The sequence below is a fragment of the Syzygium oleosum genome, unplaced genomic scaffold, assembly GCF_021117445.2.
Source record: "Syzygium oleosum isolate NSW1041296 unplaced genomic scaffold, Sole_v2.1 Sole_v2.29, whole genome shotgun sequence".
NCBI lineage: Eukaryota > Viridiplantae > Streptophyta > Magnoliopsida > Myrtales > Myrtaceae > Syzygium > Syzygium oleosum.
This window is the reverse complement of record NW_026607513.1, coordinates 1,817,999-1,922,632: the sequence shown is the minus strand read 5'-3', so window position 1 is coordinate 1,922,632 and position 104,634 is coordinate 1,817,999. Positions and strand designations below refer to the sequence as shown.

Below are 104,634 nucleotides of genomic sequence, written 5' to 3'. Positions count from 1 at the left end.
ATGTAGTCATTTCGATTAATTTTTGCCGGAAATCGCTGGTATGCCACATAGGACGGCCGGCGATTACTAGACTATCATGTTGGCTATTTCCAGCAAAAATTGACTAGAAGAACTACATTGGTAAAATAGAAAAGTTTAGGACTAAATTGGCAAAATGAAAAAGTTTATGACCGAAGTGGCATTTGCACAATAGGCTTATGACCGATTGGGTAATTTTCCCTATTAAAATTTAACGAACTTGTATGTTTAAGAGAAATTTCACTTAATGAAATAATTCTACACCACATATTGTAAAATGTCAATCGTTAGTATATAAGGCATGTTACTAGGTTGTTAAATTTCTACACGTACTTTACATTTTGAATTAAAATAATTTACTCCGTGTTACTTTGTAATGATGATGTATTTCAAACTTTTTATTCATATGTGGAATTTAGGGTTGAATGCGTGCAAATTCTGCCACCGGCTTTAGTTACTTATGCTAAATTGAATTTTGGGGGAAAAATAGGGATAATACCACGAAAAACCCAAAATTAGTACACTCATGAAAAATTTATCCAAAAACTAATTTTTTGACCACAAAAAACCCTAAACTGGTACATTTGTGACAATTTTACCCTCCGTTGATTTCCGTTTAATTTTACTGTCAAATTGCTGAGTTAAATAACACGTGGCAGCTAACGGGTGTACCAATTTAGGATTTTACCTCTCCGTTTGTCACAAGTGTACTAGTTTGTGATTTTCTGTGGTATTAATCTAATTTAATGGAGGGTAAATTTGTCACAAATGTATCAGTTTAAGGTTTTCGGTAGTTAAAAAATTAGTTTGGGGTAAATTTGTCACATATGTACCAATTTGGGGTAAATTTGTCACAGGTGTATTTGTTAGGTATTTTTTGAGGTATTAACCCAAGAAAATAAGATTGGGGCAAAGTGTTAGAAATTGTTTAAACACTTGTAGGGATACAGAGGAATATGTGATTAGGATAAAGACGATGATGACCAGGCAATCTCCAAATGTGACGTGGCAATACCAAGTCTATTTCGATAAATAGTTTAGGGAGAGATATTTTTAGAGAAATATTAAAAAAAATGTATATATTTTGGAATTAAAGCTTATCGTATCTAAGAATAAGGATCATGATCAGTTGGTTGTTTTTTCCTGGTAATGCATGATCATTGCTTCTTCTTTTTTGCCCTCTTTTGGCTTAGATTTCGCACTCACTGGAAGCCACAAAAGTTAGGTTCAGGCTGGAAATAAAAGAAGAGCACCTACCAAAGGACCAAATTATGCCCGGCAAACTATCTGCGCGGCGCGACTCAAAGATCTCGGCGAAGTATCTTGAGAAATGATGTCATTATATCTTTCTTGGAATGGAAAATGCCGAGTGTCGCGTGCGTCGCAGATGTTGCAAACTCGGGTCCCTATCGATCGGCATAGCAATGCTTGCCCCGCCACATATTGATCATTCTTTCGCTGCTGCTGATTATCATTAGTTGAACACACTGATTTAGACAAATTGCCTGAGATTGACGTATCTATCAGGTAAAATACATAAGTTCATGTTCAGAGGATGCAGCGGTGAGGTATGACATGCCGGTGTACCGCTATGCCGGATTCTGTTTGTGTCTGAAATCGGTCGAATCACACCCTGCAGGCGAAATCCACCGTGTGGTATGGATTTGCAGTGCGCGCGAGACTCTTACCATCCGGTTGAATAACTCCTATTGATCAAGGAATGACTCCAAACTAAACCAAGCACTGTAATCCGCGGTGCTTCTAAAATCCCTGGAGGAACTGTTTCTCGAGAGGTTGATAGCCGTTCAATCATAATTATCAGAAGTTCACAGCCATTGATTGTAAATTTTCCAAGTTTTTGCAAGTTACGACACTTTCAACAGGAAGTACGACAAAATACATGCGAGTAGGACGGATTACGGCCGAAGGATTGGTCCCCGAGAGACCATACAAGGCCATTTGTAATCCAAACAAGACACCAGAATTGAGCAGTACAGTTTGAGGGAACCAGATTTCACCTCTTCTAGGCATTTTCTTCAGGTTATGAAAGATGTCTCATCCCTCATTACCATTACTGTCATGTCACGTCGTTTGCGAGGTACGGTTAAGCTTTTGCGTCTTTGTTCACTTGAACTATGACTTTCCCCACGTTAGAGCTAGTGAATAGGGATCCGAAGCTTTCTAAGAAGCTCTCGATGCCATGGTAGATCTTGTGCTGGGAAACAATCTTTCGTTGTTTGACGTAGCCGATCATTTCCTCCATAAACTCTCCGAACCGGTTCATGTACGAAGCCAACATGAAGCCTTCCATCCTCACCTCCTTCCCCACCATGTTCAACAGATTTCGCACGCCTTCTCTCTCGGTCCAAACCTGATGCACACAAATAAGGAAATAATAATCAACTTGACGTTCGAAGCATTACTGGCTGCTATTGTGAATGCTGCAGTGCCATCATCCAAGAAACTTGGATCCGAGTTACTTCGTTTACCTTGTTGTATTGCGAGATCATGCCACAGAGAGGGATACGTGCGTGGGAATTCACATGGTTAAGGACGGCCTCGAGCATCCTGCCTCCGACATTGTCGAGGTAAATATCGATACCGTTAGGGAAGTACCTACAGCAATCTTGTATCAGTACATGAATCATAGTTCTTATTAATATATCAGAAGATGAACAGAACGGGAGGCAGGGAATACTCTTTCACGGTGTTGAACAGATGACTAGTCCTAGTAAAACAAATGGTCCCAAAAGAGAGCTGTAGAAAGCTCTAACTATTGTCCATATGGATCGCAGGATCAAAGATCCATTCGTTCATTAATGCACACAAACATCATGGCGGGCTGCTCTTCGAGAGTGCACAATCGAGATAAAGTATTACAGACTTACTTGCTCAAAGCGGCATCATAATCTGTCTCGACATTGTAGTTGAATGCTTCATCATATCCAATCTCCTCTTTCAAAAACTTGACCTGCACAAGATTGGAACAGGTCTTTCTTAATTCAACAACTCACAGTTATGAGAGACGTAACGATTTCTAGATAGTCAAAATTCGATGAGGATCACACAAAGAGGTGCAATAACATATCCGAGTATGCCCAATGAGGATTCTTTGTTCCTAGCCACTTAGTACTTGGTGCACTTTTTTTTACAGATGACAGATAATTTATGATAATTAAACTTCACGGGCATTTTTATTTCCGCTCTCTGAATTAGGGAATTGCAAAACTTTGTTTTATCCGCTCTTGATCTGAGTTTCTACAATCTAATTGAGGTTGAATTACCATCGCTAATCGCTAGTCACTAATCACGCGGGACCTTCTCGTCAAATCAAAATCGAAACAGCACCAGAAAGAGGCATATTCTTCTGCCCGGATGTGCAAATCGAATTTATCAAATGATGCAAACACAACTTGCGGATCTCTTCCTCTCCACGAGATCCAACAAACAACAAGCGGGTCATTTTCCGTTTCCTCAATATACAATCTCGAGCGGCGATGCACTCCATATTCGGTGTCGATGACCTAAGGAACACATTACATCACCAGGTTCACATGCTATTTTTAATGGACGAGAGAGTGAGGTTAACGTTATTCCCGGGCGACGACTCAGCGTCCGTCCAGCGACCGGCTTACATGAGCGAGAAAATATTCCTTTGCGGATGCAATCTCGATTCACAATGATGGTTCCATGTACACCATTATAGTAATGGAATAAAGTAATGGGGGTCGATTATCAAGTTCCATTGATTAATGCCCAAATGACAGAAGCTGCCGACGTCTCTAGCATAAATGGAGGTGCTTGAAAAATTCGTCGCCAATGGAAAAAGTTACAGTGGATTATGCTGAATTAAATGAAAGCGGAACTGGAGCAGGTCCTAGTCGTTAATGATGAAAAACATGAGTCAGAAATGGTTTGGCCGTGTCGAAAGGGTCAATCTACGTTTTCAATTCAACATTAAAAATTTCAATCTTGTGTTTATTGCATACATAGTACCTTAATCATATCGAAATAGTTTTATATTCATTAGGCATTTGCTCTTGAAATTGACAATTCAACTACTTTGGGACTTTCTTACCACTAATTTAGTTTCAGTTCAAACCAACTACTTGAAGCCCAGTCAACATAGAAAGAGCGATAATGTCGACAAATTGGACTTACCTCGACATCAGAACCCACACTACCAACCACTCTGCAACCTTTCAATTTAGCCAATTGCCCAGCGAAAACACCTACTCCTCCGGCTGCGGCGGATATGAAGACATTCTCCCCCGGCTTCGGGTCTCCGAGCACCACTATTCCCACCCACGCCGCAAAACCCGGAATCCCTGCATTGATCACAGCAAAGCCGTTAACCCTACATAGTATATTTCTTTCGTCTAACAATATACATTAAAGTCAGAATATTGTGAATATACGAATTGCAAAAAGTCGAGTGGTCGAATTTGGATTAGAGATTGGGGCTTCAGATCAGAATCTGGCGAAACTTAATCTGTCAAACATTCTCAAAGCTGTTCATGGGAAAACCCAGAGAACCATTTTCGACACCAAGCATGCTTTTCAAGATACTTAGTTCAACCATTGTGCGGAAGACCAATCACAAACGGATTGATCAAGCAATTTTCATTTCCTCACTGACAAAGAAGGACTCTATTGTTTGTCCCTACAAAGCCATCTGACAAACACATTTCAATGCTCAGTTTGGACAGTGGCTGACTAAAAGAAGTTACAAGAATGAAGAGAGAAAAAATCATTTGTAGACCTTACCAAGAGCGCTGAGATAATCAAGAACTGAGACCCCAGAATCAGGGTCAATCTTCCTGAGAAAAGAAGCAGGGGCAATGCAGTATTCAGCCACAGGAGCAAATGGGTGGATGACAATCTCTCCAAAACTCAAACCCGAGTGCCTGGACTCAATCACTTCACCTACCCCAAATGTGGTCACAGCCTGACACACAACAGAAAAGGCTAAAAAAGGTAACGATAAAAAGAAGCAAAGATTGCAAAAATAGAAAAAAAAAAGTTCAAAACGATTGAAGACCTGATTGAGTTGAAACTGGGAGAGAGAGAGACCATCTTGTACGGAGCTCATTTTGGCTCGGAGGTAAGGATCGACAGAGAGCCAATGGAGGCGCAGCATCACATGGTCGTTTGGCACATCTTTGGTGATTTTGAGGTTTGAGGTTCGGAGTTTCAGATGTTCAGATGTCGGGACACCTTCTCTCGCATACTGTGCTAGTATCCATTCCTTGCTCTCCACTTCCATCTCTCTCTCTCTCTGTGATTGTTTGGTTCAGGTAGTTTCTGAGGTGCTTTAGACAAAAGGTTGTTTTAAGTACCGTGGGAGGAAAGAGATGAGCTTTCTCCACCAATTGCCGGGCTAATCGTGAAGCGATAACATAAATACAAATATAAAAAGGAAAATCACTATCGAAAGCGCTCTCTTTTCATGTCTAGTGGGCGTTGGATTTAATCGGGGGGCATCAACTAGCAGTTTGAAAGGTACTATAGATCTTTTAATAGATATTTGGACAAGTGTACACATAATAAATCATTGAATCTCAAAGCCATTAGCTTTTCTCAACCACAGAAAACGATAACATGGCGGCAGCTAAAAAGGGTTGTAACACTTAGCGTTGTCAACGGGCCGTCGGGATCCTCACCGATACCCGATTCAATCCGGATATGAAGGATAAATGCATTTTTGTGACTTGATCCGAACCCGATCTGCATCAAACTCGACACAAAAAAAGGTTTTAGTTGGGTGGTGTCCTTTGCATAGTTGTCTTTGATTGTCTCGACCCAAATTCTGCCTGAGGTTAATACACGGTCCCATAACATTCCCCCATGTTCAATGCAACTCAGATGTAAATTATGTACCATCCTTTGGACTTGGATTAAATAATGTATGGCGAACATGGGACTATAATGCAAAAACATAGTGTGAAAAATTTGTCGTCTCTGAAGCTCCTGTCCTGTCCTTGTTTGGTTGAAATATCCTCGTATTTGCTTTATTGTTCGCTGATGCATTTCAATTAAATATTTCATGACTCGTTCCTTTTGTGTTGGCTGACCAACTATGACGATTGGCCAAATGTTTTTCTTCCATTGTTACACCTTCACAAAAGCAGGCTGCAGATGCCTACAAATAACACACACAGACAAGGAGCAAGTTCAACCCGGGAAATGTTTGATTATGGTCATCTTGAACAAATCATTCAGAGGCAGAAGTGGACAAAATGCCAACCTGGAGAAGGACTTGGCTCAAAATCAGAAGAAAAACAAGGGAAAAATGACATGCAATTTGTTTTGGTATATGGCATCATCCGAATGCACAACAGGAGGGAAAAGAAATGCCCTCGCGGAATTTTCAATTGTCATCTATACAAGTTCAGTTTTGAGTTTTGGGTCGGTTTTGATTTATGGTGCAAAACCGAATCGAATCATCAGAAGTTTTACTTACTGTCCGAGCAGAAATGAAACTCGATCAGAAAAGATTCGAGAACTTTTGTTCAAGTATGTTCGAATTGGTTCAAATTTCGATTCAGAGTGTTTTTTCTTTTATCACCATATAAGCGTAGTATTACTAGCACTACGCACAAGCATCATTGCATCAACATACAAGTGTAGAACAGTAGACTTTGTGTCACATTTAAAGCCACAAAAAATAGTTATGAAGTGTCATTGGTGACCCATCACAAAAAAATGGGAAGAAAGAATTATTATCCTGTTGAATCACTTTTTCATGTGAGCATCATGATGGACGCCGTTTTTAACTTTAGTAGGAAAAAAATGATGATACTCCGAGACAACCAGTTTGTCCTTTTCACATTTATGAAAATACAACTATATTGTTCTTTCACACAATTTCATGAATTTATTAACGAGTACCATTCTCAGAAATTTGTCGTAGGAATTTACAAACAAATGCCATTATTAGAGATTTGCTGCAGGTTTATATCCCGTGAGCATTGTTCCATGCAAGAACGAATTTAATAGGTGGTAAAATTCTAGGTTATTCTTATCTATTTTCGATGTTTTAGAGAGTTTTGACGGGCTCCCAGCGAGGCTCGTTAGGCGATGGCTCGGTCTATTCCCTAACCCTTTTTAGTGGACTTGGTATAGACCAATGTCAACCTCACACGAGACAGTTCGTGATTAGCCTATGTCATCCTGACATGTGGTAACCTTTTTAGGGAAAATTTGACCGGATGGACTGAATTAACATAAATGCAAAATGTTTAGGATTGATGTAACGACCCGGTCCGACGAGGGCGGGGAGTGGTTGCCGGGGCCGGTGGATTCTGGCCTGAGCAAGGAGCGGCTTCTGGCAGGTTTTTAGGATGGCAAGGGGGGGCATGTCTCTTGTCCCACATCGCCTAGGAGGGGAGTCCTGAGCTAGTTTATAAGGCTTAATGCGTTTTAAAGCCGTGAGGGTCAATGGGCCCAAAGCGGACAAGATTACATAGTGTAGACCCGGGGTGTTATAATTGAATCGGTAACAAAAAAGGTTTATGACTAAATTGACATAATTGCAATATGTTTATAACTATTTTAGTAATTTTGCCACCTTTTTATAGTTAGTTTCCTGTTGTCACATGGCATATTTCTATCAACCAATCATTTTGATCCTATCAATGTAAATACCCCATCAATTCACTCATTAAAAATCTTTTGACTTATAAACATTCGAATGTCGGCACTCCTATTGATCTCATTAGCGAACTACGCAGAAAACTTTCGAACAAGTGACTCGTCACTCCTCACTTGCCACTTGGCATTCGGGTCCACCAGAATTGCCATTCTCCTCTTACGCATTCTCTATTTCATCCTATCTATGTTGTTACTTATGTGGGACGCTAAACTAAGGGACCTCTGGAGCAAACCTCCTCAACAATTTGGCGACTCCATTGGAGAGGGAGTGATTGCGCAAAGGTGATGCCATCAATGAAGACGAGCGGTAACGTGAAGGAGAGAGTTCTCAAGCTAGCATTTACAAAGATACTCAAAATCAAGTGGAGTAAACGCAGAGAAACGTGAATCGATTACAACATAATTAGGATATTTTTCTTATTTTAAATCTATCAACACGGTATTGGCATACTAGAAAGGTTGTGCCTTGATCTCTATAAATGTATGATTTGGTTGAGCAAATTAATAGGTTTTCCAACACCATCAAAATTGGACATTTGTGGCATGAGATGTTATATCTTGAGATCTATCTATTCAATTTGGGAGAATTCTATATCTTTAAAATGATCTTGATAAATATGAACCGAATTATACCATTTGGACGAGTTTTCAAATGAGAGAGAAGTTAAAGTTAAATCCCTTTTTAATTTCCAATATTATTCAATAAAAAAGGACTATCTGTAAATAAATAGTTAGATATTCATATAAGAGAAAGGATGTCGCTTATGAACACTAGCTAGAATTTGCATCAAACTAGGGAGTTGGATCTAGAAAATATTCTTGGACCAAGACCAATGGACCAAGGCCCCTCCTAGCAAAAGAGGTCTTATCTGTCTCTGTCTCTAACTGTGTTTTGTATTTACGAGAAGGTCATCAATTACACTTTAGTTAGCAATAATATATTTATCAATAACATAAATATCTAGAGTGGGATTTGAATAAATTTTAAGTTTTCTACTTAAACTTTTTTTTTGGTAACTGTTTTGGTTCTAAGATATTATTTAAGTGAGATAGATGTAATGATATAGGCTACATTTGAATTCCTAAATGTAATTATTATAATGAATGATATGTATCTTTTAAGTGATATTTAATCAATCGATATAAGTTGTAGTTTTGAATAGATGATATCTTTTAATATGAGCATAATAATTTAATTTGAATGAATTTTCTTAAAAATTAAATGCCACATTTAAGTATGATTTAAAGATATCTTATTTATTTATTCAAGTTTAAACTCAAATATTTAAGTTGTACATAAAAAAAAATGTAAAAGTTGGATTACCATAATTAGAAACTCATGAATTTTGTATTTATCCATATTTTCAAAATATCAAAATTAAATTTATTTATTTATTCACTTCATTTTTTGGATGCAAAGAGTACGTGAAATACGAAGAGGGACATTCCAAATCTATCGTCTCACCTATCTTAATTGATCTAATGTTCATAATAAAGATGAAATTAATTGTATATACTCTATCTGCCTAGAAACATAGATTTTGCTCATAGATGCCCCATCTTATGGCTCTGGAGATCAGATGCTGTATGACATGGATTTGCATATGCAAACAAGACTTTCTGAATTCAAAATGCTTCATCACACAATAGAAGAGGAAGGTTGAGGAGGACAAAGTAGACTCGGAGATGCTTCTGAGGGAATACTGCTCGGGCAGAGTTTCATTGGCGCACTTGATGAGAATAAATAGTATGTAAAATGCGGAGAGGGACATTCCAAATTTACGGTCTCACCTATCTTAATTGATCTAATGTTCAGAATAAAGATGAAATTAATTGTATATACTCTATCTATATAGAAACATAGATTTGGCTCATAGATTCTCTATCTTATGGCTCAGGAGATCAGATGCTGTCCGACATGGATTTGCATCTGCAAACAAGACTTTCTGAATTCAAAATGCTTCATCACACAACAGAAGAGGAAGGTTGAGGAGTAGAAAGTAGACTTTGAGATACTTCCGAGGGAATACTACTCAGGCAGAGTTTCATTGGCATACTTGATGAGAACAAAGAGTATTAAAATGCGAAGAGGGACATTCCAATTCTATGGTCTCACTTATCTTAATTGATCTAATGTTCATAATAAAGATGAAATTAATTGTCTATACTCTATCTGCCTAGAAACATGCATAAAAGTTCGAAAAGTTTACTTTAAACTATCAAATATCGGAGAAGCCAGAGTAGGGAGGTGCCGGAGGTACTGGAGCTACCAGAGTCTTACCTATTCGAACACATCATAAAATTATTTATTGTACATGAAGGAAAACAAAGGACCATAAATAGATAATCGTACCCCAATCATGTTTGGAAGCAACATAAGTCATCACAATGACCACCACAACCAAATCTATCAAAAGAATGATGAGTTGCAGTAAGTACTTCAGGTAGAAATTCGATACGCTCCCATCAATGTCACTTAATGCCGCAATAGCCATCGTTCTTTCAGATAAAGTTTCTAGGCCCGTACTCCCTTATTATGAAGGACGACCAACCTCACCCGTTTCAGCCTTAGCCTTAGCTTTACCCCTATCATCAACCTTCCTCTCATTAGGAATGTCGACGACCACACTGTCGGGTAGAGTTTTATTGGCACACTTAATGAGAACAAAGAGTATGTAAAATGCAAAGAAGGACATTCCAAATCTGTGGTCTCATTTATCTTAATTGATTTAATGTTTAGAATAAAGATGAAATTAATTGTATATACTCTATCTGCCTATAAACATAGATTCCGGTATGATAGGAGCGTATCGAATTTCTACCTGAAGTACTTACTACAGCTCATCACTCCTTTGACAGCTTTAGTTGTGGTGATCATTGTGATGACTTATGTTGCTTCCAAACATGATTCCGGTACGATTATTTATTAATGTTGCTTTGTTTTCCTTCATGTACAATAAATAATTTTCTGATGTATTCGAATAGGTAAGACTCTGGCAGCTCCAATACCTCCGGCACCTCCCTACTCTGGCTTCTCCGATATTTGATAGTTTAAGGTAAACTTTTCGAACTTTTATGGATGTTTCTAGGTAGATAGAGTATAGACAATTAATTTCATCTTTATTATGAACATTAGATCAATTAAGATAGGTGAGACCAAAGATTTGGAATGTCCCTCTTCCCTTTTTAATACTCTTTGTTCTCATCAAGTATGTCAATGAAACTCTGCCCGAGTAATATTCCTTCGGAAGCATCTTAGAGTCAACTTTCTACTCCTCAACCTTCCTCTTCTGTTGCGTGATGAAGCATTTTGAATTCAGAAAGTCTTGTTTGAAGATGCAAATCCATGTCATACAGCATCTGATCTCCAAAGCCATAAGATAGGGAATCTATGAGCCAAATCAATATTTCTAGGCAGATAGAGTATATACAATTAACTTCATCTTTATTATGAACATTAGCTAAATTAAGATAGCTGAGGCCATAGATTTCGAATGTCCATCTTTGCATTTTATATACTCTTTATTCTCGTCAAGTGTGCCAATGAAACTCTGTCCGACAGCGCAGTGGTCGACATTCCTGGTGAGAGGAAAGGTTGATGATAGGGGTAAGTCTAAGGCGAAGGCTGAAACGGATGAGGACGGTAGTCCTTCACAACAAGGGAGTACGGGCCTAGAACCTTTATCTGAAAGAGCGATGGCTATTGCTGCATTAAGTGACATTGATGGAAGCGTATCGAATTTCTACCTGAAGTACTTACTTCAACTCATCTTTCCTTTGACAACTTTGGTTATGGTTATCATTGTGATGACTTATGTTGCTTCCAAACATGATTCCGGTACGATTATGTATTGATGTTGCTTTGTTTTCCTTCATGTACAATAAATACTTTTCTAATGTGTTCGAATAGGTAAGACTCTGGCAGCTCCGGTAGCTCCGGCACCTCACTACTCTGGCTTCTACGATATTTAATAGTTCAAGGTAAACTTTTCGAACTTTTATGCATCTTACTAGGCATATAGAGTATAGAGAATTAATTTCATCTTTATTATGAACATTAGATCAATTAAGATGGGTGAGACCATAGATTTGGAATGTCCCTCTTCGCATTTTAATACTCTTTATTCTCATCAAGTATGCCAATGAAACTCTATCCGAGTAGTATTCCCTCGGAAGCATCTCAGAGTCTACTTTCTACTCCTCAACCTTCCTCTTCCGTTATGTGATAAAGCATTTTGAATTCAGAAAGTCTTGTTTGCATGTGCAAATCCATGTCAGACAGCATCTGATCTCCACAGCCATAAAATGGGGAATGTATGAGCCAAATCTATGTTTCTAGGCAGATAGAATATATACAATTAATTTCATCTTTATTATGAACATTAGCTAAATTAAGATAGGTGAGACCATAGATTTGGGATGTCCCTCTTTGCATTTTACATACTCTTTGTTCTCATCAAGTGTGCCAATGAAACTCTGCCCGACAGCGCGGTCGTCGACATTCCTGAAGAGAGAAAGGTTGATGATAGGAGTAAGGCTAAGGCTAAGGCTGAAATGGGTGAGGTTAGTAGTCCTTCACAATAAAGGAGTACGGGCCTAGAAACTGTATCTGAAAGAACGATGGCTATTGCGGCATTAAGTGACATTGATGGGAGCGTATCAAATTTCTACCTGAAGTACTTACTGTAGCTCATCATTCCTTTGACGGCTTTGGTTGTGATCATCATTGTAATGACTTATTTTGCTTCCAAACATGATTCGGGTACGATTATCTATTAATGTTACTTTGTTTTCCATTATGTACAATAAGTAATTTCTAATGTTTTCGAATAGGTAAGACTCTGGCAGCTCCGGTAGCTCCGGCACCTCCCTACTCCGGCTTCTCCAATATTTGATTATTTAAGGTAAACTTTTCGAACTTTTATGCATGTTTCTAGGCAGATTGAGTATAACAATTAATTTCATCTTTATTATAAATATTAAATAAATTAAGATGGGTGATACCATAGATTTGGAACGTCCCTCTTTGCATTTTAATACTCTTTGTTCTCATCAAGTATGCCAATGAAACTCTGCTCGAGTAGTATTCCCTCGAAAGCATCTCAGAGTCTACTTTCTACTCCTTAACCTTCCTCTTCTATTGTGTGATGAAACATTTTGAATTCAAAAAGTCTTGTTCGAATATGCAAATCCATGTCATATAGCATCTGATCTCCAGAACCATAAGATAGGGAATCTATGAGCCAAATCTATGTTTCTAGGCAGATAGAATATATACAATTAATTTCATCTTTATTCTGAACATTGGATCAATTAAGATAGGCGAAACCATAGATTTGGAATGTCCCTCTTTGAATTTTACATACTCTTTGTTCTCAACAAGTGTGCCAATGAAACTCTGCCCGACAGCGCGGTCGTCGACATTCCTAATAAGTGGAAGGTTGATGATAGGGGCAAGGCTAAGGCTAAAACGGGTGAGGTTGGTAATCCTTCACAACAAAGGAGTACGGGCCTAGAAACTTTATCTGAAAGAGCGATGGCTATTGCTATCTTAAAGAGGTTGGTAATCCTTCACAACAAAGGAGTACGGGCCTAGAAACTTTATCTGAAAGAGCGATGGCTATTGCTATCTTAAAGAGGTTGGTAATCCTTCACAACAAAGGAGTACGGGCCTAGAAACGGGTGAGGTTGGTAATCCTTCACAACAAAGGAGTGCGGGCCTGGAAACTTTATCTGAAACTTTATCCGGTACCTCCTTACTCTGGCTTCTCCGATAATTGATAGTTTAAGGTAAACTTTTCGAACTTTTATCGATGTCTCTAGGCAGATAGAGTATAGAGAATTAATTTCATCTTTATTATGAACGTTAGATCAACTAAGATAGGTGAGACCATAGATTTGGAATGTCCCTCTTCACATTTTAATACTCTTTGTTCTCATCAAGTATACCAATGAAACTCTGTCGGAGTAGTATTCCCTCGGAAGCATCTTAGAATCTTCTTTCTACTCCTTAACCTTCCTCTTCTGTTGTGTAATGAAGCATTTTGATTTCAGAAAGTCCTGTTTGCAGATGCAAATTCTTGTCAGACATCATCTGATCTCCAGAGCCATACGATGGGGAATCTATGAGCCAAATCTATGTTTCTAGGTAGATAAAGTATATATAATTAATTTCATCTTTATTCTGAATATTAGATCAATTAAGATAGGTGAGACCATAAATTTAAAATGTCCATTTTTGCATTTTACATACTCTTTGTTCTTATCAAGTGTGCCAATGAAACTCTGCCCGACAGCACGGTCAGTGACATTCCTAATGAGAGGAAGGTTGATGATAGGGATAGGGATAAGGCTAAGGCTAGGACTGAAACGGGTGAGGTTGGTAGTTCTTCACAACAATGGAGTACGGGTCTAGAAACTTTATCTGAAAGAGCGATGACTATTGCGGCATTAAGTGATATTGATGGGAGCATATCGAATTTCTACCTGAAGTACTTACTGCGGCTCATCATTCCTTTGACAGCTTTGGTTTAGGTTATCGTTGTGATGACTTATGTTGCTTCCAAACATGATTCCGGTACGATTATCTATTAATGTTGCTTTGTTTTCCTTCGTATACAATAAATAATTTTCTGATGTATTCGAATAGGTAAGACTCTAGCAGTTTCGGTGCCTCCGGCACCTCCCTACTCTAGCTTCTTCGATATTTGATAGTTTAAGGTAAAATTTTCGAACTTTTATGGACGTTTCTAGGTAGATAGAGTATAGACAATTAATTTCATCTTTATTATGAACATTAGATCAATTAAGATAGGTGATGCCATAGATTTGGAATGTCCATCTTCGCATTTTAATACTCTTTGCTCTCATCAAGTATGCCAATGAAACTCTACCCAAGTAGTATTCGCTCGGAAGCATCTCAGAGTCAACTTTCTACTCCTCAACCTTCCTCTTTTATTGTGTGATGATGCATTTTGAATTCAGAAAGTCTTGTTTGCAGATGCAAATCCATGTCAGACAACATCTGATCTCCAGAGCCATAAGATGGGGAATCAATGAGTAAAATCTATGTTTCTAGGCAGATAAAGTATATACAATTAATTTCATCTTTATTCTGAACATTAGATCAATTAAGTTAGGTGAAACCATAGATTTGGAATGTCATTCTCTGCATTTTACATACTCTTTGTTCTCATCAAGTATGCCAATGAAACTCTGCCCGACAGCGCAGTCGTCGACATTCCTAATGAGAGGAAGGTTGATAATAGGGGTAAGGCTACGGCTAAGGCTGAAACGGGTGAGGTTGGCAATCCTTCACAACAAGAGAGTACGGGCCTAGCAACTTTATCTGAAAGAGCGATGGCTATTGCGACATTAAGTGACATTGATGGGAGCGTATCGAATTTCTACCTAAAGTACTTACTGCACCTCATCATTCCTTTGAGAGCTTTGGTTGTGATTATCATTGTGATGACTTATGTTGCTTTCAAACATGATTCCGGTATGATTGTCTATTAATGTTGCTTTGTTTTCCTTCATGTACAATAAATAATTTTCTGATGTGTTTGAATAGGAAAGACTCTAGCAGCTCCGGAACCTCCGGCACCTCACTACTCTGGCTTCTCCGATATTTGATAGTTTAAGGTAAATTTTTTGAACTTTTATGCATGTTTCTAGGCAGATAGAGTATAGACAATTAATTTCATCTTTATTATGAACATTAGATCAATTAAGATAGATAAGACCATAGATTTGGAATGTCCCTCTTTGCATTTTAATACTCTTTGTTCTCATCAAGTATGCTATTGAAACTCTGCCCGAGTAGTATTCCCTCGGAAGAATCTCAGAGTCTACTTTCTACTCCTCAACCTTCCTGTTCTGTTATGTGATGAAGCATTTTGAATTCAGAAAGTCCTGTTTGCATATGCAAATCCATGTCAGACAGCATCTGATCTCCATAGCCATAAGATGGGGAATCTATGAGCCAAATTTATGTTTTTAGGCAGATAGAGTATATACAATTAATTTCATCTTTATTCTGAACATTAGATCAATTAAGATATGTGAGACCACAGATTTGGAATGCCCGCTCCGCATTTTACATACTCTTTGTTCTCATCAAGTGTGCTAATGAAACTCTGCCCGACAGCGGGGTCGGCGACATTCCTGATGAAAGGAAGGTTGATGATAGGGGTAAGGGTAAGGCTAAGGTTGAAATGGGTGAGGTTGGTAGTCCTTCACAACAAGAGAGTACGGGCCTTGAAACTTTATCTGAAAGAGCAATGGCTATTGCGGCATTAAGTGACATTGATGGGAGCGTATCGAATTTCTACCTAAAGTACTTACTACTGCTCATCATTCCTTTAACAGGTTTGGTTGTGGTCATCATTGTGATAACTTATGTTGCTTCCAAACATGATTCGAGTACGATTATCTATTAATGTTGCTTTGCTTTCTTTCATGTACAATAAATAATTTTATGATGTCTTTGAATAGGTAATACTCTGGCTGCTCCGGTACCTCCCTACTTTAGCTTCTCCGATATTTGATAGTTCAAGGTAAACTTTTCTAACTTTTATGCATGTTTCTAGGCAAATAGAGTAAAGACAATTTTATCTTTATTATGAATATTAGATCAATTAAGATAGGTGAGACCATAGATTTGGAATCTTCCTCTTCGCATTTTAATACTCTTTGTTCTCATCAAGTATGCCAATGAAACTCTGCCCGAGTAGTATTCCCTCGGAAGCATCTCAAAATCTACTTTCTACTCCTCAACCTTCCTCTTTTGTTGTGAGATGAAGCATTTTGAATTCAGAAAGTCTTGTTTGCAAATGCAAATCCATGTCAGACATCATATGATCTCCAGAGCCATAAGATGGGGAATCTATGAGCCAAATCTATGTTTATAAGCAGATAAAGTATATACAATTAATTTCATCTTTATTCTAAAACTTTAAATCAATTAAGATAGGTGAGACCATAGATTTAGAATGTCCCTCTTTGCATTTTACATACTCTTTGTTCTCATCAAGTGTGCTAATGAAACTCTGCCCGACAGCGTGGTCGTCGACATTCCTAATGAAAGGAAGGTTGATAATAGGGGTAAGGCTAAGGCTAAGGTTGAAACGGGTGAGGTTGGTAGTCCTTCACAACAAGGGAGTACGGGCCTAGAAACTTTATCTGAAAGAGCGATGGCTATTGCGGCATTAAGTGACATTAATGGGAGCGTATCGAATTTTTACCTGAAATACTTACTGCAGCTCATCATTCCTTTGACAGCTTTGGTTGTGATCATCATTGTGATGACTTATGTTGCTTCCAAACATGATTCAGACACGATTATCTATTAATGTTGCTTTATTTTCATTCATGTACAATAAATAATTTTATAATATGTTCGAATAGGTAAGACTCTGGCAGCTTCGGTACCTCCAGCACCTCCTTACTCTGGCTTTTCCAATATTTGATAGTTTAAGGTAAACTTTTCGAATTTTTATGCATGTTACTAGGCAGATAGAGTATAGAGAATTGATTTCATCTTTTTTATGAACATTAGATCAATTAAGATTGGTGAGACCATGGATTTGGAATGTCCCTCTTCGCATTTTAATACTCTTTGTTCTCATCAAGTATGCCAATGAAACTCTGTTCGAGTAGTATTTCCTCGGAAGCATTTCATAGTCTACTTTCTACTCTTCAACCTTCTTCTTCTGTTGTGTGATGAAGCATTTTGAATTCAGAAAGTTTTGTTTGCAGATGCAAATCCATGTCAAACATCGTCTTATCTCCAGAGCCATAAGATGGAGAATCTATGAGCCAAATCTATGTTTAGCAATAGCCATCGCTCATCACTTGATGAGAACAAAGAGTATGTAAAATGCAGAGAAGGACATTCCAAGTCTATGGTTTCACCTAACTTAATTGATCTAATGTTCAGAATAAAGATGAAATTAATTATATATACTTTATCTGCCTAGAAACATAGATTTTACTCATTGATTCTCCATCTTATGGCTCTGGAGATCAGATGTTGTCTGACATAGATTTGCATCTACAAACAAGACTTTCTGAATTCAAAATGCATCATCACAATAGAAGAGGAAGGTTGAGGAGTAGAAAGTACTTTGAGATGCTTCCGATGGAATACTACTCGGGCAGAGTTTCATTGGTATACTTGATGAGAACAAAGAGTATTAAAATGCGAAGAGGGAGGTTCCAAATCTATGGTCTCACCTATCTTAATTGATCTAATATTCATAATAAAGATGAAATTAATTGTCTATACTCTATCTGGCTAGAAACATGAATAAAAGTTCGAAAAGTTTACCTTAAACAATCAAATATCGGAGAAGCCAAAATAAAGAGGTGCCGGAGATACCGGAGCTGCCAGAGTCTTACCTATTCGAACACATTAGAAAATTATTTATTGTACATGAAGGAAAACATAGCAACAGTAATAGATAATCGTACCAGAATCATATTTGGAAGAACATAAGTTATCACAATGATGATCACAACCAAAGCTGTCAAAGGAATGATGAGGTGCAGTAAGTACTTCAGGTGGAAATTCGATACGCTCCCATCAATGTCACTTAATGGCGCAATAGCCATTGCTCTTTTAGATAAAGTTTCTAGGGCCGTACTCCTTTGTTGTGAAAGATTACCAACCTCACCCGTTTCAGCCTTAGCCTTAGCCTTGCCCCTATCATCAACCTTCCACTTATCGGGAATGTCGACGACCGCGCTGTCGGGCAAAGTTTCATTGGCACACTTGATGAGAACAAAGAGTATGTAAAATTCAAAGAGGGACATTCCAAATCTATGGTCTCGCCTATCTTAATTGATCCAATGTTCAGAATAAAGATGAAATTAATTATATATACTCTATCTGCCTAGAAACATAGATTTGGCTCATAGATTCCCTATCTTATGGCTCTGGAGATCAGATGCTATATGACATGGATTTGCATCTTCGAACAAGACTTTTTGAATTCAAAATGTTTCATCACACAACAGAAGAGGAAGGTTAAGGAGTAGAAAGTAGACTCTGAGATGCTTTCGAGGGAATACTACTCGAGCAGAGTTTCATTGGCATACTTGATGAGAACAAAGAGTATTAAAATGCAAATAGGGACGTTCCAAATCTATGGTCTCACCCATATTAATTTATCTAATATTTATAATAAAGATGAAATTAATTGTTATACTCAATCTGCCTAGAAACATGCATAAAAGTTCAAAAAGTTTACCTTAAATAATCAAATATTGGAGAAGCTAGAGTAGGGAGGTGCCGGAGGTACCGGAGCTGCCAGAGTCTTACCTATTCGAAAACATTAGAAATTACTTATTGTACATAATGGAAAACAAAGTAACATTAATAGATAATCGTACCCGAATCATGTTTGGAAGCAACATAAGTCATTACAATGATGATCACAACCAAAGATGTCAAAGGAATGATGAGCTACAGTAAGTACTTCAGGTAGAAATTTGATATGCTCCCATCAATGTCACTTAATGCCGCAATAGCCATCGTTCTTTCAGATACAGTTTCTAGGCCCGTACTCCTTTATTGTGAAGGACTACTAACCTCACCCATTTCAGCCTTAGCCTTAGCCTTACTCCTATCATCAACCTGTCTCTCATTAGGAATGTCGACGACCGCACTGTCGGGCAGAGTTTCATTGGCACACTTGATGAGAACAAAGAGTATGTAAAATGCAAAGAGAGACATCCCAAATCTATGTTCTCACCTATCTTAATTTAGCTAATGTTCAGAATAAAGATGAAATTAATTGTATATATTCTATCTGCCTAGAAACATAGATTTGGCTCATACATTCCCCATCTTATGGCTGTGGAGATCAGATGCTGTCTGACATGGATTTGCACATGCAAACAAGACTTTCTGAATTCAAAATGATTTATCACATAACGGAAGAGGAAGGTTGAGGAGTAGAAAGTAGACTCTGAGATGCTTCCGAGGGAATATTACTCGAATAGAGTTTCATTGGCATACTTGATGTGAATAAAGAGTATTAAAATGCGAAGAGGGACGTTCCAAATCTATGGTCTCACCCATCTTAATTGATCTAATGTTCATAATAAAGATGAAATTAATTCTCTATACTCTATATGCCTAGTAAGATGCATAAAAGTTCGAAAAGTTTACCTTGAACTATTAAATATCGTAGAAGCCAGAGTAGTGAGGTGCCGCAGCTACCGGAGCTGCCAGAGTCTTACCTATTCGAACACATTAGAAAATTATTTATTGTACATGAAGGAAAACAAAGCAACATTAATACATAATCGTACCGGAATCATGTTTGGAAGCAACATAAGTCATCACAATGATAACCATAACCAAAGTTGTCAAAGGAAAGATGAGTTGAAGTAAGTACTTCAGGTAGAAATTCGATACGCTCCCATCAATGTCACTTAATGCAGCAATAGCCATCGCTCTTTCAGATAAAGGTTCTAGGCCCGTACTCCCTTGTTGTGAAGGACTACCGTCCTCACCCGTTTCAACCTTAGCCTTAGACTTACCCCTATCATCAATCTTCCTCTCACCAGGAATGTCGACCACTGCGCTGTCGGGCAGAGTTTCATTGGCACACTTGATGAGAATAAAGAGTATATAAAATGCAAAGATGGACATTCGAAATCTATGGTCTCAGCTATCTTAATTTAGCTAATATTCATAATAAAGATGAAGTTAATTGTATATACTCTATCTGCCTAGAAATATTGATTTGGCTCATAGATTCCCTATCTTATGGCTTTGGAGATCAGATGCTGTATGACATGGATTTGCATCTTCAAACAAGACTTTCTGAATTCAAAATGCTTCATCACGCAACAGAAGAGGAAGGTTGAGGAGTAGAAAGTTGACTCTAAGATGCTTCCGAAGGAATATTACTCGGGCAGAGTTTCATTGACATACTTGATGAGAACAAAGAGTATTAAAAAGCGAAGAGGGACATTCCAAATCTTTGGTCTCACCTATCTTAATTGATCTAATGTTCATAATAAAGATGAAATTAATTGTCTATACTCTATCTACCTAGAAACATGCATAAAAGTTCGAAAAGTTTACCTTAAACTATCAAATATCGGAGAAACCAGAGTAGGGAGGTGCCGGAGGTATTGGAGCTGCCAGAGTCTTACCTATTCGAATACATCAGAAAATTATTTATTGTACATGAAGGAAAACAAAGCAACATTAATAAATAATCATACTGGAATCATGTTTGGAAGCAACATAAGTCATCACAATGATAACCACAACCAAAGCTGTCAAAGGAATGATGAGCTGTAGTAAGTATTTCAGGTAGAAATTCGATACGCTCCCATCGATATCACTTAATACCGTAATAGCCATTGCTCTTTCAGATAAAGGTTCTAGGCCCGTACTCCCTTGTTATGAAGGACTACCATCCTCACCCGTTTTAGCCTTAGCCTTAGCCTTCCCCTATCATCAACCTTCCCCTCATCAGGAATGTCGACGACCGCGCTGTCGGGCAGAGTTTCATTGGCACACTTGGTGAGAACAAAGAGTATGTAAAATGCAAAGAGGGACATTCCAAATCTATGGTCTCACCTATCTTAATTGATCTAATGTTCAGAATAAAGATGAAATTAATTATTTATACTCTATCTGCCTAAAAGCATAGATTTGGCTCATAGAATCCCCATCTTATGGCTCATAGAATCTCCATCTTATGGCTCTGGAGATCAGATGCTGTCTGACATGGATTTGCATCTTCAAACAAGACTTTCTGAATTCAAAATACTTCATCACACAACAGAAGAGGAAGGTTGAGGAGTAGAAAGTAGACTCTGAGATGCTTCCGAGGGAATACTACTCGGGTAGAGTTTCAATGGCATACTTGATGAGAACAGAGAGTATTAAAATGCGAAGAGGGATATTCCAAATCTATGGTCTTACCTATCTTAATTGATCTAATGTTCATAATAAAGATGAAATTAATTCTCTATACTCTATCTGCCTAAAAACATACATAAAAGTTCAAAAAGTTTACCTTAAACTATCAAATATCGGAGAAGCTAGAGTAGAGAGGTGTCGGAGGTCCCGGAGGTACCGGAGCTACCAGAGTCTTACCTATTCGAACACATCAGAAAATTATTTATTGTACATGAAGGGAAACAAAGCAACATTAATACATAATCGAACCGGAATCATGTTTGGAATCCACATAAGTGATCACAATGATGATCACAACCAAAGCTGTCAAAGGAATGATGAGCTGCAGTAAGTACCTTAGGTAGAAATTCGATATGCTCCCATTGTCACTTAATGCCGCAATAGCGATCGCTCTTTCAGATAAAGTTTCTACGCCCATACTCTCTTATTGTGAAGGATTACCAACCTCACCCGTTTTAGCCTTACCCCTATCATCAACCTTTCTCTCATCAGAAATGTTGACGACCGCACTGTCAGAATCCTCCCTCTCATTAGCCTTTTGATCCATTTCGTTTTTGTCGACCAAGCTGTCTGGCTCCTCCCTCTCCTGATCCTTAGCCCTCTTCTGATGTGTTTCAATTTTGCCGACCAAGCTGCCAGCCTCCTCTCACGTTGCCCTTAACCTTCTTAACAAACTTGCAGACAGCCTCAACATATTTAGGATCTTCGAATAGTAAATGCAAAATTCAACAATCAACCCAACCCCAAGTTGCACCACTGCCACGATTACCCAATTACGATACTCACGATGAGCTTCTAGCATCGAGCCAAGCACGTTATAGAGCAGTACGTAAAGGCCCAGATGCGTAATGTATGTGTAGATCACATTGTTGCCCTTCTCCTCTAAGTCCACCTGTTCCTTTAGCAGTTGACGTTTTAATGATTGATTTTTTCTTCAATCGATACAATTAAGGCCTCTGTGGTTGGTTTTGCATTTGATGTCTCGGCCATGTTACTGTTTTAGATAATTAAAACGGGATATTCTACTTGAGAATATCATCCAATATGATACTCAAATGAGTGAAAATAACTCAACTTACTCAGTATAATAAATGAATAAACTTTAAGGCAGAACACACCAACAGAACGGCCCTTTTGTCACGAAAATTACAGTTACACCTTCTATAGCTTGGATTGTATATATTTCAAGCTGGGAGCAGGTAACAATTAAAATCAAATGGATCCCAAACCCATCTATATCAAAACCAGCCGAAATTCACCTAGACCAAGCAATTTCAGAATCACAAAGCCCACTCACGCCCATAGCTCGTCTAGTTCAATTAAACCCATATTATTATCTATAACTTTCATTCTTTTCTGCGTTATTTCTATTTTTATTACCGACCTTCTCTGGTCCATCGTCTTCCTCAAATTAGAAGTTGTCAAAATCTGCCTACTGACTCCAGAACCTCAGAGTTCACATTGTCTACAGCTCGGATTGTATATATTTTAGATTGGGAGCATGTAACAATTAAAATCAAATGGATCCTAAACCCATCTTTATCGAAACTAGAAGTTGTCAAAATCTTCCTACTGACTCCAGAACCTTAGAGTTCACAACTGGGTATAAAAAACACCTCAATGTCTACAGCTTGGATTGTATACATTTCAAACTAGAAGCAGGCACATCCCAGACCCATCTTACATCGAAACTAGAAGTTGTCAAAATCAATCTACTGACTCCAGAACCTCAGAGTTCACAATTGGGAATAAAAAAACACGTCAATGTCTACAGCTCGGATTGTATATATTTCAGACTGGGAGTAGGCAACAATTAAAATCAAATGGATCCCAAACCCATCTATATTAAAACCAGCCGAAATTCACCTAGACCAAGCAATTTTAGAATCAAAAAGCCTACTCATGTCCACAGCTCGTCTAGTTCAATTAAACCCATCTTATTATCTATAACTTTCATTCTTTTCTGCGTTATTTCTATTTTTATTACCGACCTTCTCTGGTTCATTGTCTTCCTCAAACCAAAAGTTGTCAAAATCAGCCTACTAACTCCAGAACCTCAGAGTTCACAATGTTTACAGCTCGGATTGTATATATTTCAGACTGAGAGCAGGCAACAATTAAAATCAAATGGATCCCAAACCCATCTATATCAAAATCAGCTGAAATTCACCTAGACCAAGCAATTTCATAATCACAAGCCCACTCACGCCCACAGCTCGTCTAGTTTAATTAAACCCATCTTATTATCTATAACTTTTATTCTTTTCCGTGTTATTTCTATTTTTACTTACCTTCTTGGGTCCATCGTCTTCCTCAAACCAGAAGTTGTCAAAATCAACCTACTGACTCGAGAACCTCAGAGTTCACAATGTCTACAGCTTGGATTGTATGTATTTCAAACTGGAGCAGGCAAATCCCAAACCCATCTATATCGAAACCAGAAGTTGTCAAAATCAACCTACTGACTCCAAAACCTCAGAGTTCACAATGTCTGCGGCTCGGATTGTATATATTTCAGACTGGGAGCAGGCAAATCCCAAACCCAGCTATATCGAAATCAGAAGTTGTCAAAATCTGCCCATTGACTCCAGAACCTCAAAGTTCACAACTTGTCTACCGATTCCAATCACTGGATTACCACCATTCACCGACCGTATATGGGAGATACACACACGATTCATATTCTATTCCACCTGTTCTCATAAGCAACCATTATCAATCACCACATGAAATCACAGAACAAGAAATGGAGGAAATACAAAAGAGCGTTGAGGTCTTGGTACCGAGTCATCCAAAAAGCAGAACCGAGTATGGTCGTGATTGATGAAGTACGGATGGTAGAACGAGACAATCCAATTGTTCGAAGATGATCGTGACAGGAATGATAACAAATCCGACGAAAATGTAGGATTCCTCCTTCTTCTTTTACAACGCGTTCCTCCTCCTCCTCCGACGAATCGCTCTTCCTCCTTAGGATTTCTTGTGGAAATGCAAAAGAGAGTTGAGGTGTTGGTACCAAGCATAGTCGTGATTGACAAAGCACGGATGGTAGAATGAGACAATCCGATTGCTTGGAGATCATCGTGATAGGAATGGCAAGGAATCCGGTGAACATGTAGGACTCCTCCTTCTTCCACAACGCGTTCCTCCTCCTCCTCCTCCTCCTCCTCCAACGAACCTCTCTTCCTCCTCAAGGTTTCTCATGGATTCCTTTCCGAGCAAAAAAAGGGGCTTTAGAACTGGAAGTGATGTCGGCGTAACCAAATGAAATGGAATATGATGTGGATTTGGAACTGAAATGGAGTCGGTGTAAGATGATGTGATGGTGTGGACTCATCTCAAATTTTCCGCCCTTGCTACTCTTCTTCCCTCCTCCTCCGACGAACCTCTCTTTCTCCTCAAGGTTTCTCGTGGATTCCTTTCCGAGCGAAAAAAGGGGCTTTGGAACTGGAAGTGATGTCGGCGTAACCAAATGAAATGGAATATGGTGTGGATTTGGAACTGAAATGGAGTCGGCGTAAGTTGATGTGATGGTGTGGACTCATCTGAAATTTCCCGCCCTTGCTGCTCTTCTTCCCTCCTCCTCCGACGAACCTCTCTTCCTCCTCAAGGTTTCTCGTGGATTCCTTTCCGAGCGAAAAAAGGGGCTTTGGAACTGGAAGTGATGTCGGCGTAACCAAATGAAATGGAATACGGTGTGGATTTGAAACTGAAATGGAGTCGGTGTAAGATGATGTGATGGTGTGGACTCATCTCAAATTTCCCGCTCCTCCTCCTCCCCCTCCTCCTCTGACTCGGGAAGGTTTCTGTGGATTCCTTTCCAAGTGAAAAAAAGGGGCTTTGGGCTGGAGTGGAAGTGACGTCGGCGTAACCAAATTAAATGGAATATGGTGTGGATTTGGAACTGAAATGGAGTCGGCGTAAGATGCTGTGATGGTGTGGACTCATCTCAAATTTTCTGCTCCTCCTCCTCCGACGACGAACCTCTCTTCCTCCTCAAGGTATCTTGTGGATTCCTTTCTGAGTGAAAAAAAGGGCTTTGGAACTGGAAGTGATGTCGGCGTAACCAAATGAAATGGAATATGGTGTAGATTTGGAACTGAAATGGAGTCGGCGTAAGATGATGTAATGGTGTGGACTCATCTCAAATTTCCCGCTCCTCCTCCTCCTCCTCCTCCGACGAACCTCTCTTCCTCCTCAAGGTTTCTCGTGGATTCCTTTCCGAGCGTAAAAAGGGGCTTTGGAACTGGAAGTGATGTCGGCGTAACCAAATGAAATGGAATTGTCACGACCTAACCCTCGAGGGCCTCCTCGGGAGAAATAGGTTTAGAGGTATTTTATTGGACTCTCCCTAAGTCCATACCTCGCGTGACATTGGTCGTTTAAATCTATTTGTTCAATAGGAGCCGCCACTAGCCATGATTAAGGGTTAGCTAGAAATCCTAATCGAGATGCGGGAGTGTCATCTCGAAAACATACGCAACCAGAGATTCTTAGGGATCGGGGACTTGATTACACTAGTTTTTCAACTAATGCCCTTTCGGTACCTAAACTCGACTATTTGCTAACCAAAATACCACGGCAGTCTTATACTAATCGAGAATTTTGAATTTTCATCCTAACCATTCTAAAAGGGGAAAACAACAATCAATGAATTTAAAGTACACAATCAAATGAAATCAAAATAAAAGTGCACAAACAGCGACCTAGCATCGTCTCTAAAAAAACAATAAAAAAACCCTAGGGTAAAGCCCTAAAGGCTTATTCAATTTTGGGTTCAATTTTTGTTCAAGCCAAAAGTGCTTATTAAAAGTCCCAAACTAAGATAATTCTACATTTTTTTAGCTTTTCTCACATTTTTTATTTTTTTATTTTTTATTTTTGAATTTTCTGAATTTTTTTATTTTTTATTTTTATTTTTATATTATTTTTTATTATAGAAAAATGGACTTCGGACCCGGTCCGCTTAGCCGGTTTGACCCGGACGCTAACGGTCCAGTCAAACTCGCAATTCGGATCAGTTCTTGCGGCCCAGTCCGAATTTGGGTTTTTTTATTTTTGAATATTCTGAATTATTTTTATTTTTATTTTTATTTTTATTATAGAAAAATGGACTTCGGACCCGGTCCGCTTAGCCACCCGGACGCTAGCGGTCCAGTCAAACTCGCAATTCAGATCAGTTCTTGCGGCCCAGTCCGAATTTGGGTCTCTTCTGATGGGCTATCAACAATTCAAGCCCAAGTTTTCCAACTTTTTTTTATTCATTTAGCCCAACTCCAAATTCAGCCCATTCACACTAAAATTGAGCCCTCCAGCCAGATTAGAATGCGATCTCATCTCCACTATATTCAACTCTTATTATTATTTTTTATTTCTAGTTTTTCTTTTCTTTCATTGTCTTTATTCCCTTTTCTCTGGTCTTCTTCCCCGATGGCTTTCTTTCTACGCCCTCATCTTCGCCTGAGAATAGCTATTTCACGTTTTCACAGAGAACACTTTTTTTCCGACGAACTCCATAGCACCATCAACTTCAACCTTCAATCGTCGACTTCAATTAACCGCAGCCGGCTAATGACCATCGGCCACTAGTTGGCCGACAGTTTCTACATCGCCGGACTAACTCCAGCGAGAAATTCTCAAACTCAAAAAATCACGTTAACTGCACGTGGGAAACATATATGCAAATCAAATCGTGAGATAGACTAACTGAAGCGGCCTCTAACCGCAGGCATCACTCCGGCAAAAATGGAATGGATCTCCGTCGAAGGTTCCATCAATGGCCGACTCGGAAAAATGATGAATATGCCACAAAATCAAGGAAAAACACAGATTCAGTATTGATTCATCAACCTAAGAACACATCAAGCATAAAAGAACGAGTTCTACGCACTGATTTCACAAAAATCAATTCGGTTCTTCTTTCAAGCATTTTGTCGAACATATGATATGCGATCTGAAAAACGAGATTCCGATTTGATTTCGATATGATTCTCAATCAACAAGTGATATACAGATGCCTAAATCATATTATTCTACAACAAATAGCCTTATTTCATGAGATTTTCACACAAACTCGAAAATCGAATCAACTTCTCTCGGCCAAAACAGTACATATAAGAGAAAGAAGTCTTACCTGGTTTGGAAGCAGCGTGAAGTCTTCACGATCGTCTTCGAACAGGAATGTGACAGCTCTGGGAGTCTTCTGGTGTGGCTAAACAGTGACGAACAACACCGACTCGCACTTCCGAAGTAACGAACCGTGGTGTCTCGTGTATCCGAAATGGTGATTCACAGGGATTGTTCTCCGGCGACGGTGAACAGACGATGGAAGAAGGGGAAAAGATTTGCCGGAATTCCTCCGCGCAAGCAGAGAAACCGAACGCTCTCCTCTTCAAAACCCTTCTTCCCCGGCGATTTTTCTTCTTCCCTCCCTTCCCTCTTCAGTCGAGTGAGTATATATCTTCCCGCGCCTCCACCGTGCATTCCGTTTTTCTGATAACGACTTCTACAGCTCAGCAAGCATCTAGAACCTTACCTGGATATGCTTCCATCACGTTTGTTTCGTCACCGCCATTCTCAATCACAGATGCACCCTCTGTTCGTCACCATCTTCTGCTCACAAGTGTGAGCAAGCAAAAGGGGATCACAGGCGCGAGATTGGGGGTAAAAAGAAATGGGCTCAAAGGAAATAAATTGGGCTTAAAGACAAAAATAAAGAAAAGAGAAGAGGGGGCCAAATTCGGCCCAAACGAGGAAAGAAAGATAAGCCAAACGCGCAGTGGGCCGAATGCGCATATTAGGCCCAATCGGTCTTGGTAGAACAAGAGTTTTTTTTGTACTTATTTTTTTTATTTTTTTAAAATCGAGGTGTCAACAGGAATATGGTGTGGATTTGGAACTGAAATGGAGTCGGCGTAAGATGATGTGATGGTGTGGACTCATCTCAAATTTCCCGCCCCGGTTGCTCCTCTTGGGACGGGAAGTCTTTCAGAAAAATCCTTTTTTCTTCTTTCTTCCTTTTGTTATCTGATTTTTGAGTGTTTAAAAAATATATATATATATTTTCATTACATATAAAAAAAATTCACTTGTCGATAGTTTACAACGAAGCAAAATAGAAAATAGTTTAGTATCCACAAAAAAAGATAACTTACCTTCCTTCTTGGATATGAAAAGCCGGGAGGGATAATCGATAATTACATACGTCATCTCGTATTTAACTTATACGAGTAAATGTAATTGATCCATCTAATTCGATTGAAGTTAACCCGAAAAAATTGCGGATAACCTACCTTGTAATGTTATGGTAAAACGAGAACGTCAAAATGGGGTTTATTATTTCGTTTCGACGTGCTTTTTTTTCCTTCGACTCTTTTCGGCGAGATTATCAATTAACCCATTATGTTATATTCGTCTATCATTGGACATGGATATAATGAGCCGACCATATTTCGGTCTTATGCAGTGGAATCGGAATCGATTTTTCTCCTTCTTTTTCCCTTTTCTCGCCTATTATGGAGTTAGGGAGAGTTTAATAAAATACCTCTAAACCTACTTTCCCGAGACAGCTTTCGAGGGTTAGGTCGCAACAATTCTAGAAGAGAATGTATTCTATTACTTGAAAGTTAGATGATACAAATGAGGGAATAGCTCTCTATTTATATAAGAGTCGCTTTAATTACAACCATTGATCTCACTTCTCATCTAATGGTAGAGATTTAACCACCACATACCAATCTAACGGTGGGGATTCACTCACACCTTTCAATCTAATAATAGAGAGATTCAATCATCATCCAACCAATCTGATGATAGAGATACATATTGGTGGATATCAATCGTCGTCTCACGATCCAATCGTGGAGATTGAGTCTTGTCCGTTGATCCAATGGCCCTTGTCTCTTCGGATTGATGACTTGGCAATCCATTCGAGACATTCTCCCCTAGCCAAGTTATTTATGTGTGCTTCACCACCTACCAATCTAACGTGGGGATTCACTCGCACCTTTCAATCTAATGATAGAGAGATTCAATCATCGTCCAACCAATCCGATGATGGAGATACATCTTGGTGGATATCAATTCTCGTCTCATTATCCAATCATGGAGATTGAGTCCTATCCATCAATCCAATGATCCTTGTCTCTTCGGATTGATGACTTGGCAATCCGTCCGAGACATTCTCCCCTACCCAAGTTATTCATGTTTGCTTGTGTGCGCTCGCGCAACTGTTATCCATTGAACGTAGAAAATATCAAATAAATATAAATTTGTGATTGGACACATAAAATGTGGCGTGAAAATTTAAGATAAGATTTAGCTGAAAGACACTTCATTTTCATTCATTAATTGGAAAACGAATGGAAAAAAAGCTATATGACTTGATCTATCGGCGGACTGAATCAGATATCGGGCCTGAAATCCTTGCCTAGGTTCGCCAATTATTTGAAATATAGTTAATTTTCTTCACGAAATGATAGAGCCTGAGTGCGCCGTGGTGGGCCTTTGTGGGCCTGCTTGGGCCTAAGAAAGAAAATGCTATCTAGGCTCGTCCAAGAAATGCTTCGCACTTCTTTGACTCGGATGGGCCGCCAAGCCATGATCAAATCTATTGTTGTGCTCACAACACCTCTTGCTTAAAAACCAAGCCAGCCCCATGGAAATCCAAGCAAGTCAGTCTTCACCTTTTCGAAGAATTCTAGATTCATTTCACGACATTTTAGATTCAAAAATGAGTTGTTAAATTATATTACAAAGAAATTGGTCAATTGGGATTGAACCCATCTTCAATGCACCCAAACCCGACCTGGCCCGACCCGACTCGACCACCCGTGTGACAAGTCACACCGGTACATCTTCAATGCACCCAAACCAGTACATCTATGATAATTTTACCTTTCGTTAGTTTCCATTAAATTTTACCATTTAATTTCTAAATTTGATGACACATGGCAGTTGATGAGTGTACCGATTTGGGATTTTACCATCCGTTTATCACAGGTGTACAAGTTTGTGAATTTTCGTGGTCTTAATTCAATTTAACAGAGGGTAAATATGTCACAAATATACAAGTTTGGGATTTTTGGTGGTCAAAAAGTTAGTTTTGAGTAAATTTATTACAGGTGTACTAGTTTGGTGTTTTTCGCTGTATTAACCCATTTAAAAAATATGTTTCGTGAAATGCTTGATCACTGTGCATCGAGCTAGAACCAGAGAACAATCATTTTGGTGTTTTCTTTAGAAACACTTGTTTGTGAAATTTCGCTTTGATCGATGTAGATCTGACATCTCTTTTTGACATGTCTTTAAGGAAGAGGCATGATGTTGGAACCGTTCGCGAAAATATTTAAACATAAATTGTTATTGATATATGAAAACATCATCTTACATTGACTGGTTATTTTGAGTAATACAAGAGGTCATTTATTAAGAAAAATGTTGTTCGAATCATTTATTTACCGTGGAGTCTTAGGATATGTTTGTTTCACGGAAAACTTAATAATAAAGGAAAATGATTTCCCAGAAAGCATTTTCTAGGAATATGGTTAGTTTTTCTTTGTTTGACGATATATGATTGAAATTGTTTTCTGATGTTTGGATTTCATTGGAAAATGATTTCAATCTCTTGAATTTATTTCAGGTGAAAAAGAATATCGATTTTTTAAATAATTTTATTTTTATTATTTTTAAAAAATCGATATGGTGGAATTAAAACGCATGCTAAAGAAAATTACTCTTCCACCATTGCCAAAAACAATTTTTTAAAAAAGAACAAAAAAAGAAAGAAGAAAAAAGAAAAGAAACAGAAAAAGAAAAAGAAAGAAAAAATAAAAGATTAAAAATAGTAAAAAACTCGATTTTTAAAAATAACAAATAATAAAAAAATTCAATTAAAAAATATTTTATAAGAATAATAGAAAAAGAAAAAAGAAAGAAAAGAAAAAATAAAAATATTAACAAATTCAAGATTAGTAATTCTGGAAAGTGTTTTCACCTTCTTAGTTTAGGGAATTCACTTTCCTAATTTTATACATGAATGTTTCCCTTGACCGGAAAGTGTTTTCGGTTGACTTATCATTTTTGACGAACCAAACAGGTGCAAGTTCGGAAAACAGATTCTCGAAAAACACTTTCCTGGAAACAAACGCACCCTTAATTAGAAGGATGAGCGGTCCTCACTTCACCAAGTGCTACTCTTATTTCTAAACATGCATCTAGGTTTTCGTATTGAGCAAGCGTGTGTGAATTCAGCTCAAGGAGATGCCGACTTTCGAAAGACCCTATAAATTCAGCAGTTTTTAACTTGTATATTCTCAAGAATTCGAACTTTTTAGAATCGTTCTTACTGCCTACACTAGAAGATGGTGTATACAGGCAGAAAAGGGAAACAAAAACAGCGCAAAACTGATCGTTAAAAATAGAGCGTCAGCCAAATATATTGGGAAAATTACTAAAATAGTCCTAAACCTATTACAATTGTGTCAATTCAATCATAAACTTTTTTTTGTGCCACTTCAGTCCTAAACCTTTTGTAATTATGTCAATTCAGTTCATCCGGCCAAATTTGGCCGGCTGGCGCTGATATGGACACCGGCCAGCCGAGCGACACTGACGTGGCAATTTTTTAATAATAATAATATTTTTTTGAATTTATTTATTTATTTTCTTTTATTTTTCCCTTCATTTTTTTTTCCTTCATCTTCATCTTTAACCATCGGCTAGCGGTGACCGGCTAGAGGCGGGGGCCGGCAAGGCTCGGCGAGGATGGCCCTCGCCGTTGCTGGGCGAGGGTGACCTCGGCAGTTGTCCTGGCCGTCGCTGGCGAGGCTCGACGCCGCCGGCAACTGGTGAGGTCGGCCTTGCCAGTCCCTGGCGAGGCGAGGCCGACCTTGCCAGCGTCGGCAAGTTCGAGCCTCGCCAAATCTAGTGAGGGCTCGTCCTTGCTGGCAACTGGCGAGGTTGACCTCACCCGCCCTTGGCAAGGCTCTACCTCGCCAGCGCCGGTGAGTTCGAGCCCTCACCCTCGCTTGCCCCTGGCAAGGCTCGACCTCGCCAGTTGCCAGTGAGTCCAAACTCGCTAGATCTGGCGAGGTCGGCCTCACCCAGCAACGGCGAGGTCGAACCTCGCCCAACGCCGGTGAGGTCGAGCCTCGCCCAATGCCGGCGAGGTCGAGCCTCGCCAGCCCCCATCTCTGGCCAGTCGCCGGACCTGCGACTGGCCAGAGGTTGAAGATGAAGGAAAAAAGAAAAGAAAGGGAAAAAGAAAGTAAAATAAAAAAATTAATAAAAAAATTCGAAAAAATAAAAATAAAAATTAAAAAATTGCCACATCAGTGTCCACGTTAGCGTTGGCCGGCCATATTTGGCCCAATGGAATGAATTGGTACAAATGCGAAATGTTTAGAATTGAATTGGCACAATTGCAATAGGTTTATGATTGTTTTGGTAATTTTCCCCAAATATATCGTACAACATATTTTTGGGAATGATATGAAAAATGCAACTCCACAGATGTTCAAACGGAAGACGTGGAATCGACGGAATCAAACTAGAAATTGAATTAGCAACAACAAAGAACGATACACATCGATGTGACAACGAATGTTATGCTCCAAATTTTCCAGGGGAAACGGACCTCTGGGTTAACGAAACATACAAGTTCTTGACAAACCACGAGCAGCATTGCATTTTGATAATCGAGGGACAAACGTGTAATAGATACAAGGAGAACGTGAAACATGCGGCTAGGAATCGATAGGAGGAAAGGAAAAGAGAAGGCGGATGAGTTTTAAGTCTGATGAGGCATTGCAAATCTCTGAGGGGGGGACACAAATGAAGGATTCGAGCCCATAGAGTGAGTGTTCGTCTCGAGCGCATAGAGGATTTCTCAGACAACTAAAGAGATATGCCGAAGCGAAAGAAGAAACACGAAACAGAAGCTGCATTTGCTGTACCCGACGGTTTCGTTTCATCGGTGAGTGCAAGGGAAAGGTTTTTGTGAAAAGCAAAAGCCAAGCCAGACAAGCAAACGGTCAAAATTCCCGCGAAACTATCCTGTCTAGGAAATTTTCAGCGTGCTGAGACGAAAGGATAAAGGCATATGATCCTGTGGGATTAGTCAAACTGTATGATCTTATTGTTCCCAATGTTATAGAACATTAGTGAGATTATGATGATGATGAAGGGGAGGTGGGTAACCTGGCCATTGGACTGGGCAAATCTCTTTCAACGTCGATCATGAACGGGGATAGTAGACAGCCCCTCCTCGCATATCATTTTTTACCTCCTCCAGTGTAAAGATCCAACCTACATTGCATTTCCTTCCCGACATCAACATCTTCTCTCAGTTTCAGCTCTGCTTTGGTCATCCAAAGGTGCGTGTGCACACACTCTCTCTCTCTCTCTCCCCCCCTTGGGTCGAGTGTAAAACTCCCATAAACAATGAAGTGGCCAAAACTAATGTCTGCTGTCAAGACGTTGATTCCTGTTTCTGTTTTGTTTTCTCATAATCCTTCTGTGCGAGGCAAGGTTAAAAGTCAGAAAAAAAGACCTGATGGCAGGTGAGGCACCAAGCTGGGCAGATCAATGGGGGTGCTGGTGGGATTGGTGCAATGGGAGGTGATGATGATGACAGCAAAACCAAGAAAGATGGATAAGGCAGTAGCCAGAGAGCTGTTTACAAGGGCTGGTATAGTAGAATCAAAACGGCCCGACAGACGGCACACAAAAGATCAAGATCAGAGCATCTAACAGCATCAGATGGCTCAATAATCTCTCCCGGAAAAAGGGCTCTGCCAAATGATGAATGGACAGAACTCACTGCTCCGTAGGACGGTTTCTCAACACGTAGTTTCAAGTTTCTAATTTCTATTTTCCTCGGTTTGCGTTTCCACTGCACCCGTTACTGCAAAGTTCAATCATGCACATCACATTAAGATCGAGCCAGACTGAGTTTCCTCCCAAAAGGTAGGCACAAATCTTCCTATGATGCATATGTCAAGGAGATGAGTCATCAGTCATTGCAATTGAAACTGTCCCTCGCCCTAACCCTACAAAATCCTTAAGCTTTTGCAAACATCTATACCATGGAGTATTTCCTCCGTTTGCAACACAACATTTGAAGCTCATTACGCAGCATTGTTATGAGTAGAAAGCAACTGAAAATAGATGAGTCAAGAGTAGTAAAAGAGTAGCGTCATGGGAGTGCTTTCCCTAATATCACTTCGAAGTATCTGACCTATGCATTGAAAAGAATAGACAAGAGGGTAGCATCACTAAGTTGAAAGAGAGAGAATTTACACATTTCAGTTTTATCTACGAAGTGAAGCTACAGTTCTTGGGGCCTCCTGAAACCGAAAGTGTTCTCTCCACTGTAAGTCATGTAAAGGAAACCATCCTCATCCTTGTTTTCCTCATACATTGCAGACATCAGCGCAGCTGAAAATCAGGAAAGATGCCTCAAGTGAGACGCAGAAAGAAAAAAGCAATGAAATGAAACTGGCATCCTGGTTCAGTAAGTCACGTCACTCACCAGTAGGAGGTAGAGTGTTCTTTACAAAGACGAATATAGCCTTCTCAGCACTGAGCTTGATCCTTTTCCGAACAACATAAACAAACTGCCCAGCTGTCAAGTCGGCAGGTACAAGGTATCTACATTCATATTACAAGAAATTGGGTAAAGAACCACCGGATTTAATGCATTTTAATGTGGAAAACTGCATTCAGGAAGATTCATAAGAGTACATGCATGAATGATACTTGAAACTTTCAGCTTGGATTAACTTATCATATAATATCCTACATCATATGTTTAACTGGCCAAGCATAACTGAAATTCGTAATAAAAAAACTTCCAAGACACAAGCAATCTTCAGTAGCACGAGTTACATCAGCTAGATTAAGTGGCAAGAAGCAACTTACTTTTTCTTATCAATGTCAGGAATGTCGCTTCTTTCGGCCTTCTCCACGATAACCTGTGCAGCAAATGCGATTAATTTACATGCCACAACACTGAAACAGATCTTGGCAGGTCGATGAGAAAGTTCTTACCGGAATTCTATCAGGATACTTCTCTCTAATTCGTGCAGATTCAGCCTGCCTCTTCTCTGGTATGATAAAGGGTTATAAAGTCAGGGATAATGTCAAAGTATCACCAATGAAACAGATTTTTAGACCAAAGCCAGAGAAAACAGATCATACAATCTACATTTGTACATATAAGCGCAAGCGCGCTCCACACAAGGTCATGCGTACACGATCCACCAAATTCAAAGAAAACTGCGTCAGCAGTGACAACAAGATAACTATACAAAGAATAAGGTTTTCCAGTAGAGAAAGGCAATTGCACAATGCAAGCAAAACCATCCGCAATAGTATACATCCTCCTACGTAAGATGTTGCAATCATTGAAGAAAACCTTTAACAAGTGTTCGAACAAGATCAAATAGAAATTATATTGACAGATGACACTACCTCATTGATATTGTCTAACTGTATAGCATGTCGACAAAATGAAAGCAATGCATTGTATATGCCATTCTACTTCTGCGAAAGTTCCATGACTCTAGTCAAAGAGGTTGAAACATGGAACAAATAATAAATGCAGAGTCCCAGAAAAGTTACTAAACTTAGACATGTACATTAAGACTCAGAACACGAAGTTTCCCCCTTCTTAGGCTCTCAAGAGGAACATTAAACACGTGAGAAAGAAATGTTGTGTAGACAGATTTTTGGTACTCACAAAGAAATTAACAGTTAAAACATGACTATATACTCAGAAGGGTCTTTCTTAAAGATCCAAAGATAATCCTTGAGTGGTGAAGAGAGATCAAACTCTCTACTTAAGTTCAGTGTGCATGTCCTAGAAAGTGCCAAACTTTAATTGCTTCAAATATTTCCTGTAAAACTCATCCGCCAGCCAGGACCCGCAGGTCAAGCTCAATTACAAATAACTCATTCCACTATGAAATTCCAAATCATCGCTGCCACCAACATAAAGTCCTTCAGTCGTGGCCTCAAATACAAGCAATGATCACCCCTCAAAAACCACCTAGAGAATAACCTCGAAATTCCATCATGTATAAATATCATGCGACATTCACCATGTTGCAATGCAATTTCTTCACCCAAATAAACACTCAAAAAACCTAACATCAGGATTCATTTGGGACTAAACTCTATTGCAACCAATACGGCATCAATGGCTATCAGTAATTCATCTGAGACTAAATAAAAATTTAGACAAAGCAAACACAAAATACCAACGAAGAGATTACGAACCAAGAGGGTGTTCCAGCTTGAAAGAGCTTTTAGCCATGGCAGTCCTACTCCGATTACACTCTGCAGATTTCAAGCACCGAAACATCACGTCTGTGCCCCCACAAGAACCCACTCTCTCTCTCACCAGTAAACCCACATAATCAAGAGCACATAAAATAGATTGAAAACCGAAAAAGAGCGAAACAACCAAGAACTTAGCGTATGAAAAGGCACTGCAGTAGCATACCAAACACGAAACCCAGAAAAAAGAAGACAAAGATTCAGACTTTTGGGGGCTCAAAGAAACGATTGATTGATTGACGACTTGGGTTGCTGGACGGGGAGGAAAAAACCAAATGGGTCAATATCAGAGAAGCGAGAACGATCGAAATAGTGCAGAGTTCTACATCACAACAAGAGTATAATATAGAAGAAGAGGAGAAGAAGGGATGTTTTGATCGTGAAAGAAACGTACTTCTTCCCTGTGATCCCAAGTTTTCCATCACGGAACCTTGCCGCGATAGTTATATAATATCGGGTTGTCTCGTCTTATACGGATTGAATTGAATTCCCACTTTTCCAAGTAAAGTTCACATCTTTCGTTCTTTCTTTCTTTCTCTCTCTCTCTCTCTGAATCCGCTGTCCAAGGCCAAAGCGTGCGTTTCGAGTCTTTGTTGACTCCGCTCTGCGGCGTAAGCCGCACGAATGGGCGGGCCCGGGCTCTCGCGTAGCCCGTAGGAATTCGGTCGGGTTCCGGCGGTCGGATTATGGAGGGAGGACTAATTGTTTACCCAAACCGACTTGTCGAGTCATTGTCCCAGCCCGTTCGTATGGCTCGGAAGCATCTTGAGCTAGCGGCCGAATTACAGTTAGATCTACGCAGACTAGACCTGATAAATGGAGTGAGCTCAAAAATCTCAAAAACGCTACGTCTCATATGAATCTCAAATTTTTTTTTTCCAAATTTGGCATTTCGATTGACAAGGTCTACTATCGATTTGTCTCTCTATAAGATTTTTTAGTATCAAGCTCTTAGTAATTGTCTTTAAGAATAACACACTAGACTCTTATTTGTAAGGGATTCATCATTCTTTGCAATGAATACTTTTCTTAAACTCTTCGCTCATTTTGCTTTGCAACTAGGATCTGTGTTTGTCCCATTTCATTCCATGGATTTTGTTCAACACAAAAGGGAAAAAAAAAACAAAAAATTAATGAGCCTTAATGATTTTTTAAAAACGTGGTCGATTACATATAAAAATTTTCCCATGTCAAATGATAACAATCAATAATTTTTTTTAAACTGTAATGGAGTCTCTATATTGTACAAGTAACATACATAAACTAAGATTCCCTTTTATTTTGTTCAAAAGAGGAAGATTCATATGCAACAGAGTGCGATTCTCGCAAATAATTTACATTGAAAATACATATTACACTTCCACACGAATGAAAAATTTTACGCCCGTGCAACGCACGATTATGCTCCTAACGTGTATTATAGTAGAATGAAACTTATGTGGTGAGGATTTAATTCCGCCGGTTGACGATTTTCATTAACAATTATTAGATATAGGCCAGATGGGAGATTGCAAAGTCTTTGAAGTCGTTTAGAGTGTTGAACTTGAAGCATTGTGAAAGACATGGAAAAAGGCCATATCTTCGTTCATTTTTTTGTTGCAGAAGGCTCTCTTCAACAGATCTTCTACTTGGTGGTCACAATCACAGATATGGACATGAACAAGCCGCCTGACATCAGATTGAAAAGGGCAAGAAGAAGCAACAGGCAATGAATCAATACTGCTTCTCAGTCTCTGTTCATTTTCTTTCACCTGTTCATAGCAACTACACTTGATTCATAAACTCCTTGGAATCACAACTTGAACTTCATCCAAGGCGGCAAAAGAAATCTCGGCATCTGCCAACCCTTTTTTTATTTTTTGTGCACCAGTTGAAGAAAGAGAAAGTAAAAACAAAACCATAGAGAGAAGGCAGCTTTGACTTCTCTATCGGTAGAGATGGTATGACCCCATTGAAGAGTACTTTCTTTGGAGGCACATTTGAAGATGTGGATTTCGAAAAGATGACTTGGAGTGGAAGTTAAAAGAGTGAAAAAAGGACTAAGTTCTGCATTCAATCTAAACAAAATAGAGATTTTCACGAATGATTTCGAGACCTCGCACATGATATATATTCGAAAGGGTGCCGATCTGGCCCTAAGCTAATTTCATCGTAGACATAAGAGCCGCACTTTTGCCGCGGACATTGAACAAAATTAAAAGTCAGAGGAGAGGACAAACAAGGAAGAGAAATTCACTCCAAGAAGCCGGTCTTTGTCAGGATTGCATTCCTCACTCTGCTGAGTTCCCTCCCTTTCAAAGTCCTCCCAACCCCTTCACACACAGAGAATGGAGATATCCGAGTCCTTGCGAGCCTCTTAGCCACCCATTCATGCGGAGGAACCATGTCGCCATCATCATCATCATCATCATCGCCATCATCAACATGATGACCAGCCCCATCATCACCATCATCCCCACACGCGCCATGACCATGCTCATGCTCGCCATCAAAACCATCGCCGCTCTTGTTCCCATAAATCTTTGACCAGTCGGGGATGTTGACCGGGGCTGAGGACCGTTGGCCCAGCTTCACAGCTTCTTGATTGGAGGGTCTCCTTGGGATCGTTTTGGGAGCACTTGGGTACTGCCATGCAGATGAGGAAGCAGTGAGACTCTTGTGAATGGAGTTTCTCATGGTGGTGGGGCTTGGGTCTTCCCTTCCCTTGTTCACAACAGACCACACATCTCCCTCTTCAAAATCTCCATTGCTGCTCATCACCACTCTCTGCTTGTTCTCAGCACGAGACCAGTACTCACCCATTGATAAAAATGCTCGCTTTCCAAGACTCGATTTCTCAAAGCCCCCTCCTTTAGGAGAGTTAACGCTTTGTTTAGCACCTAAAGCCAGTGACCCAGAAGAGAGAATGAGTGAGTTCTTGTGTGTTTAACTAGGGAGAGTTGCTGGTCTTGGCACAGATATATAGAGGGGTTTTCCTATAGCTCAATCATGGCCATGGTGAAAAATGATAAAAGCTGTTTTAAATATAGGAAGTTGTATTTTTTTTTTCTCTTTTGACCAGCTAAGGAAATTATTTAAAAAACCAGAAAAAGAAACAACCCGACCATAGTTTTTCAGTGGCCGTATTATAAATGGAAGAAAAATGGGGCTCTTTCTATTTTTCTTGGGAATGAGGAGGAGGGGAAGAGAATAAAATCAGGAATCTTCCTTGCCTCTGTGCCAATAAGCTCCAAATGGAACAGAGCTGTTGGAGAGAGTGTCTCAAAAGGGTAAAATTGCATGGACAAACCGGGACCAAGAAAAACTGCTCTCTCTATCTCTCTCTCTGGCCTGAATACCTCCAAGAAATAATCAGACAGACTCAGACTCAGAGGCTAATATGTCAAGGCCATGAAAGCACCACTGCACCAGTGACAGAAGTTGGACGAGGACTGTTACACACCCAAAAAGGAGGAGAGAAAGGAGGAGTTGGAAAAGACAAAAACCAACGTTTGTTCAAATGCAATGCATGAGGGAGGAGAGAGAGAAAGGAAAGATGTTAACTTTACTGTCTTCTTCCTAGCAAGCTGGACTTGCAGAAGAGAGAGAAGGAGAGAGAGGGTTGGGTTTCTATGAGTATCGCAGTGACCCTTTTTAACTCATTATGGAAACTTTACTCCATATGGTCCGTTGTTCTTTGCTTCATGGCGAAAAATTTACTCAAAAGGTGAAAACTGGTCACATCACCATCAATAAATACAATCAACAACAAAAGCACATCAGTTCATGATAAAAAACAAGAGCAGCAACTTACAAAAATCTCTAGCGGCTGTGTGCTTGCAACTCGAGAAGCACAAAGGGAGATGAGATGAGAATGACTAAGCCAGCTTTTAATGCTAATGACATGAGGTTTCTCATGCATTTGGAAGATTGATTATTCACTTAAAAATAGCACCACAAGAATAGTTTATGGCCATCTGAAAAGAGGCTGAGATGTGATTGGAAGATGTGGAGATGAAGGATTGGTCTGATCAAAGACCCACTTTTTCACTGGTTTCCGTAACCTTATCCTCTAAACCTCGCAGCAATAATACAGCTCATTCGGCAATAACCGAGCTGGGGATGGAAAAAAGAATGGAAGCAGAGCAGACTACGCTTCGCTTGGGCGAGTGAGGTGATGACATGACAACATTGTTTTGTAAAGTTGTGAAGTTTGAGACAGAAGAAAACCTTTCTTTTCCCTCCAAACCCAGGTAAAAAAGCCTAGGAGATGGTGCTGGAGCGAAGACTACCCTTTCCCGGTGTGAGGGTACATGTGATTACACACTGTCATTGAGCCTGGGTTGGCAACTCTAGGAGAGATGATAATGTTGCTAGTTTACTAGAGAAATACTTTTCAAACCAACCATGGATGACACTTATTTTCATAAGATTTGGAGCATCCTTGGGTCTTATCACAAGTTCGAATCCTCATTCATCTGTCAGTCTCAGGAATACATGATTTGTCTGTGGTGTAGGCGAGGCGGTGACGAACTCGCTCAATACGAGCAGTCGTGGCTCAAATTATACACTTTGACTCTAGTAATGACGCCCGAGAGGATCGCTAATGGTGAAACTGATTGCTCCCTCTCACCCTTTTACTTTATTTCGAAAACCGCCATATAACATGACAGATCTGACTTCCTATATACTCAGTGATCTTATTAAAATTTACTAAATGATGGTGGCAATTTTCTATTAGATGTTTAAAGGAAGTCAATCATCTTATCCATGGGCCCCGCTTGATCTGATGCCCAATCGACACTTGCGGTATTATTTTGTGATTAAGTCTTAAAAAAACATTTGTAAGCACATCTACCACTTTCCTTCGTGTCGACATCCTTTTGGAGTGTCAATGACCAATTATACATTTTTTATGAGATATACATTGCCATAAAAAGCTAGGGTCTACATAAATTCTCAAACCAAGAAGCCCGGCTGCTCAGATATTTTCTATATTCGGTTTCAAAGAAATTCTTTTGTCTTGGTGTGCATCACCCCCCTCATGCCTACAGCTGCATGTCCTATCATCGCAATTAGGGTTAGCAATACTTTATGTGCTGGTTAAATAAGGACCAATGCAATGTCCTAGGTATTATTTTAATTACTGAATGGATGCGATAGATAATGTAACAGACATATATTGTAATTTGAGCATGTCCATTGAAGCATGGCCAATGCTCAATTCTAGTGCAAAGAATTTCATATAACATGGGAAAATCGTCATCTTTACTTTGTCATAGAAGTTTGAGACTATAATATCTCGAACAAGTTACAAAGTCAGCATATCGAGTGTGGCGAATCAGCGTCCCGAGAATCTCATGCGTTCTTCTACCCCCTTCTCTTTTCTTTCTCTCCTAAAGGCTACTTCACTCGTATGAAAGTATTTCGACCCCATGACCTAATTTGACCAACATCATTTCACAAAAGGCAAAAGAGAACAAAATTGGCAGCCTCTTTAGCATAATGGAATATGTCTCTACTTGTTTACATTATCCTCACATAACATGTGGAGCAAGCACTTTCCTTACCTTCTCTCAATTTCGCCCCTTTTTTCTTCTCCTTTCGGCCATACGATTCAAGCACTTTCACACTTCACTAATGGACATATTTTACTAGAGTCCTGCTTTGCAGCTGAAAATTCAACCTATCTTTTGCTTCGCGTTCATTGACATTGTCTTCTTACTTTTGCATTCCATCGTGGAAAAATCGACCTTTAACGCTAGCGCACTAAAAGCTGCTGAAGCACTCGCTTAGTATATCAACCAAATGCAGTTTTCTAGCTTGTATTCATTTCCCTAGCATTTTTTTTTGTTCCCTCAGTCACACCAAACACTGGAAAGAGAGGAAAAATGCATGTCTTTTTACTGTACCAAACACCAAAAAAATAAAAATTTAGGACAAGAAGTACCTAGAAATCTAGCTCGAAGTCCATATGCATTAAGCGGAGAAACATCGATAACTTTTCCTATATCGCTTTTGGCGACTGGAGGGTAGTTGGCGACGGCTAAAATTGTTCAAGTACAATCATGTCATCGCAATGAGGAACATAGTGGCATCACCACGATGGAAATCATTGTGTGCAAAGAATGCATTCTCCACCATCCAAAGAGAATCCACGAGATTTAGCAAGATACCAGCAGCCTCTCACACCTTCCTTAATTCTCAAATCTTTTCAAGCAACAGAGTGGGGGGTCTCAGAGAACCAGCTCATCTCCATTGAATTTGCTCATCCAATCTCGAGTCCTCGCCCCCACCACCAACGCCCCAATCGGTCGCCTACACTATCATTTCCCGCAGGGTCGGGTTCAATGTTCGGTCCAACTCGGACCAAATAAGATCCTACTTCAGTGGCTTGAGAGTACTGATGCACTCAAAACACCATGGAGAGTTTCGGGGGTCAAAAGAGGACCTTTCTGAGTTGAAGATTGTGAGAATTTTCTTGTATCAAGGAAATGGACTGCCACTGCACGATGCGCGATACAAGTGTGCTTATCGTTTTGGCCTCAAAGGTCAGATTTTTCTAATTCCACTACTCATCTCTCTTATTTACCTTTTCAGTAACATGATTGAGCAATTGTCAAGTAATTGCTTCTGTACAGTGATAAAAAAAAGATCTTTATTAAAGTTGATCTAACCTCGTATTGCTAGTGCTACAAAAACGAGAAAAAAGAAAAACAGATAGATGGTCCATTTCAAGCTCTAAGCTGATACTTATCTTGTGTGACGTCGATCAGGATGAATGCACCTAGTCGAGAGCTTGCCAAAAAACTCAAGCAAATATACACTGCGTGTAACCTGTACGTATGATGTGATGGCACTTGAATTAAATAATCTCCACGGCTGAATTTTCATCCTAATTTGCATGCTGCATGATAGAGCTCCATGTAGTCGAGGGCGGGTCGGTTCCAAGACCAATCTTGTTCCATCACCGTCTTACACAGTGAGTTGAACCAATCCCGACCATCATACCAAGCAGATAATGCCCTGAGAAGCAATTAATAAGTTTATATGAAATACTTCCGGAGACAAGGAGTAATGGACACAAGCATTAATCATGTGAGGCAACCCAAAAACACATGCCATGCCTGTTCGCACTAGTGCACTGGAATATGGCGACATAGACTTGATGTTTGCTCTAAATCTACTCACCTATTTAAAGCATAGTCGACCCCAGCAGAATCGGCTCCATCAAAATTGAATCCATTTGGCTCCAGACCTTGTGCTTGTGCTCTCTCTTTATCATGATCAACATCGAATACTGTATCATATAGTCCTACAAAAGAAATCATAGATGTAATGCTCCAGCTGAAATTGAAAGTGAAACTCCCTTTCCAAGCCTATGCCCATCTCCATCTATGCATACCTCACAATTGGCATGCAATAAGAAACTTTCTATGCAAAATGGCAGTCCAGAAATGAAAGTGCAAGAGGCAACTATAAACTAATAAACCTCAAGACAGAGACATAATTCCAGTAGAGCTCGGAAGTTCAAGACATGACCTTACGATAAACTTTTTTTATTGGAAGAAATATGTAAACTGGAAGGTAAGAGAAATCCACACATACACGCTAAGAAGCTTGCCATATGATTCTTGTTTGCTTAAAATTGTTTATTAAAAGCGACAGAGTGACTAAAATAATATGCGAGCACAACCAAAAAGGGACTTAAAATTGATTTACTGCTGGAGAGACTGTGTCGACATGTAAAGTACACTAGGTAAATTTTCGTATACGAATACTGTGTCCATACATAGTTTTTTCTTTTTTGGCCAAAGTATAATGACAATTTATTATGTCTGGCACTGCATATCTTTGTCAAAATGCACTTGTCCTAATAGAATGCAGGTCAAAAGAAAACATCAGAGGAATAGGAAAAACATTTAGATGAGCAACCCTAGGAAGACACTCCGCGATAAAAAGCTGAAACACTCTCCTGACGTCCGAATGTTTCAGAGATTCTAGGCACAGGATTCTTTTTAGATGGAATGTGCAAGAATGATACAATAACATAATAAGATACCTCCAGTTTTGCGAACCACAGGTATAGAACCATAACGCATTGCTGTGAGTTGAGTCAATCCGCACGGCTCAAAAATTGATGGCACCAAAATGAAATCAGCCCCAGCATATATCTACACAAATGGCAAAGCCAGCTTGTCAGTGGTCCGTTGGTTTGTGGGGAGAAAGATGCAAAAGAATTGAGATAGTGAGAACAACAAACCAAGTGAGAAAGAGGTTCATCGTAAGTCAAACAAAGGCGAGCACGATCACCATGAGAAGAATGCAATTGATTGGCCAAATTCACAAAGTCATTCTGTATACGAGGATCAGGAGCTGAACCAAGCAGTATGACCTGCAATCATGTGCACGATCAATTATCTGATGATGCTAGCATTTCCTACTTTTATTAGCATCGAAACGTCAAAATAATTAAAGGTAGGATATTAACATGCATTAACTTGAGTAATGTATGCATCTTGCATACTTCAATAAGAACAAAGTCATCAGCTGTACATTTCCTTTCTCAAACATACAACTTACCCTTTTCTAGGTAGATCAACCACTCAATCAGTTCACGACAACTGCTAGTAGATTTATACATAGAGGTGAGGAGGAATAAAGATGTGAAGGAGTGATCAATCAGATGAGACCATTTTGGACCATCAAATCGTAAATGCTCCATGCATTGCTTCAACATCAGCCTAATGACAGGAATTTGAGACTAACCCATCACGAGTATCATATTTATTACACAAAGACAACAAAGAGAAGCAATTACAACCTGTCCATTTCGCTCCAACGTACGCAAAAGTGCATGCTTGATTAGATGAATTCCTTTCTGATGGGTTAGGCGTGTAATAATTCCAACAAGAGGAAGATCGGCCTTTGTCAAGCCAAGTCTTTGCTGCAAAGCTTCCTTAGCAGCTCTTTTTCCCTCAACAACATTTTCTGGAGTGTATGGTATCTGAAACATGTATCTTCAGTATAAGACAATCATATACAGTACCCATCCAGCACATCTTCACAATCCAGGGAGTTAATAAGTGTTTCAACCAGCTCAAAAGTCATTGTTTGGTATTCACATATATGTCAAGACAATTCCAGCTATGTAAGATCACAATTACACAGAATCTTCAATTTCTTCAAATAGAAATTACAAAAGCATTCTTAAATAGATGTCTTTCTTGAAAGAATTAGGATGATCCGCCAAAATTGGCATAGGTTAGGTGCAATGATTGATCTAAGCTATTATACACACTATACCAGCATATGGTGTTCCCTGCTGAATGAAGTTACGCTATCAATTTTCATGGTCAAGGGAGAGAAGTCTCAAAGCAGCCTGAACTGAGTTAAATGATTCGATTCATTTTCTGAAAAAATAGCAGGAGAAAGGAAAGAACAAAGTACAACATGGTTACCGGAATGAATTTGTCATTGTATGGGTCCCATATAACTGGATCGATTCCATTCAATATGCCGTGAAACTTAAATAGATGAGGAGCAATAACAGGATTTCCAGAAATCTCTTTTGAATAAGTGTTTGAGACCTGCAACCAAAAGAACGATGCAAGCCTAAGATTGTGTAATGATCAATATGATATTACCACTTCCTCCATCAGTAACAGCAAAACCACTTCTTGATAATGAAAAATAGGATATCTTCAGAAAGATCAGGAGGTTACCATTCGATTTAGAAAGTCGCACAGATGAAAACACTTACAAAATCAAGAAAGAAAGCCAAAGAAACTATGCCCACATCCCCATAACAAGTTAGACTTTACATCCATCTTTTGAAAAGAGCAATTTATCAACCTGCTTCAATTCATCCTCAACAAGAGAAATGTCTATCCTCTTTCCAAAGAGAATCATGGTAAATAAAACCAAAATCCCATTTTCCCTAAAAGTCCAAACATTGCAAATATTATAAACTATGGATCAGATGAAATGAAAAGTTAAATGAATGTGAATTACTAACAGTTGTAGCCTTGTCCGTGTAAGCCATAGCTTTCCCAATGAGTTGTGCCCCAAATTCAAGGTTGTGGATAGTGAACACAATCCGAGCTTTACTAAGACCATACTGCTTATAGTGGTCCTTGAACAACCATGAGACAGGTGCACTGGACCAATCATGGCAGTGGATGATATCCTACCAAAGGTCAAGCAACAGAAAAAGTTAGTCCGTATTGACGAGGAAAAATAGTACATTTGCATTTATGACATAGCTTAAAAAACATCCTTGCAATTGACAAAAGAAACAAGGTCATTTAACCTTTACAAGAAGTGGAATCTGCCAAAGTGAATATCCATAAACCCTAATATCACCAACTATACGTTGAAGTATGCATATGCATAAATGACAAAAAGCACAGGAAGTCAATTCATATGATTAACAATAAAAATTACTTATACAGTAATCTGGATGTGGAAATCCCTCATTTCTCTGAAAATCATAACCCCAAGGATCAATAGCAATCAATTGATCTTACAGGATGGAAGCCACTTTGCTGTAGAAACTCTAATGCAGCATGGCAAAAGAAACCAAATCTTTCGCCATCATTGTTACAGCCATATATGCAGCCTCTCCCGAAAAATCTGCAAGGAAAAGACAGGTTCAGGCCCTTTTCCTAATGGATTTTACCATAAACCACGTAATTCAATAGAAAAAGTGCACGGCCAACAATGAAATAGCAAAACTTGTGAAAATGATTGCACTATATTTGTCACTAACAATTTCGTCAAGAAATTTTTTATATGTCCAGATTAGCAACAACTGTCTTTAACATGTACTGAAAAATGATTATTTATTTTCAATTAATATTCAACATAATCAGGGGAAACCGAAAGAAGTTCCCATGCAGGTTGCCTTTGTGTGTATTCAATATCCTTAAAATATCCAGTTTACCTTAAACGTGAGATGCAATTATTTTCTAATGATTCACGGATAGAAAAAGGACAACTAGCAGGTGTCTAAGGAACTCCTTAGCTTACAGGATCTAGGAACATCAGTATTGACTGTCAGATCTGAGAATCACATATTCACAACTATAAAGAATAATAGCAGTACCATGGGGAATATGAGTCATTACTCTTTAGTCACTTGTAATCATCAACACGCATGTAAGATGTATGGTCTAAAAGTTATCATTTCCATAGCACCCTCAGAACGCAGAGCACAAGGCATCTATACTCCTATGCTGAAATAATAATCTAACAACTATTAGCATAATTTTTTATCAACCCTACTATAAATCAAGTAATTATTCCTCCTTTTATTAGCCACACAAAGTAACTTCCAGACCCATGGTAGAACTGCATATTTAAGATAAACCAAGTAGATAGTAAACTTTCCAGTACATGCCACATTAAAGCTGGCACATTCATTTTCCGGCCCCTTCAACTTTATCTTATACGAAACAACATTTAGACTGCAGTTTCCACAAAAGAGTCCCTTCATAGAGCTTTCATAGACAGCAGTTTCAAATAGAAGTACACAGCTCGGATTAGACATTTCTCACAAAGTTAGCTTGTAATAGACGACGCCTGTAGTAAGATGAACCCATGTAATGGAGAGTATAAGTACCAGAAGAAGCAAACAGTTACTACAGAGAAAATATTTACCCGTTTTGTGGCTCCAAAAAGTACACTGAAACACCTTCCACGTTTCCATGCCAAACTTTTATTTCAGTCCCACCCCAGGAATAACTCCGGCGAAACTGGAAGTCCTTGACCTAATCAAAGGATGTGTACAGGAAGTAATTAGAGTACAGTAATAGAGCCAACACTTCTGCAGAATTGTTAAAGAAAGAAGAAGAAATTAAAAAGATATGCAAACTGATGACGAAACTTTAGCCAGTAAAAATAGCCCGATTTACTATATAATGATTCAACAGACAAGACTAATACCATAAACTGCCAACAAAGGTCGTGTGCAAGAAAGCTTATCTAGTACAAAGCAATTTAAGGCCTCAAGATACCACACAGAAATGAAAAGGAAAAACCAAATCGGCTGATCATTTAGGTCATCTGTTACGCTAAGTAGCAAGCTAAAGCATCTAATAACAATATGAAGCTAGATTACATGTAGCACCATCCACCGTAGAGGAACCCTGAACGTCGTAAAGATATATGTCTTCCTTCACCCATGGAGGTACAGGCACATCAAGAACGACTTAAAAGTTATAGTTTACGATGCCAACTCTAAGCGATTTTAATATTCCCAAGCAACGAGAACAACGGACTGCCTTATGCTTGGTCTAGAATCAACCATGTGATGCCATTCCAATTCCAATTTGCTAATGCTAGGTCTGTTTAGGCCGGGTAGTTGGACAAATTGCTTTCTTGCCAACTTTCTGCAGTTAACTAATTCATGTTGGAAAAGGTTAATTAATGCAATAGTCACAAAGACTAAGACTAAGACTCACAGCACAGTCAACATAAATTAAAAAGCAAAAGCATCAGAATTGAAACTTACATTGCTAAGGTTCAAACAGTCATACTTTGGAAGAACGATGTCAACATTGTGATTTAATTCTTGAACAGCACGGGATAGACTAGTCACAACATCACCGAGGCCTCCCACCTGCATCACATTATTAAAGGAATTTTGTAACACAATGGACTGCATGTTATTGAATCCAAAAGAAAGCCTCATGGAATTTCACAATACAGGTAAAGAGAGATAATGGAAGCAGTAGGAAATTAACAGGTGGGAGTCGATTTTTCTTCTGGTCCTTGAGATGAAATGCAAGTGCATCTGCACGTCATCAGACTACAGCTGCAAATCATATGACAATTCAACATGTGGGTTTGCATATCTAGTCATATTTAGAAGAAATCATATCTGCTTTAAGAACCCAAAATTACAACCACCAAGCTTGTTCGTTTTTAACTTCCAAACTTTCCTCATTGAAGATGATTCTTCATCATACAATATTGCTTGAGTTGAAAGATGGAAATTTAACATGGCCAACTGCTTTAATCCCGACAGTTTTACTACTCCTAGATATATTTGAGAAGTATTTACTGCTGGAGATCACGAGCAAGTTCCCTTGTTTATGACATTCTGTCAGAACTATGAAACTTGTGCTTATTTTTTCCACATGCAGCAAATATGAGCAAAAGACAGGAGTGGGGTCACAAAGGAACTGAGTGGAGATCCACAGGGAAGAAGACCAATGAGGTGCTAACCAGAACTTCCTTTTGTATGGATAAAACAGTTTTGGACTAATTTTATTTGAACCTCTAATTTAGCTTAAAAGCTAGACGAAATAAAAAAGGAGCAAAAATGATATTTTACAATATGATGGCATATTTCAGCAAGCTCGCTATTATGTGCCATCCTTGATTGTCAAGGAAGAACCCCACCATCCTTTTAACAGCATCCAATGAGAACAAGCCAACACTAGACTCCTTATAGATCTAATGCCAAACAAGAACCACTCAAGTTCATCCCAATCCCCATGGTGCAGCACATTACAGACTTTGGAGGGTCCTCGAAGGGGCCGTGGTGATGGAATATTTCTACTTCTGTGAATATTCATCCACAGTACAGGACAAATAGGCGATACAGTAAGCAAAACCCTACTTCAGGTTTTAACAATTTTTTCGTGAGACTAATAACAAGTGCAAAAACATCAAATCCATGACCATTACAACTCTGATTGCATTGGCACTATCCAGTACTACACGATAATCATGCCCCAAGAACAGGATAAAGACTACGAACAAAAATAACCACTAATTCATCTCCAACTAAGTGGAGTTGGTTACATGGATATCCTTGCACTTGTACACTCTCTTTAGTATCAAATCTCAAGTTCACACTGAACAAAGTGAGAAATTGAAGTTGTTGGAAATATTTTCCAGGAGTAACCAATGGTCAAAGATAACGTCAAGAAAAAAAAACGGCCTGATAAAGGAGTGTGAAGTAGACAGACAATAATACCCGGAATCATAACATAGACATTACCTTTGCAATTGGGGCCATTTCAACTGCAATGTGTACTATATGCTTTGGTGGCTCCTTTATTAATCCTCCAAACACAGGTATGTGGTAGTCCGTGCCATTTTTGTTGTCGAAAATCCCTCCATCTTCTCTCTCAGAGAACACAAAGTCCATCATGTAAGCATCCAATGGAATTTTTACTGCAGAGCAAGTCAACATGCTAATTAACTAGCATGTAATCATGATTTCAACTCTTACTAGAAAGAGGCTTAGTGCACGTCGGTCAATTTGTTATTAAGCAGCATAAGGATATAATTGCTAAGAAAATTTCCCCTCCTAGAGATGAGCATCTTGGAGTCATAATGAGCTAAAACAATATCTAAAGAGTTCCTGCACATTGTCATATTCCATTGTTTCTCTTTCAGCTTTATTCGACAAGTTAAGTAATAGAAATTAATAAATCCAAAAACAATGAAACAGGCAGAATACTATTGACAAGTTCTTGTATTTCTAGAGAAGCTGTACAGGAACCCACATACGGACCATTTTGACTTTATGACTCACCAGTGGCTTTTACATGAGAACCATTTTCTGCAGGTACCATTCTCTGTGGTGGCATTGGCCCATTCCGGTGGGTCCAACGGTTAAAGGAGCATCTGAACCAAATTTCAGACTTTCCATGCAAGATTGTGTTGGCAGGGTTATAAAACACTGTCACACTATCTCCTGCTTTCACATCAAGGGGTTCAGTGTAGACTACATGCTTTTGTGACAACAAAAAAGTCTTCAAAGTTCGTTTCTTCATTTCAGCCTTCATACTTGCTGCTTTTTCAGCCTGCGACAAGAAGATAGAGCTAGAAATAAAGAGATAGGAATGGGATATGTCTCCAGGGCTTGTGCAAAAAATAAAAAATATTGAAGTAACATACGACTTGTGTTTTGAACTGAAAGAATATTAATAGATTAATGGGAAAAAGGAAGATTCCAAAACTTTTACCTTATCAAACTCCATAACTTCTACCTTATCGTTGACAATCATCAAGGGAAAAGAATGAAATACAGAGGGAAGATTTGCATAAATGTGCGAAAGGATGACTGGCTCGTTAGATAAAAAGGAGAAATATTCTTAAAATGACTCTTGGGTATGTGATGCTGGTATTCACTTGCAAGAAACCTTCAAGTTGTATGGAGAATTAAAATCAACTAACCTTGGCGCGTATAGCTTCCTCTCTCAACCTCCTTTCTTCCTGAAGTTTCCTATATATTTGGTGTTCCTCCTCAACCCAGTACAACTCTTCAGGTATACTATTTAGAACAATAGCATGAAAATCCTGCCGATGGTTGTTATCATACACAACAGCATTGTGTGGCGGTCCATCAGCAAATACCCAATCCAACACCACTGCTTGATCAGGTACCACCACTAAAAACCAAACAGAATAGTTGGTCAGTAAAATGAAATTGCGCCATTATTCAGCAGTGACGCATAGGTAGACAACTATTTATGCCTGATGACCAAGCATATCAATTACTAAATTGAATCGGTTGCATGGAGTTATCCGTCCTTGTCAACGGTCGATACATTTCATAGTGTAAAAACAAAAATTGGACTTTCAGTTAGCTTTACACTTAATTAGTGTGGTTTTGTAGAAGCCTTCTATATTTATGTGATTGTCCTCAGGGCAGAAGTGGTAACCTCAGAAATACATGTTCCTAATAGATAGACATTCCAGCTTCTCTGTGTTGAAACGTCAAATGCAACATTATCCAGCGGTAAAGCCTAATCCTTCAAATGGCACACTGATAAACTACTTTAAAAGTGAAATAACAATCAGTATGTTGACTAAATATCTATAGAGACTTCATGACAAGCCTCTAGTCCTTTGCCAAACACCACGTACGTTCTGAATATGAAACAAATTCTACTAGTGTGATTTTTATCATGTAGGCAACAGTATCCAAAAAAAAGATATGATGACTATAAGCGCGTACCTTTGGCATACCACCAATCACCATCCTTTCTCTCGGATTTGTCAAGCCTTTCAGCAATAGTCAATCCATCCTTCCAATTGTTATGGCCCCCATGGATCCACAGTTCATTAGCATGAGCAAGAGGACCTGAGCTTCTGTTATAATATAATCTCACCATATCATCTCCTTTAAACTCGCTAGGCTCTATGTACCAAACATTATCCACTGACTTTGCAGCCTTTTTTATCAGCTGTCGCAATGCCTCCCGTCTCTTTTCTACCTCCACTCTTGCCTGTGCCCTATCAGCTTCACTAGCAGCCTTCTCGGCCTCTATTCGTCTCTGCTCTTCCGCTTTTCTCTCTCTTTCAGCTTCTTCTTTCGCAAGTTTCTCGAGTTCCCTACGTTTTTCCTCCAGCAAAAAATCTTCAAAAGCAGTGGGGTCCATTGCACCTTCCGCGGGTATGCTAAAATCCTTCGTATCATTGTTGTCATAGACATCTTGCCCATTAAAGAACACAAAGTCCATCTTATATGCTTCTTTGGGAATATGAATCAGGCAAGACCACCAATCACCGCTGAGATGGGTCTTGCTCAGCCTCACGGTAAATGATTTCCATCGCCAGTCGTTGAAAGCTCCCATAATCAGAACATCTGGCTCATTACTTAGAGTCGACAAGCTCCTATTAAGAAAGATTTCTACATCCAAATCAGGCTTCACCACCGGAGGGTAAAAAAAAAACTTGTTGCCTCTCGCAAAGCTCTCCATGGCAAGCCTCTCAGTTTCTTGTTTTCGAAGATTCGCCTCCATCTCCAACTTTAGTGCAGCTTCAGCTTCTTGTTTTCGAAGATCCGCCTCCATCTCCAACTTTAGAGCAGCTTCAGCTTCTCGTTTTTGAAGATTCGCCTCCATCTCCAACTTTTGAGCAGCTTCAGCTTCTTGTTTTTGAAGATGTGTCTCCATCTCCAGCTTAAGAAAATCCTCATGGACTCTCTCCTCACCCGACTCAAAACTTTTTACTTTTATTGTGTCATCATCCTGTTCATTGCTCTTTAAAGCATCTCCATTATCATCCGCAACATCAGCTGCATCGTCAATATCCCTCATTGAAGCTACTTCTTTCTGAGGTGATTCCACTACCTCCTCACTATCCCTGACTAGACTGCCATTTTTCACAAATCTATCTTGTTCTGTAGTCAAAGCAGCTGAATCAATGCTTGCTGTTGCTGTATCCTCGAGGTAATCACCAGACTCAGAATTTCTTTCTTCATCAATCTCATTCCTCTGGATTAGTTCAAGATCTTGTTCTTCGTCAAAATCAGATTTTAACTCGAGTGCGGAATGCTCACGAGCTGGACTACCAGTATCTTTCTTCTGTCCATCTTTTTCCGTATCGTTCTTCTGCGTGCTGGTTCCAACAGGAGCTTTGGGCATGAATCCCTTTGGAGAAGATCCTCTGGGCCTTGCACCCCACGTTTTCCGGTTTCTCCTCCTCGAAAAATCTATTGCAAGATTAAAGGAATCTATATCAGAACCTTAATGGCTAGGGATGCATATTAAAGCAGTACACGGTATCGGATGATCGAGTTCACCTGCACTCGCAGCAGTGATTCGGAAGGGAACTCCATAGCAGAGATTTCTGGCCTGCCATGTAGTGAACTGATGAAAAAGAAGTTGAAATTGGCCATTTCAGCGAGCTAATCAAAACAGCATCAACATAGACTAATCGACATAGACTAGTTGTTCAAACCAGTAAGATTATATAATCAGCTATATATCACAAAAAAAAAAAGAGGAAATTATGCTCAAAAAACAAAATCGAGCTTTCTTTCTGCCAACCAATGAAACTGAGCTATTTGCAAATCACATTCGATCCCTGCCGAAGCAATCTCATTATCAGTATCCAAATACTCCAAGTGCGACCTCGAACTCGGGCCAAGAGCAAACTAACACGGAAGAGAAGCAAAGCAGTGACTCGTACGGACAAGCTCATCGAAGACTTAAGGCTTAGAACGAGAATCACCACGCAGAAACAACACAGCGAGCGAATCGACAAATAACATTCTTCCGCCAACCAATGAGATTGAGCTATCCACAAATCACACATGCAGATTCCTACGAACGCAATCCGAACTCAGGCCAAGAGCAAATTCCACTCCACGACCGAATCCCACGGAGCAAAACTAGCAAAGCAGTGACTCGTACGGACAAGCTCAGCTCGAGAGGCGTAGAACGAGAATCGCTACACAGGAAACAGCACACCGAAATCGACGACAGTCAGGCGAGTTACGGGAGCGCGGGAACCGAAGCACCGACCCGGGACGGAACGACGCTCGTCACGACGCGAGGCTCGATCTTCAGCCGGCGTCCGCCGCCGCCGCCGACGACGAAGGCGGAGCCGCAGCTCACCGGCCGCCGAGCTCGCAAAGCCGCCGTCTCCATCTGTATCCCCCACGGCGGCGCGGCGGAGGGAGGAGTTACCGGCGGAAATCCGGCGATCAAATCGATGGAGCTCATTCTCTCACATTCGCAATTTATCAAAATCACGATAATTTTTTTTTTTTTTTTTTGGGGGAGAAACAAGTGTGCGAAGTTCAGTGCCTCTTTGAAACGGCGCCAAAGAGAAGTCCCGAAATCTCACCCACAAGTGGGCCCCGCCCGTACTACTGTGCGTCCGCCGTGCGGTGGGATTGCTCTGCACATGGATGACTGTCCGTTGATTTGGAATACCTTTTTGAGAGCCGGGCTGATCGGACGGCATACGTGAGGGGTGGAGATGCGCCGCGCGTGGGGATTGGGTGTAGGGTATAGGAATCGCGGGAGATATTTGTCAGATTTCGGAATGTTTTTTCTCTACGAAATTTTATGTAAAGGGGCGGCGGAGCCCCGTGAGAGACAGAGAGAAGGCGAGGGGGGAGGTGGGGTCCACCAGAGTTGGTCGTCCCGAATGGGAACACGCCACGTGGGAGCAGGCTTGGGGTGCGGGATGCATGGGATCATGGGAATGTTCTCTCTCCGATAAAACTCTGTCCTTCGTCGGTGCTCTCTCTTTTTTTTATCTCTGTTATTTTAACCTTTTCCCCCTTTGGCTACCAGACAAGTGAGAAGTGGAGCAATCAAATTTTGATTATGGGTATCGGGGGATGTTAAGGATGCCCAGGCTTCTAATTTTTCTCATCACAACCTACATGAATTAGCAAGTGCATGAAAATCGATACAGATTTGATCTTCCATCGAGTGATTCGATCTTTTCAACATGGGCACGAGCTGGATCGAGGATAGAGACTGTTGGCCCTATTTTTGCGTGAATTTCCTGCAAAAGAGATGATCAGAAACTTCCAAACAAGGTAAAAACATCCATGAGGGATCAGAGCGAGAATGTTCCGGCATTGCAAATGGAAACTAAATTCATGGAAATCAACAAAGAGGGCGTGGCCGAGATCATGAGAGATCATGGCCGCCCCGGCCATGTGCGACGTTTGATGGTTCGATTCCAACGTACCGAGGGATCGTCCAGTCAATAAAGATGCAAACTCTCTTCGATCCCACGCATGGAAGGGACGAGTTCAAGCCACGAAGATGCAACCTTTTAATCAGATCAAAGCATGGCAATCTCCCGGTAAGGCGAGGAATCTAGCTAGAAATCAAACGTGGGATTGTCTACCCCTACTCTGTGTCACAAAGCCATAAAGGGGACGCTTGGGTGCAAAGCGTCGGTGCATGGGAAGGCAAGAACGTGAAGTGTTGCTGGTGAGAACGTGGGACATGTGATGAAAAGATGACAAAGTGAAGAAGGATTGTCGACCCCGACCACAAAGCTTATCGAGTTCTGCAAGCATTGATCCTTTCTCTTGACCACGTATTGAATCAATCTCGAATTCCAAATTGATTGGTGGAACCAATCTTGAGCTACTAATTCAATTATTCCCTACCTTGGCCAAAATTCAAAGGCTTCCCTATCTTGGAATTTAGTCAGCCTCGATCAATTTAGGTCAAGATTAGGCGCCAATCTTGAGTTTGATTAGGATATTCCACCAATCTTGGTTTCGTAGCCGATTCCCGGCGACATGCTTGATGCAAACGCGTTTACCCCTAAATCTAAATGCGTCTAGTTCTTAGATGCAATGAAGAATGCACATGTTAAACGATGCAATGTCGATAATTTTAGTTTAGGGATCAGCCTTCATCACTTCGATGAATTCGACCCCTAATTTTTATGATATGAATGATAAGTCAATGAGCCAAAATTGAGTTGTAAACACTCATCGCCAGCGACGTGCACGGTGGAAATGTAATATGCTAATGCATACTAGGTAAAGCCGGGCAAAGAGGGGCTTGGGTGATTCGGAATAAAGAATTGAAGCGCCAAACAGCGAATTGTGAATATTATCATCTCAAGGAGAGTTGTTAACCCATTTCTAATTGACACTTTAATCGGTCAGTAGTTGAGAAATTAGTCAAATTGAAGCTAATAATTTCATGCAAGAGTTGATGATTTAAAGTGGAATCAAAAGAGGTAATTAAAATTTGACAAAAGATGAAAAATTAGCTGGTTATTAAAAAAGAATAGACTAGGCAAGTAATTCAAACGAGAGTTTGGTAGAGCATGATAACCATTCTGGTTCTGTCCAGAACTGGTTTTTTGTTCCCAGAAATAGCTTTGGACCAGAAACCCGTTTGGTAAAGCAATTCTATTTTTCTATTTCTGGAACAACTTTTTGTTCCAGAACCGATTCTGAACCAGAAATCAGAACAAAAAAAAAGTAGGTTTTCTATTTCTAGACAAAAAATGAGAATCATTTTTTAGAGAATTCTTTCTTCAAAACACATGTTCATCTGGAAGTCACGATCTTTGAGGTGGGAAAAAAAATCAAAAAATCAAAAATTTCAAAACTTCACAGAATGGTTTAGAATCTGTGGCTACCCACTTTGAGCGAAATTTAAATTTTTTTAGGTGCCGAAAAAATATCAAAAAATCAAAAATTTCAAAATTTCACAAAATGGCTTAGAATACCTATGGCCACCAACTTTGAGCGAAATTTAATTTTTTTTAGATGCCAAAAAAAATTAAAAAAAAATAAAAAAATCTAAAAATTAAAAACTTCACAGAATGTCTTAGAATACCTGTGGCCACCCAATTTGAGCGAAATTTAATTTTTTTTAGGTGCCAAAAAAAATTTAAAAAAGCAAAAAATAAAAAATTTCAAAACTTCATAGAATGGCTTAGAATACCTGTGGCCATCCACTTTGAGCGAAATTTAAATTTTTTTAGGTGCCGATAAAAATAAAAAAATAAAAAATTTCAAAACTTCATAGAATGGCTTAGAATACCTGTGGCCACCCATTTTGAGCGAAATTTAATTTTTTTTAGATGCAAAAAAAAAAATAAAAATAAGCAAAAAATAAAAAATTTTAAAACTTCACAGAATGGCTTAAAATATCTGTGGCCACCCACTTTGAGCGAAATTTTATTTTTTTTAGGTGCCTAAAAAAATAAAAAAAAGCAAAAATTTTAAAACTTCACAGAATGGCTTAGAATACCTGTGGCCATCCACTTTGAGTGAAATTTAAATTTTTTTAGGTGCCGAAAAAAATAAAAAAATAAAAAATTTCAAAACTTCACAGAATGGCTTAGAATACCTGTGGCCACCCACTTTGAGCGAAATTTAATTTTTTTAGATGCCAAAAAAAATAAAAATAAGCAAAAAAGAAAAAATTTTAAAACTTCACAGAATGGCTTAAAATACCTGTGGCCACCCACTTTGAGCGAAATTTTATTTTTTTTAGGTTCCTAAAAAAATAAAAAATAGCAAAATAGCAAAAATTTTAAAACTTCACAGAATGGCTTAGAATACCTATGGCCATCCACTTTGAGCGAAATTTAAATTTTTTTAGGTGCCGAAAAAAATAAAAAAATAAAAAATTTCAAAACTTCACAGAATGGCTTAGAATACCTGTGGCCACCCACTTTGAGCGAAATTTAATTTTTTAGATGCCAAAAATAATAAAAATAAGCAAAAAAGTAAAAATTTCAAAATTTCACAGAATGGCTTAAAATACCTGTGACCACCCACTTTGAGCAAAATTTTATTTTTTTAGGTGCCTAAAAAAATAAAAATAAAATAAAATAATAAAAAATTTTAAAACTTCACAGAATGGCTTAGAATACATGTGGCCATCCACTTTGAGCGAAATTTAATTTTTTTTAGGTGCCGAAAAAATAAAAAAATAAAAAATAAAAAACTTCACATAATTGCTTAAAATACCGGTGGCCACCCACTTTGAGTGAAATTTAATTTTTTTTAGGTGCCGAAAAAAAATAAAAATAAGCAAAAAAGCAAAAATTTCAAAACTTCACAGAATGACTTAGAATACCTGTGGCCACCAACTTTGAATGAAATTTTATTTTTTTAGGTGCCGAAAAAAAGAAAAAAAAGCAAAAAATCAAAAATTTCAAAACTTCACAGAATAGCTTAGAATACATGTGGCCATCCACTTTGAGTGAAATTCAATTTTCTTTAGGTGCCGAAAAAAAATTAAAAAATCAAAATACCATTTGGGCACCTAAAAAAAATTAAATTTCACTCAAAGTGGGTGGCTAGAGGCATTCTAAGTCATTCTGTGAAGTTTTAAAATTTTTGATTTTTTTATGTTTTTATTTTTTTCGGCACCTAAAAAAATTTAAATTTCACTCAAAGTGGGTGGCCACAGGTATTCTAAGTCATTCTGTGAAGTTTTGAATTTTTGATTTTTTGCTTTTTTTTCACCTCAAAAAATTAAAATTTCACTCAAAGTGGGTGGCTACAAGTATTCTAAGCTATTCTGTGAAGTTTTGAAATTTTTGAGTTTTTGAATTTTTTTTGGCACCTTAAAAAATTTAAATTTCACTCAAAGTGGGTGACCACATGTATTCTAAACTATTCCGTAAAGTTTTGAAATTTTTTATTTTTTGATTTTTTTGGGCACCTAAAAAAATTTAAATTTCACTAAAAGTGGGTGGCCACAGGTATTTTAAGCCATTCTATGAAGTTTTGAAATTTTTAATTTTTTGATTTTTTTTTTTGAAAAAATTCAACAAATTTCCTATTTTCCCAAAATCTGAATTTTTTATTTTTTTGAAACTGTGATGAATTTTTCTAGAATTTTTCAATTTTTTTTGAATTTTTTGAAATTTTTTTAGATTTTTAGGATTTTTTTGGATTTTCTAATTATTTTTATTCCATTTCTAAAAAAATGGATTTTTGTTCCTGGAAATAGAATTTTGTGTTGTTTATCAAACGGGTTTTTGTTTCAGGAAATAGAAATTTTGTGCTATTATCAAACAGGTTTCTGTTCCAGAAATAGAAATTTTTGGTCATTATCAAATGGGTTTCTTTTCTCAGAAACTCATCTTGGAACCAAAAATAGAAAAATCTATTTCTGTTTCAGGAACTCATTCTGGAACAGAATGGTTATCGATCGCTACATTTGTGACTGAAAACCACTTTGTAACTTAATCAGAGAAAAGCTGATAACTCACTCCAATTAATAATGACGAGTTCTAAAAGAATTAGTATACTGACCAAGACAAATAAAAATTAGTAACTCAATAGAAAAGTTGGTAAGTTTAAAAAATAATTAAACAGCGGGAAGTAACTCAAACAAGAGTTGGTAACCCAAAACTAGTTAGTAATTTAATCTGACAAAAGTAAGTAAATAATTATAATTCAGGTTGATAATATCATAAAAGAATTAGTGATTTCAAAGCATTATTAAATTCTGCAAATAAAAGTTGGTAACTGAGTAAATTATATGTAAACTATAGCAAAGGTTGGTAATTTCATAAAAATGCTAGTAAGATACCAATGAACTACTTGAAAAAAATCATCAGTCTATTTCTTTTACTTACAATATTCTTACATTTACCAACATTTGTTGAAATTTACCAGTACAAGAAAAAAAATCCTTCTTTTTTAGCACGGAACAATATAATTTTGCAAAAATCATAGTACACTAATTTTTAGGGCTCAGGGATTGCCTATATTGGTCTAATCTTCTAGTGGTTAGGTTAATAAGATAATCATTATTAATGATTCCTCAATAAATCATCAACAAGCACTTTCTAGTCAAAGAATCTCTTGAAGGAAAAGCCTTGAGCGCTACACGTCGTATAAATCCAAATGCCAAGTCCCACAGGAACAAAAGAGTAGGCCACTGGCCACCACAAGAATTGAAGATGGACACACCCCTTTGCATTTGCCAGTTTCTGGTTGCGACCACAAGATCAACACCAAAGCATGTGAGGCTAGAAAGCTCTAGGAGTTCAATGTCATGCTTCATACTTCTCAGAATGTACCATGCAATTTTGACCCAAAAAAAAAAGAATATACCATGCAATGCAAACAGATTCAGTTTACGAGCTTGGTCTTCTGAGGGTCGAGCAAAATCGAATATCTTGGGGTCTATTAAGCCGCGAACGAAACAGAATGTTTGTTCGACATGTATGACTAGGAAGAAAGATGATTTTGTTTTGCAGGCTTTACATATGCCAATTATTTACTTCTACCAAGTTTCCTATGTTTTTTTGGCAAGTTTGAGCTCGGGTGAAGTTATGATCTGATTACCGTGCACTCGCAAAAGTAGACAATCTGATACAATAACTGGCGTCAAAGTTCTTGAAAGGGTTTCGATATTGGAAGTGAATGGAAGTTTGTGTAAGTTGTTGAGCCAAGCCTGAGCCTCAACACTTGCTGGCAACTCATATGAATGGAAGTTTCTGTAAGTTTGGAAGTTTGCGTAAGCTTGGAAGTGAATGGAAGTTTGCGTCATAGCTGCGACAGTGTTTTAGTGCTTTTCATTAAGTAACATATCCAATTAAGGCAGGCAAAGAGGGAGCTTGCTTGATTCCTCACAAAGAATTGAATCCCCAAACGGCGACTTGTGAATATTATCATCAAAGATCTTTAGTATCAAATTAGTCACCTTCTTGTAGGTAGTTTACACTCCTGTAATTGGAGGCACTTTTTTATTTTCTTTTTCTGGGTCAATATGGGCAGGACTTGCACAAACAACTGAGTGAAAAGCTTCACGAAGTACAACAAATCAGTAATTCTTCTACAGTTCGCACCCCCTCATGGGAATGCAGCAGAATTATAAGAACGTATCGGCAATACAAAAGGAAATGACACGTAACCGTTTTCTGAACTCTCAGTGATGAGAACAAAGAATACACATTGATCTGCTTGGAACAATCTCTAATCTCATAGCGATTATTCCGTTCTTCTGGTTTTTTCTTTCCAAGATTCGAAAAAGTTGACCAAATGGAATCCCAACAGCTGCATAAGATGTTTTATTTCTTGCAAGCGGCCGTATAAGTTGTTAGACAAGTAATCCTTGTCTTCCGAAACAATCTGCAACAGTTGCATAGGTTTCAAGTTGGATTCTGCTGCTTCTTTGATGAACTCAAGCTTGCATAAATACTTTCACATATAATCTTTTGTGGATTGCTACATCATTCACCAATTAGAACAGGCATGTTCGTGTTCAATATCATTTTCATATGCAGATAGTGAACAAGATATTATTCCCTCAACTAACCTGTCTCTATTGGTCGTCCAATTTGCATCAGGGACAAGAAAATATCATTAATTGGTCTAATGGGGTCATAATCATATTACCTAAAGTACAGTTGCATGGATATGGAAATGACTTGGCATCACCTGTGCATATGAGAGAGAGTTCTGTTGTGCCATGAAGTAAAAATCTTGAAAAGAACCACCTTGTTTAGCCTTATCAATAAATACACAAACACCTGCTTTGAAGCTTAGTGACTTGTGCTTTGGTCATTCTGAGATTATTTGCCAACTCAAGAAACTCACAGAACCCTCCTCAACAACCCATCAAAGGGAGAGAACTACCATTCTTCTCTTCCTCAACAACCAAAATCTATAATGTCAGAGAAAAAAGGAAAAACAACATTAATATTGTCAGTCCCCTTCTTCTGTTGTCTTTACAGTCACAAGTCTCCTGTTTTGAAAATTTCCAATACACCCTCTTGTGATTTCTATCAGCAACTTCTTTGTAGTAGCGATGGGAGATAAAGACCACAGCTCTCATGAAAGCAACGGGGGTGCAGAAGGTACCTATTTTAAGTTGACTAGTTTAGAACCAAAGGTTTTTTTGAAGCTTAGACAGTGATAATAGCAGTCTTCCTTCCTCTTTATATTGCTCTGATGATGAGGGAAAACAATGCCTTCTTTCAGGGGCCAAAAGAGACGATTCAAAGTTGGAGTTCTCTGAAGATGAGGAGACACTGATTGCAAGGATGTTCAGCTTGGTTGGAGAAAGGTAATATGGTGCTTCCGTTTCTTGTACATCTTGTAAACCTTGAGAGATTACTTTGGCATCATATCGTTGTGCTTTTAGGTGGTCACTTATAGCTGGGAGAATCCCAGGAAGAACAGCAGAAGAGATTGAGAAGTTCTGGGCTTCAAAGCACTCTGCATCTAATCATCAAAGATGAGTTCAAGGTTAAAAAATGAAGCAATAATTGCACATAGCTTCTCTCTCATGGCCTTATTTAGATAAATTCAGTCTTCCTTTTCTTTTTTATAATTAGCTCTTTTGGCAATCAAATTCAACTTTTCTTGGTGTTGGGGAATCATTCTTGATACAAGAATTCATATAACCAAGAATGTTTTGTCTAATCATATTGAGTAACTTTCAACCTCGGAGTAATTGGATAAACATTGTTTAGTACGGACCATTTGCGTATTCATCTTGTTTAGGTACAAAACATAACATATACCGAATCTACTGTACTTCATATCTTACCCGATCTAATCTAGTGAGTTAGAGAACATTGATGAGCCACGAGATCACTGAGCTATCCTCTCGATCTATTGCTTTTCGATGTTGTTAAACGGAGAAAGTTGATTAGGTCTCAATTCATCCAAATTGGGATGCTTATGTCTCAATTGACTAAAGTACAAGACGTTTGAAATTGATGCCACACTATACCCTTAACAAAAGCATATATGATTCAATACATGTAGACTTCATAGTGGCCCAGGAGGAGCCCATAAAACCCACGAGGTCGCTCGTTGTCTCGGCCTTTGCGCAAGATTTGGATCAAATTGCAATTCTTATGCATCAGATTTAATCCGAATTGACTGCTCGAGACGGTATGAGCGACCCTAAATCAACGATGACATGAAAAGTGCTTAAAATCCATGGAGCTTGCCGACGTGGAAATACCACATCGGACAACTAACGGTGACTAGGGTTAACGGAGGAAAGATTTTTGACTTGAGTGAAAGTTGGTTATCTTTCATAGAAAAGAAAACGTTGGAGAAATAATGGGAAATGGGCCTAAAATTGAACGTTTTTAGGAAATTGGGCCTAGATTTAATTCGAATTGAATGTTCAACGGGGTTTGAGCGGTCTAAAAAAAAAGTCCTTTTTGCTTTTTCCAAAGAGATATTTTAATTTTTGAAATTGAGAAGATGTAGATAAATTATGTCGTACATGTTAGAATTGAAATAATTTCCGCTAATTTTTTCGTGTTTGTTATTGATTGAACTCTATCAAAATTATGTTTTTGGTGTATTCACTACAAACTCTGTCCTATTTTATGCATTCCGGTGTAAAGCTAAATGCCACGTCATCATTCTCTATTAATTATTTGACGAAATGATAAAGTTAGTGACCATGATAAAGATAAAATTCATTAAATAAATTGATTGATAATAAAAAAAGAAAAAGAAAAAAGTAGAGTTGAAATGATTGGAAAGTTGCTCATATTTGAATAATTACATTGATAATTCATCTTGGGCTTAGATAGGGGTGGGGACAATCGGAAGCAAAAGGCAATGCTTTTTATTCTTTATTCCGGCTAATTTATTATTCCAGACATAGATAAAATACTAAATTTTTTAAGCACATGTCTAAGTTTGGCCTAGTTCAAGCCCTCTTTATATTTTTTTTCCAAAATTGAGAATGATTAGCTTAGAATAATGCCAACACTCTTTTTGATCATTTAAAGTTGGATTATTGGTGAAGACTCGGCATAAAGTGTAGTGTCGGTGGCGAAGCCGCTTGGGTGTTTTAATTTGGTCTGAAATTCTGATTAATTTTTTTTTATAATGCTGGTGAATAAATACCCCTATTTATTCAAAGTAATGCATGTTCTTACCGCAAAGAATTAGTCGAGTTGATTAAGATTTAACATTAGGTTGCGCCTTAATAAGCATGATCATTTGTCCAAATTCCCGTCGATGCAATAACTAGATCGTTGATTCGAAGGGGGAAAATTCTCATGAGCTGTGAAATTAGTCGGGTGCTTTAAGAGTCTTGAATATCTAATGTCATCGGTAATCTTCTACAAGCTTATAAGTCGATACCATGTAAAATTTCACGTGATTATGATTAACGAATTTTAAGTTTAATCGTCAACATTCAAGATTTGTAACATCAATTGCATGTGAAAACGACACTACAAGCGCCATATCACTCGAGTGTCGTGGCTTTCTTAAGGTATCCACTTAGGTGTCATAATTTTTTTTCTGATACTTGAGTATCATATAACTTTTCAATTGGTCACTTTTTCTTTTGATTATTCAATCGATCACTTGAGTGCCATAACCTTTTGGTGAACGTTTCTAAAAAGTTATACTCAAGTGGTCAATTGAAAATTATAACACTCAAGTAAACGTTTTTAAGAAATCAAAACACTCAAGTGATCAAAACTATCTCCGATCCAATCAACTTTAAAACCTAACCTAACTACAAGCACTGATTTTTTTGTAATCTACCATTTTTAGTAGTAGTACATGCTTTAAACTAGCAGTATTAGCAGCACCCCAGCTCACTACCTTTGCCATTCTTGAATCCCAAATATTTAAATATCATATTAAATAATCTCCAAATATAAAACAATGTGACAATGCTTTTGCTTTCCTTATATGGTGGTATTGTCTCTTCATGACCATCTTCATTTGTCCTCTTGTGCTATTTTGTTCAAGCTAGAAAGGACTTCTCAACTACCAAATATCATTTCAAATATCAAAACCCCAACCAAGTGACCCAACAATGTAATTTGGTTATTATCATCTGGTATGGTCATGAGGTGACCAGAAAATCAATCTTTTCCAAAGCTATGCTAGCAAATTTTTACTAGGCTCATGATAACATGGAGCAATTAATTTTATGTGCAGCTTCTGGCTAACTTCTCGGCATGCTATGACCCATCATTAATGCCATCCCCAATCGCAATTATCAGAAACCCCACTTGCAAAGTGAAAGATGACCTACTCAATTAAATTTCAACAACAATGAGCTTAGCTAAACCTCCATGGAGATTCGTGGAGATGGTTATCAGATGAAATGATAATAAATGCATGGGAACTAATTACAATAACACGAGCATTCTAAGCTTCTCCTTTCTCTTGCTACAAGTAAAATACGTATATAGCTCAATTTTTCTGCATTTAGTCAGCAATTTTCTTGACTCCACCTAACTCTGATTCTGGTTTGCACCGACATAATGATGTTGGAATTTTTCTTACATGCAAGGGAAAGAATAGCCAGGTTTTCTTTTCATGGATCATGCCAACAAGACTTGACAAAAAGTTGCCAATGGACTAGCAGTGGGATGATTTTCCTAAATGGAAGCCATTGGTACTTTGTGATATAGAGACAAGCAATGAATGGACATGGGAAAGTTCCTCAGTGCTCTTCAATTGCACTTCTCTGATCTTCTCAGCGTTCACCTTCTCCAACTTGTGGAGAAAAGCTATCCCCCATCGTCAATTCTCTAGTAGGGCAATGAAACCCTAAAAAGAAGAAAGACAATGAAAGCCCACTTGAAAGTGAAAGGTGCCCCCAGCCTCCACTCCTTTTTCTCCTTTAAACGTGCCCTTCTCTTTTGATGTGGGAAACGGTGATATCAATATATTTTGTGTTTGTGCCAATTCTTGAACAAAAGTCCAGCTCACAAGACTTGTCACCTTGTGTTTCGAAGCTGGTTGTGTGTATCTAAGCTAGAGGTAGTAATAATGGTCTACTAATGCAAACTGGTCAGAAGCCATATGCGTTCTTGCAAGTTATATTCATGTTAGTAGCACGGAGTCAAAGGACGTATGGAAGTGAGGCTACATTAGGTTAAAGCCCTTTTTTGGTAGGAAGAAGATAGTGTAGGTTTTGTTAGAGTTTCGTGTGTCAATACTCATGTATTTCCAGTATTTTTCTACTGCTCAGTTTTAATTGCTCTCCATTGATGATGATTAGTCGGGCAAGGTGTGTCAATACTCATAAACACAAGTGATTAACCTTACGCTGTGGATGCTCTTACTCTATTCATGAAGTATAATTTTGACCAAATCACTCTCCTCTTTATTTAAAGCAGGCAAAGTAGAACTTAAATGACCTATCTTTTTATCATATATCTAATATCGTTATAAAGTTATCAAGTAACAAATTAAAGGGGTCATGTAATATACTCTTCACTATGATATAATGCTGATTACATTAGAAAATTACACTCATGTGACGCATGCAGGTTGTGAGTGTCGAGGGGACATAAGGTAGATAGAATCGGAATCAAACAGCTCTTAATAACATTCAAAATTAGCTTTTCCTAGAAGCTAGAAAAAACAAAAAGAAGAAAGAAAATTTAGCAAAAAATGATAATAGGGATAGGAATGGGGAAGTTCGCTGCTTCCGTTATATAAGAAGAGCTCAAGAACTAGCAAAGTACGCCCAGTAGCTTGAAAAATGGCATCCAAAGCTCTCATCTTCTTGGCTCTCTTATCTCTCTCAGCAGTGTCACCGAGACCTGCCATTGCAGAGATCAATGAGGAAGACAAGCCTGGTCTTATGACGAACTTCTACAAGGACACCTGCCCTCAAGCCGAGGACATCATCAAGGAGCAAGTGAAGCTCCTCTACAAGCGCCACAAGAACACTGCATTCTCCTGGCTGAGGAACATCTTCCATGACTGTGCTGTTCAGGTATCAAACCCACATTGTGCTTAACATCGGTTCGGCTCGGTTGTTTTCGAGTTTAACGAGCAACATTTGTGTTTTTCTTGCAAAAAAAAATTGCTTTTATGCTATCTTTCACTCATTTTCCAGTACTTTTTGTGCTCGGGTTCGACCAATGAGTTTTACTTGGAGTCACGAACTCAGATCTCCGAAGTGAGGCTTGGTGGAGCTAGCAAAATGAGAAATTATCAAACTTGATCTCCAAGTTCTAGAATTGAGATTTGAGTTCAAGAAGTAGACTTTGTTGACTCAACTCGGCTCGTTTTTCGCAATAGTGATTGGAAATATCATTTGCCTAGTGTGATGTGAATGCAGTCATGTGATGCTTCGCTGCTCTTGGACTCGACGCGGAGGAGCTTGTCGGAGAAAGAAACCGACCGGAGTTTCGGTCTAAGGAACTTCAGGTACCTGGACACCATTAAAGAAGCTGTGGAGAGAGAGTGCCCCGGAGTTGTTTCTTGTGCGGACATCCTGGTCTTGTCTGCTAGAGATGGCATAGCCGCGGTACTCACTATTGTTATTATCCTAATTATGATGTTTCAGTGTGAATATATAGAATCTGTAGATTTTTCCTTCCTGTCTTTCTCTATAATCTCTCTATCGTACATGCTCCGCATATTTAGTAACCCTCTTCTTTTCTTTTGAGTGAACAAAATTTATCTGTACACTCGTCCTTTTAGCTAGTGTTTGCTAAATCTGATAAGTTCACATTTTTCCTTTGGGAATGAAGTTCGCTCAACTTTGCCATATTTACCTTTCTTTCTCAAAAACTTGTCAGCTTGTTCTCATAAGGAATTTCAAGAAAATTGGTGAAATCTGGTCTTGAAATTCACTCTCTCTGAACAGCTAGGAGGCCCTCACATTCCCCTGAAAACTGGAAGGAGAGATGGTAGGAAGAGCCGAGCTGATGTGGTCGAGCAATACCTTCCAGACCACAATGAAAGCATTTCGGCGGTGCTCGACAGATTCGCGGCCATGGGCATCGAGACACCAGGAGTGGTTGCTTTACTAGGTAATTTACTATATGATCCTAGTGCTTCATCATGAGCTTTATTTTCCTAAAGTTGTTTAGCCTGCATATTGTAAAATTAGTATACATGTTTTGTTATAATAATCTTAGTTGCTTGGTTGGTGCATCACTCTATCTCCTGAATTTGTGTAACAGGAGCCCACAGCGTGGGCCGAACCCACTGTGTCAAGCTGGTTCACCGGCTCTACCCAGAGGTCGACCCTGTGCTGAACCCGGACCATGTCGAGCACATGCTTCACAAGTGCCCGGACGTGATCCCAGACCCGAAGGCCGTGCAGTATGTGAGGAACGACAGAGGCACGCCCATGGTGCTGGATAACAACTACTACAGGAACATACTGGACAATAAGGGCTTGCTCATAGTGGACCACCAGCTTGCCACTGACAAGCGGACCAAGCCCTATGTAAAGAAGATGGCCAAGAGCCAAGACTACTTCTTCAAGGAGTTTGCAAGGGCCATCACCATCCTCTCCGAGAACAACCCTCTCACTGGTGACCAAGGTGAGGTCAGGAAGCAATGCAATGTTGCCAACAAGCACCCCTAGAAGGAGAAGTTTGTTTTGCCTCCTTTTGCTTTTGCTTTTTAGGTTCATCTGTGGGAATGGAAAAAAAAAGTGCACATGGGTGTGAAGATTGTGCAGATCTTGTGACCCTTTTTGTGCAATTTTTTTCTGCTCTAAGTTGGCATGGTGATTGTGGGTTGTGGTGTTATCTATGGTGGAGTATGATGAATAAGTAGTTCTGAATGTTGATATATCAATTGATGCACTTGTGTATGCTGCTTTCCTTTTTCCTCTGTCTTCATGATGATGGAGGCAAATTGTTTTTCAAGAAAGAGTGATTCATTACCCTTCAAGACTGAAGCAACGATGTGAGGATAATGAATTAAAATGGTCCCCCATGGGAGGCAAAATGAGATAGACAAAGATGTACTGTCAACTTGGACAAGGGCAAAGAAAGTGAGTGGACATAAAAAAGGATAAGATTCTCACAGACGAGCAGATATATTGTTGTGTATCCTCCTGCAATGTTAAATGTTCTGGTTGGAAGCTAGTGCAGAATTATGGCACTGAGACAAAAATAAAGCTTTCAGGTATCATTACAGAGTTGTGGGCCATGAACGTTGAGAGAGTTTTAGATGTACATCCACATTATATAGAGATAGGTATAGTCCGTCCAGTGGAAAAAACATTGGTGCATTGCCTAGACTTATCATACATAAGTACACTATTTAATTTACGTTTCTTAGATTTCGACCCAAAAAAAAAAATTTACGTTTCTTAGATCACAAGGTGAAATGATAGAGAAGAAGGTGATTTTCCAAGAAACATGGAAGCAATACCCTTGCCTCCCGTTTAGCTTCACGGATTCAAGATAGTAGGAAATTTTTCACTACTGTCGGCTCATCGATTCTATTAGTTGTTAACCTGATTACTGCTACAACAGAGAAAGAAACAGTCTCTTGCATATACACTAAACAACACACCTGCACAGAGGAGGGGGTCAAAATTGCACGATTATGGATGAGCCTTGTCAATCTTAGTACATTTCTTTAACTGCTGCGGTATATGACCCGAACAATTCGTGGCAGCCAGACTCGATTGTCGCTGGCACTTCTTTTAGCTATGAACTGCTCAAACTGCTTCCAGAATCATCACCAGATTCCTCTGAGACTGCATCAGTCTTTCCCGTGCCTCTGACTATATTCGGGAAAAAACCGTGCGAAGGAGGATAGGTGTAGCAGCTGTGTGGATGCACAGAGAAATAACTTGCCGAAGACGGCAATGGGGCATAAGCATATGTGCTCGGGGGAGGCCAATACATCATAGGAATGAAACCGTTTACGGGCTGGTGGGGTGGGAACACATTGTACGATGTTGGACTAGTGAATGACATGCTACTAGCATTGTTGTTGATTGCCGGTTTTGAACTCGAAGCTTTATCTACACCTGGTGCTTGAGTGTGGACAGAGTTAAAGCCGACTAATCCAAATTGAGGAGCACAGCTTGTAGTTACTGATTGTAGACAACCTAATGATCTTTCTGAATTTGAAGGCTTATGTGCAGCATGACTATGCCTTTTGGGTTTGAATTTTGTTGAGACTTTCTTGGTAGTAGATTGGTCCAACTTGAGGGCAGCTTGCTGCAAGAAATACTTTCAAAAAATAGATATAATCCATTGGAATACTGCAGCAGAAATAAAAGGAAAAGAGAAGGGGCAAAAGGGAAACTTTCCCATAGAGAGGGCGTTAAGAAATTATTGCACTACTCGTGCCTGAAACTAAATTTGCATAATTTGTTGTAATGAAAGTTCGACTAGTAAAAAGAAAGCAATTGCATAGTTTGCTTCCTCGATTACCATTCTTATCGGTGCTCTGATATAGTCGTGAATTGTGTTCCTATGACTGAATTATTGGAGAATACAGAGATACAACGGACTTGTAACGGCAATCTTACAGTGTTGGTGGTTTCTCGGTGTTCAAGAAATAATTTCTCTCCTTCAGCATCCCCATCCTTCCTGCAGCACACTCACGAAGCTTTACTAAGCAGGAGGCATCGATATAAATAATATGGTACAGTGAGGTAAGAGTATGAGCATTAGCGAATGAAAATGTTTTCAACTGATCTGTCAAGTGCTTGCTCATGCTGGACTGTTAACCGATGGGGTAAAAGAAAATGCAACATCATTTGCATCAGGCAATAAGAACTATCAAATGTTTTTACTGGACTTCGTATACCTGTAGTACTTTTGGAGCAAGTCCAAGCTTCTATATTTGGTCTCCTTTTGAATCAGGTGATCAGTGAAACCGGCAATGAACAAGAGCGTTATGCCCAGGGCCTTAAAGAAGAAACTTCCACTGCGCACAGGGATCAACAGCGCCATTTTGCACATAAGCGGCCCGAAGGATTTCAGCTTTTTCTTTCCCATGCGCTGTCTGACATATCTGAAATCGTTTAAGCCATCGCTCTTAGCAGCGGAAACATCTCTTTGGCCACACCAAGGTAGAGACTAAAATTATGAGGCAAACTATCAAAATCTTAGCCATGAAAGAACAGCACTTAACTCGTTTTGGGGAAGATTTCTAGTCCTTCCTCCATATTTGATGCATAGGAATAAGGATGAGGGGCAGCTTTGGTCGGATGGACGCATGGCCTTCTCTTCTTCTAGTATTTGGACAGGACACAATGTCGGGTTCTGTCTATTTGGATAGAAGACCTTTTTGCGGATGCCGGGATTTACATATAAAATGTGCTCCTGCCAACAAATTCACATCAACGCTCGCTCATAGTTGATTCTAAAAAGCTATAGGAAATTGTATCAGAGGAGTTGAGAAATCCTGATAGAATGTTTCGTTTGCTAATCCCCGATCAGGTCGCTGAAATTCTACATGCCGTAGCCATAGTTTAAACTACGATACAATGAAGTACCATGATGAATTTAACATATTTATCCGCAACTAGACCACGCTGCTCTCTTGAAGCAGAATGAAGTCATTTTCTGTGTCCGCTGATTTAGCAGAAAGATTAGCTTTTTCTTTAAGATATCATCATTTTTATGAGATCGAAAGAAGATCCTATGAGTTTTTGCTGTAGAGATAGAATATCGGAGTGATTACCCCGGGATTTTGCAGAGAGACAAAGGGTTCACCCTTCCTCAAAATACTAAAATGGTTGAAATCCAGCTCGTACATATCTCCACACCCGTGCTTGATACCGAGGGACGCAAAAACAATAATCTTTCTCATCGTATGAGACTGAGCATTTTTTTCTTGAAGGGCTTCCATTTCAACGATCCTCCTAACTTCTTTAGGACAGAAAGCAACCTCTGTGGAACTTCTGTGCAGCTCTGTGCTTCCAGACCCTGTGTGGCAAGCATAATATCCAGATGAATGTACCTCTACATGTTCCTTGCAACCTTCGGTCTTAACTTCTTCCTTCTCAAGATCACCGAGTTTCGACATGTCCTGAACCTGTCCAATCTCCTGTAAGCAAAGATTGGCTTTTGGAGTATCCACCGAATCTTGCATTGCATTCACAAGAGTCCTAACGTTATAGGAGTTCTCCAAGGCCGATACCTGCACTTTCTTCACTAGTATATCATTGTTAGTTCTCGAGTTCTCTTCAGCATTGTGAATGTTGGTGCCTTCTTCAACGTGGTAATTGTCATCTTCATCGTTGGCTTCATCCGCATTATCTAAGTCATCGGCATCATCATCTTCCTTCAAACTTTCAAAACCTGACATGCGTGTATCTTCCATGCTCATCCAACTGACCATGCCATCTTTGGTATTTTCATACTTTGGTAGCACGCACTGATCATCATGCCCAACTGGAGAAGCCGATTTACCGCCAAAAGTTTGTCCATTTTCAGGCCTACCATCAAATTCGCCTGTCTTTTGTCTTTTTGACTCTTTGGAGCTTTGCCACGGTGCTTTTCTATGACTACCCTGAGAACCAACATTGCTGAAAGCCTTTTCAAGCAGGATGAGAGGGTGAGGCCTTTAAAGACCATAACATATACGAAAATTTGAGTTGGTCGGAGATATGAGATGAAAGGACAAAACTGATGAGCAATTAAAGTTACGATCAAACAAATCTGGTTGATAAACACACAGCTAATGCACCATTTCCTTTCCCATTTTAATAGAAGGAATATCAAGTAGTACCGCAAAATATATAATGATGCATCGTGGTCAAAATTTGTGCATGGTTTGATTAACTACTAAAATCAACAAAACCAGATAACATACACCGTGTTGATAACTCTTCTGCTCGCTAACAGATTATGCATTGTAAAGTACCTCTTTGTCTTGGAGAAGAGATTTATTTTCTTTCTCCCTTATTTGAGCTTCAAGTTCAGAAATTCTCTCCATGAGCTCTGCATTCTTCATCCTCTCTCTCTGTAGTTCAGCTGAAATCTGTGCCACGATGTGATCAACACTCTCTCCCTCCCCTTGCACGACATGTTCCTCTATAGAACACAATGCAGATGCATTAACCATTCCAGGGCATGAATGTGGCTCCACCATCCTCTAGTTTTAGTCCCGCAATCAATTGTTTCTGCTGCAAAAAACCAACCAAAACAAAAGAAAGGAACCTCAGAGCAGTGTCTTGTGCTACGCAAGAAAAGACATTGGCACAAGCATAGACACAAACAGCGCGGATGAAACAGAACAGGACAATGCAGAGATTGGTTCGCTTCATGTGACATAAATGGATTCATTTTGAGATGAAGCTTTGCTGACAACGTGGCTGTTCAAAGAGCCCTCATTTTGGAGAAGGGGTTTAGGAGAAGGGAGAGATTGAAGCACCTGAGTTGGTCTTTTGGGTGCAAAGTCAAACAGTCCTCAAAACTGGAGCTGGAAGCTACACATGATAAAACTCTGAAGATGAAAACTCTGAGAAGGAAGAAGAAGAAGAAGAAGAAGAAGAAGATGGGTTGCTTCTGAATTTGATGTTCAGTGCGAGTGAAGGAAGATGAAGAGAAAGGCATCAGCAAAGCCGAGAGTTGAGGCATGAAACCCCACGTGCATCACTTCCAGACTTGGCGTTTCATTTCATAACTTCATCCCCCACAAAAAAAATGTCAATAAATTTCCTAAACTGTTCATTTTCAGAAGCAATGATCACTCAATGTTTGGTATTTTCACACTGAGATTATAAAAAAAATGGCTCTTAGTACTGTCACAAAGCTTGGTGGAGCCTAGATCTTCACTCCTTGCTTATTTAATCAAGAAAAAACAACTAATAAGTCTGGTGATATCGCTTAATATATACAAGTGCATTTTCTGCATTGCCAAGGTGTTTTGGCTGCTGCCAAGAAATCATTAGCAAGAGCATCCGAGGCATTTACCAATATTGAAAAAGTCCAGATTTTTGTGAGGTGATGAATCTATAAATTAGGACCCGGCATGTCTCATCATCTGTTCATAACATATAAGTACTATAAATCTTATCAACTCTCAATTCTTTATTTATTTTTGCTTTGTTCTAAGAGCTCCAAGTACATGATCTCATTTATCCAGTGTCCCCTTGAAGACTCCCGATGAAAAGAGTGCAAGGCCGGGGAGAATTGTTAGATAGTCTGGGAATAAAAAACATCACTTGGGAAAGTATCACGGCCTATAGGAACCCGGCCACCTACCGCTTTTAAGCCTGTTTGCATAGGCTCATGCACATATTTACGTTGAATAATCCCAGGAGCTTTCTCTTCGACACGATCGGTTACATATTCAACTTCAATTTGGAATCAATACCAAGTTCCAAAACCTCTCGCCCCGGTAATGATTCATTCCGGCTGTGATTTTGTGCACCTTATTCGCCATTCTTCAACTCTGCTCGCATTTCTCATATAATTTAGTTCTTGTTTGCACAGAAACACAAGAGAGGATGTCAAATATCTCCCATCGCTTAGCTATAGGATTATAATACCCTTCATGTATGTAATTTTCCTCTATTTATGAATTAATTGCCTTAATTATTGATTGGCCTGTTATTAATTGCCTTAATTAAGGCACCTAAACAAGAGAATCTCTAATGGCGGTGGGATTATAATTATAATTGCTTGAGGGAAAAGAGAGACTTGCTTGTCTGTCTTGGCTTGGGAATCAATGAACGCTTTCTTCCAAGCCTGCAATATAATTTGCGCACACGTGCAATATTAATATAGAAAGACAACCTCACGTGGAAAGGCAACATCCATGGTTGTCTATACTGCAGTGCAGTTTGTGTCGGAGGAATATGAAGCCCAACCTTGGATACCCTTCCTCCTGAATTTTTTTTTTATTTCTTTTCATTTTAATAATAATAATGATAAATAAATAAATAAATAATGCCACCCAACTTTATTTAGACAATGGTGATTTCAATTTTCAACCCTGAGTGTTAAATTAAGATGAATTGGGACATGTTTCATCTATGATGAAAGTAAGGTTTTTACTTTTATGACTATACTTTTTTTTTTGGGTCGAATTATGACTATACTTTAGCCGCCACTCATTTACTTTCGTACATATTATTCTGGATATATGAAAATGTGGGGGTGAAGTTGGCAACATTTAAAAGATTGAAACAATCGCTCAGTGTTTGGGATTTTAATTTATTGCTTTTTTTTTTTTATCGAATAATTTATTGCTTTGCTAGCATATTATTGCTGCGAAGATATCATTATCCTTTTAAAAAAAAATTCCAATTGTTAACTATGCATAGTGATATTTTCACAATAGTAATGACTTTTTCACAAGCATCCTTGGTATATAAAATATTTTCCTGAAATTTGTGAAAGAAGCTATTATGGGTCGGAAAATATCATTAGACAAACTAAATATGGTAATCCAATGAATACTCAAAATAAAATAAAAAAGTTGATATCTCATAGAACCAACTCCACCTACGCTGACATTAACTTTGGTGACATTTTCGTACAATTTGCAAGCATAGAAATGCTAGTAATTTAAAAAAAAGATGGAAATTATGAGGTAAACTTATTCGACCCACGGTTTTCCAATTTGTGAGCACACTCTTATTTACAGCTAAAAATTTTCAATTTTCCGAATATTTCAGATGAATAAATATCTAGGCATAACAATAATAACTTACACCACGACTTTGAATGGGAAGAGAGATTTCAAGAACAAGAGCAAAACAATCTTCATTTTTAATTGAATAACAACAAAGAGGGTAAAAAAAATGTCTTATTTTCCATGGAAATTGTGCTGTTGAGGGAAGGAGAGGCCCTCAATAACCGTGCACACACACCTCGTTCCTCTGTTCTCTAAACTTTTTAGGCATTAATAATTCATAGGAAACTTAAAATTTGTATCTGTTTGGACCGAATAGGAAACTTAAAGCTAAAGTGTTGCCCTTGGCAGATACAGATCTTTATTGGGTGTCCAGTGGGGTGTGTCTGGTGTGGTTGAACTTTGTGATGTCGAGGTTTTCTATGTTAATTAGCTCCACATGAGGATTGAGTAGTTTATGTTTTTCGATGACTTTAATGGAAGGAACTCAGAAAGATTTTCTTTCTTTTAATTTAATTGGAAGAGTTAGGATTATGGCTTGACTAAAACCTTACCACAAGCAAGACCACCTGGGATTAGCCTTAATGACCCCTGTGAGAGAGAGAGAGGGATCCCATCCAACCAACTTATGCAAAAACTTGAAGCACATATGCATATGTTGTTAGCTTTCTTGTCTAAATTTTTAATTAACAAAAATTCGCTGGCATTTTTCTGCTCGTCAAATGCCTTGTCAAGATGTTTTTACGGGTTTAATGTGAAGGTTAATTCGCCAGCGAGAACGACTGAAGCATTCATCCCTTTCCTTGGAAAATTGCAAAGTCGAAATGCGCGAAAACTGATATAGACATTACCTGACTGCTAAAATAAAAAAAGATAGTTAATAAAATCTACAGCTTAGTGATTGCCTAATGTCACTGGTGGCCCACATTTGGGAAGTAATTTGCTTCCTGGAGCTCTAAATGTGATGTTCTTCAAAAATGTGAAAAAAAAATTCCGAAAACCCAATTTTTTGCTTCTTGCATTTATGTTGTTAAGAGTTATATTTTACGATACTCATTGCCATAATCCCTTTTTTTTATGTACAAGTATATCCATACTCTCGCAGTCTTAAAGACCAAGAGCCCGACCCGAGTCCGAAATCATGGGCAATCGGGTTCAGAAAACGGGTCATCCATTTTTTTCTATGATTAGGCAGGCTAATTCTTGGGCAACATCTCTTGGTCTTTCCTCGACCAGAACTTCCTCTCGCTATCTTTGCTCGAGCTCTTGCTCCACCTTCATCTCAAGCTCCCACGCAAGCTCACACGTTCGACCTTTCTTCGCAAAGGTCTTGCTGCTGAACATTGGCTTATAATGAGATTTGCGACAACATAATGTGATCAAGAATCATTAGCTTCTCCGTACACTTGAGCGGCACTAATGATTCTTATCATGATTGAAAGTGTATATTATTATATATGTTGACTCTAACCAACTAGATTCTCAATTAGGTTATCGTCTGATCGGATCATACGATAAATCGGCATTCATGAATTGATTGGCCAATTTGTTTTGGCTCAAGGTGCTTAACAATCAGTTTTTGTCTATACTAGATTTTTATGTGAAATACAGTTGGAGAATCTGGTGATAAAACTAATTTTCCTCGCACCATGTTTCTTTATTGTGATTCCTTTTGCACCGATGGTTACACTCTCTATAGGTTATTTGATGTTTGGCCGCGTAGGTTGGTTATGATTGCTGCAGAAAAAAAGATTGTGCATTTCTGATGCTTTTTCTTTTTTCAGAATGATCTAATAATAGTTGAAAATAATAACACAAACAGTTCTTGAACTTTAATCCAATGTGCAATGTGGTCTTTGAACTTTTAATTTGTTCAATATAATCCATGAACTTTAGCCTAATGTTCAATGTGATCCCTAGAACTTTTAATTTGTTCAATGTGATCTTTGAACTTTTGGTACATGTTCAATGTCGTCCCTGAATTATATGAAAATATTTAATGTAGTCTCTGAATTATATGAAAATATTCAATATAGTCTCTGAATTTGAATTAATGGAAAGACTATATTAAACATTTTCATATAATATACATTAAACATTTTCAAATAATTCAAGGACTAAATTGAATCTATACATAAAATTCAGGGACGATATTAAGCAAATTAAAAATTTAGGGACCACATTGCACATTGATTAAAGTTCAGAGACTATATTGAATAAATTAAAAATTAATAAATCATATTGTATAGTCCAAAAGATGGGGAATCTCTTGGCTAAGTACTTCTTATTGTACCATATTCCGAAAGAAAACAGAGGCCAGGTGTTTTTTGTTGTGTGGCTGGCTATCAATTCTATCAAGGACGAGCCAGGAGGCTGGGACACTTTGTTTTTTTTGGGTATCGGAAGGCTGGACACTTTTCTCTTCCCTGCAAGTGCCCGTATCATCCCCCCCATGCCAAGGGCTGTTCTCTGCACACATGTCAACTAATTAATGGATTAGCGTACATCTTTTTTTGGCACTTCTAGACCACCCAATATACTCCCATGTTGGGTATAATTCTGTTTTTGATGAATGGTTAAGTAATTGTTCATAATTCACCGCAAAGATCAATGGTCTATCTCGAGCCATAAAAAAATAAATAACACATAATTATAAATTATTATGGAGTTTACTTCTTTAAAAATTTACGGTTCACATTATGTGTTGCACTTATAGTGGTCAAAGACTGATACGCTAGCAAAACTCATTTTTTTTTTAATTTAAAAAGGCGAAAAAGAAAAAGAAAAAAAGAACAAATGGATCTCAGCACTTCTGGGATTTGTGAGCCTAATAAGAGACTTGGGTGTCCCTTTCCTACAAAAGGTCAAAAAAAGCATATGATCCTCATCCCCCACATATCCTCCTCATCTATCCTTTTTCAATTAAAAGCCCCCCAACTGTTTTTCCATCTCTCTAATCCCTTCTTCAGTCCAAGGTGGGTCTCCCCCACACTTTTGTCCTCTGATTCCCATCTGAAATCAAAGTACCCTTCTACATTTTATTGCACTTGTCATGTCAGAAAAAGAAAACATTATATGTGGCTCATGTGCAATACTACTTGGGATTAGCCTTACTGACCTGAGAGAGAGATCCAATCAACTAATGTAAAACTTGAAGCATATATGCATCCATTGTTAGCTTTCTTATCTTACTGTAATTAACAGATAATGTCATCGAGTGCCTTATCGAGATGTTTTTGCGGATTCAATATGAAGGTTAATGCGATAGCAAGGAAGACTGAAGCATTCGTTCCTTTTTCTTGCAAACAAAAAGGAAGTTACGATGTGCGAATACTGGTCGGGACACTATATGACCTCTAACTTTTAATCACAAACTTATGGCTTAGTGATTGCCCAATGCCATCGGTGGCCCGCAAATGGGAAGTAATGTGATTGAGATATTATTCATTTTTAGAAATGAATCATTTTACCAGCCGAGTTCTCGTATATCCACCGGGGGCGATGGCCTTTGGAAATCCTTGCGTTGAATTGTTTTCAGCATTTTACGTCTAATTGGTTTATCCGATCGGTTTTGGTTTAATCCTTAAGAAATAGCACCATCACGAAATTCTAATCGAATTTTGGCTCTCATTCGATTATGTCCCCATTGATAAGTGAAACATTCTACTAACCCAATGTTTCTTCTCATTGAAGGCCGAGACCCGCGCTGCTCCAATCGATTACTCGAATATTGATCTCATGAAAAATAAAAATAAAAAAAAGAATCCATCTCTTTACATGCTTATTATCCCCCCCAAAAACAAGAACAAAAAATCCAGTTAAAAAAAATCATCGAAAATCTAAAAGGATGGAGACATCAACTGCATTAACTGCCAAGTTCTCCAAACTATTGGCATTCATCGTGATCACAAAAAGCATGGACACCTCTCAATGTGAACCGTCCTGTCCTGTGTTAAGACATAAAATTTCTGTTCTTTTCTTTGTCCTCATTTTTTTCCTTGAAATAAAAAAAAGAGAGACAATAAAAGGGGGCGAGAAATGAAAAATAAATGGTTCTCAGCACTTGTGGGGGATGGGTGACCCTAATGAGAGACCATGCATTGCATGTCCCTTTCCTCCAAAAAGGGGGGCAAAACCCATCGATGTCCCCATCACACACATCCCCATCCATCATCCCCCACTTTTTTTTTTTTCCCAAATTAGAGAGGCCCAATTGTTTTTCATCTCTTATCCCCTTCAATCTCAGGTGGGTCTTTCCCCACATCTTTTGTCCTCTGATAATTTCCATCTGAGATCAAAGTCCATTTCCACATTATTTTCACTAGTCATGTCATAAAAAAAACATATATTATGAGGTGTCTTTTTGTCTTTTTCGCTAACGGCATTGAATTCTTCCTAGATACCGACTGAAAATTGATATTTGTTTTACGAGATAAAAAAAAAAGTTGAGCATAATTGAGACTCAAGTTAAAATTGATGCTCTTTCATAAATAAAAACAAAAGTTTGGGCCAGAATTCGTGCCCAATTTAAATTTGGTGTTCTTTTTTTATTAGTACCCGAGATAAGATTGGTGTTTTTCGAGGGAATTAGGTTCGGTTCTATATGATCGGTGCTAGAAAGCGAGAAATTTTTTTTATTAAAATAGTATTGCGCGAGTTAAGTTACACAAAAGAAAGATGGATCTGACTCGTGAGGCAAGTGTTGTGAATTTCTATCTGATTAAATCTACCGAAATATATATAAGAAAATGTAATTTGTCATGAGGATATATCATCCTTTGCATAGAATATTGTCCACAGGAAATGGACTCGATTCGCCTGAATAACGGGTGGCAAAAAATTGTCCGTTCTCAATTAAGTTAAATGAGCAACGACATGGTCAAAAGAATCAAATATTATGTTCATGTCATCAATCATAGCTTAGGTCGATTTCGTCCATACTAATTTGTCTAGCCGTCTTCAACACAGGCACGTCCAAGGACACCACAACGAATTGGTCCATTGCACTTCGCATCATCACGGGTCTTGCCTTCCTTTTTATTATACAATATGGCCGCGTCGTTTTGTAGAAAATGATTAAATATTCCGACCATTCGAGCAAGAATTCCAAAAATAAAAAAAAATAGGTGAATTGCAAATAAACGAATCGAGTGAAAACAATTTTTTTTTTGTTTCGCGTAGAAATGAACACTAAATAAATCAGGCCAAAAAAAAGAAGAAGAAGAAAAAGAAATCATCATATTTTTCTCTACAAGAGGCTGCACTGAATATCCTAAATTCAACCAAGAAAAACCCCAAAAAAAAATATAGAGCTGGACAAATGCACAATAATTGCAACTTGCAATCATTGCTTGAGCTCACTCGTTCCGAGTCCGACTCAGTTCAAAGTTCGAGTAACTGAGTCGGACTCAGCTGATCATTGCCCGCCCCCCACCAACAAAAAAAAAAAAAGTTTTCACCCGTCGAACCCGGTTCGGCTCCAGACGGCGTCGCGGATCCGCCGCATGTCGCGGCCCTTGAGCGTCCGGCCGACGCCCTCGAACACCGACGGTGCCGCCGCCCCCTTCCGGTTCCGCGCGTACTCCCGCGCCAGGTACTCGTGCGGCGGCACCATCTCCGCCGCCTCGCCGTCGTCGAACGTGTCGTCCGAGTCGTGCAGCGACTCCACCGAGTCGGCCCGGTATATCTTGCTCCAGTCGGGCACGTTGACCGGCGCCGACGACGCCAGCTGCCGCCCCCGCGGCGACGGCGCCGGCCCCCGCCGCCGGCGGTCGCCGCGTTCCCGCCGCGGAACTGGTGCACGATCCTCGGGGACGCCACCCCGCCTCCAGAGTCCACGAGGGCCAGGGACAGCCCGCCCGCGCGGCGTCCGTCGCCCAGGACGACCCCACCGAGGCGCCCCCGCCGCCGATCCCGCTGCCGGCGCGTGGGGTCCACGCGCCCTGCTGATCGCCGGCGCCCCCCGCGGGGAGCGCCATGTCGTCCACCGCCGACCAAATGTCCTCCTCTCCGAGCTCGGGCGCGTCGGCGCCGCCGACTCCATGGCCGCCGCCGCCGCCGCCGCCGTAGCTCCCCAGGTATCTCTCGCTCAGGCTTATCGTCAGCCTCCGGCCCTTGTCCATGGGAGACGGCCGGTTTCCGGCGAGCAAATGGACTTCTGCCGTCGACCCTCTTGAGAGACGAAACTCATAAATACGAACTTCATGCAAAAAGACAAGAACGAAAAGAGGGAGGAGCTAACAAATTCACGATTCCATTTTTTCTTTAATTTCTCTAGTATTGTTGGCGCGGCCATGGGAAGAAAGGACACGTATATATAGCACGGCCTCGTGGGGTGAATTTCACTTGAATTTCGGGTGAATTTCATGTCGAGTCGGATCCCCCCACCCCCAACCCCAATAATTGAATATGGAGGAAAATTGGGAAGGCGACGCCGAGACGGGTACGGAACTGTCTTAGAAATTGACCAATCGTGTTGGAATGAGAAAATATTATACACCCAATTTCATAAAACATTTATGATTTGCTCTCAAATTAATTTTTCGTCTCGTCGAAAATCCAAACCGTAACCTCTTTGGCCCAAAATACGTCATCTCTTAGTATTCTGTACAAATTAAAATGCACGCGTGTCGACATAGGTGACAGATGACTACATTGATGATATGAAGTGGAGAATGACTTAGCCGACGTAGATATATATTCTAATGGAGGGTCGATTTGGGTTAGTGGGTACCAATCTGGGGTGTTTTTTTATGATGCGAATATTAATTTGAAGTGAATGTGTCGAGTCGCTTCGTGGGATACAGATTTGTGATTTTTTGTGGTACCGAAATCAGGTTTGGACAAATATAGCACGAGGTACTAGTTTGAGCTTTTTTCGTGAAATGAAAACTGATTTTTAAAGCAAAGGAATTACTAGGATATCAATTTTTTGAAATTTTTAATGGTATTAACAGAAATAAAATTGCACTTATATAAGCCCTAGCGCATAAGACAAATGATATAACGGGCGCCACGCGCGGGTGCGGGCGCGTGTCGTTGAGGTGACAAAAAAATTAACCGAGGGATGACGTCAGCAGGTGGTTTGCTTTTGTCGGGACTCGGAAGGGTAAAGTGACATGGCACTTACCTTTTACGGGGGAATTTGGATTCTCGACTTTCCAATTTGAATTTGCCAATTTTGGAAAATTACTTTATACGAGCAGATATTACTACATAAATGACTGTTCTGAGACAATTTTTAATAAGTAAAAGCTTTATTTTTTTTTAATAAATGATTTACCTAACCCACTATTGAGTTATTTTGACCATTTTTTTTATAATATCCGATATATTCATCTTATTGGAGATATGTAATTTATCAAAATTTCTAGACAAAATTTAAGATTGAAAGATTCTTTATTTCTACTTCGCGTCACGTTGTTATCTAGTTGTTCAATAGCTACATTAATGTACAGGCCAACAAAAAAAATTACCTACATTAATGTCATACGCCAAATGCATATTGTAATCAAGATTATTTCCCTATAACTAATAGTTTTATGATGGATAATAGTTCGATGGTCTTGGCTTAATTAGCACCACAAATTACCGTGTCGAATTAATTTTGCTAAAATTCCTAAAAGAAGGAATGGCATAAATCTTTGATTACTTGGTTGGAAAATTACAATCCCACGTAATCTATGCCGCGGCACCTTTAGAAGTTTAGGTTTCGTAACTAATCGTATTTTCACCTGCTCACATCAAGCGAGAGGAATCAATTAAATTACGAATCTTCGTTAGAGCTTCGTCAGTCTCTTTCCGACACGTCAATGCATCTAAACCTCCTGTTAATTAAATTTTCACAAGGTTAAATACGCATTGTGGTGGGGAGGTATTATCCTGGGATTTATTAATTAATTCAAGACAGAATTTGTCGCGACCAACCCCATTCTCGTATGTTTTTTGTTTTTCTTAAACCCTTGACACGTCACACTTCCAAGTACCACCAAAAACTGAAAAAATAAGAATTAAAATAAAAAAATCCTCCTTGACCCCAGCTGTGGGCCCGCCCCCACGCGGGGGAGCACTCGTGAGGCCGCTCCACGTGTCCCCCCTCTAGACGCCCGACAAGTGCCCAACTTCGCCGTCGCGGGCGGGGCCCACCGGGACCCACGGTCGCCGTCGCGCCACGTGTCGAGAGATGACGCGGCGAGATTTGCGAGTAAAATAATCGCGGGGGCAGGAGGGGGTGCATAATTCATGGTTTAGGATGCGTAATCAGGTTACTAATTATGGCTAAAATAATTTAATCTTCTTTGATTTATTTTTAATTTTTTAATTAATAAATGTTTTCTTAATTAAAAAAATGCTCAATAATGCAAGCTGTGGGGGGGTGTGTGCGAGTGATGGGCACATTGGGCGGACAATAACCTTTTTGGGCCTCGTGGGGCCCAAGGTGGGGCCCATGCAGTGCTTTGTCGTTTTGCGAGGTGAACGAAAGAGCCTAACTTATCTTGAATTCTTTTGACAGCAATATAATTCCTTTTTCTAAAGTTTCTTGGACTATGAGAGAAAAAGACAAAAGGGAAGAAGCGGGTCAAATGCGCAAAGATTGGTGCAAAAAACCCCAAAAAAAAAATAAAAATTGTGCTCCAATTTGGCTTGAGAAATCAAATACTCGAATTCGAGTTTGATCGAGCTTGATTATTAAGCTGCGCGACCGGGCGAGGTGATCGACCTATGCTCGAGGTCGGATTCGTTATGTCTGGATCGTCGAAAGTAAAATTATAACATGGACTCCGAGTTTAGCTCGAGCACCAAATGGAACTCGAATTCGAGTTCTCTCACCGCGGGGATCAATCATGAAATTCGGTTTCCTTTCAATTATGGTCTGTTTGTTCAACGGAAGACTGTTTCCGAAAAATAATTTTCAACTTTTCGGTGTTCTGGATGATGGAAAACTAATTAATCTATGGAAAACGTTTTCTATAGACTAAAAACAAGCGGCTTAGATTGAAAGAGAACAACTTCCCTTTTTGACAAGAAGAAAATTACTTTCCCCAAACCACTAAACAGATGAAAGCTAGTCATTTTCCTTGAAAATGATTTTCCCAGAAAATATTTTCCTTTATCATGAATTTTGTAGTGAAACAAACTCACACTTACTTTTAATTCGAAACTCGCTGGTCACTTTTGCCCTTGTTTCGGCGTCACTCTGCATGCAAACTTGAATCCAATGGGCTTTGGATTGCAAAAAATTTAAACAACAATAAGTTGGAATGTCTGGTTTTGATGGGAATCTGAATCTCAACTATCAGCCACACCGCCCTCAGCAAACCAACCCCTAAAGCATAATTTAATGTAATCCTTTCTTTTTTTTTTGGTCGGTCCTACTCTATCTCTCACTCACGATACACATTCAGATTTGTGCCCTGCCTCTTGCAGGGCGTGGGAATCGAAACCCACATCTTAAACTATGCGGCCCCACCCCTACCCCCTGCGAAAGTGGGGATTCGAACTCCCCACCTCCCCCTTCTCAAGTGAGAAGGGTGGCCACTGGGGTAAACCCCCAGTGGTTAATGTAATCCTTTCCAAATGGAAGCAATTTGATGTCTTTGGAACGGGAATAATTATAAACAAAACGGTCATGGGTTCAATTCAAATGATTAAAGAAGGGGATTTTTGGCTAAAAGAAAGGGGGGCAAAAATATTATTTAGGAGGCGATTTTTGCCCAATCGTGTGAAGAGTCCCATTCTATGTGTAAGCTAATTTTACTTAATTTAGACATGTCACTTGTAATCTATATTTGATTTGCTTAAACATATAGATATAAGACAACGACATCGTAGGAACACCCAACGATGGAGATTTGATTTCCTTTTGAGTGGAAATTGGAAAATGTTTGCGAGCAGAAGGTCTAGCTTAGCATCGTTGCATCAAATGTCTCGTCTTAATTGAATCGACCGACCTAAATTATATTCGTTACGTTCAGAGATTCGTAACCATGCAATTTATTCCGAGTTAATCTGCATTTTATTTGATTGATTTTCCTCTATTGACTCCATAGCGTATCTATTACAAGATATGATGAATTGATTATGATATGATGCCGCATCCTTACCAGCTGCCCTTAATTAGGGCACTTAACCACTCCCTCTTGACCTTTTGACATCGACTTATCACAAGAAATCATAATTAATTATCAGACATATAAGTAATTATATTCCATTACGAGAAGTCACTTAGTTTTGCTGCGAATATTCTTCTTGCTAATAAAATCAAAGAAACTCACAGTATTTGGTTACCTTTTTTTTTTATTAAGGAATAAATTTGGACATGTGAATTTACTGCACCTATTTGATCACCCTACCATCACGTGCAAACAATATCGTTTTAAATCTCCAAATTCAAGTTTATGCTCACGTCTCGCCCGATTTATGAGATTAATAGGGTATCTAGATGATCATTTTTTTTTATTTTTTTAAATTCATTTTTTACGAAATAAACAAAGCTTTAAAGGAAGAAAAGAAAAAAAGAAGAAAAAAGAAAGAAAAGGGGTACGCTCCCCACCAAACACAGAAAATGGGGTCAAAATTTCAAATACCGAGACAACACCAGAACTAGCAAATCCAACTGGGCCGAGTTGAGTGAATTCCTTGGGTTTAAGTGGTCTGGGCCACACGAATTGGACTCCACAAGCTGGGCTGGACCCCTTTTTCTTTCTCTTCTTTCATTCATTCCGAAAAAAGTGTCAAAAAAGTCCTAAACCTTTTGTATTAGTGCTAATTTAATCCTAAACCTTTTTTTGGTGCCAATTCAGTTCTAAACATTTTGCATTGGTGTCAATTCAGTCCTAAACTTTTTTTTATGCAAATTTAGTCATAAACCTTTTGCATTTGTGCCAATTTAGTCCTTGCAGCTAATAGCTATTCATGTGTCAAATGACTGAATTGGCACCAATCCAAAAGATTTAGGACTGAATTGACACCAATGCAAAATGTTTATGACTAAATTGACACACAAAAAAAAAGGTTTAGGACTAAATTGGCATTAATGCAAAAGGTTTAGGACTGAATTGGCACAAATGCAAAAGGTTTAGGACTGAATTGGCACCAAAAAAAGGTATAGGACTCAATTGGCACCAATGCAAAAGGTTTAAGACTTTTTTGATATTTTTCCCCATTTATTCCTTAATTTGTTTATTATTATTATTTTTTTTGTCCCCTTTTTACCATCATTTATTTTTATATTTTACAAAAAAGAGTGTATGCTCGGCTTGTCGGCAAAAATTAAGGTGTCAACAGTGGCACGATTAGATTTCTCTGTCCGGCCTCGACTGCGTAGGATGAATTTGGGTTCGAGCGTGTCTCCTTCTCGAGTGGTGCCCTCCTTGGCTCCATGACCGCGTCCAACGACAGCACCCCTCCTAGCCTCTGCATGTCCCCTTGCAGCAACGCCACCACCAGCGCCCTCGGCTGGCTATCGTTCCACACATGATGTGCCAATGATCTCGGGGATTGAGGCAATGAAGAGGATGCATGATCGAGGGCGGGGAGTTTGGGCGCATGATCAGCGGTATGGAACACAAACCTGAGAGAAGAAAAAAGGAAGGAAGAAGGAGACTATAAATAGTAAAAAAAGAAAGAAATGAAAAGAAAAAAAAAATATATATAACTTTTGAAAAACAATCAGAGTTTCTTGGCCTAAATTGGCCGAATGAGCTACGTTAGAAAATCGCCAATCAGATTTAGGATTATATTGACCAAATTAAAAAATTTAAATGTGAGTTGAGAGTTCATCATGTCCAATGCTTTCTATAGCATCTAAAATTATTCTTCCAACAAAGTCATTGTCAAGAAATTTCAGAATTTCGTCATGAGTAGCGTACAGAAGAAAAAAAAAACACAATAAGTAACCTTTAATATGATCACTCCTTACAGGAAGCTCTTTTCTTTCACAATCCTGACCAATTCTTTTACAGTCTTATTCATTCCTCTTTTTATTTTTTATAGAGGTGGATTAGCTCCAAATGAAACTGCCAACGACCCAGATTTGATCATTGCTAGAGCCAAGATGATTGCCGTGACCGTGCCATCACCAGCTAAGTCATTCATGCGGCCAGCTAACATTGCCTCGGCATTCTCGATTGTTTCTAAAAGTTCTATGGCTTGGGCAATCGAGACACCATCATTTATGACTTTCAGAGTTTGAAGGACAACATTGCATCCTGAAGTAAAGTGAAACGAAAGAAATCAATTAGGCCATAATGGTAGAATCTGTCCACTAATATGAATATAATTGGAAAAAAAGGTCAACCTATGGTCGGTCTAGGAATAACTTATAAGACATTTATATTCTTTCTCGTGACTTCTAATTTTGGGCATCTGGCGTCTAACTTCTTTTTGAACTTTATCCTCCTTTTTTTCACGAATTGTTTATGATATATGATGTTCAAAAATGGGTTTGGATTTGACTTGAGCATGCATGTCATAAATGAGTCAATCCATTATAAACACATTACACCTTCAAAACAAAAAAAGCGGAATTTCAAGAAGCGGGAATATAAGAATCCTCCTATTTTTGTTATTTGAGGCCCTCTAGTAACATAAAAAGTTTCCAACCTTTTCCTCTTTTCTCCAGCTAAAACTCTCCTATTTTCCCTATGGCTAGCTTGCCGGTCCTTGTACACTTACAGATTCAGAGAAACAAGCATGATCTAATCAGGACTGCCGTGTGTACATAAGCTGCAAATACCCAATAAGTGAAAACCCCTTTGCCCATTGCTTCCTGGAGACTCTGCATCTTTTGGGACTGTTGCATGCTCCCAACCGGCCCTGCTTTGTATCATTTCATGTGCAATGGCGATATATTCATGCCAATTATTTGTATGGATTATGTCTCTTCACGACCCTGCCTCAACGAGCTAAATGGTTGAAAACCAGCTATACAAGCAAGTGATATTGCCCATCCTCTGTGGAGGGAGGCCTTGAAATATAAATAAAGGTTGATCCTATTTTAGCTTTTTTGTCTTTCTAAAAACTAAAACCTAATCATTCACGCATCTAAAAAGAAGCCATTGGTACCTAGCTAACGTTGTTGAGCGGCTTTTTTGAGTTCTGCCTAAATCTAACCATTTTTTCGAGCTCTGTAGCTACTTTTTTGAGCTTTGCCTAAGAGAGCTCGTCCAACGTATGCTCTAAAACTTTTGTTAGTTTGGATAAAAGTTTGGTTATTTGGTTTTGTAAAAGTGGTGGATGGAATGAGAGAATAGTATTATGAAAAGTGATATCTTGGCATATAGGTAGAACCTTCAGATTTGGTTTCTCCACACACAAACTAATACATGAGACATATATTTATAGACCTCTTCCACCGATTTTTGACAATTTAGAGCCGTACATTTGTACATTTCTTAATCATCGGATTGGATGGCAATGAAATAATTTTTAACAATTTAGAGCTGCAGTCATTGGATTGGAAGGCCATGAAATACATGTGGGATGATGGTCCATGCACATTAGGTACACAACCCAAAACTGTTACATACCAGTCGCAATTTCTGAGTTTCTCTATTGCTTCTTTTTCCCCCTTTTTTTCTTATTTCTTTCCATTTTCCAGTTTCAACCAAGATTTAATACCGTGACACTTATCTTAATTTCTTTTTGAAGATTAATAGATGACATAAAGAACTTCCCATGTCCTCATGTATTGCAATAACTTGATAATCTTTCGGATCCAAATTATGATTCTTCTCCATAATTTATATAATGTATTATCATCCTTCTTATCGGACTCTTGTCCTTATCGACTTACCACAAAACTTGTTGGTTTTCCCTTGTTAGAAAAAAGAGAAAAAAATACATACTTAGTTTGAAATCTCATTGTATTTTAGTTCCATTTGTTAATGGGAAAATTACAAAAAAAAAAAAAATCCTAAACCTATTGCAATTGTGCCAATTCGGTCCTAAACCTTTTGCATATGTTTATATTTAGTCCATCTAGCCAATTGACCAGCTAGAACTGACGTGGATGATTTTTAATAATAAATTAATTTCTTTCGAAAAAATTTGAAAAAAAAAATTATTAAAAATTGTCAATGTTAGCCAAAAAAAATTGGCCAGATGGATTGAATTGGCACAAATATAAAAGGTTTATGAATTGATTGGCAAAAAAAGTTTATGATTGAATTGACACAATTGCAATATGTTTAGGACTTTTTTGGTATTTTTCCCTTTGTAAATAGGTATGCAGATATTACCTTGGATATAGTTTTATGTAGCATCAAATGCCTTTGGTGGTCTGCAGAGTTAGACAAATTTTTATCACAAATCTATTAATGGAAAGGGAAACTATAAATAAAAACCATCCTCGTTTTTTCCTCTCAGGACCACTTTATCTTTCTCTACTTATGAAAATACTATTTGTAATTCTCTAACTAAATCTCATTACTAAGAATACCAAATTGCCCCTCTTAAAAATTTAAAATTGTCCAAGTCACCACAAACCATCACCTACTTTATCACCCACCACTCGCCGCTACCGCCGCCGCCGCCGCCGCCGCCATCACGACAGTGGGAGCGGTGGCTAAAGGCTTTGCTAGCAGGCAATGGCGGTAAGTGAGCTCAGGGTCTCCAATGAACGAAAATCAAGATGTCGATTAGTGCTTTTAAAAGTAGAGAAGGGTGAGTGGTAATGGGATAAAATAAGTCTGGTATTTCTTTCAAAACGAAGTAGGAAAAGGAATCGTGACCACGAGAGGGAAAGGAATATATTCCCATAAAACCAGTCTATAAAATGATAAACTTATACAGGACAAATGAATCAAAAGTAAAAGTTTTCAATGAGTACTATGAATTCAAATTCCATGACCATCTTACGAATTGCGCGATGCTCTAAAGATTTAAGAATGATAGATTGGTGATTTCTAGACATTCCATTCCATATTGTTATTAATCTTGTCACCGACCATAAAAAACTCAGCAAATAGATTCACAGCCAATAATCACGCACCTGCAAGCGGGTATTATGAGATCTAACCCACTCACCCATTTTCTTCATTTATAATAATAGATAGCACTTTAACTTATAAAGAGACAAAAACTTTTATTTCTTTCCTATGTGAGATAAGGAAAATGCCTTATTTGTTTGTTTTACAAACAAACATCAACAATATTATTACCAATCTCAATATCGAGATAAACGAAAAAGGCACCTTCAATTATTTATTTATTTATTATTATTTTTAGACAAAGCCTCGCCCTAATGTGATCTAAAACTTCGGAGAAACGAAATGTACTCTACATCCATTCATTCCAAATTTCGGAGAAACTCATGGCGAGATTCCAATGAACCTTGGAACAAACGCAAACGGCCAATGATTGAACTCAAGAGACCAAGACAGCATAGATTTCGCAGCTTCAATGTGTTTTAATTAATTGAAGGATCCAAGTGATATCGAGATCTGCAGCCCCTGCCGCCGCCGCCGGCGAGGATGAGGTAGCTATGTTTGGCGGCGATCGCGTTGTCAGATCGCTCGCCGCGTTTGAGAGAAGACCGAATGTGGTGGAGGGAGCCCAAGCGGCTCCGTACAGGGGCACGTCGTACCTGTGGGAATTCTTGCTCTTCTTCGCCATGATGGATTGGTCACATTACGCTGTTTCTATGCTTTGGCGCTCTTTCTGATTTAAATCGTTCCGCAAGCGTGCTTGGAAAACCAGCTGCATGAGCAAGTGATATTGCCCATTCTCATGGAGGGCACTCAAGTTTCGTCCTATTTTAGCTATTTTGTCATTTTAAAAACTAAAATCTAATCATTCACACATTGAAAAAGAAGCACCTAGGTAACGTTGTTGAGAGGAGCTCCAACAATTAATTTTGCTCTAGACTTCTTTGAGTTCGGTCTAAATCTAACCATTTTTTTTAGCTTGGCAATTACTTAGCTCGTAGAGTTCATCCAACGTATGCTCTAAAAGTTTTGTTAGTCTGGTTATTTGGTTTCATAAAAACGGTAGAAGAAGGAATACTATTATGAAAAGCGATATTACACGGCTTTGGTATATAGGTAAAACCTTCGGACTTTGTTTCTCCACACACAAAAGACGTATATTTATAGACTTCTTCCACTGATTTTTGACAATTTAGAGCTGTACATTTGTACATTTCTCAGCCATTGGATTGAAATGCCATGAAATATGTGGGATGGTTCATGCACATTCGGTACACAACCAAAAAATGTTACGTACCAGTCGCAGTTTCTGAATTTCTCTATTGCTTCTTTTTCCCGTGTTTTTTTTCTTATTTCTTTCCATTTTCCAGTTTCCACCAAGATTTAACACCGCAACACTTATCTTAATTTATTTTTGAAAATTAATAGATTATATAAAGAACTTCCCATGTCCTCATATATTGCAATAACTTGGTAATCTTTCGGATTTAAACCATGATTCTTCTCCATAAGTTATATAATGTTAGTGTCATCCTTCTTCACGAACTCTTGTCCTTATCGACCAACCATAAAACTTGTTGGTTTTCCCTTGTTAGAAAAAAGAGAAAAAATACGTATTTAGTTTGAAATCTCATTGTGTTTCAGATCTATTTGTTAATGGGAAAATTACCAAAAAAATCCTAAAACTATTACAATTGTGCCAATTCAGTCCTAAACATTTTGTATTTGTGGATATTCAGTCCATCCGGCCAATTGGCCGGCTAATGCTGACATAAACAATTTTTAACAATAATTTAATTTTTTTCGAAAGAAATTCAAAAAAGTAAAATATTATTAAAAGTTGTCAACATTAGCATCGCCCGGACGGTTGGCATTGGCTGGCGTCCACGTCAGCACCGCTCGAAAAAAATTGGCCGGATGGACTAAATTAGCACAAATGTAAAATGTTTAGGACTGAATTGACTCAATTGCAATATGTTTATGGTTTTTTTGGTATTTTCTCCTTTGTAAATAGGTATGCAGATATTACCTTGGATATGTTTTTATGTAACATCAAATGCTTTTGGTGGTCTGCAAAGTTAGACAAATTTTTATCACACATCTATTAATGGAAAGGGAAACTATAAATAAAAACCATCCTCGTTTTTTCCTCTCATGACCACTTTATCTTTCTCGACTTTTGAAAATACTACTTATCATTCTCTAATTAAATCTCATTACTAAGAATACCAAATTGCCCCTCTTAAAAATTTAAAATTCTCCAAGTCACCACAAACCATCGCCTACTTCATCACCCACCACTGGCTGCCGCCGTAGCCGCCATCGCGATGGTGGGCGTGGTGGCTAAAGATACACGGTGGCCTCCAATGACAAAAATCGAGATGTCAATTAATGCTTTTAAAAGTAGAGGAGGTTAAGTGGTAATGGGATAAAATCAGTTTCTGGTATTTTTTTTCAAAAAGAAAATAGGAAAAGGAAACTATAAAATGATAAACTTATACAAGACAAACGAATCAAAAGTAAAAGTTTTCAATGAGTACTATAAATTCAAATTCCACGACCATCTTGCGTATTGCGCGCTGCTCCAAAGATTTAAGAATGATAGATTGGTGATTTCTAGACATTGCATTCCATATAGTTATTAATCTTGTCACCCACCCTAAAAAACTCAGCAAATAGATTCACAGCCAATAAGCTACGGTCAAATCCCATCTCGTTTAGCAGGATAAAACAATATCATCTGATAGAGACTGCAATTAGTTTGATCCACGTTAATCAATCAACAACCTCAATGGCACGAGGCTCATCGTATACTTGACATTGATCCAGCTCTCCCATGTCTTCTCACGGATTTCTTGGCGCAGATGTCCAAATTGAACTTTCATGATTCTTTTCGATTGCGGGTGATACCTGAATAAACCCTTTTGAGGCAACTTCAACAACAGTTTATCATCCCATATGTCCAAAAGCTTCATCGTGAAAAATGTCTGATAGCTCCTATCATTGTTTTACCGAACTAAAGTTAGAAAATTTAACAATAACACCTATTATTCTGCTCGATTAGAAATGAAAATTCTGAATAAATTCAAGAAAAGCAATCTTTTAATCAGGTTGTTACGCTGCTAATGTTCATACATAAGCACCACAATAGAAACGCCTCGATTAGTTAGTGAAAATATTGTGCATTGGTATCTTCTTACGTTCTCGAGATAGGTGCTTTATAAATTGGATCAAGCCCATCGAACACGACTCCATTGCCTCCTTCCATTCATCTTCATATTGGATTGCCGAAGAAATGAGAATCCTAATATGTGATTAGGGGAAACAAAAAGCATCCTTCATGGATTTCGTCCGAACTAAGGTTGGGTAATGGCGGATTCGATTGATCAAGATTTTATTATCTTTCGATATCGGGGTTTGTTAGTTACTTTTCACTTATTTTTGATCGAGAACTCGTTGGTCACTTTTACCCTTGTTTTGGCATCCCTTGGATGCAAATTTGAATCCAATGGGCTATGGATGGCAAAATTAAATAACACTAAGCTAGAATGTGTCGTTTGAAACAGATTATAATCTGAAATGTCCCCTCCACCAGCCACACCGCCCTCGGTCTCTAAAGCATAACCCCCACAAATTGTAATTGTGTTTAATGTAATTGCTTCCGAACGGACGCGAATTCATGTCTTTTTGAACAAGAAATGAAAAAAATGGTCATGGGTTTATTGCAACGATACTAGAAGGGAATTTTGGCAAAAAAGAAAGGAAAAAAGAAGAAGAAAGAGATTGTGTAGAAGGTGATTAATTCCCACACGCGTGAGGAGTCCGTGTCAGCTAATTTAGTTAATTAGAGATGTCACGAGTGATCTTATTTGATTAGCTTAATAGACAATGACATCTAATGAACACCCAAGAGATGATATTTGGTGTTCTTCTTAGTGAAAAGTGTTTGAGAAGTGCACCGAATGGTCAAGTTTGCTCTTCACTACGACTCTAATAGTGGGAATTATGTTTTATGGAAATCTGGTTTAAATGGATTAATGAGTATAAATGTGTTCCCATAAGCAATTGGTGCGTCAAATGTCCTATCTTAATCAAACCAACCGATCTGGATTATTTCATTACGTCCAGAGATTCCTAATCATGTAATTAATTCCGAGTTAATCTGCATTTTAGTCATTCCCAACTGCTCTTAACTAGGGCAATTGGGGCATCAAATGTGTCGTTTGAATCCGGTGAGAATCCGGAATGTCCACTCTACTAGCCACACCGCTCTCAGCCTCTAAGGCATAACCCCCACAATTTGTAATTGTGTTTAATGTAATTGCTTCCAAACGGACGCGAATTGATGTCTTTTTGAACGAGAATTGAAAAAAATGGTCGCGCGTTGATTGCATTTCACATAGGCAACGATCTTAGAAGGTGATTTTGGCAAAAAAGAAAGGATTAATACTACGAAAAACTTCAAACTAATACACATATGACAAATTTACCATGAACTAATTTTTTGACCTTCAAAAACCCCAAATTGGTACACCTATGACAAATTTACCCTAAATTAATTTTTTGACCATAAAAAACCCTAAACTGGTACAATTGTGACAAATTTACCTTCCATTAAATTGGATTAATACCACGAAAAATCACTAATTGATAAACCTATGACAAATAGAGACGTAAAATCTCAAATTAGTATACCCTTTAACTGTCATGTGTCATCCAACTCAGCAATTTAATGGTAAAATTTAATGGAAACTAACGGAGGGTAAATTTGTCATAGGTGTACCGGTTTGGGGTTTTTTGTAGTAAAAAATTAGTTTGGGGTAAATTGGTCACGGGTATATCAGTTTAGAGTTTTTCGTAATATTAACCCAAAAAGAAAGGAAAAAAAGAGAGATTGTGCAGTAGGTGATCAATTCCCACACGTGTGAGGAGTCCCATTTTGTGTGTTAGCTAATTTAGTTAATTAGAGATGTCACGTGTGATCTTATTTGATTAGCTTAAAAAGACAATGGCATAGCAAATGTCAGGATTCAGTGTACAATTACAAAGCAAAAGAGAGTAATAGCATGAAAAAGAAATCGAGACACAAGGTTTTTATCCGGATTTACCCTTAAACTAGGATTACGTCCAACAGAGGATTATATTATAATTATAACATCGCATTTCTCTGTTACATCACTTTCATTTACAAGAGCGGCACCTCCGTGTCTTCTTATAGTCGGGGAGTATGAACTACAATCCAACATTATGAACACCCAAGAGATGAGATTTGATTTTCTTTTTTGTGAAGTGTGGGAAAGTGTTTGAGAAGTGCACTGAATGGTCCAGTTTGCTCTTCACTACGACTCTAACAGTGGGTATTATGTTTTATGGAAATCCGGTTTAAATGGATTAATGAGTATAAATGTGTTCCCATAAGCAATTGGTGCATCAAATGTTCTTATCTGAATTAAACCGACACCTAGATTATTTTGTTACATTCAGAGGTTTCTAATCATGTAATTTATTCCGAGTTCATCTGCATTTTAGTCATTCCCAACTGCTCTTAACTAGGGCACTTAACTACTCCCTCTTGACTTTTTGACATCAACTTATCCCAAAGAACAACGACACAATTATCAGACGTGTGTAATTATACTCCATCATGAGAAATCACTTAGTTTTGTTGCGCGAATATTCTTCTTGCTGAGAAGATAAAGGAAAGTCGCGACATGGGGTTAACTTTGTGATTAGGGAATAAATTTGTGGTTGCGAACATAATTCAATGATAATCACAAACCAATCGAACCCAACAAACAACACTGGACTCCTACTCGATTCGAATGAAACGATGGATGAATCTGAGTATCAGCCGTAACTCAAATATGCATGTGGATGGGCTTTGGTCGACTTCTTTAAATAATTCCAACTGGGCCGAATTGAGTCAATTGCTTGGGTTTAAGTGGTCTGGGCCACGCGAATTTGACTGCACGAGCTGGGCTGGACCCATTTTTCTTTCTCTTCTTTCATTTATACTTTCATTTGTTTATTGCTATTATTATTGTCCATTTTACCATCATTTATTTTTATTTATATTCTTCACAAAAAAGAGTGCATGCTTGGCTTGTCGGCAAAAATTAAGGTGTCCACAGTGTTTCAGTTCGATTTTTCGGTCCAGCCTCGATTGATGTAGGATGAATTTGGGTTCGAGTGTGTCTCACCCTCGGACGGCAGCTTGCTTGGGTCCATGACCTTGTCAAACAACAGTGCCCTTCCTAACCTTCTCACCCTCGGGCGGTGCATGATTGGTGGTATGGAACACAAACCTGAGAGAAAAGGAAAAAAGAAGGAAGAAAGGAAACAAAGAAAGAAAATAAATAAAAAAGAATGATAAAACTTGTGAAAAACGACGCTGTTTTGAATGGAGTCGTACACGTCAGATCTGATTGGACCTCCATGTCAGAATTTATCAACCTAAATTGGCAGGATAGACTACGCTGGAAAATTGCTAAAAGATTTAGGACTACATTGGCCAAATTGAACAGTTTAAGAATGAATTGACAACTGTACAGTAGATTTAGGATTAATTGGGTAATTTCCCCCGAAGAATTTAGTCTAGAGACTAAATATTACATTCAATCTAGTTCACTGACAATGTTGACTATGAATGTTCAAAAAATCATCTTTGCAGCTGGAGGGTTTGTAAGGGAGAGGTGGGACGGATAATAACCTTTGCAGCTCGATATGCAAGAATTTGTTCAATGGACGTTGAACATTGCTTACGGATAATAATCTACAGTCGATCAAAGTTCACTGTTTTTTTCCCAGTTAATGCTCTGTATTAGCAAGTAGCAACCGGTGAAGGTTGTGATCCTCAAATTATATAGGTCTATTTGACTAAGATTGATGATGACTTTATATGATGAAGTGCCCAAGACTTTTCAAAAAGTTCAAATAATTCAGATTCCTTGGAAAACCATAAACCCAAATCTGCCGATAATAAGATGAACTTTCAATTTTGTTTGTTTTTGGCTTCATAGATACGTGCACCCCTCGGGTATGGAAATGCATTTCCTAGAAATGAACTGAGGTCTTGCCTTCTTAGAATTATACGTAATATGACTAAGATTGATGATGACTTTACATGATGAAGTGCCCAAGACTTTTCAAAAAGTTCAAATAATTTAGATTCCTTGGAAAACCATAAACCCAAATCTGCCGACATGAAGATGAATTTTCAATTTTGTTTGTTTTTGGCTTGATAGATACGTGCAACCCTCGGGTCTGGAAATGCATTTCCTGAAAATGAACCAAGGTCCCACTTTCTTAGAATTATATATAGCGTTCTACAGACAGACGTCTCTATATGAGTAAGATTGATGGTGACTTTACGTGAAGTGCCCAAGACTTTTCAACACATTCAAATAATTTAGATTCCTCGGAAGACCATAAAGTTAAGGATGATGGTGTTTTATTCAGAAGCCCGGATTCATTTCGGAGCTTGAGGAGCGAAAATGGAGAGGAAGCTTTACAAAGCAGCAGCTGAAGGAGATGCGGCTTCTTTGGTCGATTTGCTCAAAGACGATCCCTTGATTCTTGATAGATGTATGGTGTGGTATTACAATGAGACTCCGTTACATATAGCAGCAATGCTTGGTCATGAGAAATTCGTTGATGAGATTCTGGATCGAAATCCAAAGCTTGCAGGAGAGCTGGATTCTCAGAAATTTTCACCCCTGCACCTCGCGGCAGCTAAAGGTCATCTTGGAGTAGTGAAGAAATTGTTGACTGTTAATGCTGATATGTGCTATGCTCGTGACAGATACGGTAGGAACCCTCTTCACATTGCAGCGGTTAAAGGCCGGATCGATGTTCTAAAGGAACTGATTCGAGAGAGTCCTGATGCAGCACATCAAAAGATGGGACATGGCGAGACCATTCTCCATTTATGCGTGAAGCATAATAATTTGGAAGCTCTAAAGCTTTTGGTGGAGTCTTTTGGAGATCCCGAGTTTGTTAATTTGAAGAACGACAATGGCGACACCATATTGCACCAAGCTGCTGCAGATAAGCAAACTGAGGTAAGTAAGAAGTGCACAAGACCCACCTTATAATATAAACTGCCCATTATTGTCTTCTCTTTCGTATCTCAACGAGCCGATCGGTTTAATCTCTAGTTGACCTTCTCATATAGTCCCTTGACATATCCAAATATGGACCTGTGCAGACAATGAGTTTCTTGACGTCTTTTACCACAGTAGAAGCGAACTCTCCAAACGCGGACGGTCTCACAGCATATGACCTTTTAGCACAGAGTGGAAAACCTGGAAGGAACATGGACAACATAAACAACTTTTGTGAAGCAGGAGCGACGACTGCAACTGCAATTCTTCGTGCTCCCTCTAGGAGTGAAATTGAATCCATGATGATGGGGGCCTCACCTCCAAATGCCAATGATCAGAATATTGCATCCCCCATGCAGCGAAAAAGTTTGGAGAAGAATCTCAATAAGCAATATGATTGGCTTGAAAGGAAAAAGGGTGCACTGATGGTTGTTGCGTCTTTGACCGCAACAATGGCATTCCAAGTCGGTGTCAACCCTCCAGGTGGTTTTTGGCAAGAGACTACCCGAGGTGACAATTCAAAATATTCACACACCGCAGGATTTTCCATCATGGCCGACAATTATCCGGGAAGATACTTGCTATTCTCTGTGGTTAACACAATAAGCTTTCTTGCATCCCTCAGCATCATCCTGTTACTCGTGAGCGGCCTCCCTTTGAGGCGTAGGTTTTTCATGTGGATTCTGATGGTGATCATGTGGATCGCTATCACATCTATAGCACTCACCTATGGTCTCTCAATGACATTATTCACGCCCTCTCATGAAAAGAATTCGATCTACAAGATAACAGGAGTCGGAATCCTCTTGTGGTTTGGCTTGATGGTTCTGCTTCTCGTGGGGCATACGATACGCCTGATATGGAAGACGATTCGGAAACTCAGGAAATCAGTCAGAAGATCTTCTGCCTCAGTGGTCATGCGCCAAGACAGCGTCCGATGAGGATGCCACACCATATCAGTTTACATATGGTTGCCCATGCTTTTGAGCCAACATGCATACATGAACACAGGTGGGACTGTGTTCAGTTCTCCGAGAGCCTAATACGTGAGGATGCAGAGGCTGGGATTTACAAAAGCAGAAGAGTTGCAGGGTTTGCTTTCTACCTTGTAAAACATGACAGTATTACTTCCGAACATGTGAAGAGTGAGACATATGCTAAGTTCTACTGGTTATGCTACCCCGGTTTAGAAGAATTGGTTCTCAATTTCATTCGGTCTTTTCAATTCAAGTCCTTTTTTACTCAACTCCTTCAGTTAACAAATATTGTGACCACGCTTATGTTTTCAGAGTAGGAAATGTTCAATACCTATTCTAGACAAGTATGTACTCTATGTAGACTAATTCCGGGGCTTCCTTGCTATGCTATCTATCAAAGTACAGTGATGTTGTTTGTAATATTGATATTTTCATGTCCAGTGCCGTGACTGCTCTGACTGATGAATAACTTTATCCGGACAGTAGTGTCACTTAAACCCGAAACTGACCGGTAGCTGTCTCAATTAAGAGAGAATTCACCTTCAAAGGATTAGAGAGCACTTCCCAAAATGAGATTTTCAAAGGTTATGCAGATGCAAGTATCTCCAGAATTGCTGGTTGTCCGGCTAATCACTTGGACAAAGAGATACATGCTGGATTAACAATTCAAACAGAAACCTACAAAGATGTCACTGCTTATGCTAGTGCAAAACTTCACATCGAATATATAATGGTCCTATAGTCTTGAGGAAGCTCACCACCAGAGATTGCAAACAAATGATTGACAAAATTAAAAATGCAAGACAAGAACTAATTTGTTTTGTGTGGATAGTGTCACAGAGACAACAAAAGTATTGGATGCTATGATCATGGAACATATAATTCATGTTTCTGGGGGAAGAAGTTATAAACCAGATGCAGGGTAACCCAAGCTTGATTGTTTAATTGTCTTGGAGCTCTGAAATTAAACTTGCAATGAGCCTACACAATGAGAGGCTCTAGATGCTGATCATTGAGACCAGTTCTCTTCAACTTTGTACATGCATATTGTCTTCCTTCCTAGGAACAAAAGCTTATTGTCAATTTAAGATTCATCTGACAGGACCTATGTACCTACAAAAGATTTCGCAAGATAAGAACTTTGATCACATATATAGCACTGAATTGACAATTCCTCTAATACTTGTTGTCAGTTTGATGGATCAAAATTTGCATTTACAATGGCCTAGCTAGATCAATGTGATAGCAGTGGCCACTGTATGATTCTTGACTCCATTTGCAGACAGAAAGTCTCTTCTGCTATGGAGAAAACTTAGTGGATTTGGCCTGCAAGAATGTATGTAAATGACATACAAAATCGAAGCAGGCAAGTTTTATGGACCTACATTGGATGGTTTTCAGTGGCTAAAAACTGGACTTGGAATTAGGGATCCGGATACAGAGTTGGATTTGCGAGTCAAATGATCATGTTCTCGAAAAAGAAGTAAGATATGCTCCTTGTTGAAAGTGTGCAAGTAGATTGTTGAAGACAAACTTTAGTTTTCAGAGAAGAGATCGGCGAGGGGCCAAAACAATGAACTGAACCTTTTTTCGCCGGGGTTGCTTCACCAAGGTGAAGGTTGCTCTTCATTCACATGCACAGTTCAGGCTGTTTCATTTGGAGACTCCTCCACACACGGTCAGCTGAAAATGGAAGTCCAAAGCCTAAAAAGGCCAGAAAATTTGAAGTATCTAGGGGAATCATCACCATTTGCAGCATGTGTGGGTGTACAAAAATATCTAAAACACGGGCCAAACCTGAGACATATTCATTGTCTGACCATGAAAGTATAGAGCATCCACTCCCACGTCTCTCCATGCCCGTAAATATATTGCATTAGCATGAAAATAAATTGCAGATATTTTAATTATTATAATTCTCTTGGAATATCCACTTTTTCCCTTTTTCTTGCCTTTGGTGATCTGAGAGAGAGAGAGAGTTTTGCAGACAGTAGTGCTCTGATGATTCTGATCAGCATAGAGACCAAACGCGAAAGTTGCTTCGAGCAATGTTTTCCTTTTCTTACCCTGAGCTTCAAACAATAAGAATTCTAGCTTCAATTTAAGCTTTCTTCAAATTGGGTCAAAGTAGAAAGTTTCGGACGAAATTGCCCTTGCTCTAGCTGCCGAAATAAGCAAGCGAGTTGCACATTCAAACCGGCCAGCGAAAATTTGACTAGCCAATGAGTTTGGACCCTTAAGTTAGCCACTTCAAACCATTATTTAAGCCAATATCTGCTCTTAAACCCTTATATATTTATTGCTAGCGTTCAAATTAATTCAAGGCTGCATCCAAATTTTCATGCGACAATTACAAACATGGCTTGATTCTCCGGATGTATTCTTCCTTTTATTTTTCACATTTCTTGAGGGGCATTTATGTTAATTGGAGGATGTATTTCTCTCTTTTATTTACACATTTCCAATGCCCGACCCAGATTGAGTCAACCCATTGATCACCTGCAAATTTTTTTTTTGTCATGGAAAGCACATTTATGCAAAGAGATTCGCAAGAATAATTTCACATCAATCCTTGCAGGAGGGTATAGAAGAGGGAGAATCGATCTCCCAATTATTATACTAATTTTGTAGATCAACCTTAATATGCTTCGTAGTATCATTCTTCTACAACTCTTTCAGGAAAGTTCCTTTTGAAACAATATAAAGATGTGTCCCAAATTTGTCCGAAGAACTTACGAAAAGAAAATGGAGATTAATATTTCGTTGGAAGGCTTCAATGTGGTCACCAGTCATGTAAGCTCTCATTGTTGTGCCAGTAACAATGGCGATCGGAAATTCAAAGATTTTAAATGCCCATCGAAGGTGCATTATGGTTGGTGCTCATTTTAATTGTAGGTAGACTAATAATTTCACAAGCGTTGCAAGGAAGCCTTATTTATATGATCATAATATTCTAAATGAACTTGCTCTATGTTAAGAATGTTATGAAGTACTTTTTTCATGTTGGAACTTTGATTGACATCGATTAGTTGCAGCAAAACAAAGAAAGGCTTCCTTGTCGAGATCCGTTCCCTTGTTCGAATTTTTCACTTGTATTCCTCAATGATAGACTTTGCATCTCGTCATCAGAGGCTGTTTAGACTTAATGCTAATCAACCTTCCCAGATTGTCGACGGCATAAAACTGGTAAATCTTCCCACGTTCTCATGTGTTGAAATTACTTTGGTATTTTGGATCCAAATTTGGATTCTTCTCCGTAAGATATACAATACATTGTTATCCTTAGTGATGAACTCTTGTTCATACGGTCTTCATACATCACTGACATAACCAGCTGATGGCTTTTACATGAACCAACGACCACAAATCTGCTGGGATTTTCTTTGTTAAAGAAAAAAAGGAGACGAGACATTACGTACTTTAAACAAGAAGTTTGAGATATCACATGGTTCAATGTCATTTGCTAATAGGTATGCAGATATTAGCTGGAACACAAATCTGCTGCCATTTGACAGTTCAATGCCAGGCCTGTGAGGGCCAACCTCGCCAGCTTCGAGCAGGGCTCGACCTCGGTAGATCCTAGCGAGGGGCGGCCTTGGCTGTAACATCCTGAATTTCGACCTATTTCCGGGATCCGACGAAGTGGATATTATTTCTCATCTGATTTTAGTACGTCTCGCCCGGAGCTGGCCCCTCGCGGGATACTGACCAATGGGAAAGGCTAACTAGGAAAACGGTACGTGGACCGGGGACCGGATCGCGAATCGAGCACCGATTTCGGGAAATGGCGGGAAAGTATTTTGGGCCAGTGTGGGCCAATTCTAGGGAGGCGACGAATTTGGTTTGGCCAACGACGTACGATCGGATCGCGGGTGATTTCGCTCGACCGAGAGTGCGCGTGGCAAATAAATCCCGAACCTGAACCGAACGATTGTGACCCTTGGAATAACCAATAATTCCTTGCACTTTCCCAGTAATCGAGACCGTCACGACTCGAGTGACCCTAGGTCGATACGCGTAACCCCTAAACAGCCACCCGTTAGTGAGAGGCTCTAAAATTCTGAATTGAGCAATTTTGATCGCCAAATTGGACCCGAACTTCGATGTCGAAATTCTATGAGTGTTTGCGACTATTTTGCGAGGCCGACGTCATTTTTGAGTGGCC

At 38.9% G+C, this 104,634-nt stretch overlaps 9 protein-coding genes across 16 annotated transcripts; 3 read left to right on the top strand and 6 right to left on the bottom strand.

Moving 5' to 3' along the window:
* Positions 1 to 1,833: 1,833 nt before the first annotated feature.
* LOC115677941 (2-alkenal reductase (NADP(+)-dependent)-like) lies at positions 1,834 to 5,379 on the bottom strand. The gene is made up of 6 exons (XM_030601182.2): positions 5,060 to 5,379; positions 4,786 to 4,966; positions 4,180 to 4,346; positions 2,907 to 2,989; positions 2,508 to 2,634; positions 1,834 to 2,389 (listed from the first exon to the last, which is right to left on the bottom strand). Exons 1-6 carry the CDS (start codon positions 5,282 to 5,284, stop codon positions 2,123 to 2,125), a joined length of 1,050 nt encoding a protein of 349 aa, XP_030457042.2. The 5' UTR covers positions 5,285 to 5,379; the 3' UTR covers positions 1,834 to 2,122.
* Positions 5,380 to 34,750: 29,371 nt separating this feature from the next.
* On the bottom strand, positions 34,751 to 37,528 carry LOC115677945 (autophagy-related protein 8C-like). Of its 3 annotated transcripts, none has more exons than XM_030601186.2 (6): positions 37,353 to 37,523; positions 36,899 to 36,958; positions 35,669 to 35,724; positions 35,540 to 35,592; positions 35,151 to 35,269; positions 34,751 to 35,056 (listed from the first exon to the last, which is right to left on the bottom strand). In XM_030601186.2, the coding sequence occupies exons 1-6, from the start codon at positions 37,378 to 37,380 to the stop codon at positions 34,947 to 34,949; spliced, it is 426 nt and encodes a 141-aa protein (XP_030457046.2). In that variant the 5' UTR covers positions 37,381 to 37,523; the 3' UTR covers positions 34,751 to 34,946. The 3 variants fall into 3 exon arrangements, with proteins under 3 accessions (XP_030457046.2, XP_030457047.1, XP_056159931.1); XM_030601187.2 differs by lacking the exon at positions 37,353 to 37,523 and adding an exon at positions 37,125 to 37,338; XM_056303956.1 differs by lacking the exon at positions 36,899 to 36,958 and having other exon boundaries at positions 37,353 to 37,528.
* Positions 37,529 to 38,265: 737 nt separating this feature from the next.
* Positions 38,266 to 40,839, bottom strand: LOC115677944 (protein S40-4-like). Its single transcript, XM_030601185.2, has one exon. It carries the CDS (start codon positions 39,758 to 39,760, stop codon positions 39,191 to 39,193), a length of 570 nt encoding a protein of 189 aa, XP_030457045.1. The 5' UTR covers positions 39,761 to 40,839; the 3' UTR covers positions 38,266 to 39,190.
* Positions 40,840 to 43,580: 2,741 nt separating this feature from the next.
* Positions 43,581 to 55,384, bottom strand: LOC115677763 (starch synthase 3, chloroplastic/amyloplastic). 3 transcript variants are annotated; one of them, XM_030600986.2, is made up of 16 exons: positions 55,210 to 55,384; positions 54,486 to 54,552; positions 52,917 to 54,395; positions 52,133 to 52,347; positions 51,489 to 51,759; positions 50,949 to 51,124; positions 49,452 to 49,559; positions 48,599 to 48,708; positions 47,467 to 47,572; positions 46,956 to 47,126; positions 46,399 to 46,527; positions 45,762 to 45,944; positions 45,201 to 45,332; positions 45,000 to 45,111; positions 44,129 to 44,252; positions 43,581 to 43,963 (listed from the first exon to the last, which is right to left on the bottom strand). In XM_030600986.2, the coding sequence occupies exons 1-16, from the start codon at positions 55,333 to 55,335 to the stop codon at positions 43,828 to 43,830; spliced, it is 3,645 nt and encodes a 1,214-aa protein (XP_030456846.2). In that variant the 5' UTR covers positions 55,336 to 55,384; the 3' UTR covers positions 43,581 to 43,827. The 3 variants fall into 3 exon arrangements, 2 of the variants coding, with proteins under 2 accessions (XP_030456846.2, XP_056159768.1); XM_056303793.1 differs by lacking the exon at positions 55,210 to 55,384 and adding an exon at positions 54,917 to 55,163; XR_008814673.1 differs by having other exon boundaries at positions 43,726 to 43,963; positions 44,065 to 44,252.
* A 7,465-nt stretch (positions 55,385 to 62,849) lies between these two features.
* LOC115677924 (MYB-like transcription factor ETC1) lies at positions 62,850 to 63,630 on the top strand. The gene is made up of 3 exons (XM_030601168.2): positions 62,850 to 63,010; positions 63,135 to 63,219; positions 63,298 to 63,630. The coding sequence occupies exons 1-3, from the start codon at positions 62,962 to 62,964 to the stop codon at positions 63,392 to 63,394; spliced, it is 231 nt and encodes a 76-aa protein (XP_030457028.2). The 5' UTR covers positions 62,850 to 62,961; the 3' UTR covers positions 63,395 to 63,630.
* Positions 63,631 to 67,616: 3,986 nt separating this feature from the next.
* LOC115677871 (peroxidase 42-like) lies at positions 67,617 to 69,720 on the top strand. The gene is made up of 4 exons (XM_030601110.2): positions 67,617 to 67,881; positions 68,230 to 68,418; positions 68,761 to 68,926; positions 69,080 to 69,720. Exons 1-4 carry the CDS (start codon positions 67,645 to 67,647, stop codon positions 69,487 to 69,489), a joined length of 1,002 nt encoding a protein of 333 aa, XP_030456970.2. The 5' UTR covers positions 67,617 to 67,644; the 3' UTR covers positions 69,490 to 69,720.
* Positions 69,721 to 70,393: 673 nt separating this feature from the next.
* Positions 70,394 to 74,588, bottom strand: LOC115677870 (uncharacterized). Of its 4 annotated transcripts, none has more exons than XM_056303803.1 (7): positions 74,256 to 74,588; positions 73,746 to 74,007; positions 72,561 to 73,391; positions 72,009 to 72,199; positions 71,682 to 71,888; positions 71,401 to 71,461; positions 70,394 to 71,086 (listed from the first exon to the last, which is right to left on the bottom strand). In XM_056303803.1, the coding sequence occupies exons 2-7, from the start codon at positions 73,971 to 73,973 to the stop codon at positions 70,568 to 70,570; spliced, it is 2,037 nt and encodes a 678-aa protein (XP_056159778.1). In that variant the 5' UTR covers positions 73,974 to 74,007; positions 74,256 to 74,588; the 3' UTR covers positions 70,394 to 70,567. The 4 variants fall into 4 exon arrangements, with proteins under 4 accessions (XP_056159778.1, XP_056159779.1, XP_056159780.1 ...); XM_056303804.1 differs by having other exon boundaries at positions 73,746 to 74,004; XM_056303805.1 differs by lacking the exon at positions 74,256 to 74,588 and adding an exon at positions 74,101 to 74,225.
* Positions 74,589 to 81,609: 7,021 nt separating this feature from the next.
* On the bottom strand, positions 81,610 to 82,764 carry LOC130135214 (protein S40-5). The gene is given in 3 exon segments (XM_056303775.1): positions 81,610 to 82,217; positions 82,220 to 82,342; positions 82,345 to 82,764. Coding segments are annotated over 3 exon segments (663 nt in total). The 5' UTR covers positions 82,586 to 82,764; the 3' UTR covers positions 81,610 to 81,918.
* Positions 82,765 to 98,838: 16,074 nt separating this feature from the next.
* On the top strand, positions 98,839 to 100,722 carry LOC115677762 (ankyrin repeat-containing protein ITN1-like). The gene is made up of 2 exons (XM_030600984.2): positions 98,839 to 99,450; positions 99,597 to 100,722. Exons 1-2 carry the CDS (start codon positions 98,884 to 98,886, stop codon positions 100,431 to 100,433), a joined length of 1,404 nt encoding a protein of 467 aa, XP_030456844.2. The 5' UTR covers positions 98,839 to 98,883; the 3' UTR covers positions 100,434 to 100,722.
* The last annotated feature ends 3,912 nt before the right edge of the window (positions 100,723 to 104,634 follow it).

Excerpts from the sequence above, each read along its gene's own strand:
- LOC115677924 (XM_030601168.2), top strand. The coding sequence starts at position 62,962 with ATGGGAGATAAAGACCACAGCTCTCATGAAAGCAACGGGGGTGCAGAA. Across the intron at positions 63,011-63,134 it reads AAGCAACGGGGGTGCAGAAG|GGGCCAAAAGAGACGATTCA; the intron begins GTACCTATTTTA and ends GCCTTCTTTCAG. Across the intron at positions 63,220-63,297 it reads TTCAGCTTGGTTGGAGAAAG|GTGGTCACTTATAGCTGGGA; the intron begins GTAATATGGTGC and ends TTGTGCTTTTAG.
- LOC115677944 (XM_030601185.2), bottom strand. The coding sequence starts at position 39,760 with ATGGGTGAGTACTGGTCTCGTGCTGAGAACAAGCAGAGAGTGGTGATG.
- LOC115677871 (XM_030601110.2), top strand. The coding sequence starts at position 67,645 with ATGGCATCCAAAGCTCTCATCTTCTTGGCTCTCTTATCTCTCTCAGCA. Across the intron at positions 67,882-68,229 it reads TCCATGACTGTGCTGTTCAG|TCATGTGATGCTTCGCTGCT; the intron begins GTATCAAACCCA and ends ATGTGAATGCAG. Across the intron at positions 68,419-68,760 it reads CTAGAGATGGCATAGCCGCG|CTAGGAGGCCCTCACATTCC; the intron begins GTACTCACTATT and ends CTCTCTGAACAG.
- LOC115677762 (XM_030600984.2), top strand. The coding sequence starts at position 98,884 with ATGGAGAGGAAGCTTTACAAAGCAGCAGCTGAAGGAGATGCGGCTTCT. Across the intron at positions 99,451-99,596 it reads CTGCAGATAAGCAAACTGAG|ACAATGAGTTTCTTGACGTC; the intron begins GTAAGTAAGAAG and ends GGACCTGTGCAG.
- LOC115677870 (XM_056303803.1), bottom strand. The coding sequence starts at position 73,973 with ATGGTGGAGCCACATTCATGCCCTGGAATGGTTAATGCATCTGCATTG. Across the intron at positions 72,200-72,560 it reads TCTCTCTGCAAAATCCCGGG|GAGCACATTTTATATGTAAA; the intron begins GTAATCACTCCG and ends ATTTGTTGGCAG. Across the intron at positions 71,462-71,681 it reads TTGCTCCAAAAGTACTACAG|GAAGGATGGGGATGCTGAAG; the intron begins GTATACGAAGTC and ends AGTGTGCTGCAG.
- LOC115677763 (XM_030600986.2), bottom strand. The coding sequence starts at position 55,335 with ATGGAGACGGCGGCTTTGCGAGCTCGGCGGCCGGTGAGCTGCGGCTCC. Across the intron at positions 52,348-52,916 it reads TGATTGGTGGTATGCCAAAG|TGGTGGTACCTGATCAAGCA; the intron begins GTACGCGCTTAT and ends TTTGGTTTTTAG. Across the intron at positions 45,945-46,398 it reads ACAATGACAAATTCATTCCG|ATACCATACACTCCAGAAAA; the intron begins GTAACCATGTTG and ends TACATGTTTCAG.
- LOC115677945 (XM_030601186.2), bottom strand. The coding sequence starts at position 37,380 with ATGGAAAACTTGGGATCACAGGGAAGAA. Across the intron at positions 35,725-36,898 it reads CAAGCTGGAACACCCTCTTG|AGAAGAGGCAGGCTGAATCT; the intron begins GTTCGTAATCTC and ends TTATCATACCAG. Across the intron at positions 35,057-35,150 it reads GAACACTCTACCTCCTACTG|CTGCGCTGATGTCTGCAATG; the intron begins GTGAGTGACGTG and ends CCTGATTTTCAG.
- LOC115677941 (XM_030601182.2), bottom strand. The coding sequence starts at position 5,284 with ATGGAAGTGGAGAGCAAGGAATGGATACTAGCACAGTATGCGAGAGAA. Across the intron at positions 4,967-5,059 it reads CCCAGTTTCAACTCAATCAG|GCTGTGACCACATTTGGGGT; the intron begins GTCTTCAATCGT and ends GTTGTGTGTCAG. Across the intron at positions 2,635-2,906 it reads TATGATGCCGCTTTGAGCAA|GTACTTCCCTAACGGTATCG; the intron begins GTAAGTCTGTAA and ends AGATTGCTGTAG.